The sequence below is a fragment of the Epinephelus fuscoguttatus genome, linkage group LG7 (assembly GCF_011397635.1).
Source record: "Epinephelus fuscoguttatus linkage group LG7, E.fuscoguttatus.final_Chr_v1".
Lineage (NCBI taxonomy): Eukaryota > Metazoa > Chordata > Actinopteri > Perciformes > Serranidae > Epinephelus > Epinephelus fuscoguttatus.
This window is the reverse complement of record NC_064758.1, coordinates 42890840-43012735: the sequence shown is the minus strand read 5'-3', so window position 1 is coordinate 43012735 and position 121896 is coordinate 42890840. Positions and strand designations below refer to the sequence as shown.

The 121896-nt window shown below is 40.7% G+C and overlaps 3 protein-coding genes and 2 non-coding genes across 18 annotated transcripts; 4 read left to right on the top strand and 1 right to left on the bottom strand.

Moving 5' to 3' along the window:
- The first annotated feature begins 413 nt into the window (after nucleotides 1-413).
- Nucleotides 414-28455, top strand: LOC125892258 (neurofilament medium polypeptide-like). The gene is made up of 12 exons (XM_049582167.1): nucleotides 414-1348; nucleotides 4653-4853; nucleotides 12117-12298; nucleotides 12391-12565; nucleotides 14221-14316; nucleotides 14569-14646; nucleotides 14943-15098; nucleotides 15884-15906; nucleotides 16076-16200; nucleotides 19167-19594; nucleotides 21904-22944; nucleotides 28124-28455. Exons 1-12 carry the CDS (start codon nucleotides 1292-1294, stop codon nucleotides 28265-28267), a joined length of 2706 nt encoding a protein of 901 aa, XP_049438124.1. The 5' UTR covers nucleotides 414-1291; the 3' UTR covers nucleotides 28268-28455.
- Nucleotides 28456-32051: 3596 nt separating this feature from the next.
- Nucleotides 32052-65591, top strand: tpd52l2b (tpd52 like 2b). 14 transcript variants are annotated; one of them, XM_049582205.1, is made up of 8 exons: nucleotides 32052-32284; nucleotides 36647-36804; nucleotides 37804-37952; nucleotides 41121-41180; nucleotides 51397-51444; nucleotides 54329-54430; nucleotides 61587-61635; nucleotides 62271-65591. In XM_049582205.1, exons 1-8 carry the CDS (start codon nucleotides 32266-32268, stop codon nucleotides 62355-62357), a joined length of 672 nt encoding a protein of 223 aa, XP_049438162.1. In that variant the 5' UTR covers nucleotides 32052-32265; the 3' UTR covers nucleotides 62358-65591. The 14 variants fall into 14 exon arrangements, with proteins under 14 accessions (XP_049438162.1, XP_049438161.1, XP_049438168.1 ...); XM_049582204.1 differs by having other exon boundaries at nucleotides 61587-61665; XM_049582211.1 differs by lacking the exons at nucleotides 61587-61635; nucleotides 62271-65591 and adding exons at nucleotides 58151-58177; nucleotides 60629-61570.
- A 750-nt stretch (nucleotides 65592-66341) lies between these two features.
- Nucleotides 66342-66413, bottom strand: trnae-cuc (transfer RNA glutamic acid (anticodon CUC)). The gene has a single exon. It is a non-coding gene; the product is annotated as a tRNA-Glu (tRNA).
- Nucleotides 66414-66634: 221 nt separating this feature from the next.
- Nucleotides 66635-66716, top strand: trnas-aga (transfer RNA serine (anticodon AGA)). Its single transcript has one exon. It is a non-coding gene; the product is annotated as a tRNA-Ser (tRNA).
- Nucleotides 66717-68825: 2109 nt separating this feature from the next.
- Nucleotides 68826-75712, top strand: ppdpfb (pancreatic progenitor cell differentiation and proliferation factor b). The gene is made up of 5 exons (XM_049582226.1): nucleotides 68826-68992; nucleotides 70783-70878; nucleotides 71650-71727; nucleotides 74070-74163; nucleotides 75207-75712. The coding sequence occupies exons 2-5, from the start codon at nucleotides 70824-70826 to the stop codon at nucleotides 75319-75321; spliced, it is 342 nt and encodes a 113-aa protein (XP_049438183.1). The 5' UTR covers nucleotides 68826-68992; nucleotides 70783-70823; the 3' UTR covers nucleotides 75322-75712.
- The last annotated feature ends 46184 nt before the right edge of the window (nucleotides 75713-121896 follow it).

Sequence of the window (121896 nt, the reverse complement as noted above, 5' to 3'; positions counted from 1 at the left end):
TGGTGACAGCGACATGTAAAGAGTTGACTGAATTCTCTGCAGTGGTCCCATTGACCTACAGTAATAAATATGTCTCAAAATTTAATGTGGTAATTAATAGTAGATATCAAAAGGCCACAGTTAGCACCTTTAGGAGGACAGTGAGTGTGTGTAACAGTAGAAAGAGGACAGCCTGGCATGGTCTTAATCCGTCCACATACCAGCCACTGCCCGATATGGTGTGTGTGTGTGTGTGTGTGTGTGTGTGTGTGTGTGTGTGTGTGTGTGTGTGTGTGTGTGTGTGTTGGGATCATTTCAGAGGCACTGGGCTGAAATCTGATGCCCTCCCCCATCTCAGATCAGCCCCCCCACCCCCCCAGCAGCCCCCTCCATGGGTCCACTCACTCAGACACACACTCTGCTGTGGATGGTGAGGAAGCTGCGAACAAACAAACTCAGCAGTCAGCTACTTGTTTGGAAAAAGAGGAATGGAGTGTTGGATGAGCCGGAGGGAGGGTGTGTGAGGAAGAGGAGGACGAGCACTGGAAGGTGAAAAGGTGGAGAAGTTGGCTTCATGTCCCCGTCCAGCAGATTTAGTGTCAGTGCCCGGTGTCACCGGAGCTGAAGAGGAGAGCTGTGAGTGGAGATCAAACTTCTTGGATATGAAACTACTTTTACTTGAACTGATTGACCTGGATGTGACATCTGGACCTCAACTTTTGATAGTGATTTCTTCAGCGATGTCTGTGATTCTTCTCACCACTTAATTGGACATTAGGAGCCTCTCCACAGCAACAAGTGCTTCACTGAAGTCAAACTGACTGAGTGAGTGAGTGAGTGAGTGAGTCGGGGATTTCCAGATCTGAGACACAGTGTTGCCCTCTGCGGTCTGTGCAGTCAGCAGCTTCATGCACAACTTACCCAACAAGTTTTAAAGCCAAATTAATCCTGGAAATGAAACTGCAGCATCCTAGATTGTTATATGCATGTAAAACCTGCAAAGACAGCAGCTGACAATATTGAGAGACACTTTACTGTGATAAATGATTATATTTAACTGACTATTTTTAAATTAAAACCGGTACAAACTCACCCTGAGGACCTCCAAATATAAAGTTCAGCCCTGCTCCTCCTGCAGGACTCTGGTTGTTGGTGCTTTACTCTCTGTTGCAGGATTTTGGAAAAATACAAAGAGCCGGATTTACTCTTTGAGACACAAATACGTCTCAGTAAAATGAGTATTTGATTGTATGTAGAGACAAGCAGAAAGACCAGAAATAGGAAGAGGAAGACCAACTGCCTACAACTTTTAATGACAGAGAGAAATTATCCACCGACCGTCATCAACCATCAGCAGATGGAGAGTAAGGTGAGTAAACAGATTTTCAAACTGTTCTTATGTTGCCTTCCTTTAAAGAAATGTCCTGTCATGGTTTTACTCTTGTGTTTTTGTCATTGATGTCTTTCTTGAGTTTTCTTATGCTGCGTGTTTCATTTCCCTTTAACTTTTACCTTACCTTTAAAAAAATTTTTCAAGGGGCCATTTGCATGCAGGAAAAATACTGGCATTGTGCGTTTCTATAAATCTTGGATACGTTACATTTGTATATTATAATATAGCAGATACATTGAAACTTTACGTTTTAACAACGCTGCGGTTAATGTGTGGTTACGTTAAGGCACAAAAGCCACCTGGTTATTCTTCATAAAAAAAAAACCCTTCCCCGCTGGAAATGCAGTGACAACTCACTACAAAACACCCACTTTGGGTGCCTAAAAAGCTTCTGGAAACACAGCGATGACTCACTGAAAAACAACCAGTTTTGCTGTTGCAGCTTGGCAGACGTCTCGCCTAGGTGTCACTCCATGTACTGTCCCCTCCACAGGTCATAAATTACATCAGTTTAGAAACTTTGATAACATATGTATGAACTTGCACCAAAGTCGTTGAAATCTGCCGCTTGGGCAGTGACCTTTGGCGTTGGACACTGACAAAAAAAGCTGTCCTTTAACTTCCGCATGATATGCAGCCATTTAGCAATATAGTTTAACGTCACTTGGTGCCGTCAGGGTTAAACGGCCAGGACATGAACGAAAGTTAAGACAGCGAAACTCTGAATAGGGCAGGTGGTAGGGAGGGTGATTGGGTCCAACAAACATCGACTTTCACCAGAGTGAGCAGTGTTCACCCCCCGTAACATTATAAAGCCAAACCCTGTTCTTGTTTCCTAAACCCAGCCACATGCTTTTGTTGTTGAAGGGGGAAAAATATTTGAGTTGTTGTAGTGCTTTTATTTTGAAAGAGACTGTATGCAAACTGGACATGTCCTGTGAAAAAAGAAGTGTATTTTGAAAGAAGACAATACATGTAACAGGCTGAAGTTGACATGGCGCCCCAGAATGTCAACAACCAACACACCCAGGGTACCTTGGATGTCATATGTGGACGTGGAAAGTCCATGACCAAGTGTCCAAATGTGACAAGGTCAAAATAAGAATGTGTGTATGAAACATGTAACATATTCGTGGTTTACTACAAAACACCCACTTTTGGTGTTCCTCTATCCATCGTCCCCTCCACCTCCAGATGACAAAGTCAGGTCATAAACTACATCACTTTAGAAACGTATGATGATAAAATACATATGAAACGTGCAAATGTAAAGTATCAATGGTTTGAAATGCACTTCCAGATGACAGGTCATAAACTACATCACTTTAGAAACGTATGATGATAAAATACGTATGAAACGTGCAAATGTAAAGTATCAATGGTTTGCAGAAATGTACAATGCCAACGACTCGGCTGCATGTTTTTGCCCATTAATGTTAAATTATTTTTCAGAAAGCACATTTTTAGATTTCTATCTACATTCACTTTATATGCATTTATACTCATTACCTCCGCAAAGGAGGTTATGTTTTCGCCGGCGTTGGTCTGTTTGTTTGTCTGTTTGACTGTTTGTTTATCTGCAAAATAACTCAAAAAGTTATGAACGGATTTTGATGAAATTTTCAGAAAAGGTGGATAATGGGACAAGGAACAGATGATAAAATTTTGGTGGTGATCGGTTGAAGCAGTTTGATAAAATAATAAATAAAGTCTGTGGTCTGACAGCCTCAGCAGCAATTAAGACGGTGAAAGTAGCGCCATCTGGTGGCCAGAAAGCACGTCGTGTTCTACTTGCTAAATATTGTTATAATTCTAAAGTTGAAATTAATGTTCTGTGTTGGAAAAAAGAAAGTGAAAAATACAAAAAAACATTATATTCTGTGTTGGTACAAAATTAAAACCAAATAAATACACCACAGTGTCTCCATGGTGAAGGCATATATAACCTAATAATGATAGTGATGCAAATAACCTAATTGTGATGCAGGCTGCAAAATCTGATGCAGAGGGGGAGGGAATATCACCTACTTGGCGGAGGTCTGCACTCTCTGAGTGCTTTTCTAGTTACACTACATTTTGAAAAATCACCCAGAGACACAAATAAGGCTTTAATCCATAACAGTAAACATTTAGTGCAGGTTACTTTTTTATTTTAAGTATAATTATCAAACAGAGTAATGGACAGTACCGCACTCATTGCAAAACATACATTTTTCTTGAGCGTTAAATTTTTCAACCCATAAACAAACAAAGAAACAAACAACACATCACAAACCAATGAAACCAAAATCACTCTCCCACCTTCCCGAATGTCCACGTGGCACAAATCAGACTTTCTTGAGTGCCAGAAGAGACAAAGAAAAAATTCAATTTCAGATAAAAAAGACAAGGTGATAAAAAGAGTTCTTGAGCAAATTAATTGTCTGTCTATAAGTTAGAGAGTTCATACAGGAAAGAAACACGTCCCAAGTTCTTTCTTTCAAGAATCTTTTCCAGATCTTCTGACAGTGTACTTGAATTTTTTCTAGGTTGAAAAAAGACATTAAATACTTGAACCAAGAAGTTGTGCTGTGGTTGTTAGGGCTCTTCCACTGTAACAGTATGCGCTGTTCTGCTATGAGGGTAGCAAACGATACAGAACAAGCTGCAGGTTCCTTTTTAAACAACATACATGACAGTATTGTGATAATACAGCTGGAAGCAGGAGGTGTGTTCATGAAAGCTTCGACATCTGAACTTTGAGTGTTTTTGTAAAAATCAAGCCAAATATTTCAAACCCAGCTGATCTACCACTGCGTAAATAATTACAAACACATGCAGATAAACTTTATTTTAACTTCACATGGTTACACCAGTTTGAGATTGATTGTTTATAAGATTATGCAAAAAAAACAACTATAATATCTCAGTCTAATGGAAAGTATGCAGCCATAAAAACATGGAGCTATATGATGTTCACCCAGCGTAAACATATAGCTTTTATGAACAGCTGCAAGATGGTGATAGGGAACATATACACAACCTGTTACTGTCAGACAGAGCTGTGGCAAAAGATTATTTCTTTCTCAACATTAAAGCTGCCTACGAGATGTAAAAGAAGATGACTGGATTTTAATGATTCCCTCCCAGTTCAGTTGTATGCAACTTCTCAATGCAACAGTGACTCAAGTCTGTGCAGTTTAGAGTTATGTTCTAAAATGTGTAAAGGCACCACATCAGTTCCTCACTAACAATCAGACTTGCTGACAGGTGATCAGTGTGTGTGTTCTGGTGTCAACAGGAGGAGCTGAAGTTTGGCGGAGCGGCCATGTCTCTGCCTGCAGACCTGAGCGGCCTGCAGGGCGGCGGGGGAGCAGAGGCGCTGGCGACGCTGGAGAAACAGCTGATCTGTCCCATCTGCCTGGAGCTCTTCAACAAGCCGGTGGTCATCCTGCCCTGCCAGCACAACCTCTGCAGGAAGTGTGCCAACGAGCTTTATCAGGTCTGTGACACAGCAGCACACACGTGGGCCGCCACCAAAATACATGTGTAATACATCGTGTTACATCAACTGGGAAGATATTTAACCAGCTGTCACATAAATGTAGTGCAGTTAGGGTAATGTATTTGTCTCTGAGATGTAATTGAGTACAAGTATAAAGTAACATAAAGTGGAGATACTCAAGTGAAGTGTTTGTACACGCAGTTCTGTACATGTCTGTACTGTATGTGCTGCCTGGAACACACTTATCTTTCATCAGACATGCTGCAGTACTGCACTGTTCACAACACACACACATACTTAAAACAAAGCCCACGTCAGATGTGTGTGTGTGTGTGTGTGTGTGTGGGTGTGTAGTGGATTATCAGTTTCTAAAATGGGCCGAGTGGATGTTCAGCTGGTTTGCTCATGCACATGAAAATCACCTGCCTGACCTACATTAACTGCTATTGTTCAGATCGTGTGTGTGTTTTGTAGGTTTTAATTTATTTATTTATTAGTTTTTGGGCTATCTTCACCCTGGGTGCATGTGTTTGAGTCCGAACTTGACATTAGTCGTTCCTGCTGACCCTGCTGCAGTGACATGAAACTAAAAATGCAACTAAATTTTCTTTAATCAGTAACTCTTCCTAAAGCTCCAGTGTGGAGGATTTAGGGGGACATATTGATTTAGGAGGACATATAGGTAGAAATGGAATATAATATAATAATTAAGTTTTCTTTAGTGTATCATCACCTGAAAATAAGAATGGTTGTGCTGGCAACTTTTAAGGTGGAACGTTAACTTGTAATGTTACTCAGTGCATGAGTTGATGACGTGAATCTATCAGCACACCTTAAATTTCACTGTGACAACTTTGACCATCACTTTAGTTTTTATGTGACCTTTTTTGAACACTTTTAGTAATGAGTGGATCTTCAAGTGTTTAAATATATTAATTTCGGCCAGGTTATGTGAAGGTCATATATTCTAATCCTCACTTCCTGTGGGCTCCAGCAACAGTAAACCCCTGAGCTTGCCTGAGAAGGACTAAATGCACAAAGCTGCTATTTTTAAATATCCCATGGAGAGAGACTCTCACTGCAGCCTGTTCTATTTTGTTCTGAAAATGTGGGCGTGCAGCCTCGTTCTGTGGACGATAAACCAGGTGCAGACTTCCATCTGTGTCACCGCTGATGAGGAAATACAGCAAGTGCTGGACGGAACAGTGAATGACAACAACCCCGCCCACTAGGGTCTAGGTGCCATGTCTGAAGGGTTACTGTTGGTTCCAAAGATACTATACCGAAAGTGTTTGTTGGAAATGGGGTAGAGACAGACAACCATTCACGCCTACGGCCAATTTAGAGTCACCAACTGACCTAATCTTCATGTCTTTGGACTGTGGGAGGAAGCCAGAGAACTCCCTTGCTGACACGGGGAGAACACAAACTCCACACAGTGACTCCACTCCCCCACCCAGGGTTTGAACCAGGAACCCTCTTGCTGTCAGGTGACAATGCTAACCACTGCACCACCGTGTCCCCAGAATGCCACTGATGGTACATGAGCACATGACTTTTCCTCCTGTACGAACGACCTATGTGCGTGTTCTTCGAAGAAAGATCCAGATCTTTTTTCCCACACTCTGGATCATCCTGACATTTCCAAACCTGAAATGCATAAACATATTTTTACCACTCAGTGGCATTCACATGTTCACCCAAACACACTTAACATGTTAGGTTGCATGTTCACGTGTGTTTTTTTGCGTGTGTGTGGAATGTGAGATGGAAGCTTTATAGACTTCTCCCTCACTGTCATGCTCATGTTCGTGACCTCTGACACTGAGAGGTCTGTCCTGCAGAACACACACACATTCACACTCACACTGATACATGCAATGGAAAGAGATTAAGGTCTCACCAAACTCTCACCTGACCACATACTGGTTGTATCCAAGAGCTCATTCTGTCATCAACAGTCTCTTCTTCCCTCGTTCCTCAACTTTTATATCGTCAGGAATTTTTGATCTATACTGTTGGAAAGTGTTGAAAAATTCCCAAACATTTTCCATACACTCATAGGTGCTGTGATTATGAAACTGGTGTGAAACTTTGCTCTAAGTGGGAATTAAAAGGCCTCAAAAAGTTTTAAACATATCTTATGAAGCCTGCAGAAACCCTGCTGAAGCAAACTAAATATTTTGTATAGACAATGACTTTGTAACACAGATTGACAGCTTGAAAATAAATCATACAACAGAAGGGGTGTCAGAAATTGTTCATTAACATTCTAATTGTTTTCCTTGACTGTGAAATCGTGTCACTTTATAATCGATACGAGTTCGAGCTGCCTGTAAACACACTGTAAACCATCTCTGTCTCTGTGTGTTTGTCTCTACCAGCTGATCCCTCCGTCAGGCCCAGCAGCAGCTGAGGCTTATTAAAGGCCACTATTTCAGGACACGTTACACCTCTAACCTTCCCTCCGTCTCTCTCCGCTCATCTGTCCTTTTCCTCACTCGTCTGTCTGTCTCTGTAACTCTCAATTCTCTAATCGCTTTCCATTTCTGCTCAGTTTTCTCTTGTGATCTCTTGTTTTATGTTTTCATCTTCATCTGTTGAAATATCCGTCCATATTTCTGTCTCAATATACTGCTGAAAGCCCTGCTTAGGTATTTGACCTCATTCATAAGGTGACATCTTGGTTTATATGCCAACTTTTTTCTTCTGTCTCTGTTTAAAAACTACAGTTAATCCTAAAATAAAAAATAAAAAAAACATATCTCTCCTCTTACCTGTAGTGCTGTTTATCAATCTAGATTGTTTTGGTGAGAGCTGCAGAGTGTTGGAGGTATCAGCTGTAGAGATTTCTACCTTCTCTCTAACATAATGGAAGTAGATGACACTCAGCTTGTGGTGCTCAAAGTGCCAAAAAATGCATTTGAAAAACTCAACAGCAATGTCTCTTTTCAGAAATCATGACCCAGTTACTCAAGATAATCCACTGAGCTTGTTGTGAGCAGTTTCTATCAAACGCCACCTGTCAACTGTATCATTGTGCAGAAGGAAGTGTGCATCTACTCATGAACGAGAGGCTCAAGACTGCACAAGATGTAAACATGAATGGCGTCCTCCTCTGCTGAGCTGAAACGTCAGTGGTTCAAGAAGTACTCAGATCTTTCACTTTAGTACAAGTGATGATACCAAAGTGTAGAAATCAAGTAAAAATCCTGCTGTCAAAAATTTAGTTAAAGGAGCAATAAGCGAAATCGTTTCACCGCTAGGTTCGCTGTTGTGCGCTGCCTTCAGAGCAAAACAAAGTGTGTCATGAGCCTCTCCTCCCTGTACCTCTGCTCTCCAACACGGACTATCACATCCAGACGGTCCCGGTGTTTCTTCCGCAGGCTCCGCTTCACTCAGCTTCACTCAGCTGCCCGATATACCCGCTGCTTCTTCCCACATTAACCTGAATAACAAACCAGGGCTCTGTGCTCCGGTTAGATCCAAACGGAGAGTCGCTAACTGGGAAGCTAGCGGAGGCTAACTGGCTGTGTTAGCAGTTGAGTGAAGTGGAGTCTGAGGAGGAAGCACCAGTTAGCCCCCGCTTTCACTGCAGGCAGATTCAGTCGCCACAGGGGCGAGGAAATAAAACCTAAACAGCCAGCTTAGTTTAGCAGTTAGCAATGTCTTTCACTCACTCTCGGTCTCCGCTGTGTTTAGCTATTTCCCTGCTTTCCTGTTAGCGTTAGCACTACTCGGCTGCCACGCTAACGCTCCAACTCCAACTGAGCTGGGAGCCGGGCTCATGGTCTCACGGAGAAGAGTTGGAACGTTAGCATGGCAGCCCATTAGTGCTAATGTCCCCACGTTTCTCCGCCAGGCTCAGTGAGTCGGAGCCGAGAAGCGTGGGGACGTTAGCGTTAGCACTAGTCGGCTGCCATGCTAACATTGCGGGAGCCTGCTTAAGCATGGGGACGCTAGCGTTAGCACTAGTCGGCTGCCATGCTAACGTTCCGGGAGCCTGCTTCTCGGCTCCGGCGAGCTCTAGCGTGGGGACGTTAGCGTTAGCACTATTCGGCTGCCATGCTAACGTTCCGGGAGCCTGCTTAAGCGTGGGGACGTTAGCGTTAGCACTAGTCGGCTGCCATGCTAACGTTCCAACTCTTCTCCACGAGCCCGTGAGCCCGCCAGGCTCACAAGCTCCCGGAGAAGAAAGGAATGTTAGTGTTAGCTCCCAGAGTTAGCACTAGAGCTACTACGGCTACTGGAGTAGCTTGCAGCTATGAGCGCTTCTACCAGCTCTTCTAGTCACTGAGCGTCGCCTCCATTTCAGCAAATATATTACATTTATTACAGGGACCATCATCATTGAAGTAGGCAGGGGAATAGCTAAGCACAGCCGCCAGACTGCCCGCTGGGCTACATTTTACAATGCTAATTGCAAATTAGCTGGGCTGCCGGGCTACTCACCAAATACAACCAAAACACATGACCCTGCTGGGACCGAGCCGCTAATAACTCAAGCTCCAGACATTAACCCATGCTACGATTGTAACGTTAAATTTAATTGAATCGACATAGCGACATGTGCCTAACGTTACCGTAACACCAATTAAAACACACATTTGACTTTATGTTGTACCTGTCCAGGAGAAGAAGAGCTAGCTCCGAGTCAGACTGTAGCCCCTTTAGCTCTCGCAGTGCTCTCCACCTTGGAAATGCAAGGCCAATGTTAATCCGAGTTCTGTCCATTTCTTTATCCGACAACTTCTTTGCCAACAACCGTTGTTTCTTTAGAGGTAATGTCAGATCCTGGTCTTCTTCAGGTGGACGTTCCGCTCTCTGCCATTTCATTTCGAAAATACACGCTGCCATTGCTCACTGGCTGTAGCCTTTTATGGGAACCGCCCATTGGTTCGACATCCCATTGTTCCGACCATATTAAACCCATTGTTCCGAAGTCCGTTCCGAAATCATCATGATGCCCTGTGGTTAAGGTCTGGTTAGGTTTAGGCACAAAAACCACTTGGTTAGGGTCAGGAAAAGATCATGGTGTGGGTTAAAATGAAAAAGAAAGTGACAAACACATAAGCCGTGAGCCTGCTCCGCCTCAAGCCGGTCGCGGCGCACCATACGCCCGCTGCGAGCCGTTGAGCACCGCAGACAGTCGGACTAATGGGATGTCGAACCAATGGGCTGTCGAACCAATGACATGGACCCGCCTTTTATAGGGAGGGAGGGCCAAGGGCTCCGAGAAGAGGAGGAAGAGGGGATTCACATGAACGTACATGAACGTGCAGCCGGACCGGCTTGTAAACAATGGGCTGGAGATCAACACAGAGAGAGTGTGTGAGGTCATGCTATACTCCAGATGAAATTACACCTCTAGTTCTTCACATAGCAATTTTTTAATTCCTTCAATCTAGAAATGATTAATTTCGCTTATTGCTCCTTTAAGTAAACATACATAAGAATTAGCATTATATACTTGAAGTGGCGGCACGGTGGTGCAGTGGTTAGTATTGTTGCCTCAAAGCAAGAGTTCCTGGTTCAAACCCCGGGGTGGGGGAGCCCCTCCTTGGAGAGCCTTGGGTTACTAATGTTGTCGGAAAAAGTTCAAGTACCTCAAAATTGTATTTAAGTACAGTACTTGAGTAAATGTACTTTGTTTCATTCCACCACTGTGTGGCGTTTGCTAGCTCAGAGGTAGCCTGGAAATCCAGACTCAAAGCTAGAGAGATTTTGAGTCTGGCCCACGCTGATACACCCTTCCTACCCAAGGGGCGGCACTAACTGAGACATATTAAATGCCGGCGCACGCAATTGGATAGCACAATAGCCAATCAGAGCAAAAAACAAGGTGGCGTATTCATTGCACTAAGCCCCATTTGTTTGCCGACCAGTGGGGCTAACTGATATATGATGCTTCTGCCGTATCCCGTCTGCAAAACGGCAAAAACGTCCTTCCTGTAAGCGAAGCCTTCTAGGGCAGTCTTCTGTTCCTCTCTCAAGGAAAAAGATAAGTGTAGTTGGCGTAGCATTTCTTCCAAAGCTAAATTGGATGGACGTGGTCTTTCGGCAGCTGCCATCTTTACTTTTCAACTCCAACGGCGCAGCGCTGTCTTCATCATGTTACGCCCGCCCAGAGCTCGCCTCTGTCAGATAGACCGGGCCAGATCCCCGTGCAGAGGAAATTCAAATTTGCTGGGGGCGGGGCATCTGGATTTCCAGGTTAGCTCAGAGGTGAACTACAAACTATTTTCTCTCTAGCGAACAACCTGCCAACCTTACCACCGTGTAGAGCAAAGCATGTATCTACTGCTAGCTCAATTAGCACTACAGAGCTAGCTGACATTACAGCTCAGCTGAGGAGGCCATTAATGTTTACATCCAGCCCTGTCACAAGCCTGAGCATCTCGTCTCTGAGTAGATGCACACTTCCTTCTGCACAGTGAGACAGTTGACGGGTGATGTTTGGTGGAAAGAATATAGTTCCTACATGAATCTGCTCACAATAAGGTCTGTGGATTATCTTGAGCAACCAGGTCATGATTTCTGGAGAGAGACACTGATGTTGAGTTTATCAAATTGATTTTTTTGGCGCTTTGAGCACCACAAGCTGAGTGTCATATAGGTCCATTATACTGGAGAGAAGACAGACATCTCTACAGCTGATATCTCCAACACTCAGCAACTCACACCAACACAATCTAGATTAATAAACAGCACTGCGCTTAAGAGGAAAATATATTTTTATATAGGAAGAACTGTCCCTTTAAGTATGGAGCCAGACCCTGGAGCTGATTAGCGTAGCATAAAGACTGAGAGCATTAAAATAATAACATCATCCAACTTTCCCACTGTTTAAAACACACTGAATCTAAAGCTTTTTATGGTTCAAGATCTGTGCTCATCGAGCAGCAGTGTGTTATTTTTATTTCATCTGGAGACATGGACAGTTAACATAAGGTACTTGATGAGTGTGTGTGTGTGTGTGTGTGTAACATGCTGGATGGTGAACAGGGGATTTTCTGGTCTTGTTTTTACCCAGTGACTCGTCCTGAACCAGCTCTGACTTCACCCAGGGAAGATTTTTCTCCACTGATGCCCCGACTGATACTAAAACTGTTGCTAATTGACATCCCAGCATGCAGCTGTGTTGTCAGACGACAAACTCCAACTGCTGGGTGTTGACAGGCAGTCTTTGAGGGCTGAAGAGCAAATCAATCACAATGTATGAATATTTACATCATATGATTATCCTCTCTTCCTGTGCAGCCGTCCCTGTTCCAGGCTCGCACCACCATGATGGTAAACAGCGGCCGCTTCCGCTGTCCGTCCTGCAGACATGAGGTGGTGCTGGATCGCCACGGTGTCTACGGCCTGCAACGGAACCTGCTGGTGGAGAACATCATCGATGTCTACAAACAGGAAGTCAGCAACAACAACAACGCCTCAAGGTGAAGGAGGACGACTGCAGGAGAATTACGATATAAAATATATCTCTGTACTTTCAGGTGTTTAAAGACGTGGTGTCTTCCTCTCTCTGCAGCCCCCTCCCTCTTCCTCCTTCTCCTGCTCAGCTCACCTGTTCAGACCACGAGGGGGAGAAGGTGAACATCTACTGCCTCACCTGTCAGGTTCCTACGTGTTCTCTCTGTAAAGTGTTCGGAGCTCATCAGACCTGTCAGGTGGCTCCTCTGACAGACGTCCACCAGCAGAAGAAGGTATATAATACTCTAACAGTGGTCCCCAACTGGTCCAGCCACGGGGTCCAGATTTCTCCATAGTCATTAGTTCGAGATCCCACAGTTTAATACGTTCAGCGTCATACTTGTGTTTGGCCATGTTGTTGAGCCAGTTTGCTGTCTCTGTCAAGTAGCTGTCCGTTAGGCCCCAATCACACAGGGAGCATTTTGCAGGTTGCAAAACACAAAATGCACCACATAAAAAAGGGGCAACCACTCCATCACCTCCTCACACTAACCTTCCTCTGTAATCAATCTACTGTCTATTTTTCCCCAGTAATCAGTATCTAGTTGCTGACATGTTGAGGCAGAGGGTGCTGTCTGTAGCTCTGGTTGAGGGTGAGAGGCTGTCAGCAGATAAACAGAGATCTGTGTGGGTACATGAGACCCTAAAAAAGAGGCTGGATCATGGGGAGTACCATCAGTTGGTCCAGGAGCTTCTCCTCCATCATGGACGTTTACAGACATATTTTAGGATGACTCAGGGGCAGTTTGACAACCTGCTGTGTATTGTTGGGCCGTATAGCTCTGGATATCCAGCAACCACTACCACCAGTTTCTCCTCCATTGTTTACCAACGGTAAACTTGTTGTCGTGACCACCACAGAAGGCCCGCCTCTCAAATCATCTGACTGGACAATGGAGGGGAATAAATGATGACGTGGAGCATTTTACAGCTCCGAGTTGGATTTTTTACAACTTGAGTTCAGAGCGCTCTGGCAAAAACACCAGGTGCCTAGAGCGCAGAAACATAAGGCGCATCGCAACGCAAAAACTGCAAGCAAAAAGCTTCATTCTCATTAAAACAATTGCAAAAAGGCGCCTCCAGCTGCTGAAACGCTTTCTGTGTGATCAGGGCCTTAGCTACTCACTCTACAGCAGAAAACGGCACTTCAAAATAAAATCTCTGTGCTGGAAATTTACTGTACACACTGTAAAATCACAAGTTTTATCACAATACAATATTTGCTCATAAGAAAGTCTGCCAGGATTTCATGATCGATGAGATACGATATCAGTAAATATCCTTATTGTCTTTGTCTTGGCTGCTCACCAACATCTGCCTGGCACCGGGCCGCTAACACAGTTTGAATGTTTAATAATAATAATAATAATAGCTTTTATTTGTATAGCACCTTTCAAGAGACCCAAGGACACTTGAAACAAAAAAAAACAAGACAGAGCAAGATAAACAGACTAGCTGCCAAAGGCCTGTGTGAATAAGTATCTTTTCAGCACAGACTTGAAAGTGTCCAGAGAAGGAGCATGGCGAATCTCCGGAGGGAGAGAGTTTAGGAAGGAGGTGCACTGTGATGGAAATGGTAACAAAGATGTGCCTTTTGAATTTCAAAATAAAGGCGTGATTGGTGGATTGTTGATGACTGAACGGATATATATTGATCCAGGTCGATGTTGTGTTACGTTCTTATTAATTAGACTAATTTTTTTAGACTAACATTCACTTTTAACAAAAGATAAAAAGAAAGTTGGTGTCTCAAAAGTATCGTGTTAATTATCTATTGGGGTTAAAATGTAAAACCTGGCACGTTTAATTGGGCTTTAAATAACTAAAGGCTGTGATTAACTTGTAATCATAAGTGTTTATAACAAGTTAATGTCCTTTTGTTTCTCAGGATGAGCTGAGTGAAGGCGTCAGTTCTCTGGTGGCGTTCAACGACAAAGTCCAGGCTCTGATCGATGGCCTTGAGGAGACGTGCAGAACCATAGAGGTGTGTGTGTGTGTGTCAGAGTGCCCACAGATCATATTTATTTTGACTCAGTCCCACACACACCGTCCTGCTGCCATACATCCTCACTAAAGCACCAAATGTGGATAAATCTGCTGCTGAAAGAATTGCCGTACAATCATTTATTTTATTGTCACCCACACATGGTTTCTAGTTCTTACATATAGTGAAAAACACTCTACATTAAAGCATGCATTTTGTCTTGTGCACTAAAGTTTGTTCTACCCTCTGCAGGAGAACTGCAAGATTCAGAAACAAAGTGTGTGTGAGACGTTTGACCGAGTGTTTTCCATCCTGGAGGAGAGACAGAAGGTCAGATCTTCTTTTCTCAGCATGTTGTTCACAAACATGAAGTCATTTAACATAAAAACTACATTTCAATATGTGGACGGTCTCCTCACATATGTTTTACATCACAATATTGACACATACTGCAGAATATAGTATCTAAAAATAGTTAGTATATAAAAACACGTCAGAACATGGTGAAGGTTATTTAAGTTCTTTACTCTGCACTTTCTGATGGCAGTAAAAGTCATAGCTGCAGTAACCTTACTCTCCTACTTAATGTCTTCATCATCATCGTCATCATCACCACCACACTGAAGGCGATGGCGCAGCGAATCAGCTCAGAGGAGGAAGAGAAGACAGGCCACGCCCAGACGTTAGTGCGTTGCTATGGAGAGAGCGTGGAGGCCAACAACAAGCTGGTGGAGAGAGCAACGAGCAGCATGGAGGAGCCGGACATGGCTGCTTTCGTTCAGGTGCTGTGTGTGTGTGTTTGTGTGTGTGTGTAATCTGGTTGTCCTATGTGCAACTAATTAACATTTTTAATCACTTGCTGAATCCTGGGGCTGTCTAAAGGTGACAATACACACCTGAATACAGACATTATTGTCTCATAAGAAAACTACAGTGTGGAAGCTCATATGAAAAATGTTTCTGACCACAAGTCAAAGATCACTGCACAGTTACAGTCAGGTACTCTTTCTGTAACTTTAGAAACATGCAGGTTTAATGATCTCCCTTTGTCTGGTATTTTAATTCACACTTTGCTGCTCATTATCAGTGATGGAGGAAGTACTCGTTGTACCAGGGTGTAAAAGTTCAGCATGCAAAATCTCACTTAAAGGGGCTCTATGACATTTAGAACATTAATAAAGCTGCTGCAGATTTTTCCCCATTTTTTATAAACTTGAAAGTGATGGTGAGTGCAGTACGGCAACACCACTTGGACAAATCCCACACAAAACTGGAGTACACTGTAACACTAGAACATTTTTGTCATTATTATTTGAGCAGTGGTGTCAGCACATGGTCGTCTGTCGTAGCATAGCAAATTTTCAGTATATTGGGGGTTACATTTTGAGCATATCTAAATATAAATCATAATTACTGCCCTGATTTGCTGTTTTTTGGTGCATCTTGTGCAGAACTGAGGCAATGTCGGGTTAAAGGTCAGTTAAAATTATTTAAAACTGACTCGTCTAAGACCTGAATCTCTAAAATGATCTTTTTATTATCCCCTCCTCTGCTACTCTTTCCTTAGAATTCAAGAGAGCTGATCAAACAGTGAGTATAAAAATTGTTTGTTGCCTATAATGTAGTTTTGTTTTGCTCTAAACTGAATAATTTGCTTGATTTTGAACGCCCTTCCTTTTCTTTCATCCACTCTTTACTCCTCATACCTCCTTTCTTTCCCCATGTACCCCCTCCTCCTCGTCCTCCTCCTCCTCCTCAGGGTGATAACAGCGACCGGCTCGTGTCCAGCTGCGACACTGAAACCAGGTTATGAGAGTTTGAGCCACTACAGATTTAACTTCAGCCGACAGGAGAGAGCTCTGAGGAGCATCGACTTCCCCAAAGGTAAGAAGAGAGGCTGCCTGGGAAACCACTTAATGAAACTCAATCTTTATAAGACACCGTTTATTTTGCATGAGAGGCATTTCAGCTGCACACCAACAATTTATATCATCTGTGAAAATGTTTTCTACGTCTGCAGCAGCACAAATACCTGACTGACACATAACATTATAGGATGAAAAAGAGGTATTTTAAACACGCTCACTGTGTGTGCAGAGACTTATCTGTAAGGCTGTGTGAGTGTAATATAGACTCAGTAGCACTATCTGTGTGAGTGATTTTAATTTGAGATCTATGAATCCCATCCAGAAATAGTTGGAAGCTGCAGAAGGTAAAGACTGAGTTGAATCTTTCAATGCACAAAAGAAACAGAGCAAATAGAGTTATTGATCAGGTGGACTCAGTGTCAGTGGTGAAGGAAGTATTCAGATCCTTTATGTTGGTAACAGCCTGAAAACAAATAAATAAATGAATAGATAAATAAAAGGGGAGGGAATTTAGCATGCTCTTGGACTGTATCTCTGGTTGGGTCCCAAGGACGAAGAGGTGCAGGGGTGAATCTGAGGCAGGTCAGGACATCTGGGTCTGGGCAGATTCCTTGTATTTTTTTTTGTTTGTTTGTTTGTTTTGCTCTAGCCTGCATTAGGCCGCCATCAGACCCATAGGACGTGGCTGGTCCCTTTTAGACCAGTACCCACCTCTCCAGGAGGGAACTGTTCAGATGGGGCTGTGGAGCTGCTTTCTGTTAGGAGATGGATTTAGTAGGAATCAGGTTCTCTATCCCTAGCCGTCCTAAACAAGTCTAGTCTCGCCACCAGACAATCAGAGATCTCCGCCTTCTGATAGTCTGGGGACACTCCTTTCTAAAGTGTGTTTAACACACCGGAGAAAACGGCCGGCAACAAAGCAACGCCTCTTGCATTTTTGAAAAGGACACGCCCTCACAGAAATGTGCGCTCCCCCTTTTCTCATCTGCAAGGAAACAAACACACAGAGAGCTTGAAAATGGATGCCGAGAGATTTAACTCCGTTGTATCAAACGTGTGCTCAGTCCACAAGATTGTGGAAATGAAGGACTTACAGTGACTTGAGCCATTTTGTACCGCTACATGTGTTTCTAGTCGGATTATGTTTACGAGCACAAGAGTTCAGCGAGCCACCGAAGGACCGCCCTGCGGATTTACTATTGGTTCTGCAACGTAGGGAGTTTTTTCAAACTCTGAAATTGTATCCGCCCATCTAAACTAGCGATGGGATTTCTCGTTCATTTGTGAGAGCTGGTTCTTTGGCTCTCGTTCGCTTTGAAGAGCCGGTTCAAAGATGCAGTTCATTCATTCTGTTTTTTGTTTTTTTGTTTTTTTTTTTTTGCTGTGTGTGTGTGTGTGTGTGTGTGTGTGTGTGTGTGTGTTTGTGTGTGGAGGCCGGGTGTTAGTGGGTGCAACAACGAATCGCATTGCTGATTTATCGCATCACGTGATCTGGATATTGTAACATGGACCCAGAATAGACCCTGCACATATAAAGTTTGGTGTAGCCATAGCAACGTCCTTTATAAACAACAAGCCTGTCAATACAAGCAAGTGCTGGTGGATAGTGGGTTAGCTTCCTACCGTTCGTTTCTAACCGAGGGGGCTCGATCACTCTAAAGAGCCGGTTCACTCGTTCACTTCAAAGAGCCGTCATTAATCGAAACACAAAATCAGGGAGAAAGTCATCAGTCTTTAGTTAAGCAAAGCATCTAAAGACTGACTTGTGAGTCTAAAACAAGTCCAACAAGTAACCAGTTTGTTAAAAAGATCAAGTGATATCTTCAGACACTCAAGACACTCCTGACATAATATTTACATCATTCAGGCACTGACAGTGTGCTGTTCCCCATATGAAAGCATGTTAGCATATCTTTTGGACCTTGAACATTTTTAAAAACTGTCAGCGTTTGTGAAAATGTCTCGAGAAGTCTCTGACTTGAAAAGTAGGATATGATATGGACGAGCTTCAATACACCAACACATCCATCCATCAGTCCATTTTCATCCTCTTCTCTGGGGCGGGGGCAGCAGGCCAAGCAAAGCACCCCAGACGTCCCTCTCTCCAGCAACACTTTCCAGCTCCTCCTGGGGGACCCCAAGGTGTTCCCAGGCCAGGTGAGATATGTAATCCCTCCAGCGTGTTCTGGGTCTGCCCCGGGGCCTCCAATTGGTGGGATATGCCTGGAACACCTCTAACGGGAGGCACAGAGAAGGCATTCTGTATATGTCTGCTTGTATATGTGATCTTATTCTTTCAGTCACTACATGACCATAGCTGAGGGTTGGGATGTAGATGGACCAGTAAATTGAAAGCTTCACCCTCTGGCTCAGCTCCCTCTTCACCACGATAGTCCGGCACAGCGCCCACATCACTGTAGACGCTGCACTAAACGGCCGATCCATCTCACACTCCATTCTACTCTCTCCCGAGATACTTTAATAACTCTCCCCCAACCCAGAGGGGCCCTCAGATTTGGAGGTGCTGACTCTTATCCCGTCTGCTTCACACTCGGCTGCAACCCGACCCAGTGCATGCTGGAGGTCATGGTGTGGTGAAGCCAAGAGAACCACATCATCTGCAAAGAGCAGAGATGCTATTCTGAGGTAACCAAACTGTACCTCTTCCTCCCCTCAGCTGCACCTCGAGATCCCCGAGCTTGCCAGCAAGTGTCTGGTGGCTGGGCCTTGGGCCATGGGGCCCCGGTCGGGCCCAGCCTGAATAAGTAACATGCAGCATTTGCCCTGTGGGCCCACCACCCTCAGGGACAGGAATCAGGGTCAGGTGCATTGCTGATGTTATTATGATTTCAATGAGTTTATAGATAAAGATCAAGAAAACCTAACATTCATCTAATGGACTTTAGATCAGATTCAACAATTTAAATGTCACAAAACGCAAACACTCATTCAGTCTCAACACGTCTTGTTTTGTCTCTGCAGTCGTGGAAGACGTTCCTGAAGAACCGGAGGTGGAACAAGAGCCAGAAGAACCTAAAGAGCCATCAGTGGAGAACATAGACCCAAAACACCATCAGGAAACCTCCACCCAGAACCTTGAATCTGTTTCAGAACCAGTCAAAGAGCCGATCCCAGTGCTGGTATCCTCACCAGTGGAACTGGCTGCAGTAACACCAGCTCCAGGTGTGGTGAGGGACTCTGTGGAACCTGCAGGGGCGGTTCTCCTGCCAGAGACTGAGGACCTGGACTTAGATGACAGAGGATCAAGTGTGATGAAGAACAAAACAGAGGAGGAGGAGGAGGAAGAGGAGGTGGAGGAAGAGGAGGTGGAGGAGGAGAGATGTGCAGCTCCTGTTCCTGTTAAAGAGGGAAACATCTGTGAGGAGCAGGAGGGGATGAGCACACAGCAGGTACAGTGTCAGTATTTCTGTTGAAACCAGAAGGTGTTTAATGCTACAGACCTGCCGACAGTCGACATACACAGACAGACTTCAACACGATAGTTCAAGCGTGACCGAGCAGCTAATTTTCCACTGTTCATTTCTAAGTGATAATTACATTGACACTCATTTGAGACTGCAAGTGTTAATCAGAAATTAATTTCCGCTGATAAATGAACTGTTAAATGTGAAAATGAACTTGACTGAACAAATCTTTCATCTTCACACACTCTGTCCTTCAGTCTCACACAGCCAACACTCTCTTTTTCATATGTTAACACTTTACAGGAACCCTGAGCTCACTGACTACAGTGTGTGTTATCTTCATATTGTTACAAACCACTTTTTAAGGTTTTTAATAATTTTTTTTAGATTGATTTCCTATTTTCCGTGCAGCCTCAGGTCTGTAAGCTTTAAATCAACTCACAGACATGAGACATTTGATAAAATGCTGCAGGTGAGTCATGACACAGTAGTTTGTGGACTACATCTTTTTGGTAAAAGCTCCAGTGTGGATGATTTAGGGGGATAATTGGCAGAAATGGAATATAATAAAATAAGTTTATATCTACATAGGGAGCAGGTCCTTGTCTGTGGAGTGGAGTCTGTCATGTTTCTATGTAGCCCAGAACAGGCAAACCGAACACTGGCTCCAGGTAGGGCATTTGCATTTTTTGCATTTTTGTTTTGCGTTGGCCACCATTCGCAGCCCCTGTGCAACAAGTGCATTGCAAAAACTGCTATTCAGATTTGTTTTTATTAACAGATGCTCAAATTACAGTTCAGGTGCAGTTCCAAAAATGTATCAGGTTTCCATTTGTGCATTTGAAAATCTTATTTGAAAAAGAAAAATTAAAATTACAAAGACACTTATCCAGAAAAATAAAAACAAAAGAAAATAAGCAAAACAAACAAATGAACAAAAAATATTAACTATAAGGATAGCATTTCTTAATTGAGAGGATGTACTAAAACTAAAGCTATTGTTAAAAGGTTAATAAACTCACGAATGGATCAAAAATGATCAAAGTTAAGTTTGGTCCAGGAAGAGTCGTATTTCCGTGGTCGGATAAATCCAAAGAAGTTTTTTAAATTTTTGGTTTGAATTTTTGCTGAGTTTATAGCTCAGCTGCTAACTACTGTAGAATGAGTTATCATATTAGGATTATTTCACTGGGTTTCACAGTCTTTTAATAAGTTTTTGAAGGAGCAGTATGAAGGATTCAGTGGCATCTCTTTACATATTGCAAACAGCTGAAACTTCTTCCATGTGCCAGGTATGAAGTCGCAGTTAGGACTCCTGGAGGTTTTCACTGGGAGCCAAATTATCCTCAGAGGTCTCTTCCTCTCCAAAACTAAAACAGTTTAATTTTGCAAATCAGTGTTCTCCAGATGCCGCCCAGCTCATCGCAGATGGACCACTAGCCAAACACCTGCTAATGTTTGCTCAACTTTTTTCTGCGATAACTGAAGAGCTAGGTGTTTAGGAGGATTTTACCAGGAGCCAAACTATCCACAGAGGCCTCGTCCTCTCCAAAAAAACCAGACTTGGTGATTTAAACCGGTAAAAACACTGCATGAAGCAGTTTCATGTTAAAAAATGGTGTTTTACTGCCGCTCTTGTCACGGAGGAGCTGCTAACGGTGGGTGAAACAAAACAAAAATGTAACAATGCAAATGGCTCTACCTAGAGCTGATTTTAAAACACTGAATAAAGCAGTATCATGTTACTAATCAGTGTTTTTCATTGCTGTTTGGCTCATCGTGGAGGGGCTGCTAACTATGGTGAACAACCTGAAAGCACAAATGGCCCTACCTGGAGCCAGTGTTTGGTTTGTCTGTTTCCACTGTAGAAACACGATGGTGCAACACTGCTGACTGTTTGGATGAGGACCCTAACCCTGCAAAACGATTCTTATTTTCAATAAGAATAAAGATAAAGACCAATGTCACAAATATCACAATTTGCCTCAGAGGATTTTACAGCATATAACATTTGGATCCTCACAGCAAATAAGGAAAAACTCCCCCCAAAAAAGGCCTTTTAAGCCTTGTGATTACGCACAAAGAAAACATACTTATTACATTTAATTTCTGCCAATATATCCTTCTAAATCCAGCTGATTGTTCGGCTCAGTTTGAAGATTTGTCAAAGATTATATTGTCTAAAAACATATTGTATGCTTTGAAAAATGAAATTGTTACTGGTTAAAGGCTAAAAAAAAAAAAAAAGCAAAATCTTCCATATGACTTTTTAACTGTCTTCCTTCACGTATTAGTGTGAGGCAGTAGGTGATGCAGGCGATCGGACGGCACAGACTGAGACAGAGGACAAACAGAAAGCTCAGGATGAAGAAGAAATGATGAAGGAGGAGATTGATGCTATGTTTTACCCCAGCTGGTACAAACCCAGCAGCTGGCGCAGGATGAGCCCCGACCCTGCAGATATCCTGACAAAGGTGTGTGATGCAGAGCAGACGACGTGTTCACAACCAGCTGGAGAGTCACTCTCAGAGGCCGCGGTCCAGACTGAGGCCGGAGGCGCAGTCCAAGTCATGTCTGAGGCCCAGATACAACCAGAACCTGCGGGGAGTCTGGAGCCAAACCCCAGCGAACCTCCACCTGGTCCTCAAGAGCTTCACACGCAGACAGAAACCCAACCTCTGTCTGATATTCCCATTGAGCTGGGCAGTGCTTCTACTCCTGCTCCTCAAACCCAGCCAGTGGAAGAAGTTGGAGTCACAGAGCAGGAAAACGATGAAGAGGAGATGCAGGGCTGGGTGTGTCTGCCCGGAGCTGTGGATAAAAGCTTCAGCCTGGTGGAGGGTAGCTTCGATCTTGGAGACAGTTTGTCTGATAACAATGATAGTCCGTCATCTGTAGCACCAGAGGAGGCTGAGGGTGAGAGTTTGGAGGTGAACAAAGAGAAGTCTGAGTCCAGTGATGAAAGGGTGGAGGACGCAGAGGAGAAGGAGGTTAACTTAGATCTAAAGTGTGCTTCAGAGCTGAAGGACAGAGAGGGTGAGTTAGAGGCTGAGGCGATAAAAGGAGGGCTGGAAGAAGGAAGCATGAAGTCTGACAGGAAAAAAAAAGATGCATCTGTGAGGGAGGATGGCTCTGAACCAAAAAGTGACAGCTTGGGTGTGGGGAGCATTAACAGTTTGACAGAAGGAGGAGGAGACACAGAGTTTGAGGCTGGTAGTTCAGAGTTTGCAGGAAAGAAAGAGAAGAACGGAGAGAACAGCGAGCAGCCTGAAGACTTAATGGAAATGAGTTTTGCTGAAGCTGAAGAGAACATAAGCTCCTCTGTGTCTCTCCAGGTCAGTGTCGTCCGGTCTCACCTTCATCATCATCATCAACCAGGCTATTGCACTCTTCACCCACCTGCTGATGTGGCCTCCATATTGTCTTCTTCTTCTCCTCTGTTATTTTGGGTTGTTTTGCTGTTTATGTTTTCACAGAGTCACTTTTGCAACTCGGCTGCTTCACTTCACTTTGGTGTCTGTGTTTTTACCATGTTGGGAAATGAAGGGAGGATCAAAGGAAGGGAGGAAGGACGGACAGAGGGGGGAAACTATTTCAAAAGATATTTCATCCCCAAATTTAAAAGTAATTTCAGTGAAAAGCGAACCATTTTTTGACCATCAGTTTAACTCCCACAGGTAATAGTACTCTCTCTCAGATTCTGAAGCGAGTCTTGTTGATTTAATTTACAAAATGGCACAAAATAAAACACTTCTTTTAGCATTCAGCAACAGTGATGGAAGAAGTACTAAAATTGTTTACTAAAAGTAAAAGTACCAGTACAATCTATTAAAGGGGAACTAATGTTTTTTTTCAACCTGGGCCCTATTTTTTGGTCTACTTTAGTCTAAATGAGTGATAGGATGTTCAATATTTGACATTTCTCCAGTACGAAGCTAGGGCTGACCTGCCTGCAGCCCGTGATCGTGCGCTATATTAAATAATAGGGCACTCAGACAGTGTCAAACAACGTCAAAATACATCGACTAAAAGTACATTTTTTTCACACAGATATGCTCGGATTGTTAGTATAATTATCCAACGACATAACGGAAAGGAGAAATGAACGTCTGTGTTTACCTTTAGCTGGATTCAGACATGTTCCTCTGCCTGTTGCTGCTCCCTCTCTCTCCTCGTCTGCTCTTCAATTTCAATGAACTCTGCATCCGTGTGCGTCCGTGTACTCTATGTTCAAATAAATATGGGCGGTCATCAAATTCAAATGGCTCATCCAGATCCAGTTGGTCAAAATTGGGTAAAAATTTGGACATGTTTGTTGTGGCAGGTCAAAACACTCACTCAGAGAGTGAAAGTCTGGCTCTGAAATCTCACGTCTCGTGGATGAGCCATTTGAATTTGATGACCACCCGTATTTATTTGAACACGGAGTACACGGACGCAGAGCTCATTGAAATTGAAGAGCGGACGAGGAGAGAGAGGGAGCAGCAACAGGCAGAGGAACATGTCTGAATCCAGCTAAAGGTAAACACAGACATTCATTTCTCCTTTCCGTTATGTCGTTGGATAATTATACTAACAATCCGAGCCTATCTGTGTGAAAAAAATGCACTTTTAGTGGACGTATTTAGACGTTGTTTGACGCTATTATTTAATATAGCACGCACTCATGGGTTGCAGGCAGGTCAGCCCTAGCTTCGTACTGGAGAAATGTCAAATATTGAACATCCTAAATTGAAAATGAAAAATTGAAAATTGAAAATTAAACTAAAAAAATTAGTTCCCCTTTAAAGTGAAGGTTCTGCATTGAAAATGTTTAAAATGTCTCCTAAAATTACAGCTTTATTCTCATAGATTTACGACTTTTTTTTTTTTTTTTTTGCAAAGATTTGTTTTATTAAGAGATGCTCAAATGTCAGGAGCAGTTACAAAAGTTTCAGGTTTCCATTCATGCATTTGAAAATATTATTTTAAAAAGAAAAAGTAAAAGTAAAGGGACAAAGATACTCATTCAAAAACATAAGAAAAGAGGCAAAAACAAAACAAACAGACAGGAAAAGCACACACACACACACACACACACACACACACATACAAAGGAATTTTTAAAAAAAAAATTAATATAAGGGTACTATTCCTTGAATATATACAGAGAGGATGTGCTAAAACTAAACCTTAGGACAGTTTGACATACAAACATATGTTAGTAAATTTGTGAATGGATCAGAAATGATAAGTTTATTTTCATTGTGGATTAATCTGATGATTATTTTATTGCATTAATTAACTGATTGTTTGGTTTGTAAATATTCAGAAAATAGTACTAAATGCTGTCACAATTACCCAATCTGACACCTTCAGAAATTTGATCTTGTCCAGCCAAAAGTCCAAACCTCAAAATGATTAAAAATAAATGAACATTATTAAAATAATTTGAAGAAAAAGCAGCAAATTGTCACATTTAAGATGATTGCCAGTTCATTTCAGTCAACGTTTCAGCTTTACTTGAACATTTTTGTGTGTCTTCTGTGCAAAAGTCTTAATTTGTGAGTCACTAAAACTGTTTAATAAATGCAGTGGACAGACAAATGACAGGAAACAGGAGAGTAGTCTTTCTTGTTGTATTAAAAAAAATTGCAGTGGATGCATCAACCAATCAACAAGAAATGTTCTGACTTCTAGAAAGTACAATAGTTCACTCTGAGATGAAGAAGAACAGAAGTAGAACGTGGCATGAGAAAAAAATACTTAAAAGTACAAGTACCCAAAATATGTAGTTAAGTACAGCACTTGCGTAAATCTACTTAGTTACATTCTCCCCCTGGATCCATTCATCAGTCCTCCTTCCTTCCTCCCTCCTTCTGCACATTACAGTCTTTCTGTTGCAGCATCATCTCTCCATCTTTCTCCTCCTTCTGTCCTTCACCCCAAATCTCATCACTCTGACCGCGTTCCTCGTCCCTCCTGTACGTTTCTCCTCATTCACCACCTCCTTCATCCACCTCTCTCTTTGTCTCTCTCTGTTGTCCATCCCTCCATCTCTCTCCAGGCTGTCACTCTACTCTTCTACCTGTTGGCCTTCCTGGTCATCCTGCAGAGGGTGTGGGCTTACATCGGCTGCTTCATTTGCACATAACACCAACAGGAGACACCTCCACCCTCACTGCTGCACAGCTCAGGTACACACACACCTGCTGCCTCCACCTGGAAGTGCTGCCCAGGGCTTTTATTTTGGAAAACAAGAGAATCAACTGTAGAGCTGCAGATTTAAGTGATTAAAATGCTTGCATGGAAGTGACGCAGATTAACCTGTCTGATAATGAGACAGGTACAAGTCTTCTTCTTTTTTTCTTTGAACTAATTGATGTCTGAGTCCCTCACAAAAATCCCACACGAAGTTAACCCCTTACTTCCTAACCACTTGTCCTCTTAGTGTGTCACTGATGCTCTGTATGCACCAACTAGTTACACCTGAAATGATAGTGAGAGTTTTCTATTAACACAAAACAAAATCAAACCCTTGTTTGTGGCCTCTTCAGCATTCAGTTTGCCTCTGCTGGCATCTTGTGGTGAAACTGTGTAATTACAGTCATCAGTCATTTAAAAACATTTTATTTTAATTTTAAGTCAAGTAAAACTAATAAACTAAAACATAATAATGACAGATTGACCGTCTGATTTTAATCTATTACCAACTTTCATTGTTTTCTTTATGACATAGTTGTATTCTTGCAGTTTTTGTGCTCCAGCATCATTATTCCTCTCTGCTGCATGATGAAGTGTGTTTGCATGTTCATGGAAACCAGTGACTTTACAGATTAAGATTTAATGTTCAAAACATATAAAAAAAAAACTTTGAAAATAAGATGCATTGTGAGTTATTAAAGGTGCCATCTCTGGATTACATTTGAGCTTAAAGGACTGATTCATCAGTTATCAAAATATTAAACACTGACTGTTTTGATGAGTAAATAATACTTCGCCCCCTGAATGACCATTTGTATATCAGTCACTGACCCTGTATTATGCTGAATTCATGAAGTAAAATGTGTTTCTCTCATGTCTCGCATGTCGCCATGGTGAACCAAGAATCCAAAAACAGAGATGAACTGAATTAAACTGATGATTAAACTGAATTAAAAGGGGTCCATGTTTAAAAACAGCAAAACTATGGACCTTTTTACTGTTAGTGAACATTATGACGTTTTTTGGTGGGTGGGGCTTAGCTGGAGGCAAAACAATTCTCTACAGACATTAGCCAGAGCCAGCTAACAAGTTCTAATGGCTTTTTTTAGACAGTGGAGGAAGATGATGTGAGTGGTGCGTTCGGAGCACTCTGACACAAACTGGCTCTTTCACAATTCGGAGCCGTTGGGTTATCCAGAGCGTCGCACTCTCAGAGTGGCAGAGCGCACTCTGGACACTCTGTCTGTGGAGACGGAGCAGCAGAGCGCCGAGCGGAGTGAATGTGTGATTAACTTAACCGTTGGTTCATTCATGTAGAAATATAACGCTGCGTTTCTTCCACCAACAGGGCTCTCATTTTAGTGTAGAGCGTCAGACTGAATTTACCAACGCACCATGTCAGGTCACTCACTCTCCGGGACCGCCAGTGTTACTTGAATAAGTAAACACTGACCAACGGGACCAGACTGGCCGACCCGTATGCTCTCACTCAGTGGATGGATGATGTCACAGGAAGCCAGTCTTACAAAGGAGGACCACACTTGTTTGTTTTGCTATGGAAGCTAACGTTAGCTAATGTGCTAAAAAGTTAGCGTTGCAGAGAAATCCAATCTTCCTCTTAATCCCTCCCCAGTTTCTGATGAGGTGAACATGATAACCCTTAATACACATAACCTTATTCATCCCTACAACAGGAAATACTTTTCCCCTAACCTGATATGAAGTGTGCGCTGCACATGTGAGCATTTTTGATGATGGCCTCCGTCCAGTCCTTTGGTCTTATCACATTTAACCATAGCTGTTTTTGTTGACGGGCAGTGGCGGCTGGTTTTGAGCCATGACTCCTTCTATTCTGGCTCCCAATAACACAACAAGACAAACACATTTTAAGACTCCTGTTTTGCCTCCAGCTACCAAACTGATGTCATTGTGACGTTGCCCTTTAAGGGTCTACATTGAAACATGGGTTTACAAACTCACACAACTCGTGCAGTATAATCCAACTCTCATTTATCCAGTTGTATGCTTAGTACTTCAGAATGGACAGCCTTTTCCGACAGGGAACTGAACTGAAAGCTAAACTTATCTCTGCTTTCTTTAAAGTCAGACTTCATAAACAAAAGCAGTAATTTTACCTCACTGAACACAGGAGCTGCTCTGCCGCTGCCTCCATCAGTAGTAAGTTTATGTTATTGTGTGACTTTGGTGTTTTAAAAGGTTAGGCTGGATTTACCAAAGCCACATGATAACACCAACGAAGCAAGTTTCTGTTTTTGTCATGTCTTCTGTTGATATTCATATAAAACCAGCTGCTGTCCTCTTCTGCTACAGACGGAGACTGAGACAAGGAGTCCTGCACAGACCAGTCCTCCCCTCTCCTCCTCCATCCCTTCCTCCACTTTCACCCTCAGCGAGGCTCCTCGTCGGCCCAGTTTCAGCTTCTCCTGGCTGAACCCCCTCCACAAGAATAAGTAGAGGAAGGAGAGAAGTGTTTGGAGGTGTTGTCTTGTTGAGGAGATAAAGAGAGAAAGATGCACTCCAGAGTCAGTTTAATCAGCTCAGTGCTGCCCTGAGACTGGAAACACTTGATCTTTGATAAAACTTCAGTTGCAGTCATTTTATCAACGGTCTGTTTTGTTCCTAATATTAATTCAGTTTGAATTTTTTAAAAAAAAAAGCACTTGTGTGATCTGCTCTGGATCTGTGTGTGTCTGTAGGGAAAAACTTTGACCTGTTGGGCTCTTATTTTGAAAACTTGAGAATGACTTAAGAAGTTTATTTCATTTTATTTTACTTTATTTTATGGAAGCTGTTGCCTTTCACAACAAAGGTCTTCACAGCTTTCAAGACTGTGCTTTTAATAAGTAGCAGAGGAGTAGTCATACTGTAGTGTGGAGGTAGTAGTATATGTAAAAGTAGCAGAAGTCATTATTGCAGTAGTTGAAGTAGAGGTGAAAGAAGTAGTCAGTGGAATGTAACTAAGTACATTTACTCAAGTAATGTACTTAGGAACAATTTTGACATACCATAAAACTTAAATTAATAGCTCGCACTATTATTTGCCGAAATCACTGAAGTGAACAGGCCTATATTTAGGACAGGCCTTTAATTCCTTTACATAAAACTGTTGCTCAGCAAAGATGGGAAGTATGATCGAACTTATTTTGACACTTGTTTCATGGCAGCTTTATTACAGCTTCAGAGGTAGAGTCAGCCCTTATTTTTTCATCATGCCTGTAAATCTGAATGACTTATGGTCTTGTCTGGCACTCCTGGTTTTGATCAAATGAAATGACTGAGCTAACAATATATAGCATGTCCATACTGATAAAAGTTTAAACATTTATTTTGTATGTGCGATCTTAACAGCTAACTAATGTTAGCTCAAGTAAGCAGTCAACAATCCAGGTATATATTATATCCAGAGAACTTCTATAATACTTCTATATGACTGCTGAGCAACCAGACCAGGCCTCTAATTGAGACAGGCCTTTATTTGTCAAACTGTGTAGCTACACAAGGCTAGTAAAAGGGACTGGGTGTTTACTGAAATTTTATGGTACTTCTACTTGAATGGTTTTTATTTAGTACATACTTCTACTTCAGTACAATTCAGAGGCAAATATTGTACTTTTTACTGCATTATCTGACAGCTTACTATTTACATATAAAACATATGCTTATATGATATGATGCAGTACTTTCAGTACTTTAATCTACCCTGTAAAAAACAGAACAAAAGTATCTAACATTGGCTCCACACTGATGAACTACAGCATTAAAATACTCTTATGTGTAGTTGTCAGTGATAAAACAGATAATTACAATAAGCTCTGTGGCATGAATACTTTTACTTTTGATATTTTAAGTACAATTTGATGACAGGTACTTTTATTTCGTAACATTTTGAATTTGGGACTTTTACTTGTAATGGAGTATTTTTAGACTGTGGTTTTTACTGTTTTAGAATCTAAATACTTCATCCACCACTGCTACTAGTAGTAGTTGTAGTGATAAGGAAAAATGCCCTTTAATAAATGAAGCAGCGCTAGTATTTGTTTAGTTAGTTGCAGTGTTAGTAAAACTACAGGTTTTTGTAGTTTTCACAAAAAAACTTGTAGTCGAAGTAGCAGCGACAGCAGAAGTAGTATTAGTTGTAATGATGGTACTGTGTTGACTGTATGCCTGTAACTGTTGGTACAGATGCAGGATATGAACAAAAATTATTTTGCTGTAATTATCACAGTATTTTTAGTGTTTCACTGAAACTAAATCATTCAGACATTTTTGCTCTTAAACATTTAACATCTTGTGCTGTGGTCAAATTTCACTTAAAAGTTATACATAACTCATGTAGGCATAAAAACTAGGGAGGCACAATATTGGCTTTTTTGCCGATATCCAATATGCTGATATATAACAACTTATTTGGCCGATAACTGATACAGATATCAATTTATTATCCAGGTTTTCCCTACCTAATTTCAGTGATCATCAAGTCTCCTCTGCAGTGGAATTAACATCATATTATTCATGCCGACTCTTATCATGACGGCCCACCAGCAGATGGAGACTTGAAATACAATACTTTTCAATGTATGTAAATTTCATCACTGTACAAAATAAGAAAAAGCATGTTGGCTGATTCTGATAGTTCATTGTAAAGCCAATATTGATCGATAACGATGATGTACTGATATTATCGTGTATCCCTAATAAAAACTAAATCAATATAAATTTGAAGTTTATCAAAAATAGTCCCTAATGTAACAGAGGAATCAGCAGGATGAAGCAGAGAAGCAGTGTTTACAGAAGAAGTACATGTGTTTTGTTAATACAAGTTTTAAAAGTCTTCTAGAAGACCCAGACACCCAGTTTGAGACATTTTGAACAGTGATTTTGGATGGCACATGTGGTTCAGAGTGCTTTGGTTTGGATAATGCTAATGTTCAGTTTCTTTATTTTTCTTTTTTTTTTTTTTGTTCTAGGCAATCTCTCTTTTGCAGCTTTTATGTGAGTTTGTGAGTGAGTGTCTGGACTCTTTTTGATTGTTTGGTGTTGTGTAGGCTGGTGTCTGTTTATAATGCAGTGGATCAGATAATGGTTTTGTTTGATACATGTATTGATTAAATAAATCTGATTGTACTCACTATAAGGTGTGTGTGTGTGGCTACAACAACTGGAGATTTCACAAGACGATAGCAGTATTTTATATATATATATATATATATGTATACTTGTTTAAAAAAATCCACCCAAAAAAACAACATATTTCGTCAACAGCTGTCTCTGTGACGTTGTTTGACCACGCCTGAAAGGGAATTCTCACTACTCCAATGATAAGGAACATAACTTCCTGTTTGGACGACACGACTTTAAAATAAGAGTGTAATCTAAAATTGTGCATGCACATTGAAGCACTGATTTATCAAAACATAAAACGAAAGCAGTACAACTTAAGATATATACTGTATGTAATGTTGATATCTATTTTGTAAAGCAAAGATGATGGGTAATATAAGATAAGATAAGATAAGATAAGATATACCTTTATTGATCCCACAATTGAGAAATTCCAGTGTTACAGCAGCCAAGGGGAAAGAGTCAGATTCAAGATTTCAAAATTTAAAAACTTAAAAAACTAGGCATGCAAAAGTACAAAAAATACAAGAAACAGCAATAAATAATAATAATAATAATAATAATAATAATGAGCAGTGGATATGTCATATTTAAACTGGTTTATATTTGTAAGTCATGGATAATTAGTAATTCATATTATACACTGAAAGGTTTGTATTTTGTAAGCAGATATTTGGTCATTAATATTGTACATTTACATGGGTTATTTTTGCGTGACAAAGTTAAATGGTGATAATAATTGTATATTTAGAAAGTCTTAGATATAGCTCTGTGTATATGAGGAAACGGTTTCATTTCATTCAGTGACTAATGGAGAAGTGGTAGGACTCAATAAGTTTAATAACTGAGGTTAAAATATACTAAGACAGGCATAAAATACAAGAATAACTACAATGCAGTTAAAATCAGTGAAGGTATTTGAATAATACAAATTACAGTTCAGTGTAAGAAATGAATAGATATTTGATTTTTGATTTACAGCTTTGCTAAAACAGAGTTAAAGCCACTGAATGCACACATACTTGACTATAAAGTTGCACCATCATCATTGTAAGCATGATATGACCTTTATTTTGAAGTCCCTCACCGGAAGTACCGCCGTGCCCGCCATTAGCTTGACAGAGCGCTGTTATAGCTGAGCTGGCTGTTGGGCTGTTTTGGGTTTCTGTCGACGACTTTACTCTGAGTGGGAGCAGTCAGCGAAACCAGGAAGATTTCTGCACACCTAGTGGAGAGCACACTGAAGCAGTCTGCCGTTCACACGTCACACCAGTCGAGTTTAACTTTTAACAAAAGTAAAAGGAGTCCAGCTCCGTGAAATCGACGCCGAAATGGACCCCGCCAGTCAAGGTAACGTTAATTGTTAGCTTAGCGGGCAAGTTAGCTAGCATGGTAGCTTAGCTCTAGAATGCGTTAACTGTTTGTCAAGCAGACAGCGGACGGTTATAAATAAATAACCTCCCATATAGCAGACATTAACTTTGTCTTTTTTGCTTGTTTGCTGGAAAGTTTTGATTTGTTTATAGCTAATAAATCACGATTGCTGTGCAGCCGCGAGGACAACACGGGCCCGCTGGTGTAAATGACAGGCACAGGAGCAGCACAAGTGAAGGAAGCAAAGGAAGGAGGATCGTGTTACTAATGTCACCAACTTCCCAACACACTTTCATCTGATATGAATGACATTGACTCAGCTAACAAGTGAACAGCGTCCTCTTCTCTGTGAGACGTGAGACACGTTTAATGTCCAACTAGCAGAGCTTAAATGTTGTAAACAGTCGGAGTCATGTTAGCTAAAGCGAGTGTTAGCAGGTTGTTGTGGTGGCTCCACACAGAGCAGCACCGACTTGAATGCGTGTTCATCAGCCTCCCTGTCAGTCTTCATCACACTCTGTTAGCTGGGCCTGACAGCAGTCAAATGTGCTGACTAATTGAGCATTCATAACAGCCTTGTTATTGCTAGCGTGCTAACTGCTGCCTCATCATTGTCTCTATTGACACTATTGACAGATCTTCAGGCAGTGTTGGAAGAAGCATTTAGATCTGTTACATAACTTTAAGGAGTATTACCTCAGGGTGACACTGCTCCACCACAAGTAAAACTCTTGCGTTCAAAATCCTCTTCAAATAAAAGTACAGAAGTATTATCAGCAAACTGCATTTTAAGTATGAGTACTCATTAGGCAGCAGAATGACCCCTGTCAAATTATTGGATTCTTATTACTCATGAATTACTGTGTAAGAAGCATTTTTCGTTGTAGCTAGTCCACATTAAGCTACTATCAGGACTTCTATTTAACAAAATGTTGATTTAATTTTAATTATACATAGTTATTCTTTCAGGAAATAGGGAAAAATAAAAAGTACATAACAAAAGAACATTAAAACAAACAGATCTCAGCTATGCCCAAATTCACACTTGTATCTTTACAGCAACTTATCATTTTAGTAATCTAAAATAAGGTATTGCAGGAGCCCATAGATATAAAAACACTCCTGTCTTTGCATGGAGTTTTGGTGTTATTGTTTCCATTGAGTACACTTTCATTATCCTGTCTTGCCGTCGAGGTATGGTGGGTTGAGTCAAGATAAAGTTATCATTTTTTGCCACCTACAAAATGATAAACAGATAGTAAATCATTCTTTTATCCATCGCTCCATCTGGGATTGCTCCTAACATATAAGTCAGTGTGTCTAATTTAAAGTCAGTGTTTCAAACAGGCAGTATTTCTGTATTACTACGCGTACTTTTTAACATTGCTGGGTAGTTTAATGTCTAATAATTAATCTGAAATGCATTACATTTTATCAGCTGAATAGATTTCATACATAAAACCTTGATCTTTAAAGTAAGCAGTATATGGTCACAAAATGTAGTAGAGTGAAAATTACAAAAATTGCGAAAACGTAGAAAGTAGCGTACAATGGAAATACTCAACTTAAGTACAAGTACCTCAAAATTGTACTTTAGCACATACTTGAGGAAGTGTAATTAGTTTCCACCACTGCCTCCAGCTGACCAGTAAGCTGCCTGATAGATCATATCTCAGTGGCTGAAGAAGTAGAAACTGGTGCTTCTGCTTTATCACTAAACCTTGTCTGACATTGTTCACTGTTCTTACCTAATGGCTGACTGTTTTTGTTTTAATATGCTTTGTACTGAAGGCAGCAAACATACAGAAACATACGTTAATAGATGAGAGTAATAGAGAGATATAGGTGAAAGTTATGGCTTAAATCTCGTGATGTTAGTATAAATAACCGAGGGAGATATGCACTTTTAGCAGAATAAAACGCCTGACAAAGCAAGTTATTTCAAAAATACAATTTGCCATGAAGCAGTCCAGTTCAGTGAAGTAAAGAAATGCCCACGGTTGTGTAATACAACCAGAAAAATCTCACAGACAAAAATAGAGACAAATGGTAAACACATTTCTATGGCCTCATGGTATTTCCTGTCATGATACCCAAATCTAAGCCAGACAAATAAAACCCTGAGGTTTTTTTTGTCAAAACCTTACAACCTTAACATGACACAAAACTGTAGTTGCTATATTGGTGCCTTACAGTATTTATTCTGACACATGGGTAAGGTTTCTCCAACTTGAACTCCACAATGGATTTTAATGGCAAAAAGGCAGCGTTGAAGCTATGTGACAATATAACAATAAATAAATTGAGGTAATATCTCGCCTCATTTCTTTACATTTTATATCTCCTGGTCATTTTGGCTGCAAAATCCTCTCGAGGATGTCCTAATGAGACTCCCTGTATCTTGTAGGTTGTTATCGTGAGTGGCCATGATAGTCATGTCATGTTGTATCAGGCTTCCTGTGCTTCAGGATGAGCGCTAATAGGAAGTGATTAAGCTTGCCCGCATTTGTTGGCAAACTGGAGTGAATTGGGGCATGTCTGTCCAAATAAAATCCTGCTATTACTGTTTCCTAAATGATGCTGTGAAACTTGAGAATAGGATTTTCTGGCTGAGCAGGGGACTTTTCCCAACTGATGCGTTCTCACATGACACCACTGTCATTGTTTCTTTAAAGTTCATCCTAAGTGAAAAACATTAACAGTCACTGTGACGTGCCTTTGCTTGCTTTTCATGGTGAATTTTTTTCTTCTTCCTGTGAATAATAAGCCAAACACATACATGAAAAAATTAAAAACACCAACAATGGATAGAGATCCATCATAGAAGTACGATGGAGACTGAATTTCTACATCCATATCAGCAGGAAATAGACCAGGATGCAATGCAGCGTGAAGGTTTCAAGTGAGGGGTGTGACCATGATCACATACATGCCTCAGTGTTTACAGACTAGTCAGACCGCTACAGAAAAAAAGCTGATATGAAGCAAGTTATGACTTTTGATTCAGCAGAACGTGACTTGGTGTTGTCACAAGGCATTCTGGGAAGTGTGGGAAATCACTAACTGAAACCAAATTCACATCACAAAAGAATATGTGCGATTGAACTCCAAATCCTGGGACATTTTTCTCGTCACTGTCTTATCTGCTCTCATATGAGCCGTGCTTCTCTTTAACCTTGCTGCTGTTGTTTCTGTGGGCCGGTCTGAATCACTCTTGGCTGAATCAATATACCTTGAGGGTGGAGCAGTCATTTCACCCACCAGCTTGTATGCGGATGTTATTGTTAAGACTCTGCATCGCACAGCGTCACCGGCGCTACCTGCAGATAATGCTAATCATGGTCTTTTGCAATACCATTATGTGTTTGTCTGCTGTGTTGTCTGACGTGTTGTGCAATCAGTCGTGCAGACGTGGATGCTGCTCTGTGAATCAGAGGGCAAACCCAGTGTTTAAATTCATAATGTCTTTCATGCTTAAACAGTTAATATTCAGTATAAGATGCTAAAAGTACACTAGAATAAGTCTGCTTCCTAAATCAGGGTTGACAGCTCCATGCTCCAGAACATTGCCTGTTCACTGATGTGGATGTGTAAGCAATGTGAGGTGTAAGTTTAGCTTCATAGGAGATTCGCCCACTGAATAAATGCTCTTTGAATGTTGGTCTATAACTGCATAAAGTCTATTTTTACCCAGTGTTTCAGGCAGGGGCTCCAGTTTGTTTTTTCTTCCCCTGTTGTGTCCTCCATGCCAGCTCCGACTGTGCCAAGCTCCTGTAGCTGCCAGAGTTATGACAGTGTCCTTAGGTGAACATTGAAAGATGAACTCACTATTGAAGAAATGCTGACAGTGGCAGATTTCAATGTTCAAACTTTTTCTGGGTCGATTAAGGTTTATACAAGAAAAGATTATGGCTGTGTTTTGTTCTTGTTTGGGAGTTGTTTCGCTCTTTTTTGTTTGTATGCATTGTTTCTGGTCCGCTGCATCGTGGCATTACTAGTTTCAGAAAGCAAAAGGTTTAATGGTTCTCAGACAGAGGGCCTTGAGTTACTCTCCCAGAGTGCAGCTCAACTCCTTGCTCCGCTAATTGCCACTTTCTCTTCCTGTCGGATATCTCCTGCTGGCAACACTAGCCTTTTCCTGGCTTTGGTTTCTGTGTGTGTGAAATAGATACTTAGAAGGATCATCTTCTTAAACCACTCCAGGCCTCTAACAATTGAACTGATTTAAGTGTGTATTTGTTGCTACCTCCCGACTTCTTCTATTCTTAACCCTGTCTTCTAACCCCTCCCTTCCCTTTATCCCATCACCTCCCTCTGTCTCTTTCTCTCTTTCTCCAGATATCAACCTGAACTCTCCTAACAAGGGCCTTGTTGTGGATAATGCAGACACCCTGTCCGACGTTCCGGTGGAGGGAGCGGTGGGGAACGCAGCCAACCCTCTTCCACCCGGCCTGACAGAGGAGGAGGCCGAGGAGCTCCGCGTAGAGCTCACCAAGGTAGAGACCAGATGTTCCAAAATCACCAGGTGTTTACATGCAGCTGTAACGGCAAAAATGATGGCTGCATTCCATTTAGATATATCAGTATTAGGATCCAGATATTGTGCATGCTCGCTCACTGTCTTGGCTAGCTGGAGTACTTTATTAAGCAAAGCAGTCATGAATTTGTTCTTTTCCTGGGTGTCAAAATGTTTGCAAATCTGCACATGCCGATATCAGACTTTAAGTAGTCGATACTAAGATCTGTGAAAATTCATGATTCACATTCCCCAGTTCGATACCACAGTAAAACAACAACAACAACAACAACAATAACGTGATAAATCCCATGTTCTTAGACATAAACGCCTTTTTTAACAACATATAAATTAAATTCCGTTTGTATTATTAATCCCAGATGATCCACCTGGAATGCAAAGCCAGCTAAGTGGAGCGTTTTGGCCAAAGTTGAACATTTTCAGCTCTCATGCTGCTGCGAGCGTTTGTAGCAAAGTGTAAATATACGACGTACCCAATGCACAGAACGGACAAAACAGGCTGGACCCAGGAAACGTTCTTTTCTTTTTTTCTGGAGTCGAGGTGGAGTCGTCGCTGTGTCCTGTTGGCTGGGTTCCACGTTTTGTCGTTCTTCTGTGCTGGTGTTGTCGTTCTTTTTTCTTTGGCATTTAATGGCAGACTTGTAGGTGTATATGTTGCTCTGTCATGTCCGGATGTGTTGCATCCCTGGTACCTAAGGTACTGGTGACAAATGAGCTCCATCATGTTTCAAAATTTGGCATCGACTTGGTATTGACTTATTGGTTCTAGCCCTATTTGCAAACAAGACTCTGAGTGGAGAGGATTTGAGTTTGATCCTGCGGTGGATGATAGAAAGCACCTTTGTGTTTCTCATTTGAATGCAAATATAAATCCAGCTGTGGCTGCAGCCAGATGGAGCACCATGAATGAAGACGAAAACCCCAGACTTAACTCTTCCTGGGACTGTTATGTTTTCAGGTGGAGGAGGAGATCAACACCCTTCGTCAGGTTTTGTCAGCCAAAGAGAGACACGCCACAGAGCTGAAGAGGAAACTTGGCCTCAGTCCGCTCACCGAACTCAGGCAGAACCTCACCAAGAGCTGGCAAGACGTACAGACCTCCAACGCGTATGTATTCATCAGAAACTTAAAATGTACACCAAGAACTTGCTTCTCAAGTCTGTTTGTGAACGTTCAATCATATAGAGAGTCAATGACCTGTGTAGCTTCTGCTCCACCAGCTTTCTCAGTGGATTTTCTCTCCCTGAGAACCTCAAACATTATCATCATCAAAGTGGTAAAAGCCAAAATAAGCTTATTCACATTAGAAAGTAATCATTAGAAATGCATTGTTGTACGAATCTGATTGGTTAAAACAGCGTGTTGCTGGATTGGTTCAACTTTTTGCTGAGCTATACCCTTTTTTCTCTGTGGCCTCATTGAAACTAACGCAGGAACTTTCTGTCAGTCTGAACAGAGCTGTAGTTGTTAAATGTTTAAAACATAATTGATGATTTGTTACTTTAATTTTCCTGTCCAGTACTGTAGTAGATGCCCCTTTGGTTTAGGATATGGACAGAAAGCCCTACCGTTATGTTTTGGATTCATAGAAAGACAAATGAAATATTCTGTCTATGGGAAAATGCATCATCTGCGTGAACCAAGGCTACCATTAAAAAGGGACACATTAAAAGAGAATCACCACATATACAGCCTTTTAAAATATTTTAACAAGATGGAAGAATAAACAATGAAAGAGATTTTTTACTTGCAAAGTCCAGTGAGATGATTCAGCACGTCCTGATAGTAACCACTGTATCAGAAACAGTCAGTTACAAAATGAGTCACCCTGTGGTGATGCATCTGGCCTTCTAAAGTCTTTTTATCACTTTCTGCAGAGGTTTACGTTATAAAGGATGACTGTAAACCTTTTAGATGGTACTATAACAGATGCGAAGGTGCTGCGTAATCCGATGTAATCATCATGTTCTTAAAGATACTGAGATCATGATTGCTAATCAAGCAAGTCACAATTGGAGAACAAATATTTAACTGCAGCCTTTTTCTTCCTGTAACTGCTGCTCTGTTTGAATTTAGATTTAATTCTTCAACATTGTCAGACTTTGCCAGTTAATTTCAGTCACTTAAATGGTAAGATATGGTGATTACACGTGATTAATGAAGTAACCGTGGTTATTAACCTCAGCAGGAGGTGTTGACACAGAAGACTCTTAATGAGCACATAACAAACTCTTCTGTTAAATGATACTGCTGAAACTAATTATTGAGTATTTGCAGGAAAAAAGAGACAATTACTGCGCTGCATCTGGGCTCATTATGAAGATGACAGCGTGTATCTGTCAACAGGGATTCATAAATCGTCTCTTAAAGAGGCAACAGATAGGATTCGTTTTTTTTTTTAGCTTGCCGCCACCTAGCATCAGTGGTGTTGTGTCGCACTGTCACGACCAAATTGACTGTGGGGATCAGAGATAATCAATAACATGACTCTAATAGACTCTCTAAATTAAATAAAATGTAGGTTGTAAAGCCACCAGTATACCTCTATGTATATATTGAATGAGAAGGTGTGTGGACACCCTACTAAATAAATGAGTAAAGAGACCGAGCAACAGTTATAAGATTTATCTGAGATTTATCTGAATTAAAAACAAATAGTAATGCAAATAATTATAGCAGAATGCACAGTACCAGTACAAACAACTCACAGTGAATGATACCAATATGTACAGTACCAGTACAAACAACAGTAGACACAGTGGAATTATACCAATATGCACATGTACGTAAACAGTCAGCCGACCAACACTCGCTACCCGCTCTCTGGTTGCGGCGATTTGTGATGCTGCTAGCTGGACATGGGTTTTGAAGCCTCTTTGGTCACGGAGCTCCCTCCATCTCTTGAACACCTGACTGAGGTTTACTCTTGCTTTTCCTCTTCTTTTATCACTCTCCTTTTTGCTCTTCTTTGCCTCCTCACACAGAGGAGCTTGTTTTCTTTCACTAGGCCGTTTTTCACTTGTCTCCAAACTTTGTCCGTCTGCTATTGTGCTCGTGACTCAACTATCTCATGCCCAACTCCTCATAAGGACCAGCTCCAGTCCCTGATTGGCTGACCGACCAATTTCGCAATACATGACGCGTTTCCTGCTGTGAAGCAGGTTTTTTTTTTTTCCCGCGAAATTTTGGCACCGGTGGCAGAAGCTTATTGCAAAGCCACTAAGTAACCTATGTAAACGCTGATAGTCTGATTTTACTGTGGCCACTACCCTGTGCAGCCCACATTATTTTCATAATGATATATTAAGGAAAAGATGCTGTCTGTTGCCTCTTTCCCTTTATTTTATTTATGTTGACATTTTCTTTAGGGTAAATAATCAATTATGTTTTACATTTAATTTAGTGGTCATGCAAATTATATGGGTATTTAAGAGTTTTAAGATACTTTGGTGTGATATTTGTTAAAAGCTAACACTTTCATATCGCAGTCACAAACATCCCTGTGTATACACCAACAAAATGTACAAAATATTACAGTGGAAATACATTTTGAACAAACTGCAGAACCCAACAGTGGACAGATAAAAGGTTTGACCTGCTGGCATCAAAACTAATATCAACATGTGTGTATTTACAGTACACTTTACTTTGTTGGACGCTACTGATCCAACTCAAAACTGAAAACTCCAGTACCATGAAAATGTTAGTTACCTGTCACAGTTTAACATTTGCAGATTTAATGTTGCTTTTGTTGCTGGAGAACACACGAGTTGTTGAAGCAAGTCTGACAAACAAGGGAGAGAAATTTAATCCTTGAATGTCACATCAGATCTGAGATTGTTCCATTTAAGGCTTCAGCGTGGCGTCCTTGATGAATCATCCGTAAAGGTGAAGCACGGAGTTTGTGATAAATGATAAACACAGCTGCTCACTTGTAACACTGGGACATTGTGATTGACGTGCAGCTTGATTTGTACTAATTTCTTAGTGAATAAGATGCTAAAATATTTTTGTTCTCAGGGAACACAGGCTTAAAAAACTGACTTCTTCCAGAGTGTGACTGTAATGATTATGTTCATAAATCCCTGACAGACTGCATTTTGACCTTAACTAATGATGACAAGAAAAGCAGAGTTCTCTACAGGACAGTCATATAATTATTTACATTAATATAATGTTTGGTCAGTTGTTGCTTAAGGTTTCCTCTTTGAGTATGCTTGCTTTGAGTCCTTGCTGAACCTCTACAGTGTAACATCCTCATGTCTCTGTTTCTAGCTATGTGAGAACCTCTGAGAAACTGGGCGAGTGGAATGAAAGAGTTACCAGCTTGGAGTTGTGAGTCCGTGCACTGTTTGCTGTTCGCTCACTGGATGATGTCTGAGATTCTGTGTTGTTTGCTCTCTCACGCTCTGACTTTTACTCACTCTCTATGTGTCTCCGTTCTCACCTTCTAACCATGTTTGAGAACACTTACATTTCACCAGTCGGTGTTTAACTGTGTGTTTGTTCGGAGGACAAACGGATATCTGTAGTCTGTTTGTTGCTTGTGTTGAGTTAGATGCTCTGAAGGAATGTTTCCAAATGAATGTGTGTTAATCTGCTCAACTTTAGTGGAGAAATAGTTTCTGTTTCTGGCGTGATTGAGCTTAAAGTTCTGTATTTCTGGTAAATGAAATCATGTCTCAGGTGCGTTTTCACAGATGATAGATTTGCATGTAGTTTGTTAGAAAGTCTGACTTTGTTGAGGAGCTTTTCGGGGTCTGAGGAACCTACTGTGATAAATTTTGGATCAGTACTCCTGCTGCTGTCGGAGCCGGTTGCATGTGTGGCTAGACTTGTAGCACTGAAGTGGGATTTAGTGTGTGTCTGTGTTTTAACTACTGCAACAAGAGTTACATAACTGATTCACCAGAGTCTGTGTTTGTCCAGTGTGGCCTGTGACTCACCTTTTGGTGTTTGATAATCAGACTTTTTAAGGAGGTGCTGTAGGCTGAGACATGGCACAATTTCTTATATGGAAGTCAAGGCTGACAGAAGTAGATCTACAGGACTAATGTATGGTACTTTCTTTAACCATACATTTATCATTATCTGTTAGTTGTCTTTCATCTTCTTCAGTTTTCCGTCGCTGCCTCCCTCTTATCAGTATTATTCGTCTGTTTGTACTTCCTCTCTCAGAGGTCAGGTGTCCTCTCTTCCTCCACTCAGAAGTGATGACACACGTCCTCCTCTCTACTTCCTCTCCAAATTCTTCCATGTTTCCAGCTTTCTCAAACGCTTCCTCCGTTCTTTTGATTTCTACCAGTGGCGAGGCCTGTCTGCTAAATCAGTGGTCCCCAACTGGTGGGTCGTGGTCCAAAAGTGTGTCGTGGGTCCACTCTGAATGGGCTGCAAATGACTTTCAAACAAAAACACTTTCTTTTTAAGTACAGTGAATTTCTGGCACAGAGCTCTTGTTTTGATGTGCTGTTTCCTGCTTGACAGAGATGGCCAAACCCAAGTATGACATCGAATGTATCACACTGTGTGGAGCCTGAACTTACGAATGAGAGGAAATCTGGACCAGTTGGGAACCACTGTGCCAAATACTTTTGTTGTTGATATACTGTCCCAGAAATGACTGCGATTAACGACATTCTTGTAATTTTGAGAGCATTTAATGCGACTGATGTAATAATATAATAGAATAATCATACAAGTACACCCTGTCAAAGAGAAATTAACTTTTAATTCTTAAGAATATTCACACATTGGGATTCAAATATTAAAAAATCTATATTAAAATATATATTTTTAAGTAATTACAGGGTTCCCACGTTCATGGAAAACCTGGAAAAGCCATGAAATTTACCAGTCACATTTTCCAGGCCTGGAAGGGTCATGGAATTAATAAAATGTATTGAAAGTTTTGAGAGAAAAAAATCACAGGATTTTATTGTGTATCTTGAAATTGTTGTAGTAATCTTCCGTGGATAACTTAACGTAATGTAACACGATGGCACATTTTATTTTCTGGAGCTAATGATGTAATATAGCTCTATTATGCGTTGATGTGTCACAAAGTTGTGTTTATCGTCACCTAAGTTTCTTAATTTTCTCCCCACGTTTCATCTCTCCTTTCACGCATGCCGCCTTAGCTAAATCATGTTTGAATGGAGTTTGAAGCTGATGTGTTAGAAAGCAAGTGGACCAAGGGAAAAAAACAATTTTGGGTCATGCAGAAGCTTCAAAATTCTGTCCGTTAAAATGTGTGAGAACCCTGTAATTAACACCTGTTAATACAAAAAATTATAGTGTCGAGTAGCCAAAAATTACTTTGTTTGGGGCTGAATACAAAATTTGGCCAACAAATCAAAACCAAACAATGCCTTTTTGTGACTAAAGACAAGCCATGTAAAGCTACAGGAACACTACAGAGGTGCAGCTGTAGGCTAGCGGTAAGCTAATGTTGCGCTTTGTCTTCTTTATAGCGTTGTTCATTTTCCATCAGACTTGAGCAAGTAGACAGGTGGAGAGACAAAAAAGGAGAATCGCTGCACCCAAGTATTGTATGGGAAACCCCTGCTGTTTGTTCTGGCATCATGTTAAAATGTTGGTGACATTCTTACGTAAACAAACAGACATGTTAACACAACAGGCAACATTGAGGTCAGCAAAATGATCAAGCTCATGTCTGTATATCGTACGATAAGTCGATGAGGTGATTATCGTGAGAGCCTAGGTAGGAGAAGACTAACACACACCGCAGACTGTCTTGTTGAGGTGCTGGCGAAACTTGAAAAAAGAGGTAATGCCACACACTCAGCTCCAATTAAAAAAGGAATTTTATTTAGGACAACGTTTTGGCACAGGGCTTTTGTCAAATCTTATCGTGACAGCCTACCAGTGGCCAGGCTGATACTAATGGTTATTAAGCTTGTCTGGCAGCCAGTCTAGCAAGGCTACAACCGTCCTCAACAGTTATTGTGATGGTCTTGTTCAACTAGATGGTACAAATTGACCATTTATGTGTTGAAAATCAGGCTCCATTTAGCCACACTCTGGTAATGTTTGCCCATTACATAATGATTTCAGCCTGAGGGCTGGTTAGCTAAATGAAATCAATTGGCACACAATAGAAACACAGCAGTGATGTAATGATATCCTAACAACTGTTCAGCTCTTGCCCAGTAGTAATTAACTATGATCATAGACACATTATGAGACAGTGGGCCCCTGAGCACATTCATGGAAAGGCCCCGTGCCTTGCGACGCTCATGGTTGTTTTATTAATGCTGTGAGGTTACAAGTTTGCATCAAGTACACAAAGAAAATTTTCTCCATAACCAGAGACAGACTTTTGACTTGCATCAGGAAAAGGAGAACATAATTCCCCATGTGTTTCTGACCTTTTAGTAAACTGTCTGAGTTGGCTAAATTTTCTCAGCAGTCGGTTTGAGGTGAAGCTTCTGTTCTGCTTCTGAAAGAATCCAGACTTTGTAGTCGGCAAGAAAAACATGAAATCAGTGAGTTTTCTGCTGCTGCCGTGAGGTCTGAAGCTAATGGAATTTTCCACGTGGCTGCCTCCGATATGAACTGGATTGGCAAACTCACTCGGCTAGTTGGCCCAACCTGACAGAGTGAGGCTGCTGACACTGTTCTTGACTTCTTACACACACACACGCCTTCACAAACAGCAGCAGGTGCACTGGTCTTAGGTTTGTAGTGTTTGTTTTGTTTCTGCACTCGGAAATGGACATTCATGTCTGCTCACACATCTCTCACACTCTTTGTCCTTCAGTTATGTGTTAGCTCACACCGCCAGAATTACTGTGGGTCATTAGAAATATATGTCTGCAACAGCAGAAACACAAGCAGGCTGCTGCTTTATTCTTGGTTCAGCCGAACACACACACAATGCCAAGTACAGTGCAGGAAAAGTGTGTCTGTATCTCTTACACACACACACACACACACACACACACTCACATATGCATGCGCCCTGGTCGTGCCTGGCGACCAGACGGGCAGCTCAGACTTGCTGCTGCAGGAACAAGTGGGAGGAGAGGAAAGGAATGTGAGCAAGGGAAGGAGGGAGGGAGGAGAGGGGAAGAAAGAGAGATGGTGTTTTGCTTGGTCACATGATGTCCAGAGAGAGAGAGAGATGGGCTGCGAGGTGCACACAAACTGAACTAAACAAAGATACAAATGGGTTATGAATTATGAATACGTTGAGGCACAAAGACTCTGAGTGGGTTGCTATGAAAACTGGAGTGGGTGGAGAGAGTCAGTCGGCTTTATACGCTACTTTCAGTTCAATTAAGTGTGCTCTATCAGAATGACAATAAAAATCAGCTTTTTTCACACAAAATAATAGAGGAAAGAGAAAGTAAATCTCAACACCTTTCCTATAAGCATGTGTGTATTTCACCTAGCAGTGTTGTTCCCTTTGTATTTTCCACAAATATGGCACTCTGGCCCTTTGAACACAAAGATCGTGCTATGTGCTTTATGCCTCCTTTGCATTTTTATACGAAACCAAACGACCGTGGCATCATTCTGCTCCGGTGTGTGATTTCAGACAGCATGCCGGCATCACAGAATCAAAAGAGGCGTGATGACATTTAACACAACAGCGTCAGCCTCTAGTGTGACATATAACATATGTATCAGCAGCGCTTTGTAAACAAAAACAATGGCATAACATGGCAATAACAATCATTTACTGTCTCTAGCCCTTTTTAAACAGGAATTGTGCAAATTTGCAGGAAAGCCCAATCAGTCTTTTTTCAGCATTGGCAGTATAAAAACAAAATCGGGGAGTGCAGCAAAGTGCCGCCTACCTACTTTTGTTTATACAGAATGCGCCTTTTTCGGGGCAATGGGGGGCGTGAGCAAGTAACAAAACGTGTAGCTCAGCGTGTGACGTAAACAGTGACATGGGAGGGAAGCCGCGGCTGGTCAGTCCTTCGGCGATTCTCTCATAAGTTGGCCCGTTCTTCACCATTCCTGTCACTTGACAATTAATAGCCTCTTCGTTTGCGAGGACAAGGAGGGCGCGCAATTCCTTGTCTCCCTAGTTGCTCATCTTTACTGTAGTGTCTGTCAGGTTTGCGTTTCCCTCTTGCTACTAGCTGCTCGCTAATTCCTGCTATCAGCTGTTTCCTGTTTATCCACCGCCAGTGGGTCACACGTGCAGTGTCATCAACAGCCCCTCCCATGGCGGAAGGCTGCCTCGTTCTTTTTAAAACAAAAGGGTTTCGCAAATATGACTACCCTACGAAGTGGAAAATTGGGCACTCCGGATCAACTCGCCAATCCGGCTCTGTGTGTCTAAACGCTCGCAGCTTGCCGGCAAAACGGCCCAACATTCGCCGAAAATCTGGCAGTGTAAAAGGGTTTCTGTTACATGGCAGCCGATCTCGTCCTCTGCTCAGAGAGTAAACAACTCCCCAATCTCATTGTTTCCCCAATTTGCGAACATTTTCAGACGCGCTTCTTCTTTGAGTTAGCCACTAACTGCTACCATCTGCTTTTTTAACCTCAGGCGTTGGGTCGCAAGCTTAACACGTCCTGCCAGCTGTCTGGTTTATACAAACGCCGTTTCGGCTCTGTTACAACCTCCTGTGGTAGTTTAATGGCGAGACCATTCTGTCCCACCATTCCTTGATTGTGCCTTATTTACAGTACAGTGAGGAGACATAACGGCACGATATTCCCGCCTTGAGCAGGCTGTGTAAAAGGAGCTTCTGACTTTACACTCTACATTGTTTGGTAAATTTTAGTGCATCAGTTTGTTAATTCTGCTTCTGAAAATAAATCCTTGACAAAGACGGAAGAGACAAAGAAACATTGAAATGTAAAGGAGACAAAAAACCCTGTTTCTATTGGACGTATTGTGTTCTCTGCTGTGAAACAAGTACAGCAGTCACACATTGAAGTGTGTGTATAGACAGACAGTGTAATGTGACAATGCTGGTGTGTATAAAGTCACTGCTGTACAGTAAGCAGCATTGTGCTGATGTGAGTCAGGATATAGAGGCTGGCCTTGTTAGCAGCAGAGCTGTCTACAGGGAGAGCAGCCTCCTGTTAATGGGGCCGATCCATTATGGCAAAAATTATGATCACAATTTTAACATGATTACTCATCGACCACAGGCTCTCTGTCTATCATTATGGCTCCAGATGAACTAAACACGTCACAGTTTGGCTGAGACTGAGTTTGGGCTTTTAGTGAGGGGTTAAAGTGCACCACTCTAAAGGAAAGGGGTTGATTTTGATTATTTTATTTTGGATCTTATTTTATCTCAGTCTGGAAAACGCAGCTGAAGCCTAGCTTTACTAGTAGGCTCTGCCGTGACGTCTTTGAAGTGCCTTTTCTCCTCTGATGCATGCAAGTCTGTTTTTTATTTATTTATTTATTTTTTTTAAAAAAAACAAAAAAGCTTCCAAACAGCAGACACAGCCCCTCTCTGGTGCACATAATCCTCTGGTGCCTCTCTGGTCTCTTCCTTTATCCTCCATCTCTCTTCTCTGCTCTTGCATGTACAGTACTGACAGAGCTTCTCCCAGCTGTTAACAGACTGTTATGCTAACTGGCAAACTAGCAAGCTGTACCCTGCATGCTGTTTAATGGTGTATTTATGTAAGTGTACATTTAATGGTGCCACAAATGTTTTGTGTCACACTCTGTTGTGTATCATGGTGTCTTGCCTTGTTGGAGACGTAGTTGGGGGTTATTAATTGTTGTGTTGTAGAGTTAACCATTTGTAAGAAGGGTGCGCAGTTAATAAGGCTCCGTTCTCAAGAGACTCTGCACTCCATGGTTCTCCTCGCGGTGAACTCTATAAAATACTTTGCTGCCTGTTGAAGAGGTGCATCAGGTGTTCAGCTATGCATTGGTGTGGTGGAAAAGTCATAACATATGGAAACTAAAAAACCGGATGAACCAGTATGAAGCCCAGCACTACAGGAGGTTATAAACTTCTTAACAGTCGTATATAGCTGTATGTGCAGTCACTAAACATACAAAGAATATTTAAGTTGTTAACTCTCTTTGCTGTGTTAAGTGAGTGTTTGGATCAGGAGTCTCATGACCACCGGTGTTCAAAGCCTCCACCAGATGAATATAAATTTAGATCTCCTGTCATTCTTGTTTTGACTTGGCTCTGCTTCCATATCTGCTCTGCTATTGTTTTACAGAACACTCAGCACAAACACACTTCCTCTCTTTTTCCAGAAACGGTGCAGGCAGGACTCTGAGTGTGTGTGATTAAGCTCGCTTTGTTGCTAATCATGAATAGGTCGTGCTATTAACCTGTTGAAAGTTACTATGGGACTGTTGTCCACACCACAGCATCAAGTTTTCCAGCTTTTCCACTAACAGTGTGTGTCTGCATCCTTTTGCCCTTGCTGCTTCCTGTAGAAAATGGATTGACCAACTGCTCTTACCACACTGACGCAGACACACAATCAGCTGCACACAGTGACTTCTAACAAACTGGTACAAGCGAATGTGGTGTTTAGTTTGTGAGAGGCGTTTTTCATCTAAATAAGTAAAGTTATTAAAATGTGATCCATCTATGTACCTAAGTATTGCTCTCCCAAATCTTTTATTAAGATTGATTTAAATAATGAAAAATTGATATATGGGATACTCTTTAAAAGTCATACCAATCCTTGTCATTGATATCTAACATGTCTCTATAAATGGTGATATCAGTTGTAGTGTTGGGCAGCATTTCCTTTGGTCTCATTTAAAGTCTGACGTGTTTTCTTTATCACCATTTTATTTAACCAGTTTGAACTGGAAGTGTTTTTTCAGTTGCTTTGTAGGATTTACAGTAATTTAGTGAATTTAAAATAGAGTATCTCCATTAAATAGCCCATCTACTCTCATCTGTGTCTGTAGTTTCTTTGCACCTGCACAGTGCAAAATAGTTTCCCTTCACAGACACTAACGCAGGTTTTATTCACTTACGGTATAATAATAATAGATGTAGCCACTGTGACGTCACCCATTGGATGGTGGACTCCAATATTAAAGCCTGGAGTTTGCCATTTTGACTGTTGCCATCTTGGGTTTTTGGATCTAGAAGTGACTGTAATAGAGTGCTCCAGGGATGACGTTTTTCTTTTGGCTGATGTGGAAGTTAGTGCCACCCCAGTTCCTTCGTCAAAACCACCGGGGATTTTTCCATTGGATTTTGGATTATTGCCGGAAATAAGCTCTGTGGGTATCTAATGATGTATTTCATGCTGTAGAACAAAACATGGAAGTCTGTGAAGCTTGTGTTAACCACAGACCTTATTTCAGGCATCTAACCTAAAATCCATTGACTTTGAGACGAGAGAACTTATTACTGGGTAGTTAATTCTGATAATTCTAATGCAAACTTTTGCTAGCCAAGAAAATCAATCAATCAAAATCAATCTTTATTTCAGATTCAGTTCGGTCCATGAAAACCCACAACTACAAGAAACAGTAACAGTAATCAGCCACACATAAAATTCCTAAGAAGAGCATCCAAGGTGGGAGCATTGTTGTGTACAAGCAACCGACGGGCACTCGTCCATCTAGGGAGCTTCAACAGGATTCGCAGTGCATCATTATATGCCACCCGAAGTTTGTTAAATTTAGCCTTAATGTAACTGCACCACAAGTGGGCAATATACAGTGGAGTACAGTAGGCTTTAAACAAAGCAATTTTAATATTGTCCGAACACATGTAAAATTTACATGCCAACATATTTGCTTGTGCATACAACTTACAGTACTGTCGCTGTATATCATCATCATCATCACACAGGTCATCCCTGATGATGTGACCAAGATATTTCACCTTGTCCACAACAGTCAGTGGATTCTCTGCCAAGAGGAAAGAGCCAAAAACAGGCTTTAAAGCATTAATACAGAATGTATTCACTGGAAAAATTGAACATCCAACTACTCAGAGGGTCTTATAGTGCAACCAAATGCTGAACTTTTTTAGGTGACAAAAACTTTACAGTTAACTTTCTTTTACTGAAAACACACTGAGATAACGACTGCTATGGCTACGCCCATGCTCTGTGAATCTGGGGTTATGCCACAGTTAGATTACCTCATCAGCCTTGTCGCTGTGGTGTCTTGACAACTGACAGTTGACCACGCCCTTAATTATGCACAATTTTAAGGCTTCATAACATTTGAAAGGTGGAGTTATATAAAAATTCACCACCTGTATTGTTGTCATGAATGGGGAGTACAGATATAGAGACCAACAACGTTTTTACCAGGCTGTAAACATGTTAGTTTCTCTTGTAAAGTTGGGCATTGTAACATGAGGGGCCAATAGAGGAAATGCAGTTTGTGGCTCTTCCACATTGGTTTTATTTTATAGCATATTTTTGCTAAAAAAAATAGCACAGCAGTGTAGTTTTCATCTGGTCAGCTGAACAGCGGCAGCCACAGAAGTGTAGCCCAGAACTTATTGGAAGAGGTAATGTGATTACAGTTACACAATACTGCCAGATATGATACAGATCAGTGGTTCCCCATCTTTTTTGGCTCGTCACACCTTAAAACAAAGCTTCACTTCCGTGTGACCTCTTGCATTGTCCAGGGTTCACAGTTAATGTTTTTGTTTGTTTTGTTCTTCCCTAATCTGGCAAGTGAGTCAGAAATCTACTGCACAAAGTCAATTTTTACTGGCAGCTATACAAATTGTTTTATGGTTAAGTGGTTATTGAAAAACGACCTTGTTTTATCCACCTTGCTCTCAAACTCACTGATGCTTCAGCGTCTAAACTTTGTCTTTACGATGCCCGATTCGTCCTGCACATGTAGTTGATTGAGTCACATGTTGCAGAGTTGTGTTGGTGTTTAGAGCACCTTTAAGAAACAACGTGTTATTATTGGTCTTCTACAGTGGAAAAAAATCTGATATCATTGGAGCAGTTACACAGATAGTCAAGTAATATGGATGGGTTATAGCATACTCTACATTTTAAAGTATTGTCCATTTAATTTTAAACAGTTAAAATAAATCTAAATGTGTGCTGGCTCCACAAGGCAACAGTATTCTCTTTAAGTTTTGATTAACAAATGCTCTTTTATCGAGTGTAAACAGTTTCCCATCCCATTGACCTCAATGTGTGGATCATATTCAGTATTTTGCAGTACAAAATGAAATGTTATATTAACTGACCACTTAAATTTCTATTTAATTAGTTCTTCCCATTCTGTGGCAAAATATCAGATGCCAGATGATCATTTTCTTGTCTTATTTTCATTATTAAATATATGGAGGAGACAAAGAAATGGTTGTATTGCTATGATTTTACATTGTGTTGTTTTATATTGTTAATGCTGTCATTTCTCCTGTGCGTTTCTTGTGAAGATAAACCTTCACAAACTGTGTTCACATGTGAATAACCTTCATGATTCACATGGAAATGTTTTGGTGTTTGAGTCGGTGTTGAGTTGGAAGTGTAACTCTATGATTTTACTGAACTCTATTATGCTCTACTGTACTGTAATGTGAGTGCATGTCTCTTCCCCTGTATCATTATCCTGCTGTTGTGTCTTCAGATATCTGTCTGCCTCAGCCACTTTGGATGACATTACCCACTCTGAAGTGTGAGTTGACCCCTTCCTCTTTTGTGTTGTTGTTTTGTTTTTGTAGATACGTTAAGGTTTCTTTAAGTTTGCTTTGATTTTTTGGGGAGTTTTTCTTCCTCTAGCTTCTCGTCTATTTCAACCATCCATCCTTTTTCTTCTGTTCTCCTTTTGCTCTTGTGATGGTGAGGGTGTTCGTGTGTCAGTGGCTGTTGTACCCAGGAAAGTTTCTCTGCTTTATGTTGCAAGACCTCCAAACGTGCTTCAAACAGTTTTACATTTCGTATTTATTTTAGTGTTATAAGAACTGGATCATCCAGATATTGAATGCACATCGCTGAAACGATGACATAGTACAGTATATACTTCAGTAAGTGTTCTGTCAGTGTGGACAGACACAGTTATGTGTGTGTGTTGGTACTCAGCCACATCCAGATTATCTCCAAAATTGTGTTTGCTCATCCTCTGTGAACCATCTGCCGCTGAGACCTGATGTGTGTTTGCGTGGATCAGCTGATCACGATGTTGGCTTTTACCCAAGATATGTGTGTTCATGTTTGATGTGTGTGTGTGCATACAGCCAGTGAAAGTGTTTATTGTAGCTTTTTGTTTGACTGGGTGTTGATGTGCATATTTCTGAGCGTTTGTATGTATGAGCTTATCTGTGTTTGTGTCTGTGTGTGTATGTGTGTGTGCACGTTAGCAGGTGTAGTTTGACCACACCTTCAGACCTTCTTAATCCCAGTCCATTTCCTCCACTATCAAATATGTTTTAATCTTTAAATATTTGAAATAAAACGTTCACACTCTTACTGTACCTGACTCAGAATTATCGAATCAGATTTGGCTGTTTAATAGGAATATTCAACAATTCTTTTTTTGTCCCGTATAAAGTTTGAAACACACTCAGTGGAACGTTCAGACTTTTTTCAGACAGCGGCATTTATGTAATATAGTAAACAAGCTAACGACAGATCGAAACTGCGCAACATTTTTTGCCTACACTAGATATCCAACAAAAGCCAGAGACTGTTTTGTAATAAGTTGCTGTGAGCTGTGAATTTAGTACTTCTGAGCAGAAGAGACAAGATAAAGTTATCTGGGAACCTTACAGTGGAAAATTTCTCCTCCTCTGTGTCAATATATCATGTCCGCAGCTCCCTGTTCCAGCTCACTGAGTAGCGTGAAAGTCAACAGTGCTCACGCAAAATTTGGGGACCAAAATGTCCCCAGATGCACACACACACACACACACACACAAAAAGGACTCCTTGACTTGAAGCAGTCTCAGTCAACTGAGGGGTCTCCGAATGGCAGCCAAACAAAAACTTTTACACAGTAACTGGCATGTTTCCCCTCCTACTCCTGCAGCCCCCTGGAGTAACCACGATCGGTCGATATGTAAAATAGAAACGATCGCCCAGCGCTTTTGTATTGTGATACTTGGCATAGAATGCTGCAAGGATCTTTTTTTTTTAGGCCAACCTAGAAATTATCAACGTCCTGTTTCTGTCGACAAAAAGCCACTGGGATGTTTCCATTGCATTTTGGATTATTGCAGAAAATAGGCTTTGTGGCAAACAAAAGTTTATGACACGTACATGTTTCGTTCTGCAAGATAATCTTCACAAATTAACCACTTTTATGATTTGTGAAGCGTAAATGCAATCGCCAGAAGTAAAAAGCTGACATTAGGCGATAAATGAACTACACCATGGTTGCATGACTTCAATATCGTGAGCACGATGAAGCTGTAAAACCATGTTCGGTGTGATGACGCTCTGTAGTCTCAGTTAGCCACCTGTTAGCAACCATCTTTTTGAAGACCGCTTCAAAATTCACAAGTGTGGTATTTACTGATGGATTTTATTCTGTAGATCAAAACGTGAAAATACCTAAGCTTGTGTAAACATATTTCAAGCCTCTAATCAAAAACCCATTCAGAGAACCCATTGACATCAATACGAAGGAACTGGAGGTGCTAACTCATTTCCTCATTTAAAGCCTCATTCCTGCACCACTCTGTGTAACCACACCCTAAGTGATGGGTCTGTCAGCCTGAGTGTTTGATTTTGCCATCATGCTCTCTCTTCCATTGCACTGAAATAAACAGACGCTCATCATCCCCGGCCTTTGGCTGCTGTACGACATGCTGAATCATATCTGCCATTAATACTGATGGGTTTCTGTCTGTGTGCTTCTGTACTTGGGGGCGTTCCTGGAGAAAAACCTGAAATTGACTAACTCTTCTTGGAAACACTAGATGCTGAAAAAAGAAATCTCTCTTCTGTTTGTTTTGTAAGTTATCGTAAGCTTTCAAATTCAGACAAATGTGGATTTAAAAAAAGCATTTAAAAAGCAAACAGAACAGGTAAACAGGAGGCTGGTGGCTAGTTTATGATACACCAGCCTTTTGACGCTTGCTGTGGCCTAAATTCCTTTGACTGTATTTCTTTGTGAATACTAACCATCGGGCTGGTGAACACTGCACTTCTTCATTCGTGGGATGGAGCAGTAACTTAAATCACTGTAAGCTTTTGTGCTCATGTTTGCTGTGGTCAGATGGTTTGGTCTAATTTACCTTTGTCTTTTCCACCCTCCAATCCCTCCCCTCTCCATCCATCTGCCTTGTTTTTCTCCTTGCTGTCCATCGTCTTTTCACTCCTCTTCCCATCCTCCTCCCATTTTCTCTCGGCCCACCTCTCCTGTTCTGTCCTTTTTCTTTCTTCTCCGTCTTTTTTCGCCGTCCCACATCTTCTTTTCATTCCAATCCAACCATCTGTCCTACTCTCTCATTCCCTACTTTCTTTTCTCCATTGTTCTCTTTCCATTCTCCTGTTCCCACCTTCAATCCATTCATCCATCCATCCCTCCTCCTCCTCCTCTTTTTCTCTCCTCTCTGCAGATACAAGAAGACTCAGGAGACTCTCCTCCAGGCGGGACAGAAGACCAGTGCAGCTCTCACCACAGTGGGCACAACCCTCAGCAAGAAACTGGGCGACATGAGGTACGATGACACAGAGCCAAAATGGCTGACACTCTGAGTAGGCTACAAGAACAAACGAGCAGAGTGGACAGTGTTGAAACAAAAAGATCCCAAACTTAGAATATCAAACAACAGATCCATATTTATTCTGTGACAGCAGGGTAAAGCAGATGGAGCTTTGAACTTAGCAAGATAAAATAGTCTACATAATTTTCTTGGGAGTATCCCATGTGTGTTTGAGTGTGGAAACACAATATCCTCACTTCAGAAACCTGAATAAACATCATCATGAGAAACTTAAATATGCTTGCTGGGTTAAAATTAAGATACTGTGGCGTGTAAACACCTTATTCAGATGTCTGATCACTGTCTGCCTGTAGCACAGATGCATCCTTAACCAGTATTTAGTCAGTAAAACTAAAAACATCATGAATGAAATGATAAAGATAGACTGGGTGACTGGTAAAATGGAGGATGTATTTTATGGCATTTAATGGTGATGAGATGGAAAAGAGAAAACCAGAGCAGTAAATTCAGCTGTGTCCATTCATCTTCAAATGAAGAGATAACAGACAGGGTTTCCACTGTAATGAAATTTATGAAATTATAAAAACAGTTTTCCAGCCCTAGAAATGGTTTGGAGTCTGCAGAATGCTTTGAAAAAGCTTTGAATTTACATCGTTTTGGGTATTGTTTAAGAATATGTTCAGAAAAATCCCAAAACATGTCTGACATTATGTGGAACATGTTCCTACTGATTTAAAATGTAGTGCTGAACTTCCTGACCTTTGAAACATTACTTGTAACATGTGATACACATTGGCGTACGCAGCTAGTTGATGGCAGGAAGTCTAGTAAAGTTAACATGCGGCAGCAGTTTTACCTGGGAAGTGCGTGTTTATCAGTGTACAAATATAATACATGGCTCGAGAGACATAACGACTGAAATTAAATTGTGGAATTGGGATAAAATATTATGGAAAAGTTTTGAAAATTAATTGGTAAAAATGTGTGGGAACCCTGAACAGAGTAGCTGGATGTGAGGAGACAAAGACGGAAACTGTGTGAACTTCGTGCCTCAAATATGATCAAAATTAGGATAAGGTTGGAAACTGAGGTACTGATTATCGTAAAAGTATTTAATATGAGTTTGAAGCCACTTGAATATTTTATTTTGACACTGTCCACTGCTCTGTTTTCTTTGTAGCACTGAATTTGTCTCAACATGCTTGTCTGTGATCACCTTCTCATGCCACTTCTCTCCTCTAGTCTTAACTAGTAGTGCTGCGAAGTTACATTTATTTTTATTTATTTATTTATTTATTTATTTATTTATTTTAATTAACACCGTTATTGCCTAAAAGTGTATTTTACTAACTCATGGGGTGATTCAACATGATTTAATTTGTTTTTAATCTGTCTTTAAGAGACGTACATGTTTTGACATCAGTCAAAGTAAAGTCCACTGGTACATCCTTGAAGTGAAATCCTAGATGCTAAATTTTAATTTGAGCCTCTTGAATACAAAATTGCATCTTCAGGAAACTTGGTTTGTTTTAAAATTGTTGGACCATCCCTGTAATGTCGATGACTCTTTCACCCTGAAATCACACATTGAAGTGTTTTCATTTAGCTTCAAATTCTGATCTTACCCTTCAAGTTGAGCGACAAAGCAACGCTTCATAAAGTGTGATTGATGGATGAGAGAGAGAAAACATTAGCTATAGAAAAACAAATAGACTCAGTGAAGACGCACTCATCTCCGCCTCCTTCACATCTAACATCTCTGCTGGCGCCTTGTTGACTTACACAACCTTCTGCAATTATTTTAATGTTTCCATTTCACCACCCACATTCATATTTGCTGTATATGCAAGGGCGTGTGTGAGGAAGCAATACATAGCTGTCTGAGTGTGCTGATGAATGTGTGTGTGCCCTCTTTGTTCACTGGCTTCTCACACAGTAACCAATATATTTCATTAGTTTGGATCTGGTTTACTCTTCATGTGTTTGTAATGTTCGCCCCTGCATGTTGCATGTATTCATTAATTTCTCCACAGTGTTTTCTCTGCAGCTGCAACAGTTGTACTCTCATATTTAATTTGTATTATTCTGAATGTCTCTGTTTTGTTTTTAGATATGTTTTCAGTGCAGGATGTGTTTCTGAAACATGTTGCTTCAGCTACACTTGTTGGTTCACACAATTACTGTGGAAGTGAGAACGGGTGAACACACAGTACTGGAGCTGCGGATTCATTCAGCTCAAACTGTAACAAAATATTAAGGATAAGATGTCTGTGCTTTGAATTTCCTTAAAATCTCAAATAGTGGCATTTATTCCCTCAGTGTCAAAGAGAGCCAGGTCTTTATTTGGGACAGAAACAGGCCTTTATTCCTGATTTCCCCCGTTATTGCAAACTCAAAATGTCCTCCTAGTTTATCTGTTTTCTTGATAAACTCAGTGTAATGTCCATTTCCATACAACACAACAACACAGTCGTGTCAGAGGTTCCACTTTTACCTTTTTCCTCGCAGTGTTGTCAAGCTACTATGAATTACATGAACACTTCCTCCAGAAGTTTGACATTAAAAGTCTTGCAGCCTGACTTTTAATGTGACAAACAGCGGGAAGTATTAAAGTTTTGTCGGCAAAGAAGAAACAGCTGCAGTTAATTAGAGTAATAAAACATAACTAAAGGGAAAGTGCAAGTGATCAGATCTGCATGGGTTGCTGTGGTAACGACATAGGCATCATTAACTATGTAGCTAAGGTCTTGACAAAGCTTTTCAATGCTGAAGCATGAGAAATAGAGGTCTATCATATTGCCAAACAAACAAAACAGTTGCACTGTCAAGTTGCGATTCAGAACCAGACAAACTCTGTGATGGAGGAGGCTGATATACACTGTGATGTTTCATGGTGCAGTCGTGGTGGGCCAATGTGAAGAGAGAGGTGTAGTGCCATCCACTAAGTAAGCACCTCCTAAATGTTGCGTGGATTCAGTTCTTAATTTCTAAAATCACACAGTCTGAACAAGGTACGCCAGGTTCACACTGGATGCGGAAGCACTGTGAAGTGTGCCCGCTTCTTTTCGAACCAATTGGACTGGTCACACTGAATGAGCCATGGCACTGAGCTCCACACCTGGCTTGATGTCTGCAGCTATAGTTTTGGTGTTTTTCCATGAGCCGCAAGCAAATTTAGCAAGAAAACACACTGATAATCTTTTGTAAACTATACATATGGGATATAAATGATCTGATTCTTAGAAGTTATAGAATATGCATCTCATGTTTACAATACTTATTCCACAAATTTGTCAGTTGGGTCTAAACAATGAGTAAGAGAAGTGAGCAGACACACAGAGAGTTCTACGTATGATTAGAAAAGATCAGAGCAGCAGAATCGCTCGCTGACTAGTGCAGAGAAATGTGCTTCTGGTTTGAACAGCCAGGCGAAACAATTGTCGTATCAGGCTGCTTCCGCGTCCAGTGTGAATATTGTGTGAACATGGAGTGAACATGACCTCAGTGTCCTTAGTGACACAGCAAACACGCCCCTGCTCTGACTCCCCTCCTCATCCTGACTCCCCTGCTGATAACTCTGCTCTGTCTCTCCTGTGTCGTCCCTGTTGACTGTTGTTGGTTTGTGTTTGTGTCCTGATGCTGCTGCTGCTGCTGCTTTTGGCTCACGCTCTCTCTCCTTCTTGTTTTTAATCGCTGCCTTGGTTTGACCTGCAGAGCTCTACCTTTCTCTAATTCCTTTAGGTAAGACTAACATGTCTGCTTAGAACAGCCAAGAGTTTAATCACACCAAATGAAATTTGCTCATCATAGAGGTTAAGCTCTGCCATTTTCTCTGTTGATACTTTTAACTCTTGCTTTTTCTAAACTGCTTTATTATCCTCGATTATTTTATTGATTTAGATTTCCTGAATGTGTTTTTTTGCCCACTACATATCTGCTTACTGTAGCATGTCATTCTTTGAAGGGATTTTTGATTTCTTATCATTATGCATAACTGTTTATTATGGTATTAATGATTAACACTTAAATGTAAAGTTTGAGTGAAGTCTCCTGGGTCACATTGTGCTTCAAAAAAGAAGACTGAAATGTATTTTATTGTGGTAACACTTTATTTTATACAAATTCTGTAACGTTTCATCGTACATTTTTGGTTAATTTCCCCAGAAATTTTCCTGGAAATGGTAATCTAGTTTTGGTCTGAGGCAGTTATGAGTTTAATTAGTTAGATTTACAGAAGAATTTACTTTATTTAAACTTAACAACATAGTCATTCACAATTTGTTTATAATTGGAAGATTTGATGTAGTAAAACTGGTATGATATGATGATTATATACAACCCCAATTCCAAAAAAACTGTGTAAAACATAAATAAAAACCGAATGCATTAATTTGAAAATTCTTAGCGCCATACAGTGAGGGAAACAAGTGTTCAAAACACCAACATTTTTGTCACTCAACGTTTCCAGTGCAGCTTTTCACATGAAATTTAGACGAGACATTGGGAGTTAGTATCACAGTGTTTTTGTGTGGCAATATCATGTCATCACACAGTGTCAAGTATAGATTTTGTTAATTATTATATAATTTATTAATATTACAAATAAGTAGCCTACTAGAAAAATGTAATCAATTTCTTTTTCTGTCCACTAGAGACATTTTACTGCTACAAATAGTCTCTATATACAGACTCTACATTCAGTGAATGTAGATAGATAGATAGATAGATAGATACAGTAAGAACAGACAGTAGCCTACAAAACAACACAACACACAATAAAAGACACATTCGGACAGTCAATAAATAAAATGTATTATAAAACCCTGGAGATCTTGCCTCCGGAAGAAGAGCGGAAGAGCCCTGGTTTCCAGTTGTAGGCTGTTTGTAGTCCGCGTGATATTGACCAATCACGTTTGAGCTGGCTGCAGTTGTTGCCAGGTTAAACGGTCCGTGCGGTGAACTAACGAGGCGGAACATAATTGGCGTCACTGCAAACTCTGAATCCATCGCAATGGTTCAGCATATTTACTTATATATAAACGGAAACGGAAATTTGCCTCCTCCGCCCAAATCAAACTGGAATGCCAAAAAATTGGGGTCTGCCCCCAGAAGCTGTATCGCCGTCTGCCGGAAGTCAGACACTGAATGCAGCCGATGGGTTCCGAGAATGGTGCTACAAACAATGGCTGAGGTGAGATGAACACACTGAAAACTTTATCTTATTAGATAAAACGGTTGATGTTGACAAAGTTTTCTTCTGAGGACATAATTTACAGTTGAAAAAAGGTAATTCATCGCAATTAATTTTATGGCAATACTCAGCATATTGCAACATATTTAAAATAGCAATAATATTATATCGTGACTGCAGTATCCTGATATCGCATCATGGAACCTCTGGTGATTCCCACATTCCCACCCCTACCAGAAACTGCTCTGATAAAGAAATGATAACATTTCAAGACATAAAAATTACGTGCAATGAAGTGGACTGACACAGGAAACAAGTATTGGACATGTTAAGTGAAATTTATTTGATATTAAGAGAAGCAGCATCAAATTCAGAATGACTGTATATTGCAAAAAAACATTAAATTTATCAGTGTGAACGTTAAATATCTTGTACTGTATTCAACTGAATTCAGGTTTTTAAAAAAAGAATTACAAATCATTGCACTCTGTTTTTATTCATGTTAAACACAGCATCCCAGTATTTTTGGAATAGAGGTTGTACTTACTTGTAAGCAAATCTTATTTTTGTGTCTTCAGCCGACCTGACTAAAAGACTCTGCAGCTATAACAGCTGAACGCTGCCTCTAAACTTCAGTTCATAAATTTGATAAATTCATTCTTTTTTATAGTAATTTATAGGAAACCTTTGGACCCATAAAATAAAGTGTTTCCAACAGTGTTTTCTTTCTGAAGTTTTGACAATGTACCAAGGACACTTCTCTATCTGCTGTAAATTTAGGTTTTACCGTTTGAATACATGTGAATGAGAAATGAAGCTAACGTGTCAAGGGCACCTAATCACCAACAGCACTTTAAACTGGTGTATTCACTGCATTATATTGTGTGTGTGTGTGTGTGTGTGTGTGTGTGTGTGTGTGTGTGTGTGTGTGTGTGTGCCACTGCTTGCTTGCTTTGTAACACCTGCACTTCTGTCTCCTCTCTTTAACGCTTACAAAGTAGCAACTATTCCATTCGCCACTCGATAAGTATGCCGGCCATGAGGTAAAGTAACACACAAACCTGCTCTCTGTTCTGCTTCATATTATTAACTGTCTGTGTAACACACACACGTTACCTTTACCTGCATCATTGTGACTCTGTGTTACTGCTGGTTTTCTTTCTGAGAGATTTTTAAACACTGAGATCTTTTAGTTTGAGTAAAGGCTGGAAAAAGACTGAGTGAACATAACTGTCCTCTTACTTCAGTTTTTTTAATCCTTTTCACTCAACCTTAAATCGATGAGGAGTTTAAATAGAATCTAGCAGGTCGTTATATCTCGTCGACTCAGCTTATTGATCAAGTTACAACTTTCTTATTCATTTGTAGCCGGTCAAACACTAACTGGCAAGAAGATACCTAAAATAATTAAATCTTTACCAGCCTGAGACGGCATGAGAATGTTTTTTGTTTTTGATTTTGACGTGTTGAACATGGTGAGATGCTGTGAAATGCTGAATTAACTTGTGTGTTGTTTTCTGTATTTATTGTATAATTTAGAAAGGTTCTGTTTCAGTGTCCCTGTGTTCCTCAGTTGATGTCACATTAACATGTTTAATGAAATTATATTCTATCATATTATAAACTCTAAACATGTGTCAGTGTTAGACAGTGTAGGATTAATACGGCTGCAGTGGAACATGAAACAACTAAATAATCATGTTAAGTCTTTTTTTTAATGTGTTTACCTAATTTATGAGCAGTTAAACTTTTGATTGCTAGTCTAGTAAATAGAGTCTGACACAACATAAAGATGTACATAAAAATTAACAGTTTAGTTAACTGTCGTATGTTTTTATGAGGTTTCAAGTTTATTGCAGAGTTTACAGTTAACCTGCCTTCTTAATTACCCTGACATCACTGCATGTAATGTTAACATGTCTATTTTTGTGAATGTAACATCACGTCTATGTTCTGCAGGAACTCTGCGACCTTCAAGTCGTTTGAGGACAAAGTGGGGAACCTGAAGGTGAGGAACGCACCTGTAGGCCACAATGACGTACGTTAAATACGGTTTCTTTGTATGCATAAGTGTAAGATTCAGTGTTTAACCAACAGTTTGCCACGGCGGTCCCCTCGCCTCAAAAATATATGTGTACCAAGTGTTTGGTGCTGTTCAGGGGCTGCTTGGCTGAAAGAATATTTATTTTAAAGAAATGTTAAACTACTACTGTAAGCCATCTTTGTCTAGTTAGGATTCACTGAGTTGAAAGTTTTCAATAACACATTCATGGCTCCTCTGCTGGTGCTCTGCTGGATACTGTCAGTACTGGCAGTGAGACGGGACGTACCCATTCAGGGGCCTCTGTCCACCGGGGGCCATGTTTATGGCCACACAGCAGCTCCTCTCATGGTCTTCTGTCTTCTCTGCACCTCTTCTCTGCCCTTGTTCCAACACTAGAATTACAGATGCTGTGTTGGTGATTAAAAATGAAAGTTCTGGCAGTGTAATTTCTAAATCACATGACGTCCCCTGGTGATACTCGTCCCATCTGAATATGACTAAAGTGTTTTTCTCCCTGTAAACCTGTGATGAGTCAGCATATTAACGCTAACGATCAATAACACTCTGCTCTACTTCCTGTGTCTCTCTTGTCTCCTCAGTATAAGGTTGTCGGCCCCAAAGGAAACAGCGAGGCCGTCAGCTCCCCCACTGACACCACCCCCACTCAGGAGAACCCGCCTTTCTGAATGCATCCCCCCTCCTCCTCCTCCTCTTCCTCCTCCTCCTCGTCCTTGCTGCCACCTTCCTCACGACCTGAGACTGTACTGTTATCACCTCACATCGCAGAGTCAGCCCCGATCCTTTGATCCTCCACCTCACCGACTCGCCGCCACTCACTTTGCCCCAAGGTCTGTAGACGCAGACAGGCGGAGGTGAAGGACTCGTGGGTTTGAGGTGGGACGAGCTTTCCCATCGCTGCTGGTCCCACGGCCTCCACTCCTCTGCCTCGCTGTCGAGGGAAAAGGAAAATGTTTTGTTGATGTCTAAACCTGAATAAATTACAGACCTTGCTTTGTTACATCGCCACGTCCTCCCCAGTTAGACCCCACCCCTCCGTTAGTCCAAATAACTCCTGCGCAGGTTCTTACTGTGTCAGCAAATAAAGGCTAAATTAAGACGTCAGGCTTTTAAACTAAATGAGAAACTTCACATTTAATTCCAGGGTTTGGGGTTTGTTCAGATATCGCTGCAGTGACGCATCAAACGTAGCTCTGCAGGTGGATTTTTGGGCCCAACTCAGAGTTTAGGAGCCAGAATATCTGCAGACTGATGGTGGAGGAGCATTTAACGGGCATGAGATGGTGATTTATACCGCTACTGTTTCTCTCTTCTTGTTTCCGACTTCTATCACGTACTTAAATCACTCATTCACACTGTGAGCACGTCACCACAGCAACCCCACCTTCTTCTCAAACTTGTAGAGTTCTCTTCACAGCTCTGCGGAGGCTCGACACAGGCTTCACTCGCAGGTTAGAGGTCAGTGGTTTGACTGGTGGGGGGGTGGGCAGGGCGGGCGGGGGATCCAGTACATCTCACCTCTCTTTAGACCTTCTACTGCTACGTGCATGTGCATATCTCATCTCAGTTGTACCATACCGACCGCGCAAAGAAGACCGAGGTCTCGTGTAACACCCTTAAAAGAAAAAACACACCCAGGATGTAAAAACAGGAAAAAAAACCTTAAACCATTTTGTATTACAAACTATTTTACACTGCTTTGCATAATGTTTTTACATAACTTTTATCAATATGTATAAATATATATGAATAAATATATTGTCACTGATGCTGCCGAACGGTAGTGATCAGGTTGGGAGGATTGAGAAAAAGTAGGGGAGGCGAAATAAACTTAAATGTGATGAGTCAGTTTCACAGACGTGACTTATTGTCTGTCAGGAGTTTAAAGTCTGTCGTGATCGAAATATGTTTGTGAAACTGACTCATTAATGAGCTGCAGTCGTCTGGTACCCGTCTGGGCGCCAAGCAGACGAGAAGCAACATCATCAAACTGGTTTTCATTGTAAAAAAACTGCAGGTGTGTTTGATCTCAGTACATTGACATCACCATTTGCAAGTCACACTAAAACCTCAAGATTTAAAACGCTTTGAAACCACTTTGACTGTGTTTCTTCTTCCTGGTGCGACTGCGGCTCCCTTCCTGTCGTTAACACACAGAACTCAATGTGAGACGATGCTTTGCTGTGTACACTACCTGGTGAATGTCAACGCTTCTCTATCGGCCTTACTCACTTTAATAGTTCACCTGTTATGATTTAGCTGGTAGAAAAGATTTTCTCCTTTTATGTTCTTTTTCTTTTGTTTAGTTGTACAGACTGGTTGATTGAAGGAAAGGCAGTTAGCGTTAAAATATTTAGAGTCCAACGGGCCACAGAATGTGTCAAGAAAACATGTTGCTGCCGTAGCAGAAAAGTTGCCAACAAAAAAAAAAAACCTTAATGCACACACGAATGCACTCCTGTTAACACACACTAAGCTCCCTGATCACACACACACGCTGCATGAGGCCAAACTAACACACTTTGTACCAAATCACTGTTGCTGTTAAAAACAGAAGCTCTTACAAACAGCGACAGTAAACCTGAGAGCACAGAGCTGTGCAGCACCGTCACTTTTCTCTCTTTTTATTTTGTTGAAGTTGCTGATACAAAGGCAACATTGCCTCTGGTGGTTTGACAACACGTTACAGTGATTTTCCCGGAAAACATACAGGCAACTTCTTCAAAAAATGCCAAAATTTGTCTCGAAATGAAGCTTGAGTTACTGTTAAGGCCGATCAATGTTGCCTCTCGCGTTGCCAATTTTGTTTTTTGCACCCGTTGCAGCTGCAAAACGTTGCTCTTGTGTCCTGGCTCAGCTTCAGTGCAGTGACTCAACGTGTCGTGGATGGACAAGTGTGTCAATGAGGCAGTAGAAAAGGGTAGATATAAGTTATATACCTTTTTAATATTTGAAATCGTTGAATGATTTACGCCAAAACTTTCCTGGAAGGTTTAAACTCTGTTACAGAGCAAGAAATGAGCAGAACATTAAAACAGATGAGCAGGTGAAACCGAACCAGCTCTCTGTGACTGAGCCTGACGTCAGTGATCAAACAGTAACACAGCTCATAAACAAATCTTCCCGGCTTCAGAAGTGCTGCCAGTGTATCATACGTGTATTGCCTTGTTTTTTGTGTTGATCCTTTTGGTAGTTAATATATTCCCGTTAGGTGATTTGTCGTGTTTCCGTTCGGCTTTTTCCTTCTGTTCAGAGAGGTGGAACTTTCAGAGAAGATCTGTTATTTGTACAAATGATTTGCCATCAGTTTAAAAGCAAGTTGCCAATGTTTGAATATCTGTTACAGAAATCTCTCTTTTTCTGCCTCTGAATCTCATGGACTCTGATTTCTGCTTTGCCAAGATGAAAAACGCAGATGCACACTACAAGAAATATGAATCTAAACTCATTTACTTCAGATTTGACTCCTGAAGTCATATTTTTCTTACACAAAGTGGAGAAATCACCTCGTGCGTGATGCTTCGTGCAGGGCGACGAACTCTGTGCAAGAAAATTTTAGTTTTTAAACACTGAATTAAATGACGTGTTAGGATGAAACTTTTTTTGCAGTGAAGCTGTCGCCTGTTTAAAGCTGCGATCAGTTTTAGGAGACTGACATATAGAAAAGGTTGGTGTACTTTGGTGTTGGGTGTCAGTGGGAAGCGCAGCACACGGCGAGCGTGCTCTGCAGAGGCTGGAGGACAGTAGAGTACTTATAGCTTTATTATTAGGTCCTGGGCCTAGCTGATGTAGAATATCAAAAGGGATCAGATTTGGAAGAACATGGTGAATTAATTAAAAAACATGTTTTTGGTTTTGTTGTATATGTTTGGATATCAATAAAGCATTCCTTTAAATGAAAACTTGGTGTTTGGTTCAAATCTGTTCTTGGAACAAAATAATACTTCACACACAGGAAAAGGAACAGGCAGATTTTAACTCAGACTTGCAAAAATTTTGATTTCAGTGCTGCCACATTTCGGGAACCAGACCACCATCAAGCACAGATCTAGTTATCAAAACGTATCCGCATTAAAATCAGTATTTTTGCAGGTTAGCAGCATGCAGGAGTTTTTCTACAAGTTGAAATCTGCTAAAGGTAACTCAGAATTTATAAATGACTTTGATTTTACTTAGTTAAACATGACTGAAGCTAGAAACTGAAGCTACTGTCTTACTTTTTTGTTCTAAAACCTAAATGTAACCAGATATTTTTGTGATTTTCTGATAACATTTTATTTAAATAGATTATAGTTGTGCAGGTGTCAGCCAGGTCTATGTTACAAATTTGATGCGGCCAACTGAAAACACCTTTTCCTGTGAAGTGAAGTGAATGAGTGGCACAAAGTGACATTTAATGATTTTGGAATTTTATTTAAAAGGAAAAAACACAACATGGCAGCCATGGGATGCTAAAATAAGATCCTGTATCCTTCCCTCTAGCATCTGACCCAGATCTACAGGATAAAACAGACTGATCAGCCAAAACTGAATTTAGTCCATTTTGGGTCTAATCATGGAAAACGACTTGTTCTACGGCTGTTATCATGTATAATTTGTTCAGTAGACACACTTAACCCCACTTACAAAAAGTGTCCTGTACGAAAAGGTAGTTCCCTGACCGGGAATCGAACCCGGGCCGCGGCGGTGAGAGCGCCGAATCCTAACCACTAGACCACCAGGGAAGACTGAGAATATTGCGTCCCTACTGAATTATAAAGTCGCAGTTCACATGGACTATAAACGTATGACTAGTCAGGAGTTTTCAATTCATGCAGTTAACTGTCAACGATTTTCTGTCAGCGAGCTAATTTTCTGATTCAAAGCGGAAGATCAAATACGTTCTCTTCCTTTATCACGAGATATCGCGAGATTTGATCTCATCTTGTACAAATACGGGCACCAAGTTGTCGTGGCCGAGTGGTTAAGGCGATGGACTAGAAATCCATTGGGGTCTCCCCGCGCAGGTTCGAATCCTGCCGACAACGCAATGATGTTTTGTCTGTATCACGCATCTAGTGTTCCTAAAACTCTTCCGACATTTCGTTGAAAGTGTTAAAAATCATATATACAACAGATAAAAACAGGGAGAAAGCGCTGGTTGGTTTTCATACAAAACGTCACAGCGAACGTGACCAGTAACTCCTACCATGTGAATCTTAATAACTAAAAAATATCTTGACTTCTGTCAAATCTTAAAAGCTCCTGTCGAGGATTCATGCTTAATAAATGATGCACGTCTCAGTGAATTTAGTCACACCCATCTAACAAATGACACTTGATCAGCTTTTGTTTTGACAGATGACAAAAGAGGATTTTCAACATGTGTCTGTCTGCACACAACTACAGCGAACAAAAACATATGTATGTATGAGCTCCTCTTTACTGATCTATTTTTATTCTGTTTTTATCTGCACTGCCTCAGGGATGAGGACACTACTGTAATTCATGAATGTGACCACAGGAGGGCGCTCGATGCACAGTGCTCAGTGTTGGAGACAGTCTGTATCGCAGTCAGTGAGTGGGCAGAGAGTACAGTAGAGTATGTTAACTTAGGTTGAGGTTTGAACCACATCAAAAGTTCAGATCAAAACTTAACTGTATAAATGGAAAAAGATTAAAGAATACAAACGATTAAAAAGAGTAAAAAAAAATTGAAGTAAATACAAAAAGACAACAAAACAACCCAATTAAGAAGGAGGATACCAGAAGTGTTTAACACACACTTTTCTGAGTTAATGAAAGTTGACTTTCTATAGCGGCTCTCACAGGACACCAATGCTACAAACATTTGATGATCCTGTAGAATATGTTGCATGATGCTTCACAGTTGATTAAACTACCCAACAGTCAGTGCTGGGAGGGTTACGTTTGAAATTCACTAGGTTACAGATTACTAACTACCCTGTTAAACCGTAATAAGGAATGTAACTATTTTAATTACTTCATCAAAGTAATGTAACTTTCTAACAAATGTTTTAAACCAGGCAATAAAGCTGAAAATTGTCAAGAAATAAAATAAAAGGCATTCCTGCACGGTGAATAATTATATTATTTTTCCTCAGTAACTGTTACTGTAACTTTAATTACATGTAACTAGTTAATCCCCAACAGCAGTGATATTAATCCCAAACCATCATATATCCTTCTACGACCCCGTGTCCACATATGAGGACATCACATTCTGGATTTACTGGACCTCATCATTCATTCTGCTTAACTGAGACCTGTTGTTCTCGTTCATGGACACTTTTTGTGCCATCTAGTAGTAGTAAGAGCACAATACAGTCATCCGATATAAAAACAAGATGGTAGTCATCTCTGCAAAGTCAAGGAGAAGAGTGGGCAAGGTACAAAACCTGATCACATGTAATGGTTGATGTTTATTTATGATTAAAAATGTTTGTTGTCTGATATGCCATACAAACCTTATGATGCTGTAAATTAGAAAGTACTTGTTTGAAGACATTGGGAATTCATCATCAGCTTGTTCATGGACACTGGGACTTTCTTACTGTCTCATTTGAGGACACTGGGACTTTATTATCATTGACAATGTTAGTTTTTTTATACTTATCAGGACCTACTGATCCCAAATAGCTAGGAGAAATTAAAAATGCATACCAAACTAGAGTCCGAGTGTGAGGAGGATATAATATTAAAACACTGACTGTGCAATGACAAGGTTTAATTTACTCCTTCCGCCACTGATAATGACTTTTTTAATTCAACAAATGTAATTACATAGAATAACATTATATACACAAAAAAACTGAACATACCAGGGGTTCATGCAAACAGAGAAAAAATTAATCTTGTTGTGGAGCTATTTTGTTGAAGTCATTGAAAGCAAAGTTCAGTATCTTCTTGTGGATGTGTTAAAATCAGTTCTACAAAAAGAAATATGTCTTTCCCCCTCCTGTCTCACACACACACACACACACACACACACACACACACACACACACACACACACACACACACACACACACAGTGACCATATGGAGCTCACATTGACACACAGCAGTTATCTCCAAGCCACGCCCCCTCACTGTACTACGTCACCATCCCTCCCTATATAAGCGCGAGCCGTCCTCGCTGCCAACAAGAAACAGCGTTAACATCCGTTCGGACCTTGGAGGGTTACATTTACCCAAAACTTATTTTCAAATGGGCCCCGTCGCCTAGCGTTTACTCCCCCAGCCTCGCCGACTGAGTTGAATTGGGTGCTACTGAACATCGAGCACGTCTGGGTCCCTAAAAGGTGAGCGTGCCCCCCCCCCCCCCATGGTGCGGGGTGTTAGAAAATGGTGGTGGATGGGGGGCGAGCTAACGATGCTAAGCTAGCTAGCTTGTTCTAATGGCAGCTGTTACAGTCTTTGTTTTGGTTTGTTTTTAACGCAGGAGAATTATCGTCATGTTTCAAGTTTTTTCTTCTTGTTGTTCAGTTGTTTAATTCTCACAGTACCAACGGTCACATCACCGCTGGTGTCGACACATTCACAGTAACTGCTAATTTTAATATCAACAGACTGTTTTTGTCTTTGTTTGAGAGACAAAATGTCGTCGTTTTAAGAGGAAGTTTAAGATTTTTACTCTTTTATTCGCTACAAAACAGACTTCATGTCTCCATCACAGTCTGCTGGAGATTCTGCTTACACTGTCATTTCTGTCATGTAGCAGAATAACATCAAAATGTCGGTTTGGCGCAGTGACCATCTAATGTAAACAACAGGACCCCTGCAAAACATGGGGCGACGTCACTACAGTGGAGATGTGACCGTGCTGTAACGCTACCAGAAGATATATGGACATATTTTGGGTTTATAAGTGATGTATTTTGGTTGTGAGTAGTTTATGTGCATTTAATGCTCAGTTTATTTGTGTTTCTGACTGAAGCCTCGAGCTTGTTGTTTTTCCGGAACACATAATGGCTGCAGCATGTCCAGCATGTTTTTCTCAGATCCTTTGGGTGACATTTTCTTGCATGCAATCAGTGCTGAAAGGATTAGTTGATTAATTTGATAGTCGTTTGACTGATTTCCACAATTTTGTGTAGAAATCAACAATTCAAGTCATTAATCATGCAAAACAAACAAACAAAGTGTCTGTTGTTTGTGATTTCTGACCTGTTAGAGGATAGGTAATGATAGCTAGATTATTTGATCATGGGAAAAATAATAATTGTAGCCTCACACAAACTGTAATTACAAGGTTATCTGTTCATTGATTTGTCATTTTACAGAAAAAGGATTGCACAATGAAATCGTGTAGCCTCTCAATGCTACACCCGCATAGAACATATCAAAAATATTAAAATAAGATGAAATAAAATGGATTCAGCTACTTATACACAAATGCTCAGAGAGAGGATTAGTTTAAAGATCAGACAACTAGCTGATTTAAAATATATGTATTTTTAAATTAGACCTGAAACGACCATGTGATTAATCAGCTTGTACATTTACAGAGAAATAATCTGCATTAAAAATGGTTAAATCATTGGTTTTTAAACGGAGGTGCCAAAAATTAAGTGGTTACATCTTCTCATATGTGAATATATTGCATGTTTCTGTGATAGTAAACTGGATATCTTTGGGTTTTGGACTGTTGGTTGGACAAAAAAAACATCACAAGTCAACAGGCATCTTCACATAATAGTTACTCGATCAGTGGGGAAGTTATTAGCACATGAATCAGTACTGAAGCAGTAGTTAAAGCCCTGATGTGTGTCGACTATATCGGTTTATTGATACATATCGATTCTGAATATATGAAATGTTTTCAGTGCTCATTTTCTGCAGTATCGACACGCCGATACCAGCTGCGCTTTCTCGCTGTCTGTAATCATTAACGTTCACTACAGTTATTCTGCTGCATTACAACACTATTAAACGAGACAATGACAAGTAACTTAATAATTAGTTGAAGCTATTGCAATGAAACGATCATAATGTCCGGCATTTGTCTGTAAAGGAGTATAAAACATCTCCAGTTCTTCGCTGAGTTAAATGTTCCAGTGTGGTTTTGCTCATACTGTAATTTCCTCTCCAGGTTTCCATCAAGCACAGCGTACAGCGACCAACTACAGTAGAATGGCGGCTATTCCAGCAGGCGGTTCTCTCGTGGCGACCACTGACTACTACCGAAGTGAGTCTCTCTCCTTTTTTTATTCCCTTATTGCAGCAGTGGTCAAACTGACTCCTCCGTCCTGTCTGGTGACTAACTATTACTCTGCTGATGGATTTACACTGCGCTCCCACTAGATAATGTCCTTTGGAGTGCTTATAATTTAAATGTAATGAATCACCTGGTGTCTGTTTGAAAAGACGATGGCTGTTATGTATGGGCTGTGCTCAGGATGGAAGAATCTGGGGTCTGAAGTGATGCGTTTCTGTTGTAACTAATGGAATATCCCCCCTTCAGCAGTTTGGTGTAATGCTGCGTCAGGCGAGGACAGATTCCAGCCACACTTGTTTAAGTAGTGGGTGAGGAGGGAGATTACAGAGGTTTTCTCAAGACAACGCCCTTCAAGTGTTCCCTTTTTTGTTTACACATCTACAAAAGCTTTAAGATCTGACGTCATAAGAGGTCTTATCTGTAGCTTCATGAATGCGAGACCATGGTGAGATGGCTACACAGTATGTGCTCTGTTAATGTTCCCCAGAGTGCCAGATAGACTTGTAACCTGTCTCAGTGACTCAAATCAGAAGTATGCGTTATAACCACAGAGGTGCACCTCAGGCTGGGGTTATATAACAAATAGAAAAGGGATTTTAAAATTCCTGTATCCCTCCCCCTCTGATTTTATCAGTCCAGTTAGATGTCACGCAAAACGAATAAACCTGTTAGATTTCACCGTGTTAGTTTGATTGAAACTCCTTCTTAAACTCTTATTCTGCTCATTGTCTCCTCCCGCAGGGCGCATCGGCTCTACATCCAGTAGCAGCTCCTGTGGCAGTTCGGAGTACAGCGGAGAGGTCATCCCTCACCATCCAGGTGTGTGTTTTTGCATCAATGAAACAAAGAATCATTTGTTGAGATTAAAAGTTTTTACTCAAAAAACCCTCCAGTTGCGCTGCACAATCAGTGTAGAAAAACCTCTTAAACAGAACTGAGACCCTCACAGGAAGTTAAATCTCAGTTAAAACTAGTGTTAAGTCTGAAGAGGAGGTTGCCTGACAAACACTTTTTCTATTTTCTGAGAACAATATTCAGAAGCTGATTAAAAAATGTCGCCATTGATGCGTCTGTCCTACCGTATATAACAGGTTTATCTGAGTCAGCACGAGGTATTACTGGTTAAACACTGATTCTCCAAATTAACTGACTCAAAGCTGCAGCTCAGAGGATTTTGAGTTTGGGGTAATCCGGTCAGAAAATTTTGCAAGACAGCTCTCATGTAAATAAATGAGTCATTTAATGGGCTGTGAATTTGGAGAGGACAGTATGTTCTGCTCAAGAGTCAAACAGCAACCACAGGAGTGCGTCTTAGGATCTTAGACAATCCTGTGTGCAGTTTGAGCAACAACTCAACATTTATTGACATGAATGCGCACCATACCCTTGCTTACTGATCTGATGAAACTGCTGGCAGAGCTTTGGTTTCTGTAACCTCAAAGATTGCAGTGGTTGAGTCAGCTGTTGCTTCAGACCACAGTCACCATGGTTGAGTCATCTGGACGTACACCCAGCTCCAGTCTGATCTGGCATTTTCTAGTCAAGAGTAAAGAAGTCACTGTCCTCTCAGCATCAGCAACTTCCCGTTCAGCTCCTCGGTTAGGATTCAGATGTCAGTATTAACAGGAATAAGAACCGTGGCCTTTGCACGTGTGCGTCAGCCAGCCCCTGGTCCGCCAGTTGATACCTGCTGACTGCACCAGTAATCCTGGATCAGCGTCTCAGCGCAGCTTTATTGGAAACCCATCTGGTGACGACGGCAAAGTGCTGCCTCAGGGTTTGTGTCGGCAGGGTCAGCTTTGTAACGGTGTCAGGGTGCTGATATTTTCACACACACTCACAGACACATACACACACCACAGTGCTGTAAATGAAATTAGGTGAAAGGGGAAATATGGTTGTGTGTGTATGCAGACTGTGCTGCTCACGTGTCTTTCATCACTGTTTATTCCGTCAGTTTTATGAAACTCAATTTGATTGAATTAACAAAAAATAAATAAAACCATGACTATAAAGATAAAATGGTGGCATTATTCACAGCCAAAAACAACTGAAAAACTATAGGAAAGAGTTTTATTAGTTTTGTAAAGGGGTGGGCGATATGTTGATTATACTCAGTGTATCACGGGTTGATGTTTTAAGCCACTGACATGAGACTGGCATTGGCGTTTCTGTTCTCTCACTCTTTCCCGTGGAAAGACTGCAACGATTTTGTCACAATTTGCTACCATGGAGCACCAGTGCAACTTCCGAATATTATTAATATATAAATGGAAGAGCTGTTAGTTTGTTTCCCACAGTGACTAAATCCTCACGTTTAATGCTGCCACTGTTACGGTTAAAACTTAATTATAACAGTACTTAATTTAACTTTGTTAAAACAGTACTTAAATTTTACGAGAACAACTCTTAATTTAACTGTATTAGAACAATAATTTATTGAGCTGCTTAGTATTTTAGTTGTCCACGTTACTTTAGAGGAGACTTCAAAATATGGAGATATACATTGTGTATCGTAATATTCAGATATAATGATAAAATGATTGACTGGTTTATACTTCCTAACCTCTTTTAATTGTCTTGAAAACTAGTTCCCATTGTAGACTGTCAAACTGTTTCAGCAGAGACCGGTGACTGCTCAGATATACACGTACACAAACAGAATATATACTTTACATATGTCCCCAACTGGCACCATTTCATGTCCTGACCCAGAAACTATTTACAGCACACAGCAGTTGTACTGTATGTAAATGCAGCTGTTGACGGACACTGCTCGAGGTGTCACATACAGTTTGACGTGGAGCCAAATGCGAGTCCTAAAGGAGGGAAACCTCAGTCACGTCTCCCTCAGAGAGAAACGGAAGAAACACTCGACTCAGCTCAAACAAACGTGTTACACTCTGTCGCTGTGATGTTCAGTCTACTGTCTCTCGTCTGTGTGACAACAGTTTCTGGTAGTTTTCTTCAGCTCATAACGAAGAGCAAAGTAGCTTTAATCTGATGAGGAATTTTAGAAATGAAACAAGCCGTCCTGGAGGGTTTAATGTCACATTAATACACCGTAATACTCACAAACTCCACAGATAGAAATTTAAATTCAATGGACCGTAGGCACTGTGTTACCAGTATAAACATTTCTTCTCCATCTGCCTCCACAGGACTCCCCAAGCAGGACTCTGGCCATTGGTGGTCCAGTTTCTTCTTTGGGAAGCAGCCAGGGATGACCCCTCTGACTGAGGAGGCACAGCAGAAGTACGTATCAGAAAACACACTCACACTCACACACCGCTGACTCATCCTCTAATACTGCCACTGTGTCTTGAATTATTTTAATCCTGATCATAATCCTTAGTTTCTAAAAATGCCCAGTTGCTGCTCTCTCTGACGTCAGTGGAGGTTCAACATGGAGCTGCATGCTTCTACTTCTCTAGTCTTTAACTTGTCCAGGCCAGTTTTTTAGAGGAACATGATATCAAAAAAAAGGCACCCAGTCAGTTGTTCTCCCAGCGGATACGCCAAAAATAGTTAATAGCTCCTGGGGGTGCTTTTGGGATGATGTCACGCCATCTAACAACTTTAAAACTAGGGCTTGGCAAGACATTGGTAACACTCAGTGTACCACGGCTTGTTCCATGTGGCATGTATAAGATGACAAAATTGTCACACCATTTTTTGTAAGCCACCAGCACAAACATGATGTGTCATACACACTCCCACGCCTATCCAGATCTCTCCTTGGTGGCGAGGTGTGTATATTTGTATCTGCAGGGCTTCAGATCATGACCTTTAATGTCCGTGAAGACTCTCAATTATCCAGGTCATGGTAATCATAAGTGCGATATCGTAGACTTGCTTGAGTGTCTGAAGACGTTACACCTTCAGTTCTGACAGACTGTCGCACAGTTGCAGGCTTTAAACTCAGTGTAGGTGTGAGACCTTACAGAGTCGTTAAGGTCACAGGGTTGGACCCATCTCACCCTAACGACAGACAAGATGGCCAGCTGGGTCAACAACTCAGATGTGACCTTAATGACTCTGAAACTTTTTAATAAACAAGCTCTATTTTGATGTGTCTCATGCACCCTGTAACATTAATTATATCAGAAGTACCAAAAAATGTATATTGTGTATTTGAAAATGGTTAGGGGCATTTGGCCCACAGGCCGCAAGTTGAGTATCACTGGTGTAGATATTGAAATCTGTCCAGGTTTAGCTGCTTGACCTCAACACACACACACACCTCTTTGTTAAACAGTAGAAAGAACAGCTTTTCACTGTCTCTCTGTCTCTCTCAGGGCGGGGGTTACAGGTGCAGTGACAAACGGTCAGATCACCTGCGTTGCCAGGGAGATGGTGATGCAACGCCAGGTGAGTGAAAGCAGCGAAGCAGGAAGCCCCACCTCCTCCTGATCCTGCAGTCTCACTCTGACCCACGCCGCACCTCGGGGGGGGATTTGAACCAACGACCAACGCTAGGTGACGGGAGGGTGTCCCGTTTACAACCTTTAGTTTTTTTTTATTCATTGTAGTGACAGGCTGCCTTACTTGTTCCTGTAACCTTGTGTTTTTTTATTGACTACCAAGAAAAAAGAAAAAAGGATTAAAAAAAGACGATAATGCAACTGATAAGCTCCTTTGTGTTGTTTTGTTTTTTTTTTAAACATTTGTACTGTTAAGTGTTTGTTATACTGTGTTTCTTAGACACTGTGGTGCATACACATCCACATGCCTTTGTTAAACATTTTTCACTTTTGTCACCCTGTGATTGCAAATGCAATAAAGTAGACTCTTGCAGCCTAAAGTTCTGTGTTGGGTTCATGTCTCTGTTCTTCTCACACACCTTCTGTAAAGCAGAAGTGTTCCTTCAGCTTACAATTAGCAATGCAAAAACATGAATTTGAATGACAATTTAAGTTCAGCTTGAGTTCAGCATTTGTCCCAGTACACCTACAGCTCACTCTGGTTTAAGAACATGACTGTGTGTCAGCTCTGGTAACAATTTAGTAATGTTCCAAGTGATGTGTCCACAGCTGTTGGTTAAATTGGCCCTATAAGGGCAGTCAGTGTTTGCCAGGGAGTGGCTGACTGGTTTTGTACAATGCTATTCTAGGAACAGAGTAAACACTGAGAGCAGTACTTCATGTCTTCCAACTGCTGCTGAGTCTGAGGTTATGCAACTGTTGGCTCCGCGTCCAAACACCCACATCTGGAAACAGAGTTCTGCAGTTCCAGTCAAACTTGGCTCAACTCCCATGTCCCACTTCCAACTTAATGCCTTGCTGGAGTAAAATTTCAAAGTCATGAATGGCTTAAATTTAAGACATGTTTTTGCTTCCAAACTATTCACATTTATAACATTTATCACTCTTTTATGAGTTAGCACTGGCACAAAATGTGCTGTTAAAATCATTAAATATCTTGGAATACTTTCTTAAGGTGAAAGAAACACGAATGAATGCTTAAGGGATCCACAGTCTAGGTCCATCTCTGTGCAGGGTTATTTTTGGTTCTAAAGGTACTGTACGCAAGGTTTTTGTACCGTCTAAAAATCAGAAAACGATATTGGCCTATTTTTGAAACAGCTTGGTTATGTTTGACCTGCATTGGACCAAAAGTTGGCACTGCTATGAAACACTTCTGGGTGACGGTAGAGAAAAATTAAGCATTGGACCAAAGTCATCGGGAGATCAGATGAAGTAAAATGCCGATCATCCGTAGGTGGAAGAAGTACTCACTCTTATTTTATCTAAAAGTAGCTATACCACTATGTAAAAACACTGTGTTACAAGTAAAAGTCTTAAATTCAAGATTTCACTTAAGTAAAAGTACAAAAATATTAACAGCAAAATGTACTTTGAGTAGCTATGTGTATTTGCTCAGATACCTGTACTTGAATATTTCCATTTTATTCTCCATAACACTTTTACTCTACTACATTTTAGAAGTACTCCATTATATTTTTTTTACTTTACTTATGATTTTATAAACAAAACATATGCTCATTTTATATCTTATGATACACTGTTGTTTAAAATGTAGTAAAGCTCTGCTTATGTGACAATACCTCGGTTATAATATTCCTATTATTTGATTCATATGAAAAATGATAGAGCATAATATTGTGATATTTTTGCGAGGGAATATTGGATCGATTTTTTTACTTTATACATTATTAATATGACAAATACAGATTAAACTTTAGGTCGCCTACTGGAATAATATAACCAAATGCTATTTCAGTCCACTAGATACATGTTACAATAAAGCAGATGTCGACAAAATTTTCCTTCGGGGACATAATTTACAGTTTTGATAAGGTAATAAATCACAATATATCTTATCTCAATACTCAGCATATCGCAACATATGTAAAATCACAGTAACATTGTATTGTGACTTAATTATCGTGATAATATTGCTTGTATCCTCCGGTGAGTCCCACCCCCAAATATAACCCTATCACAGGAGCTACTCTGCCCAACAAGTAGCTTTACTTTTGATAATTTCAGTAAGTACAATTTTAAATGCAAGACTTACCTGTAATAGAGTGTTTTAACATAATGGTATTACTACTTTTACTCAGTGGTAGAAGAAACTCAGACATTTTAATTAAGTATAAGTAGCAGTACTATGGTTTAAAAATATAAGAGTAAAAGTAAAAGTAGGCTTACTCATAATGCAGAATGGTCCATTTCAGAATACTATATTACACTGTAATATTATAGTTTCTACTGCATTCATGTGTTCATCACTTTCATGTTGCAGCAGGTAAAGGTTGAACTCATTTTAAATACTTCATGGTCGCTTTAATAATACATCATGATTTATTTGTGAACATTTTGTATTAATAATCTTAATTTGCAAAGTAAAGAAAGTTATTAAATAAACAGAGTAAAAGTATTTATAGCCTTTCGTAACGAGGCGGGTAATTTGAACGCGTCAAGGCTCCGCCCTCTGCATTTGTTTGTTTGCTCACCTGCAGATAATGCTAATTAGCTTATTATACAGATGTAAACACGGTCTTAACTTTCACTACAGCTACTTTAGTAACATGAAATAACTAATCTACGACAGTTACACGACATTGCTTCAGGATGGGTTTATATTTTGTAGAGGAATCTTTATATTTGTGTCGGTTTTAGCAACTGAAAATTAGCTAACGAGCTAACGCTAAAGCTAATGCTAATCCGTTAATCAACGGGCGGCAGCAAAGATGGAGGCCGGAGCTTCCGGTTCTGCTGTTTGGGGCCATTCTGGATGATTCCAGATGTTCATTTCACCTGGAGGTGCTTCTTTTTGCTAAGGTAAGAGCTGCTTGTGCTAATGTTTGCTGATGTTTTGCTAACGTGCCTGTATGTGTGAATATCTTTGCTTGGTTAAATTAAAACAGCTCTGAGGGTGCTAACCAATGCTAGTAGCTGCTTAATGAATGTGGTTCAAGTCTTGTGTTTGTGATTGTGACATCTGCAGCTGAAATGCTCCTATTTTCTGTACATTTGCATTATTGCATTGGCACTAATTTAATTTTTTCATTTTGTCTTGTCTTGAGCTTGGCTGTTGATTTAGTGGAGACATACAGTATGAATACTGATGTGTGAGTATCATGAGTGGGAGGGTTGAGTTTGATTTATGGGAGATTGTTGTTGTTTTGGCGTGCCACCTTTAATTAATACTATCAAACATCTGATTCATGGATGTCTTGCACCTGCATAACTTTTCTGTAAATATCACACTTGTGGCAACTCGTGGCTTGATTACTTTTTGATAAAACGCTAATGTTACTTTCTATTCTAGTTTACTGATTGAACTAAATTTTTATTTATTTTATTAGGCACTTGTGTTTTTTCCAGGTATTTTCATTGAGCCAAAGATGAAATTACACATATCATGTTGCAGTGTCAGCGCTCATTTCATTTTACAGAAGAGACTTTTGATATAATAGGTACACAGATGCAGGAAAACATGAACATGTAAACAGGACAAAACATAGGTGTATTAAATGCACATAAAGTAAATAAAGGAGGAAAAAAGAAAAAGTAATAAAAGGGGAAACTAAGTACAGGTACAGGACTTCCTTAACTCTTTCTAACCCCTTATCTAGGCACTTAGCTTAACTACTGATACACTTTACATTTACATTATCACTTTGCTGTAGGGCTGCAGCCGACGATTATTTTCATTGTCGACTAATCTGTTGATTATTTCTTCGATTAGTCGACTAATCTTTGCAGCCCTACTTTGCTGTTTCCATTCTTAGTTTTCCATTCATACTTTCTGAGCTATCTCTGGCACAAGAATTTCCTCTGGGATTAATAGTCTTATCTCATCTTGTCATATCTTACCTTATCTTACATCCAAGACATCTAGTCATCATGGCATTTTTTCTACACACTTCATATTCAGCCAAGCAAATAGAAAAAAGTGTTTATAAGTCACTTTGCTTTACTTTCTAACATAAGTCCTTCTAAACCCCTGAGAAGGCCCATTTGTCCTGTGGGTTATCATTGCTGCTGCACAGCCAACATTAAGCCTATATTGATGTTCTGATGGTTATCTGCTACATAACGTGTCATGTGTTTTCAGCTTGTTTTTTAATCAAGATTAAGGTTAGCCTAAAATGTTTATCCAAGGCTTAACCAAAGTAAATAACAACCTGTTCTTGAACCATCTGGAGTCCATGGAGTCTGCTGATGATGCAACAGCAGTCAATTTCGTAGCCCAGTGGTGTGCTTGTTGGTGGTCTGACGGAGATGTTGATCGTACGTGCTGTTGTGATTGTATCTTGAAATGGTTTGTGTCAGTCAAATTGCAAGAATCTTCTCTTCTCAAGGCATAAGTAACCACTTAACTTAAACATAGCAGTTGTGACTGTGGATGGGCCGTAGAAATTTTCAGAGGTTAAATATGAGTAATTATCTCAATCTGCTGTATACACATCAGGTGTGTTTCCTGGGTTTGAAGTCATCCATCTCACTACACTTAGTGGAGTAGTGTTCTCTGCAGTCAAACAACAAACAAACCAGATGTGTTTTTGCTGTACTATTGTTGGTTTCTTTCTACAGTTGCAGTGGTATATTGTGATATGTAAGTTGACGGTTATAAAACTGTGTGCAGTGGATGGAGAATCTTACCCTTATTACAGTTTCAAAGGTGAGACTTTTTACGCAAACTTTTATTTAAAACATGGTTTCAAGTTTGTATTTTAGTAATAAAACATGAGCTCAACTGAAAACAACCCTTTCAAGCAACCCTGTTTCTTTCTTTAGTAAATCAGGGTGGAGCACCTGACCTCCTTCCTGCAAAGAACATAAACACCACACAGATATGTGGAACGTAAATACAGTTGAGTTTGATTTATGAGATGTCAGGTGGCTGCTGTTGTCTCGGCATGTTGCTCTAAGCATAGTATTTATTTGATGATTCAGGACAGTGGTTCCCAACTGGTGGCTCGTTGTCCAAAAGTGGGTCGCTGCTCCATTCTGAATGGACCGCAAGTGACTCGCAAACGTGTCAAGTTTGTAAAACATGATGGTAAATCCTCTGTAATGGTTGGAGGTGCATTATTTAGGGATGACTACATGGCCATGCAAGTAACAAAAAAATCAGATGTGTTTCTTCTGTGTTGATGTAGATACTGTTGGTGTCTTTAGGAGGTCAGACATGTTTAACCGGCCTCCCTCCTACCAACCAATCAAAACTTTAAAATTGGCGTGCCTTGGGTTTGTATAGTGCAGTATTAGGGGACAATTATTTGGATGAAAGCTTGCAGGTAGTGAGGAAATCTAGAGCCTAAGCATCAAATATCAAATCAGTGTATATTCTGCGTTCACATACTTCATGTGTGTTACCTACCTGAAATACATTTGCAGTTTTTTCATACATGGGGTGTGTTCCCAATCGCATACCTTTTCCTTTTTACTGTCAGCATTTACTGCAGCTGCCCTTGAAAAGTACGTACTGTTGCATGCAGGATGCACACAATCGGGACATTATACGTCCTGATAACATTACACCCTGAACATTTACCCGCTTGCTTTACGTCTGTTACCATGGAGATTAAACAATCGGCACTTACTGAGTTCACTGAGGACAGAGATGAACCCGGAGAGCTCTGCTGTTGTTACTTTGCAATGTGTGTAGTTAAATTTTGAAGTTAAAACTGCATAGATTCAACAGTGGAATTACATCTGCAATTCTCCATCATTGTTACTTTAATATTTATGTTCTGTTGTTGTTTATTTATGATTATTTGTTGACTTTAAAAATTAATACTTATATTTATTACTATTCCACTGGTCAACAGTTACTAGAATGTGCTGTCATCCGTCATTGACTTCTGAGAGCTGTCAATCAGCTGTCATCTGTTTGTGGCTCAGTCGATGTGACGTATCGTCTGCTGTGCAGACGACTGTGGGTCAGAATAGCCAGAGAAGCATGCTGGCTTGCATTTTCCAACATTGGATCAGATGTAGTGGAACATTCTGGTATTTTTGGCATACTGCATTTGACATACTGTGTACTGAGACATACTAAATCTTTTTCCAGCATACTATATAGTATGACAGTATGGGTACTGGAACACACGGATGGCTTCTTCTTTTTTAGGTCAGTCTTGTCACGCTAACTTGAAATCTCATACATCAAAGAGCTGATTGCTGCACTTCTTTTTTTATAGGACGAGAGGCAGGGTACACCCTGGGCAGGTGGTAAGACTATCACAGGGCTGACACATAGAGACAGACAACCATTCATGCTAATTTCACATGTACAGCAAAGTTAGAGTCACCGATTAACCTGCATGTCTTTGGACTGTGGAAGAAAGCTGGAGATCTGGAGAAAACCCACGGTGACACGGGGAGAACATGCAAACTCGCCCCAGCTAGCCGACGGGTTCAGTGCTAACCACTGCTCCACCGTGACACCTAAATATAGTGTACACTTAAACTGACATGTTTTTAGATGGCTACGTTATGTTTTGCTGTTCTCCCCGTCTACAGCAGTACATTGCTGAGCTTCTGTGGTGAGACTCCTGCTTGCTTCTCCAATCTCAGGATGCGTCGACCATCACTGTTGGTAAAACACTGACTATGGATAAATATAACCCCGCTTAAAAATCCAAACTATTCCTTTAACTGCTATGAAAAAGCTATGTTTCTGACCAAATTTCTATCCAAATCCTACGAGGAGTCACAGACGCCCACCTGCTCCCTGCACACAGATGGGGTGATGACGATGCAGAAAGCAAACATCCACTAACTTTTGCCCTTCCCCAAAAAGTACAGTTCCATGTACTCCATTTATCTTCTGACGCACACAAGTTATCCTGACATGTGGAGAAAAATCTCCCTGCTGACTGTAGTGCAGCACAAATCCTGACGCACGGATTTTCCCATTTGACTGTAAAATGGGTTTGTGTAAGCACCGCTGTCTCCCATTCACCCCCTCAGCCTCTGTGTGTCTCTATGAAACAGAGGAAAGACAAACAATGCTGCAAAGTGGCCCCTCTGCATGACCGTGTTGAAAGGTTGAAAAGAGGGTTTGTTCTGCAGCCGCCCGTCCTCCTACGCTGCAGTTTTTCCAGGTCACCGGGTGCTCGTAGTGTCATCGAAAATCGGGAGGGAAGGAGGCGATTTTCCCTCTGTCTGGATCTCAGTCACTTGTTGTCAGACTCCCCTCCCTCTGTTTCTCAACATCTGCTCTTCTTTTGTCTCCCATGTTGTAGTGCTGTGTCTTTTGATTATTCACACTATCGATCCTTTTGTTATTTTTATGATTAATTGATTTCTGATTAGTCTATAAAAGATGAAAAAACTGAAAAGGTCAGTTCAAGTTGATGTCTTCAAATCTAACAGGCCCCAAAATTACATTTATTTATTAAAGAAAGTTGATTTAATACAATCACTCAATCACTTTTTTCAAATTGAGGATTTTTTTTAAGGGTGATGACATCACCCTAAAACGTGACGACAGACACTCAGATCTTCATTCGAAAACCTTAAAAGAATCTTCTTATGTAATAAAAAGACGTTCAACCTTACTGTTACTCATAACATACATTTTATCATCCTCAGTAGCTGCAAACAATCTTACAAAACATTCCTGAATTTCCACAGTGGTTGAAAACGTTTGATGCCAAAAGGCAACGTTTGGTGATATTTGGCAACTTTTGACTCCACTTGAAACCTCCAATTTAAAAAAATTGCAATTATGCAATCAAAATTTTTCGCTTCATCAAAAGGCTTCGATATCAACAGTGATTTTGAAGTGTCTTTTTCCTTGGAAGCTGTCCACTTTGTCTGTAACTGTCCATTTGACCCAGGCTGTTAAATCCAGAGGAGCCAAGTGGGGTCAGAAAGGGGGAAGTTAAAGCATCCTGATTTCTTAACTTCCTTTCAGTCTGTGAACCAATGAGGTGCGCTTGTTTCCTCCTACTTGACGCCCTGGTCAGCAGGGCTGGGTGGTTTGGAGGTGGATGTGTGAAGGGAGGGAGAGCCCAGGACAATGTTGACCCATAATCCTTTGGTGATGATGCTGCCGGGGAATCCTGGGAAGAGAGCGAAAGACAAAGAGTCTCATTTGAGTCATAAAACTATTTTATTTTTGTAAGATAAACCTCCTGTATAAGATACGTGAGTTTTTGTTCTATGCTTAATATGCATATAAGTCAACATTCAATACGTCTGACGAAGTATAAAATTCAATATTGAGGCTCATTTTAAAAGCTCAGCGACTGGTTTCCTCTGACAGTGCAGTTTTTCCAGGTCACTGGGAGCGCTGGTCATTACATACTGGGAGGGAAGTATCAAGTTCTCTCTTTTCTATCTCAGTCACTCATTCTTGTTCTCCCCTCCTTATTCTTCTTTTATTTATTAACATCTGATCTGCCAACCTGTTATCATATCCAGGTTGTCTAACACTGACACTTTGTCATGCCCCACTGCGTCTCCTAACAACACAGAGGGCACCCTTTAGCTTCACTATGTGACGCACAGCACGTGAAACCCATTGTAACACTTGGTTAATGTTGTGAAACAGTTGCGGTTAGGTTTAGACAACAAAAGTACTTGGTTAAGTTTAAAAAAAGATCATGTTTTTGGTTGAAATAAATAATTTTATTACAGAACAATAATGTAACTTGATGTAAAACATGCTACATGGGTGACGTCAGTGCATAATGACCGTACAAAATTATGTTATCTTAAAATACCCTTGCCCTTCAGTTTCACGCAGGATTCAAACTGGTGTGCTTTCATATTCGACCCATTCACCACAGGGTTTACCACAGATTCATTTATTTGTGGCGGCCTGCCGTAATTAAAACATCTGCCGCCATATTAGGTTCTCTACTTTTGGAGGTGGACTGTTGAAATATATTTTTACCATTCATTACTCCACAGTGTCACAGTGCAGAGTGTACTGTGGGTACAGACGGAGCAGCAGAACGTCAAGCGCCGTGAAAGTGAAGCTTAACTGTTAATTGCACTGGGGCTACATGTTTGCCTCCACTCACAAACAGCTGCTCATCTCCTCTGTCGATCCGATCAGAGCTGATCGGCTCGACTGATCAGTAATCTACCCTGCAGTAAAAAACTCTACAAACTGCTTCTCGGGAAAAAAAAGAGGAGTTGCACCTGCACTGCGTTCACTGACTCACAAAAACCTCAGAATTTAGAGAATGTTATGCAAGGAAACAGGCAAGAAAAAAGCAACGTAAACTTATCTGGCGTTCACCACACATAGATTCCAATTCTGTGGGAAACACTGCACCACAACTCCCTCCCACTCATCGAGGACTTCGTCGGTCTTCATACTATTGTCAGTTGCTGTCAGCGTCAAGTATTGCAGTAGATGGCGTTACATAAGAGTTAGCTGAAAGCTCCACATCACATAATGTCACTAAAGGATGCCTTTTGCATTGATATTCCCATGGCTAGCTAATCACAGCCACTCTTGTTCCTCCCGCGTTACTCTTGTTATCACTGTTTACGCTGTTGGCAGCCAAAGTGCCGAGCGAGACGACAGAGACTTGTTGAGATGACACCAGCACAAAGGGGTTTTAAAAGTTTCAGAGATGTTCAGATGTATTTGTCAGAATTAAATAACTGGTTTTAGATTTTAAGTATGGCTTTAAAAGTTTCAGAGTCAGGCTGAACTTTTTTTTTGGTCATTTAACGGGTTCTCAACTCTGTTTATGATGTCAACTCTGTTGCCATCATCAGAGTTTTTAAAGCAAAACCTTAAACAGCCTTGACACTCTGTTTAAGGTTTTGCTTTAAAAATGATCATTACATAATGTATTTCATTCATTTTTAAAACTACATTTAGAGGAGTTTGTTAAGACTTAGTTGGAGCCTGGTGTGTCTCATGAAGATGCTAAAGTGAGCCTTTGGCGCCACAGTGCTCGACAGTGCGAGTGTTTCACTTGCATTTGCGACTAAAAATAGGTGTGTGCGAACTGTAAAAAATATTTAGGGGACAAGTGTGCATAAAAAAAATCAGCCGAAGCAGCCTATATTTTTGTCCGTAAAAAAAATGATAATCTAACTGCAAATGTTGGAGGAACTCCAGTCGCCTTCCCTCTTCCCCGTGTGACACGGTTATGGGCGGTTTTCCAAGCCACTGTCGGCACAATGAATATAAGTCCCACTGTCGGCAGGGTGGAAATAAGTCAAAGTGTGGAGGAAGCGGTGGACCTATGGGGAAGCCTGCTACAGTCTCCCCACAGTTAGGGACCGTTCTCCACGGCCAGGCTGTTGGCTGGGTGGGAATAAGTCAAAGTGTGGCGGAGACAAGGGACCGGGAAAAGCGGCGGACCTCCGGGGAAGCCTGCTCCAGTCTCCCCACAGTTAGGGACCGTTCTCCACGGCCAGGCTGTTGGCTGGGTGGGAATAAGTCAAAGTGTGGCGGAGAAGAGGGACCGGGAAAAGCGGCGGACCTCCGGGGAAGCCTGCTCTGTTCTCCCTGCAGTTAGGGACCATTCGCCACGGTACCGCTGCTGGGCACGGTGGAAATAAGTCCTGCAGAGTTTCAGAGGACCTGGAGAATGTTTTAGCATAGAAATAACATTATATAAGATAATCATATTGCAGAGATAATATATATAAGATAATAACATTAAAGACAAAATTAAATTGCAATACTTTTTCAAAATTTGATGATTTTACCTTTCTGTATACAACATTACATTACATTACATTACATTTTGTATACAAATTCATTAAATAATTTTGCTTGTAAATGTCTATTTGCATCACGTTTATTACGTAAAACACATTATTTGATCAATTTGCATTGTGCCCCTAAAGTTCTTTGTGTGCTCCTTACTTTTTCAACTTAGGAGCACATGTGCTCCTTGGGAAAAAAGTTAGCGACAAGCCCTGTGCCAACATCACATGCCGAGGGGTGTGAGGAAGCGTCTGTATTTGTCTACCAGGGAATAAGAATGGGCTTGTTCCGCTCTTGGGTCCCTGGTTATTTTTGAGACTGATACTAGTTGTAGATTACTGTACTTTATTTTTGAGTAAATCCCACATACAACACCCTGCTGCTATAAAGGAATACCAAAGCAATAAAAGTATTTTCACCCCAGCTGATGCCCAGATGTTTGCCTTTTTTTTTATGAAGGAAACTTTGTATTTGTGACCTCTTGCAGAATGATTTATATCTACAGTAGGAAATAATGAGGTTGGTGCTGACAGCCACAGACGGGGTGGGGAAGTGTTGAGAGGTTGAATCCAAATTCTTCTAAACCATGTCTGAAAAAACAGTTGGCCTTGACCTAATTTAAAAAGACCACTTTACCTGCAGCTGGCTTTGAGACTGCATTTGTGAACATGTGTGAATAGACTGTATAGTGACCTAGTTACTGAGTGGACAGTCATGTCTTTGTATAGCATGAGTGCTCGTATATGTCGACTTGCTTGTAGACCCATGTACATATTTACACACCAGGGCCACAGAAGCCCTTAGTAATGTTGAGGAAATGCCTTTGTAGAGATAAAACCCTCACTGGTTAATTATTTATGTTTTCATCTAAAGTTTTTAGGTAAATTTCCACAAAGAAAAATGTGAATCAGGATGAATTTCCCTCATTTCATTTCATGACAGCTTCTCACCTAATATCATGTTCATGTATGTGTATGAGGATGCTCATCTCTACAGATGTATGTGGGCTGTGGGCACTTGCACTTAAGGGAAATCTTAACGCCACAGCAGTGATATACAATACAATGATACAGTGATATTTTAGACAATGGTGTTCTTTCAACTTTGCACCAACAGTTTGGGAACGACCCTTTCCTGTTTAGTGCACAGGTCCATAAAGAAATGGCTTCCCAGTTTGCTGTGGAAGAGGTTGACTGGTCTGCACAGAGCGCTGACCTCATTACCTCTGGGCTGAACTGGATTGGCGGCTGTGAGTCAGGTCTTATCACCCAACATCAGTGGCCCACTTCAGTAGAGCCTTTGTAGCTGAATGGCAGTAAATCCCCGTATTGAGAGAGCCTTTCAGAACTGTACTATATTTACTGTCTATGTGTATAGGTTTACCAGGAGGCGTGGCCATGGTGACCCAGACGGTGATCTGTCTCTGTCTGTGTCTGACGGAGTCGTTCTGACAGCTGAACACAGGCTGCTCCGGACTGGGGGACAAATCTAAGAGAGAGGAACACACATACTGATCAGTGCTGGTGTTTGACTGATAGATAATTTCACTGGGTTCATTTACAGGCACAAAACAGTCCAGTTTTTATGAATTCTGTACCCTTACTGAGCAGTTTACATGGTAAATGAAAATGAATACCCCACTAATATTTGTGTTTACATGTAGCTGTGCATACTCTGATTAACATGTCCTGATGGGTCTTGCATCATGTCAATATAGGGAAAATCACCAGGAATAGAAACACAAGCAGACATAGTTTGAAAAGGTTGCAGCTAATGGTTATCTTCCTCATTGATTCATCTTATTATTATTTTTGCGATTAATGGTTTGGTCAATGAAATATTGGAAAACTGTGAGAAATTCCCATCATCAGTTTCCTGAACCAAAGGTCACACCTTTAAATTATTATTATTCATTTTTTCCCAACCAATGACCAAAACCCAAATGTATTTGAATTGCAGTTAAAGCAGCAAGTCGTCTAATTTGAGATGCTTGAATTAGAGAATAGTCAATATTTTAGCCTAATTTAACAATTAACACGTGATTAAATTGTTGTGTATTCATTTCTTTTGATGCACTTATCGATAGATTAACCCATTTCAGTTACATTTCAGTTGTAATGACGAGACTCTTGTATCTAACCTGTCTCACGATGGTCTAATCCCAGTTCACATTTCCTATTAGTGGGTGAACAAACCAGCGCTTGGTGAATTCTGCTTCACAGTGATAGAAATAGCTGACATCGAAGGATCAAAAAGTGATGTTGCTGTGAATGCTTATCCCTGTGGTAACTTTTCTGACACCTCCTGCTGTCTGTATTCATACTGAAAATCAAGATCTAGCGAGCTTCTGCCTCCTGCTCCAATGACAAGACTCTTTAGTCATTATTATACAGTGTATACACTTTATTATATTTATATATTAATGCTGAAGAACACTAAATATAAATACTTAATCATATTATATATTGTTCCAACCCAATCGACACAAAAATGTTAGCATTGTACGTTTCTGTAAACCACAGTATGTTACATTTGCCAGTTAGTATACCTGATATATTGAAACTCTGTATTACTTTTCAGGAAAAGATCAGGTTTGGACTTAAAATACCCGGTTTGGGTTTTACTGGTTTTCATGCCACTATCCCTCATGTTTAGGGACTAAAGAGCTACAAGAAACAAAGTGATGACTTGACAACCGTCTCACCTTGGTGACACATGACATGATATGTATAAAATGTGCAAATGTAAGGTATTCGTGGTTTGCAGAAACTTACAATGCCATCATTTTCACACTACAGTGACTACATACTACACCTGACCTGGCTGACTTTGCTGCTACTAATCACACCACTGCGTTAGCCTACTTGTCTTGTAAATTTGTCTTTAATTTATTTTGTATAGTCTCTATTTTTACTTATATTCTCACTTTCTCTATTTATCTGTACTACAGTACCTCTGTCCCTGCGCTGCTGCAACATCTGAATTTCCCCTCTGGCGATCAATAAAGGTTTATCTTATCTTTTTAATGAGTGTATTCAGTGTAGTTTTACTCATACTCATGCTATCAGTGACTAATTTTGTCGGTGAGGAACTAAATTAATCCCCTTGTAGTTGAACCGTAGCAGAGGAATTCATTAGAGCATCCAACCAGCTGTTGTTTAGATGTTTATCACGCTTTTCTTATCTGGAGACAAGTTTTTACCTGCTTCAATGTAGGGATGGGCAACACAAGCAAAAACACTATTCGAAAATCGTGGCAAGTATTCGACAATTTTTCGAATAATCGCGTGGGTTCGCGGATTTATTTTTCCCTGGCATGATTTACAGACAGGCATCCATGGGCAGCTCTGTGTTGCCGGAAGACCCTGCAGCGCACATGCAGCGAATCCTACTGTGTACAATAGTTGTTGTTTTATTTATGCTTCAGCTTAAATATTTGTTTATTTTATAAAGACATTACTGGAAGATTTAAGAGCACTGAACTCTTTTTTTATTTGAATGTATAATAATAATAATAATAATATTCTACCTCAACTTTCCATCTTGTTTTAGTATTTTTTACTGTTCAATAAATGTTTCTTATTTTAAACTTGAGACCTGTAATATTTGTTATCATTGTGTCTCTTTTTTATGTAAATTGAGGGAGCAAAAGCAGTATCGGCCCCAAATATCGGCTCAAGAAAATCGGCAGTCCATAATCGGTTATCGGCTAAGGGTGATGGAAAAAAATCGGTATCAGCATCGGCCCTAAAAAATCTATTATCGGTCTATCCCTAATCTGCATGTTTTAAAGCGTGTGTGTTCACCGTTATTTGTGTGGTGTGAGCATTTTTTATAATTTCTTATAATTTTTCAACTCTGTTTTCTCACTTAACCTCTACCGGTATATCTCGACATGTTTTAGTTTCATCTGCAGAAATTTTGAGAAATCTGTTCCTGAGATTTCTGCCTCAACTTAAAAACAACCATTTATTTATGTTTTTGTGACACAGTGTTAAAAATATGGCATTTAAACATTTAAAAAAAAAGCTGTATTCTGTCCATAGAATCTTGGGGCTGCTGTGAAACTGCGCCTACGTAGGACAACAAAAAAAGTTTATGTTATTTGCCTCGGTAGTATGGCATCCAAGGGACGGCAGAGGAGATACCCGCACACCAATGCACCTGAGCTGGACAGCAACAAAAAAGGATCACAGGCTGAGATCAATGTAAAGAAAAGTCAATTTATTAGGACATCAGTGCACAAAAAGAAGGGTGCTCAAAGTACAAAAACAAAAACAACTGACAGCAGCAAATGTTTCAGTCCTTTTTGTGGCTGTCCTGCCCAGCTGTATTGATGTGCTGGTATCTCCTCTGCTGTCCTGTCTTCTGTCCACAGAACAAACTTTAATGACGGCTCACAACTATCTGTGTCATTTATTAATGAGCCAGTTAGTTACTCAGTTTTGCACACCCATCCATTTCCATCTGCTTATTGGGTCATGGGGGCAGCAGGATTAGCAAAGTACTCTCCCCGGCGATGCTTTCCCGCTCCTCCTGGGGGACCCCGAGGCGTTCCCAGGCCAGATGAGATATATATATATATAATCCCTCCGGTGTGTTCTGGGTCTGCCCCGGGGCCTCCTACAAGTTGTACATGCCTGGAACACCTCTAACAGGAGGCGCCCATCAATCATTTGGTCCGTAAGATGTGATAAAATCATCAAAGCATTTGCATCTTAAGTATGGTGACATCTTCAAATTGCTTTGTTTCTGTGTAAGTGTTTAGTGTTTGTCTGTAGAGACGTAATATAAATATAGAGTGTGACGAAGCGTAAATTAATAAGTAACATTAATATTTACACTCACTGGCTGCATTATTAGGTACACCTGTTTAACTGCTTGTTAACACACACCAACGTTTTAGTCATGTAGACATGGTGAAGACGAGCTGCTGAAGTTCAAATGGAGCATCAGAATGATGAAGAAAGGTGATTTAAGTGACTTTGAACGTGGCATGGTTGTTGGTGCCAGACGGGCTGGTCTGAGTATTTACTGGGATTTTCAGCACAACCATCTCTAGGGTTTACAGAGGATGGTCCCAAAAAGAGAAAATATCCAGGAGGCCAAAATGCCTTGTTGATGCCAGAGGTCAGAGGAGAATGGCCAGACTGGCGATTGTAGAATTTTACGATAAATAATGCAAAAACGAAAGATACATTTTATTATATTGGTCGATTATTTTCTATTTACTCATTTGTTTAGTTAATAAACTGTAAATAAAACAGATTATCTTAAGTTCTTCTTGTTTGTTTGACTGACAGAACCCCAAGACATTTAGTTCACAATCAGAAAACAAGAAAACCAGCAAATATTCACATTTCAAGGGCTGGAAAGAGTTCATTTTGGCTTTTAAAAAATTAATAAATGATTAAATTAAATAACTGATTATCATAGTTGTTGTTGATTAATTTTCTGTAGCTCAAATAATCAAATTAATTGACTATTTGTTTCAGCTCTAGAATACAGTCAAACATTTCATGGGGACAGTTTTTTTGTAGAATGAAAACTATACCTTGTAAAACCTTGACCTATAAAACCCAAACTATCTGTGCCTTAATGCTTTATGCTTTTGCTCAGTCTCACACCACAAACCTGCCTGGTCACGTCCACAAAGTCCACGTTAGTTGTAAATATTATGAGAATAGCAGACTTTAAGCTCCGCACAGTTGCACGTACATTCATGCTGCTAATGTTTTTAGAGAAGAAAGAGTGTTGAAAGTTCTCAACCAGATAACAGGATGTTATCTTTCCTGGAGGAACAGAGTTCAGTCAGCAAGGTCGAAGGCCCAGAACTTTTTTCCTAGAAAAACATGTGAACCTACCTACCTTTACTTTTGCCTGAAGACAACACGTGCACACACACATACACGAAACACATAAAACACTAGATAAGCATGGATACTTGATGTGTGTGCGTGTGTGTGTGCATACTTCTGTAGAAGTGGTTGCGGGCGAGCAGACAGGCTGGAGAGTTGACGCTGGTCATGGTGTGTCGGATGTGTGGGGTCGCTGACCTACAGGGTCAGCATCCTAGAAACAGACAGACAGACAGACAGAATGAGGGAATGAGGTCATGACGCAGGTCAAACCTCAAAGCTGTCTGATATTGTGATTAAAGCACGAGTTTATATGTTTTAATCAGCTGGATATCAGTGTGTGAACAAATCATGAAAAATAAAAGAAGCAGAATCATTACAAACAATGAAGTTGTGTCTCTGCAAAGTATAAGATAAGATAAACTGTTATTAATCCCCAGATGGGACATTTTGTTGTTGCAGCAGCAAAAAGACACAAATAAATACAGATAAAAATAAACAAAATATACACAGCTTAAATTATAATTAAAATAGAAATCTATACAAGGTCATAATGGAGTTAAAAAAAATGCAAGATAAAGTCACAGTAGTGTAATTAATAGCAGCAAAGTCAGCAAGTCTGTCAACAGAATACACCAGACTAATGATAAGATTAAATAATAGTATTTGTCTGTAGAGATGTGATATAAATGGAGTATGATGCAGCATAAATCAGTAAGTAACATTAATATGTTTAACATATTGTAATTCAGTTTTAATTGTAAACACATCCTCATCCTGACGGAGCGATAGAGGAAAGACATTTTTCGAGCATTTTGTGATGTTTTTAAATTTGAAATAGCCACAGCTTTGATTTAGCATCTATTTCTGCAACTAAAGATTATTTTACTGATTGATCAATCTGATGAAAACTTGTTCATGAAGAGGACAACGGGTAAAGTTCCCTGATAAGACATTTTCCAATCTCCTGTTCTGTTAAAACTCCCCGGAAGTTATGCCACCTGCCTGCAAACCTAATTTCCCCTTTTGCTGACAGTAAAGAAAGACTGACTGACAGATGTCCTCACCCTCAGTCTAAACTGTTGAAACATAACTTAAATAATCAATTGATAAATAGAACGATTATTTCTTGTCCTCTTACAATTATTTTAGCTCTAATTTATCAAATGAATCCATGTCTTGTTTCCTGTTTGTAAAAATGGTAGATTAATCAGTTCTGATACTGTCAAAGTTCTCTATCAATATTTGTAATATCTACACCTCTCCCTTGCTACATAATTAAGTGCTACTTTTATGTACTCTGTTGTTTTATTCATTTCTAATTTAAAATATTTTAAAAGGATTAGTGTGTGAAGTGTGGAGAGAGTTACAGCTGCATTTGAATGTGCAGTCCTGTCATCACAATAAAGCTGAACCTTGTACATACATTTGGTTATAGTCAGAGGATGTGCTGCTGAGTTGTCGTGATCAATGATGAGCAGAACAGACTGAGAGGAGAGACCACTTACGGAAACTCCAGCAGAGTCCAAAGAATAAAGTCAGACGGAGACGTGGAGGAAAGAGGGAGACTAAATACTGAGCTGAGTTGAATGTCCGAATGAGCAAATAGAGGAAGCGATTTATTCCAGTGAACGCAGGGACTGTTCAACCCTTCACCTGATACCCTAATGCTGCTATTATTAGATACTCTGTGTGTGTGTGTGTGTGTGTGTGTGTGTGTGTGTGTGTGTGATACCATCACTTTACTGCTGTCTGATCTTTTTATGAAGGAACAATAAGCAAAACACCACAAAAAACACATGTCCCTGTTGAATCTGCAGTTTCTGCAGAATCTGTAAATATTTCTGGCATTGCAGTTTTAATATTTTTATGCCTCAGTGCCTCTAGTTTCAAAAAACTAAACTGGTAAATTGGTTTGAATTTATTACTGTTTCTGTATAAATCCTTTAGTTTGCTGTAAGAAATACCAAAAAGAGAGACCTACACATAAAATCATGGGCCAGAGAAAGTTAATGGGTCCAGTTTAAATATTCTGAGGGTCTAAAGTAAGCAAGTGCATTTAGGGCATGTTCAAACCACTTGTACTAGTTAAACGGTGCAAAATCTGGTTGCAAGTAGGCGCAAGGGACAAAGGGGTTGTGTTTAGTTCCCTAATTAATCATGAGAGTGAATTGACCGTAGCACGAATTCAACCACAGGGCTCAACAATTAGGACTGCGTGATTGCTGGGGGCAAGTAAAATGCCACAACAGGCTAGTAAATACAGCATTTCATTTACTTAATCCGTTAAAAAACTGAAACATGAAACGGTCTGAACGTCCTCTGCCATTCCTTTTAAAAGCCAGGTGCACCTGCATCTGGTGCACCGATATTTACATGAGAGATTTGGCAGAGAAGTGGGCGTTTTTCTACTGAGAATAATGCAGTAAAAGGGACATTTAAGCAGCAAAGCTAAAAGCTGTAGTTATAAACATGACAGAGGAAACACAGCTTTTAGCTTCTGAAATAACTAGTTAGCTGGTCCTTGTGTGTAAATGTGCACAGCATCTCTCTTAAGGCACCAACTTCAGAGAACTAGTAGCGAAGAAGGCACCCTGCTGCGTTGCCGGCCCAAAAGTTGCATATGAACACACCAAACAGGCAAACGGCCAAAATGCACATATGTTCTGCCCCCGTTGAGAGGACATACCCCTCCATACCAGCTGATGGCAGTCTTCATACAAAAAGGGAAACCGAAAGATCGTCTTGACACTAGTTAGCGTGTTAGCCAGTTAGCACATCATGTTGAAAGAACAGAGCAAAGCTACCGTGCACTGGTGAACAATAAGACAAACCATCAGGAAACATTTTTGCTAAAGAGCTCAACGGCTGAAGGAAACTAATTTTACCTTATGTAACAAGTTTCTTTTGATCTTGCTGTGTCTTGACTTTAGCTCTTTGTTTACTTTGCTCACTTCTGTTTCTTCTCGTGCGCTGAACTGACAGACAGAGTGGTTTCATTCACAAATGGGCTCTGCTGTACTTACGCCCATTCAACATGTTGAATCGGACAGCAGCTCTGCTCTGCTCTCTGCTATGTTCACATTTTACACAATGTCATCATATTTTCCTCAATAACGATGAATAATATCACAAACCTGCAACACATTCAATGTCTCTGTGTTCAACCAGCAAAATGGTCGCAGGTTGTGAACCTGCAGATGTCAGTGCATCGTACTATCTGAATAATGCACCCTTTCAATAACAGGAAAATACTGCCTCATTCTGAATTCTGACAAGGTTTCGTTGGTCAATGGCACAGTTGCTTTCTGTTGCTTCAAAACAGCAATATGGCACTATTACATTTGCTTTTTGTACAACATGGAAACTGGCCGTGAAAACGGCAACTGTGTCAGTCTGAAATTGGTGGCACCAGTTGCACTGCGCTGTGTACTGCTTTGTGCTGGGTGTAAGATAGGACCCAGTGAATGCTGGGTAAAAAAAGACAAACTGCCAGAACTGTCAGTGATAACATCTTCATCTGTTTCACCCTGAACCTCGTGGGCCTTTGATACCTAAACCTGGTGTTCAATTTGTGGTTACGGTCTGTTTGGTGGGTCAGAAATCAGGCCTTTTTCTTTGGATCTGAAATGTGTGTTTTTGGCTGTTTGCGTGTTTGTTTGTTTAAGGTCTTTTCTGTCCTGGTTCAGTCAGTACAGCCCTGTTGACTTTAGATAAGTGTTACTTTTTCTGGACATGGAAACCCTCAAAATATTTGCTTTGTTGTCGAAATCTTCGACCGTGGAGTGTGTGGTGACAGCTTTCATGGAAGCAGCTGCTCATTTATTTAAACAGATAAGATGTTTGGAAAAACTTGAGTTTGCGTTTGATTTTCTCTGAGCTGTAAACACACATTTTACTTTTGTCCTCAAGCATCAGCTGTGTCCTTAAAGGTCCAGTTTGTAAGATTTAGAGGGATTTAGTGACATGTAGTGGTGACGATTGCAGATTGCAACCAGCTGAAACTTCTCCTTGGTAGAATTCCTTCAGTATTCATCGCTCTGGAGGTTTTTACCAGGAGCTGAATTATCTGCAGAGGTCTCTTCCACTCCAAAACAAACAGATCAGGTGATTTAAACAGGTAAAACACAGAACAAAGCAGTTTTTCCAACACTGCTTGTCGCGGAGGAGCCGGTGTGAAAATGTGAATGGCCCTATCTAGAGCCAGTGTTTGGTTTGTCCATTCTGGGCTGCTGTAAAAACATGGCAGTGAACATGGCAAACTTCATAAACAAAGACCTGCTCCCTATGTAGACATAAACGGCTCATTCAGTTAACAAAAACCCAACGATTCTTATTCTCAGGTGATTATACATTAGAAAAAAACATATTTAATATACTACATATTCCCTTTCTGCCAATATATCCCCCTAAATCCTACACACTGGACCTTTGAAAGGAAGATATTAATCCATGCTAATTCAGTTGTGGTTGCTGGGAGCTTTGTGACCCAAAAGCCTTTTATATGTGCAAATAATATCTAAAGATAAGAGACAGAACGAACAGAACACCTGAGAACTATGCAGCTGCGTTTATGTTGGTCAGTAAATATGAGCAGTGTATTTAAGGACATTGGTTCCAAATGAATGTTTTTATGACACACTTAAAGTGTGTTGGAGATAAGAGGCACAGTTAGTCTTGGTTACATAAATATGTTCCTGCTGGAAAGATAAAAGTCTCACAGCTCCGAGTCTGTGTGGTATTTCACATGTAGGTGACGTCTTCACACGCTGAGGCTGATTCAATTCTCACTCAGTACTGACTGCTGTGCTTTATCGTATCTGAGGTGTGTATGATGCAAACCCAGTCGCCATAAAAAAATGAAGGCATTCACATTTCTGCAATCCACTGATTACATTTGAACATTTAATACATATTGCGTCAGTGTTCCTAAAGTGTAGAAGGATATGTACTGACTTTTTCATGGGGAGTGGAGTGGACGGTGGATGGTGTGGCACCTAGGGAAGACACCTGCCAAGCTGTAGATTACTGCAAACCTCCATTTAAGACCAACAAACTACAAAACCAGTTGTTTTTTAGCAACCTGTTGCTGTGTTTCCATTGGGGATAGTATCACAAAAAGTGGTTAGTGGCTGAGATATTTCTGTGTTTCCTACCAGGATAGTACCATCAAATCTTGGTGTTTTAAAGTGAGATGCCTGCCAAGCTGCAGACTACTGCAGACAACTGTTTGAGACCAACAAATGACAAAAACAGTTTTTTTTAGCAGCTTTTTAGCCACCAAACATGGGTGTTTTAGTGACCTGTTATGCTGTTTCCACTGGGATAGCACCACAAAAAGCAGTTATGTATTTACAGATACATCGCTGCGTTTTGTGCCAGGATAGTACCACCAAAATGGGATATATTAAGCCAAAACATTATCTTTTCTTAACCATAACTAAGTAGTTTTTCTGCCTAAACCTAACCAAACGTTAAGCATAGCGTTTTTGAAATAACTGTGACTTTCAAACTCTCAGCTGTGATCTGAGGGTTACAGTTTAGAAATGTAGCCTTTTTTAATACGTAGTCCTCCAAGTCCTCCAAAGTCAACATAAACGTCATCATCACACTTGATATTTGGTGTCAAGTCTTGGACCCACAAACATCAGCAGAAATCATGTCTTCCCTGCTGATGTTCTCAAATGACTGATGCCCCCAACCGAGAAGACTTGACTGTTTTACTCTGAAAGCCCTTTTCCCATCTGTATTCTCTGGACCACTGCTTAGAGTTAAGACTGTGCTGTAAAACTGGGGAAGTATGAAGTGAGTCTGACACCATTCACAGAACATACCAATCACCTCAGCTAACCTTAAAGTTAAAATCAGTCCAGTGCGCTGGAGTAGATCCAAAACAACCAGAGCAAAACAAAACCTCTTAAGTACAGCGCTGTAAATCTTTTACCAGTATGAACTGATTATAGTGGAACAGCAATAATAAAGAAGCTTCATATCCAAACTTCAGTTCAAGCCTTAACACTTTATATGCAAACTGGCGACTTTCTTAAAACTTGAACATTAATTTGCGAAGAAAGCGAAAAATGCTCAACCTGGGAATAATGAAATAATTGTTATGCAACTGTGAATTAAACCAGTGAAAGTGCTTGAATATTCAAATGTGGGTCACAACAAGCTTCGTGAGCTGAATAAGTTAAGTAGTTAGAAGATGATAAAGAAAGGGGATTAAAGCTCTGAATCAGGGAAACTGACACATGTAGTGTGGGTGAAACTCTACAGTCGTGTGTTGTGTAAGGGGGAACCTAAACACAGCTTATATAAGGCTGATGGAGGGGTGCAAGATGTAGGGGAAAGGTCTCTGCTGCCCACTGTTGATTAATCCCCCTATAGTCCGCCTCTGCTTTTCTTACTCAAACATGGAACAGTCTGTCTCTCTGTGTCTCTCGTTATCTCTACATCTGTGTCACATGAATGCACACAGAGCTCAAAGATCATCTAAGATTTAGATTAGAAAAATGAAAAGGGAAAAAAGTCATTGTTCCTTATTCAACAGTTGCATATATCAGTAGGTCTGAATGAAAGCATCAGCTGAACAGGAAAGAAAGAAGGACAGAAGACAGAAGATAAAACAATGGCAGGAGGAGAGGTAAAGAAAGAAAGAAAGAAAACAAAGGAATGGAGAGAAGTGAGTTAGGCAAGAAAGAAGGAAGGAAAGACAGAAAGAGAGGAGCGAACAGGGAAAGAGAAAAAATGAAATAAGTAAATGAAGAAATGAGAGAAGTAAGCAAGGAAAGGAAGAAGAATAGAAAGGTTAATAAAGAAAGTAAAAGCAAAGGGAAGAAATAAAGAAGGGTATTAAAATTAAAAAAAAAACTGACAATAAAGTTTTTATTCTTGTGCAGAGACTCACCTGCAGTCAGCTCTTCACCTCCAGTTTGAGTCTAAGTTTAAGTCTTCACCCTCAGTTTAAGTCTGAGTTTAAGTCTTCACCCTGACTTTTGATCCTCACCTTCAGTCTAAATGTTCACCTTCACTTTAAACCTTAAATCTTCACACTGAAAATAAAAATGAAAACAAAAAGGAAGGGATATTGAGGCCCCGTGTGTGCCTGTGCTTTCTGTACGTCCGATAGGACAGCAGAAAACTTGTTTGATAAAACATCACCAATCCCCTAACTTAACTTTCGGTGTAAATCTTCACACTGAGTTTAAATCTTAACCTTCAAGTTAAATGTTCACATTTAATCTAAACCTTAACCCTGAGTTTAATAAACCGGCTGCACCACACACTCACTGCTTGTCTGCAGAATCCTGAAGCCTTCAGACAGAGCTGTGCAGGAACTGAACCCCGGCAGGTTCTGCATGTTTCCCTCTGAGGGGGAATGATCTGCAGTTTTCCGGAAGGCGTCTGTGTTCTTTCTTTTCTGCCAGAGGATCAAGTAGGTCCCAAGTCAAAAGGTCAGCAGTCATTTTTACCTTAAAGACACACAGCTGTTTCTTTTAGCTCCAGTGTGACCTACATTTGTGGCAGATGTAGGTCAGAGGTCACAGTTACGTAATGGGGGGGGGGGTGGTAGTGGACTTTTCTGAAAATGATAAGAATTCGTGTAAATGGGTCTAGAACTAACAGTAGATTCATGAACACGTATGAAGGATTCCAACTTGTTGTGCAAACTCCTCAAACTTAATTGATAGTAATGAAGAAAGATGACCACGGCTGTCCTGAATAGAGTGCCCTAGGAATGAGTCCTTAAACCCCAAAATGACTTAGCATTTTTCCGCTCCTGGTTCCCTTGTCTTAAAGTCAGTGTATTTTTAAAGTGTTTTTGGTTAAATGCCTGAAATAAGGTCTGATTAACACAAGCTTAAGAGACTTTCATTTGTTCTATGTCATAAAATATATCAGTAAATACCTAACTCATGAATTTTGAAGCTTTTATGTGTCTTAAAAAATTGCTAACACGCTGCTAACTGAGACTACAGAATGTCGTCACGCTGAACATGGCTTTATAGCCGTGCTGTGGGGGCAACGCTAAAATGTGACTATTGTGTAGTTTGTTTATAGCCAAACAGTATCTTTTACTTCTGGTGAATGCATTTAGGCTTCTAAATCAGGAAACTGCGTTCATTTGTGAAGATTATCTTGCTGAACAAACTGTGTAAATATCAAACTGGTGTTTGCCACAGAGCTTATTTTCTGCAATTATCAAAAATCCAATGGAAAAATCCCATTGGCTTTTTGACGAGGGAACCAGGGTGACACTAACTTGCGGATTGGCCTATAGAAAAATGTCATCCTTGAAGCACTCTGTAGCGTTTTCGAGGCTTTTCAGCTTCACTGATAAGTACCTATGAATAGTGGAAGCTTCAACGGGATGGGTCTGGACAGGACGGGAACATGGGGAGGGGTAATGGTAATCAGTTGTAATCATATATGCTAATCTATCACCTGAACCCGACCTGACTTTGGTAGGACTTGGACATGAGAGAGAGAGAGAGAGAGAGAGAGGGTAATAGAGAGAGGGAAGAGAAGGTGGAAGGTGGACTATTGCATGCAGTGTTTCTGTAAGTTATTAATAACTCTAACGTCTTCGGTCACGCCGCGTCACTAGATGCAAAGCAAGCGCTTTACTACTGTTGCCAGTTGCCGTTGATAACAGTCCGCAATGTATCTCAGCTGTTCCTTTCCTTGTTGGACAGCCAATTTAATTGCTTGAAGCAGCTATCAATGACTGCGCTTCACAGGATTCAGGTCAGCCCTGGTGACGACCATTTTTATGAGAAAATGTTGGCTCTCTCCTTAAATCATTAAATTAAGTTAAATAAAGTTAGTTTAGGCAGAGCAATGTTATGCTGCTTACATTAGCTGCCTGACCACCAGCTGATGAGCAACATCAAATTATAATCATTAAGGTGTACAGTGTGGCCATTTTAACAACTACTGCCACTTTTCTCCATTACTCTGAATTAGTGGTAATTTCCTTGACACGTCACTGACTGAATATGAATAATATCAGTTGTTGCATCAGAGTTGTATAGCTTAATCACTTCTTTGCAGGGAACAAACATCACATTGTTCTTTCAGCCTCTGTAACAGTTGCTTATGGTTTCGGCTGTTGAGCAACAGCCCTTTCTGTCTCAGTCTCTAATCCACTTTGACTTCTCATTCTGACCTGTGTGGAGAAAGCTGCACTGGTTCATACAGAGCAGTTAAGCATCATCCTCATCATAATCTCACTAATCACCTCTTTTTATTACATTTCTATTTTGAGAGTTTTCTGTGGGAGCTCTCAGTAGGTGTCTTGTGAAGTTGCACGTGAGATGACGACATTACTGTAAACACACTTCCACTTGATATGGGAAAAAGTAGTGCTTGTCACAAAAATCTCACCTCCTGCAGCTGTAAACGTTGATTCAACAGGGGTTCCTGGTTATGTAAGAGCAGATTTCACTCTGCTGCCTGTGAAACAACAAGTATTAATCCTGCGTAATGACGTGCAAGCCAAGGAGATTTGCCTCGTCAGCAGACAGCAGAGTAATGTAGTCTTAGAAGGCAGAGAGTTTACAAGCTTTAAATCCCGTGACCTCAGAGTGCACTTCACCCTCTGCTGGATTACATCAAACTGTATCTCTGTACACACACTCATAAAGACTTAAACGGCTTGGGGTCTGTGCAGCCTCTCCCCTGCAGAGCAAGTAGCCAATACTTGACCCTACACCTTCATTGGCAGAGTTGCTTTTTTTTGTCTCTTTACAAATGTTGGACATCAGGTACATTCGGTGTTTGCACATTCCAAATAGTGTCTCATTAGGTTTTAACAAATGCTGTCGTAGATGGTGATACTTGCCCTCATGGTCAATAATTAAAGCACTGTTTCACTTATGTTTTGAGTATCAAACTGTCACTGCTTGTATAGCTTGAAAGGTAGCTCCGAAAGGTTGGTAGCGCTCCCTTCATTGATTGTGACAGCGGCAGTTCGCTGAGGTTCATGTTAGTTACAGTGGATTCCAACAGTGACCCAGTGACAAAGTGGACAAAGTGTGAAATTGCCCCTATAAACTATGCCAACCACTCCTGCATCGTAAATTAATTTTCCTCTGTCCATTCATATGCTCAATATGTTTTTTCCAGTCACATTCACAGTCTCTAAGATATGGCTAAATACACAACTTCTGTTTTTTGCAGTGCAGTATGCTGTTTGTCACCTACAATAAGTTTAAGTAAGTTTAGTTTTGAGCAACATTATTTGTAGTGCATTATTTGTTTGCATCAGAAAACGAAAAGTTTTTAAAGTGAGCCTTTTGTCATAAGTAGAACAAGTTGGCTCTGACCTAACTGACCCAGTAAGAAGCTGCAGTACGTGGTACATTTTTATTGACTAACGCCCTGTCCACACGTGCACGGGTATATTTGAAAGCAGCTTTTTCTTTCAGTTTTGGTCTTTTGTCAACATGCAAGTGAAAATGGTCCTTTTGTAAAACTCTGTCCAGGGTGAAGAAACTCTGTGTTCAGTGTTTACGTGTAGAAAGAGAAAAGGAGTTTTTGGTTTGTAACGTCAGAGCGTGCGTCGTTATCTCCTTTGTAAGATGTCAAAAATGAGGCATCATTTCGTGCAGTGGTACCAAAACAGTGCTGGCTCTGACCTTGCTAACAGGACTTTTTACATCTCTAAGCATAATTCAGATTCAGATTCAGATTCAGAATACTTTATTAATCCCCGGGGGGAAATTGTTTTTGTTCCAATGCTCCGTGCAAAGTAGAAATAGAAATACAGCATGAATGGAAACAAGAGATAAAGATGAAGATATAAATAAATTACTAAAATAGACAATGAAATAAATAAAATAAAATATTAAAGTAGACAATAAAATAAAATAAATAATAAAATAGTAAAGTAGACAATCTGAAATATATACAATATACAATGAAATGGTTATAGCGTTATAAATGAAATAAGAATGAGTAATTATATTGTGTGTTTTGTTTTATAAATAGCCAATTGAGTCCGATCATCAGAGGGAGGAGTTGTACAGTTTAATGGCCACAGGTAAGAATGACTTCCTGTGGCGCTCAGTGGTGCATTTAGGAGCAATCAGTCTCTGGCTGAAGGTGCTCCTCTGTTCGACCAGAGCGTTGTGGAGAGGGTGAGAGCCATGCTGAAGTATCGCCCGCACCTTCGACAGCATCCTCCTGTCTGACACTGCTGTCAAAGGGTCCAGCTGCACCCCCACAACGTCACTGGCCTTTCTGATCAGCTTGTTGAGTCTGTTGGCATCGGCTACTCTCCGTCTGCTGCCCCAGCACACCACAGCAAACAGAACAGCACTGGCCACCACAGACTCATAAAACATCTTCAGCATAGTCCGGCAGATGTTAAAGGAGCGGAGCCTCCTCAGAAAATAGAGGCGGCTCTGTCCCTTCTTGTAAAGGACTTGAGTGTTCTTAGTCCAGTCCAGTTTATTGTCAGTGAACACACCCAGATACTTGTAGTGTTCTACAATGTCTACGTTATGCCCCAGGATAGAAACTGGGGTCACTGGTGTCCTCGTTCTCCTCAGATCCACCACCAGCTCTTTTGCCTCCTCACCCTTGCTGATACATCCAACTATAGCAGAGTCATCAGAAAACTTCTGAAGATGACAAGACTCTGTCTGGTAGCTGAAGTCCGTGGTGTAAAGGGAGGAAGGGAGAGAGGACAGTACCTTGTGGGGCCCCAGTATTGCTGACCACTGTGTCTGACACACAGTGCCGCAAGCGCACGTACTGTGGTCGGCCAGTGAGGTGATCCACAATCCAGGACACCAGGGGGGGGGGATCCACCAGCATCGCCGTCAGCTTGTCACCCAGTAGAGCAGGCCTGATGGTATTGAAAGCACTGGAGAAGTCAAAGAACGTGACCCTCACAGTGCTCCCCGGCTTGTCCAGGTGGGCGTAGACACGGTTCAGCAGGTAAATGAGGGCATCCTCAGCTCCAATCCAGGGCTGGTAGGCGAACTGGAGGGGGATCCAGGTGCGGCCTGACCATAGGCCTGAGCTGCTCCAGGACAAGTCTCTCCAGGGTCTTCGTGATATGTGATGTCAGTGCCACCGGTCGGTAGTCCGAGAGACCGCTGGGCTGCGGCGTCTTTGGCACTGGAACGAGGCAGGACGTCTTCCATATCACGGGACCCTCTGGAGGCACAGGCTCATGTTGAAGACACGACGAAGCACTCCACAGCGCTTCATAAATATAGTGTGTAGTTACTATTACAATATACTGAGGAACAGAGGCGCCAATAAATATCCTACAGAATTCACAGCTCCAGGCAGCCTTTTGGTTATAGCTTTTTTCAGGCTTCTGATTGGCCAACATTGTCTTCTTCTTTGTGTGGCTTTAGGGTTAAAGTAACATCGCTGCCTATTGGCATGCTCTGTACAGCCTTTCGGTTGTTTTTTCATTTTCATTTGGACTGAGATTTTTTTATGACAGTGTGTGGAAGGGAATGTTTTGAAAATGAACGAGGGAAAAACCCATGTTTCAAAAATACCTGTGTCTGTGTACGAGGCCTATTAAGCTGGTGATATGAAAAGATCAGAACCAGCAAGGCCTTTGTCTGTCTCTCAGTAATTTACGACCTCCCCAGCATGTCTGTGACACGCCAGCCCCTAAACAACTGGCTTCTACTGAAATATAAATATTTAAAAACAGGTCACAAATACATCGTTTCATGTTCAAAAGGCTCAGTGATTTCCTGATATAGCTGGTTACTGTAGATTTTATCAAACGAACAGGAGGAAATACTGCATTTATTAGGGACTATTTTCAGCGGTGGATTGATGCCCTACCAAGAATTTTTGGCAAAAGGAGACATGGAAGTTAGTCTCTAAAAAGAACTAAAACTAAAACTGAGCCAACATGACGACATTTTGGATTTCAGGCCAACAAAAGAGCTGTCCCAACTGCTGCCGTTTGGAGCTTAACTTTCGTCGGACACTGTGTTTCAAAATTTTCTACAACTAAACACAGACAAAACTGAGATAGTTGTTTTTGGCCCCAAAGAACAAAGATCAATAGTCAGTGCTCACCTTACTAAATCAGCCTACTATCACCTTAAAAACACAGCAAGAATAAAAGAATTTCTGTCTAAACAAGATACAGAAAAACTTGTTCATGCTTTCATTTTGAGCAGGCTGGAGAGTCCTCACCAACACCAAGAGAGTGGAGCACATTACACCAGTGCTTAAGTCACTGCACTGGCTTCCTGTGTATCAAAGGATAGACTTTAAAATCTTGTTACTCGTCTATAAAGCACTAAATGGTCTCAGGCCTAAATACATCTCTGATATACTTGTACGTTATGAAGCATCCAGACCCCTCAGATCATCTGGAACAGGTTTACTCAGTGTTCCCAGGATCAAAACCAAACAAGGTGAAGCAGCCTTTAGTTTCTATGCTCCCCGCCTGTGGAACAAACTTCCAGAATATCGGAGGTCGGCTGAAACTGTCAACTCATTTAAATCAGGACTTAAAACATTACTATTTACTGCAGCTTACCAGTGAACTAGATATGTAACTTATTATTAGGATAATCTGTAGCTATTGTTTTTATATTTGTCTGCTGTTGCTTTTGCTTTATGTTTGCTTTTTAAATGCATTTTCTGCACTGTTTTTAACTATTTATTGTCTTGCTTTTAGCTCTTGTTTTTAATGATCTATTGTTTTTAATGTATTTCTCTTGTAAAGCACATTGAATTGCCTTGTGTATGAATGGTGCTATATAAATAAAATTGCCTTGCCTTCTATTAATTCCTGTTGCCTGCTTCGAAAGCTCAGCGGTGGACAAGAAATGGCTGATTCACAAAGTTGAAATGAGGTATCATCAACTTGATACTTCCTTATTCCACTACAAGTGGGTCACCTGGTAGAATTCGATATACTGATCCGGTCACGTGTTTGTTGAACTAGTTTGAACATTTTCACACCAGCTCAGCCCGAACAAATATAAAACCTCCATGGAACAAAAATTCCTATTAAAAGAGGCATAATTGACCTTGTTTGCAGTTTCGGGTGTCCTCAACAGATGTCTGTTTTACAGTGGAAGTCTATAGGGGAATGCTTTTGGGCCATATCAGAATTTTTTTGCTGCAATACCGCAAGTGGCCACTGACAGAATTAGAAACACGGCTGAGCTTCGGGCCTGGGTTAGCTCAGTAAAAACTTTTTCTTTTTAGGCACAACATATTCAAAATATATCGACAAACAGGCCAAAACAAGAACAACTGTAAAGGGGAGGGTGGAGATGGAGGCTGAGGTTAAATCATTTACATTTATAGATTATCAAGGGCAGCTACGATATCCAGTCATGTCCTAATTGTCCCAGGGTACACTCTATATATGAGCTCAGTAAAACTGTGATCACGATTATCAGGTTACCTGACCCACTGGATTCTGTCCTAACAATGATAAGAAAAGGTTGTAAAAAAAATTCATGGAAACCTGACAGCCAAGATAATTTCTAAGATCTGGTGACACAGCAACATTGCTTATGTCATCATTTACGACATGTCTGATGCTCTGACTGCTGACTGTCATGCCCTCATGGGAAAAAGGGAGCATTATCATGACTGAATACATGTATGAAAATCACATAAAAGGTTGTTGAATATTAAAAACTTAAATATCTCTTAAACACATCAAGCAGGATACTATCAGGCACAGTCTTGGGTGGAGTATAATGGAGTATCGATGTAACCGGAGCTGGTGGAGCGCAGAGCTGCACTTGAGCCAAGAGTTTGCTGTTCAGGTCACCAGCCAAAAAAGCCAAAGGGCAAATGTTAAGACTCTCAAATGAAAGCTCAGTGTCAAAAATAAAAAAATTCTGCTTCGACATAACTGAAAACATGAAATAGATGTGTCACATTTTTTGACCTTTGCTCAACCAGAAGTGTGTTGCTGTAAAAAGTGATTGCCATTTATGTTCTAGTTTATTGTCAGGAGTCTAATTTTAGGAGCAAGAAACATGACACACAAATAAATAGGTTACCATGTGCTTCAGAATGTTGGTCCGATCATTGACTACAACTACCTCTTAAATAACTGATGATAATAATGTGATTTTATGTTTTTGTGCACATGATTGTTACTTAAAAAACTGGCTTATCATCGTATCTAATTGACTGAAATAGATCATGTAAGTTTTCAGAAGAGGAAATAAAACTAATACTGTCCCTGGGAATATTTATTTTTCCTTGCCCTCTGCACTTTGTGATCAAACTATGCAACAAGGAAGCCTTGGAGCATTACGTTCACTCAGCAGCAAGTTAGACACCAGCTGTGTTCAAGTGTTTACTGCTAACACGATGTTCCTGTAAGACTGAAATAGCAAAGGTCAAGATTTTCACAAGGACGATTTCATATATCTGCTGACAGTGTTTAAAGTTGTGCGCATAAACAAGCCGCAACAGTTTAAAAGTCTTACCTTTGCACAGTGTTTGCTTGTAATCAGGCTTTTTAGATCCAATCACAGATCAGTAAAGATGCTGATGAAGATCAGGTAAATCCAGAGGAATACTGTGATCAGAAGCCTGAAGCAGAAAGAAGTAACAGCGTGAAACACAGAGGGACGATAGGTTGATGGATGGAAGGATGATGGAGCGTCAGCAGGCCAATCAGTTGCTTCTAGCTTCACTTCCTCTGAGTTGTGAACTGTGTCGCCTCCTCTCCACACAACTCACCTCCCTGAAGCTTTATTTGCTGAGGAGGCAGACTCTCGTCCCTCCCTCACCCCCTCCCTCACCCTCCAGTGTTCCTCAGACTTAGTTGTAGTCTTGGCTTTTCATGGGGCTTCACAGGAGGAACAAAGGTGCATCATGTAGAATAAAGTTAAGAGGGAACAGCGTTTTTTAAGTCTCCAGTGTAATGCCAGGTTCCAGCGCTGTCACCAAAAGAAAATGTTGGCATTGTACGTTTCTGCAAACCATAATAATAACAATAATAATAATAATAATAATATGCTTTTCAAGGTACTCAAAGACGCTTTACATTGGTTAAAAACAATCACAAAATAGACGACAAAAAATACAGGTGATTATAAAAAGGTGAGTATTAATGACTGATTTGAATCAGGAGAGGTTATTTCAGTCTCGAATGTGTTTGGGAGAGTGTTCCAGAGGGAAGGGGCAGCTATGGAGAAGGCTCCGTCGCCCCAGGTTTGGTGCTTTGTCCTGAGAGGTGGAGTCAGGAGGTTGGCATCAGAGGAGCGGAGACTGCGGGAAGGAGTGTAGCGGTGAAGCAGGTCCGTGAGGTAGGAGGGGGTGTGGTTATGGAGGGCTTTATGAGTGTGTTGTGGAACAGGAAGCCAGTGGAGGTTCCGAATGACAGGGGTGATGTGATCGCAAGATCAGGAATGAGTGATCAGATGGGCAACAGAGTTCTGGATGTACTGGAGTTGATTCAGGAGTTTGGTTGGTGTACCATAAAGAATGCTGTCACAGTAGTCAATGTTGGATGTGATGAAGGCATGGGTGAGATTTTGAGCAGCAGAGGGGGAGAGCAATGGGTGGAGATGAGCTATGTTTTTAAGTGGAAGAAGGCAGTACTGGTGATGTGATTGACGTGTTTTTTTTTTTTTGAAAGAGAGGTTGTTAATGAAAATTAATCTGAGGTTGCGGATGTGTGGGGACGAATGCAGAGTGGAATGGTAAGTGGTGAGGCAGAAGTTATGAGGTTTTGGTGAGGGATGTGGGACAGATGATGATCAGTTTGAGGCTTGTATCCAGGACGTTGAGGCAGTCATTGAGGCAGGTGGTCAGAGTGGACTGAGTTTCAGTGGTGATGGATGTAGTGGAGAGCTGGATGAATATGTTACATTTGCACCTTTCATACATATCTCAACATTTCTAAAGTGCCAAGCTGCAGACCACTCTTTTAGACCAACAAACAAAACCAGTTGTTTTTTAGTCATTGCTCCGTTTCCAGCGGTTTTTTAGGCACCAAACATGGTGTTTTTTAGCAATCTGTTGCCTTTTTCCACTGGGAATAGTACCACACAAAGCAGCTGTTTTTTAGACATAGACATAGTTGTGTTTCCTGTGGGGATTGTGCCTCCAAAACCAAGTATTTCAAAACACGATCTTTTCCTTACCTTCACTAACTGTTTTTTTGTCTAAGCATAAGCACACATGAACCACAGTGGTATTGAAACAGAAAGTTTAAACATATCCACTACATAGTATTGTACAAATGTAACTTATCAGTGGTTTGCAGAAATGTACAATGCCAGCATTTGTTCTGGTGACTGGGTTGTGGGCTCAGGCTATGTAATATCTTTGTCTGTTAAGATGGTAACTTTGTCATAATATAGAGTCTACGGCTGCACCAAGGGGCAACTTCTGAAGCTGACAAATGAAGTTGGTACAGAACTGCAAAGAACAGCAGTTTCATTAATGACCACTTCAGACTGGCTGAAAAAGTTAGGTCAACCCACATAGACCCCCATTTTAAAATGCCCAACAGCCTGGCACAAAAAACAGTTTAGGTCTTTATGGCTAATTTCAACATCCTGACAACTGTACAGGGGTAGTGTACAAGTTGTTATAACTCACCCGGTTACATTTAATCATGGCTTAAAGTTATGCATATTCAAGGACGGGGCTGCTTGACTGACGGGCTGTCTGCGGCTGTCTATGGGTCAGATCCCCCAGGCCTCCACAGCCCCAACCTTTCATCCAAATGCAGTTACTTCTGGCTCCAAAAAACTGAGATGGTGATGGCCGAAATGCAGAACTCAAGGCTTCAAAACAGAAGTCCACAAACCAGTGGTTTATGTTACAGTGACTGCGTCCATTATTTTATATATTTGTGTATGGGCTGTACCCGACTCAAGCTATGTCAGTGGAATCGGATTTAGCTGTTCAATATGAGTATTCGACTATTCGTTCCTTTTTTCCATATAGAGTTTGAGCGTTTGAAAAGGGTTCAGCAATATTCAGGATCACAATGATCAATTGTTGCAGCCAACAGATAGTTTTGTTCTCAGCGCCTTACGTCTGTTGGTCGGAATATTACGTTGATATTGTGTAGTCTGAATAAAGGGCCATCCACACCAAGAACAGTAACAATAAAGATAACGATGTGAGCATCCACACTGATGAATGATAATGTTCTGTGAACAGTGGCACCTGCCATGCCCGAGCATGCCTGAGCATGCCCGAGCATACTGCGCATTATTAGGATGGCTGTTATAAAGTTGAAACTAATAATTATAATGCCTTGTTAAATACTGTGTGTGCATCTACAAACACTGCAGCTTTATTATAGCCACCCAAATAATGTTTATAGATGTACTTCACAGTGTTTATTAACCATTTAACAAGGTATTATGATCACCAGTTGCAGCTTTATAATAGCATCCAATAGCACACCTGCAAATGTTTGTGACAATCCTGCTCTGGAAACCTGTAGGTGTGCAAATACAACAAGTAGAGATGGTAATGAGAACCGGTTCCGGCTGAAAACTGGTTCCAAGTTGTCCAACTCATTGGGCTTGTTTGCCTCTGAGCTTATCTGTTGCTTTTGTCAATGTTGGTGTGTTTTCCTGTCAGGTGCGTGTTGTAAAGCAGTGCCGTCAAACTCCTGCTGGGAATTTGCAACAAGAGAGAAAGAAACGATCTGAAGTGTGGCTTCATTTCACAAACAAAGATGACATACAGTATGTGCTGCTGTAACATCTGTAGAATAATAATTTTAAGTAAAGGTGGAAACACAGGGAAATATGCTGAAACTTCTCTCTACGCAGCATTGGCTTGAATTCCAAAAATGGCCTGTTGTTTGACACTCTACGCATGACTGCCACTGCTTCCTAAGGAGCAAGTCTCTTACCTATGGTAAATAATAGGGGTGTGACGGTTCACAAAATGTACGGTTCAGTTCGATACAATAAAGTGGTGTCATGTGTCATGCGTTCCCTACATTTTCAATACAGAAAAAAAGTAGAAATGCCAGAGAAATTTCCTTGATTTTTTAAATTTTTAATGTATGAAAACTGACATTGTGTGGTCTTTTCTTTGGTACAAAGTAGGAATTGTGGTCTGGCTGAAATAGGCTTGTTAAAATCGTGGTAAAGCAAAATCTTTGATTTCTTTCTAAACACATTATGCATGTTAGAATACAGTTGTTGAACACGTGAAATGACAGGGAACTGTGTAGTGATTAATTGCCGAGTTAGACTGTTGGTGTGTCTCAAATCACATACTTCCGTTAGTACACTTCCATGTAGTATACTATGTGCACTATATACTCATTGAGGTAGTGAGCGAATTTCGACAGGGCAGTGTTGTCTCAAACCAAACACGGCCGTTGTGCACTCACCGGAAATGACAACCGCAAATTAGCTAGTTAGCAAACTAGCATTAGCATTCGCATTATTGTTTGCTGTACCAAATCATTACAGACTGCTAAATTAACCCAATAAACATACTGCTGGCTTATACCCGACAACAGTATAGTGGTACTTAGTGCAAAAAACACATGTATTTGTACGATGCAGCGACGTTCATGGCCACTTTGAAAAGTGGTCCCTCCCCCTCTGCTACGTAGCCAAGATGGCGACCATTGAGTGCGAGAAGTGTCCATAGTTCCACACTCAACTTCTTGACCATTTTGAGTGCACCATCCAGGTACTGATAGTGCACTGCATTTTTCCATACTTTTTTTTGCGTGGGCCTAAAAGCCAGCTCAATGATGCACAGCAGCCATGTTTCAGATAACCGCTTTCCTACTATATAAATACTACCTTACTACTGCCCTCAGAACCCACAGCCTCAGTGTTGTTTCTTTCGCCCAGTGTGTATCAGCGTTGAGTTTGCTGCGTCCTACAAGCTCTCTGAGCTCTTTCAATCTGATAAATACATGAATAAACATCTCTATTAAATGCCCAAATCATGTAAACACAAACTTAACAGCCATCGCTAATGTACCTTTCAGTCTTTCTGGCCGAATCGGCTACCTGACCTGGCAGCAGCTTCTGTTAGCCCTCATCGCATCGATGCTGTGTTCAGACTCAGGGACAATAAAACTGTTGCATTGATGCTGAAATCTAAAAACACTTGCATCAAGGCTACAGGCCTACTTTTTTTTTCCCACACAGAAAATTTATCAGGAACTAATTATGAAATCTATAAAGAATTGTACTAATACAATTTTATTAATATCAATGTCATTGATTCTGTCTATCAATTCCCGTCCTGAACAACAAGTACAGTAGGTCACTGTAATGAATGTTTAACAGACAGTTTGGGTAATGATTTTACTACTCGCCTTTTGTTTTCTCCTCCGGATAAATTTGACTAATCTGATTTTCAAACTCTGGAGCAAGTTAGAGCTTGTTGTGTAGTATATGAGAAGGATGTTGACAGAGAAACAGTTTATTTCCTCCCTCAAAAAAAGACAATAGCTCAAGGTAAAAGGTGCAACGTGTAGGTAAGCAGCTGTAGTGTCAACTGTTGGATCTGTTTCTTCTCTTTTTGTGTGACGAAGAAAAAGCCTTCACTTTCTGCTTCTGTGGGCATGACACCAAAAACACTTACGTTTACTGTAAATACTGCAGACTGCTGAGCACCTCTTTACTTCTCTCTCTGTCATGACACGTTATGAAATAGTATTTCACACTTTCTTTTACACGTTTGACCTGTTTGCATCATATGGAGACAGGATGTTGAAAGAGGAAATTGTTCCAGATCAGGTTTTGATTCAGCTTTGTGAAGGTTTCTGAGGATCTACATTTGTTGTATTTGTATGTTATAAGTGTTGTGGTCCTTTTACTGTGTCTTCTTTTTCCTGGTATTTTATAGAAAGTGAAGGTGAGAGTGATTCAGCTGTGGTTACATGCACAGTAAAGAAAGGATCATACATGTTGTATCCCTCAGGAGACAGTTAGATGAAAAATGTGACGAGCTGGAAAACAGGAAGAGCAGGAGTTTGTTCCTCACGTGTTTGTCTGAAAAACAGGGTTGCTGTGTTTTACATCCTGGAAAGTGTTTTTTTCTATTTTCATCCTCAGTGGAGAGACATGTCCTTTGTGTCTCTTTCCTTAACTTTAAGACCCACACACTTGGAAAATATATTAAGTTGGAAATGGCCTTTTTAAGGGTAGATAGATAGATAGATATATTCTCACTAACAAACGACAAACATAAAGATAGTTGAGGTTATATTTGTTCAGCTTTTTAGATTTCAGTTTTTGAGAGTTTTGCTCTACTTTATTGGTGACGGTCCCTGCATTCAACCAATGTGATTTAAGGCTTCAGACTGTTCTGAATACTGCGATTCCAACAGTTTTTTCAACTCTGGCTACAGTATGAGTCAAAGTGTGCAGGATATCTTTATGAGGCCATCTGCTCCAGGCTTGTTATTGACATGTAGCCTACACTGCTAAATGAAGCTACATGCTAATACCAGGGAAACATGAAAACTTGGTTACCAATGTTCAAAATGTCTCCCGATTGTGTTTAGAAGCTTTAATTGGTTAATTTCTTCTACAGTTAAAAAGTGCTGCTATTTTCAGTTACAGTCATTTTCCAGCTGCAGTGACGATGCAGAGACACCAAGATACAAAAAAACCTGGTAACGCTGACTAATCAGAGCAGACTGGGCTTTTTTTGGAGGGGAGTCTGAAGAGACAGGCGCTAAGACGGTGCTTTGTCAGACAGACAGTGAATACAGATGTTCCAGCACAGACAGTGTGAGTTAAATAAAGTGTTTTTGAACATTTAAGCATGGAAACATGTTCTAGTTGAATCCCAAAATACAAATATGAACCTGAAAATGAGCACAATAGGTCCCCTTTAAACTGTTGGCATTCCTTTTATTTGATACGCTTCCTGCTCAAACATTTTACATTGCACAATATATTTAAATAGTAAGCAATGTGGATGTTGACATTGCCACACTCATTTCTGCAGTTCCTGAGGCTTAAATTAGTATTTTTGTTTTGTGCTTTGTTTGGTTGCAGAGCTGTAACGTACAAATCAGGAAATGTGTCTACAGTGCTGTCAACAGCAAACACAAGACACTAAATTACACAGTGCAAGTGTGAGCTGCAGCTTCATGCCGCACTCATATTTCACAGTATATGACAATAACAGAGATTGTACATCGCACATGAGCGCCAAGCTGCGTTGTTTTTCCTCTCTGCGACATCATCTGGTATGAAGTTAAGTCTGTATAAAGGTCAGTCTGCATAAAGGTGAGGGGAAGCTGGGGCAGCAGAAAAACAGCAGACGGGAGGAGGAGACAGAGTGTAAAAAGATTTCTGCCAGTGTAACTGTAGTCTGAGAACTCTGAGCCATTTCAGGAAGTCTTTAAATACAAAAGAAGGCTTGATGTCATTTGATGAGTCTGTCTGAGATAGAGACACAGAAAGGTTAGTGTTCATGTTGAAGGAGGAGAATTCTTTTCCACAATAGGCACACAAACCAGTCTGACATACAGATGAGGGTGATGTCGGCCAATTAATGGGCTTTATCCTGCTCCAAACTATCTTCACTATATCGGCCGATGGTCAAAATCTGCTCGACATCTAATCTGAGCAAACTAATAGTTTACTGTCACTGGCAACAGTAAATATATGTATATATTTTAACAGCAAAAACAGCAATAGAAAATGATAAAAGACCTGTGCCAACTTATGTTCAGGGTTCCCACGGTCATGGAAAACCTGGAAAAGTCAAAATCATTGAAAGTCGTGATAGAGTCATGGAATTTTCTTGTGTGTAGTGAAATTGTCAAAACAATCTCCAGTGGATAATCGTCTACATCGTGTAACACATCGGCAAATTCATTTCATGTGGCTGTCGACTTAACATAGCTTTGAAATGCATTGATGTATGACAGTGTTTTGTTTACTGTCAGGTACTTTTTGTCATTTTCGCCCTTGGTTTGTCTCTCCCTTCCCGTATGCCAGCTAGCTGGAAATATGTTTGACCAGAGTTTGACTTTGACATGTTTGAAAAACACAGGGCAAATGGGGCAAGAACAAAAAATATTTTTTATGGGTACTATTTGTATGAAATCTAAAGCAAATAGTCGTAAAATCCTCCTAATATGTCACAGAGACTAAGGAATAATGTTCATATAACATACTGATCTCACCGACAACAATAGTACAGCCAGAATATTTGCATCTAAAAAAATTTTTTTGCAGTCTGCAAATCATGTTTGTTTTGAATTTGTGTTTTGGCCTGTTGCGCCACCCACTGCCGTCTACCAGTCACGCAGTCAGTAGAGTCTCAGCATCAGTTACAGTTACGACTGAGCTACAGCAGCACGGCAAGCAGCATTAGCAGCGTCCCGGTACATAGCATTAGCAGCCGGCTCCTCCTCTGCTGTATCCCGGCAGCAGCGTTAGCAGCAGAGAAGCCAGACTTGCTCCAATGGTCCGCTGGAAAACCGAAGATCAAGGGCGGGGCGACGCGGCCCTGCCACGCCAGCCGCCCGTGGGCAAACAAATCAGTCTCCAGCGTGCCGCTGTCCAGCAACCTCGAATCTGTAGGGGAGGGGGGGCAGACACGACTCGTGGCAGTATTTTGAATTTGAGTGCAGTAACCGTTTTGGTCACATTCTTACATACAGCGCCTTTAAAGAGCCATGGAAAAGTTTGGAAATTTTGTCCATGAAAATTTGTTGGAACCCTGTATGTTAAAGCTATAGTGCATAACTTCTGTCGCCCCCCCAGCGGATATTGCGTTATTACAACAAATAAGCCGGCACTTCCATGTACACAGAATAACACTCGCCTCACACCGTGTACACAGCGCTACACAACGTGGCGAACACCAGGCTGCTAACATTACATTACATTCATATGGGCTGACCAAACGTCCTCTTTTGCCCGGACATGTCCACCTTTCACGTCCTGTCTGGGGCATCCGGGGGATGTTTATAAATTGATGTTAATGTCCGGTTTTCTTTGTGTGTGTGTGTGTGTGTGTGTGTGTGTGTGTGTTAGAGTGCGGCATGGGCCACGTATTTCTGTCCGAACCCGACAGTCATTCTGTTTTGTTATGTCTGAAACTGAACCGAGCCCGACATTACATAATTTCTAAAGCACTGAGTTTGTGTCACACAGTTGTTATGGTTACAGGCTATTTAACAGGCTGGCTGTGTGCCATGGGTGCTCTGCGGAGAGGGAGACCTCCGTGTTTGTGGCGGGAGCGGACGGCGGGAGGTCCAACGCTTCCAGCGAGGGGAGAGGGAGAAACAAACAGGCAATGTGTGTGTGTGTTCTGTTCAGCTGTTGTCATGTAAATAACAGTCCCCAAGCAGTAAACAGGACAGACAATGGGGTTTTATTTATTTTTATACTACATTTTCACTGAAAGCTGACCGAGTCCGACCCAAGCCCGAATACCATTTATACATTTTTGACTGAACCCGGCCCGACCTGTCGGGTAGGCCTACCGTTGGGACCCGTCGGGCTCGGATCGGGTAGCCACACTCTGGCTATCGGGCCTATCTGAATTTCTGTCTTTGAGAGATATTATTTTATAATATAACTGAATTTTCTATCCATACATATAAACTTTAAATATATTAAAATTATAAGGCATCTTTGAGTAAACTGCGAGTATCATTTAAGTAGGCTATCTGGCCGGGCCGAGTGTCCTCTTTTTTGGAAATCGAAATATGGTCATCCTAGTTCATAACACCATTTCCAAGAAAATAATAAAGTACTAGGTCCAGTACATGTAACAGCAACACATACTACTCATAATATAATTATAAACCAAGTCACTTACTTATACAACAGCAGCAAGGCAACATCTGTGTCTGCCCTCAGCCCAATTTCTGCCTTCAGGGCTCTCCACCGAGGAAAAGGGATGCCAATACAAATCCTTGTTTGCCTTCTCCGTCGGTCACTTTCCTTCTTTGCTAATAGACCTTCAGCCTAACATCCAGGCTTTTTCTTTGTGGTAGGATTCACTTCTGAACCGTGTCTCGACCTGCTTTCTCTTTCTACCTGTGCTCTATCTCTTGCTATGAGACTCTCCACTCTTCCTCCCCCTCCCTTCTTGTTGTGAGGTAAACCGCGGCATTTCCTGTGCGCCAGCGCAGGAATATCACCGGTCGACACGCAAACTAAAAATGATTTATATTGAAAAATACAGCGAGATGTTAGAGGAGTCGATCGGCTTAATCAGCATTGTGTCATCTCCTCTAGTTGTGGCTTGGGTGAAACGGACATTTACGGACATGTAGAAGTTACGCACTATAGCTTTAATAAAACTCAAAGCAAATTTTTTTTGTGAAACTAATGTTTATAAGTTTATCTTTTGTTTGCCAGAATCCTAGGGAATGTGAGAACACAGTTTACTGGCATTCAAGCGGGTTAATTACAGAAACGCTTTGAGGAGGTCCATTTTTTTAAACCATTGAAAGATTTGAAGACAACAGCAGATGAAGCGCTCATGTGGGTTGCAGTATCATGGTATCCAGGAAGGTGCTCTTTGGTCAGGACGTGTAGTACAGCTTGAAAAAAACAAAATCCAAGGCAACTCTTCTCTGGTGTAAAAGTTAAAAGGCCTTTATTAAATGGCTAGTTCATGATGAACATTAAAGACTGAAAGATTTGGTGTGTTTAGGAATTAGTAGACATTAATATCAGTGTACATAATCACAAGTCAACAACTGTGAACTCTCAGCTGATGAACATGTTCCACATAAGAAATTTGTGGACTCAAACATTTGAACCTCACACACACACACACATATATATAGACTCAGTGGGACTTCCACTGTTCAGATATGGTGATATATCCACTGTCAACTGCAGATAATGTCAGTAAATCCATGTAGAAATAGAAATCTTAAGGTTATAGAATGAGTTTATAGTTATCAGTTAGGATTAGTTTTGAAATAAAGAGTTGGACCACAGTCCTAAACCGACTTTTCTTGCTCTCACATACTGTACACTCAGCCATGTCTGTGTGTTTACTTTAAATGGCACTCTACCATGGTGCCTGCCAGCCATCTCAGGGTGAACAGGTTCAAAGCAGCCTGAACCCGGGTGATATCAAAACACAGTGTTGGCTGTTTTCCCGTTCGAGGCCAGACACACCCTGAGCTCATGATCACAAATTTAATATTGGTCACACTTTGTGTTTACTGGGACTTTCCCTGACAGCTTTCGGTTTTCTGACATGATCAGTTTAAAGACAAGAAGAGACACTTGAGGTGGTGATTGTATAATTTAAGAAGTTACAGCTTTTGTGTGCTACATTAGAAGTGTAGACACTAAAATACATGAGCTGCCAGTAGCTCTATATTTAGCTGGTTTGTTGTTTGGAGGTTCTGTATGCTTACCGACTGCCCTCTATTGGCTAAGTCCTGGTTGTTGCAATAGAATTTTACTATTAGCTGATCTGGTGGCTGGTGACATTTACACAGATCAGTTGTTTGGTATGTCCAGATTGTATCCAGATTGATTTTACAAAGTATAGACAGCAAACATCTACTAAATGATGTGATTTTTGCAAATCAGATCCAGACCTCATTTGGAGGTATAAATGTGATTTCAGTCAGATTTCTCCAGATGTGTCTCAGTCTCAATGCTCTGGGCGCTCAAATCAAATTTCAAAGTGTATTTTGCATTACTTGTAATGTGACATAACCATGATGATGTCAAATCCATAGCGATGGAAGTACAATACAGAACATTGCAATGTATACCAGCCAGTTTGTTTGGTGCCACTGAGAAATTCTACACTGCGACTTGACAGTGCAATTGTTTGGAGGGCGTCATGCATTCTGTGTTGGAGAGCTGGGTCACACCTATGTTGTTACCACAGCATTCCATCCATATAGGTAACTGATGCTTGGACACACAGATCGGATCTGATCACTTGTAAATCACAGTGTGTTTTAAAGATCTGATTTGAGAAACAAATCTGAATTGCCGTAAGTCTGAACATAGCCTTTGAGCCACGCTAGAAGCTCTGCAATGCTGTAGTAAGACACAGCAGTGCTTTGAGCTAAATGCTGACATCAGCATGCCTATAATGACGATGCTAAAATGTTGATGCTAAGCAGGTGTAATGTTTACCATGTTCAGTGTCTTAATGTAGCATGTTGGTATTTTTCAGGCCACCAGGTGGTGCACCGGGCTCTAAAGCCAATTTTCACAGTGGCCAAACAGTGGTACTGCAATTTCAGGGGTCTGTCACGTGACGCCATTGGACCCAAAAAGACTTTTTCCCATAGACTTACATTGGGTAAGAGATGTCTATAAATCAGTGGATACATTTTTTTTAAGGCGTCTCAACCCTCACGAAATTTCTCGTCTCCCTATCAAGATGTAACCCATTTGGTCAGTTAACAGCTGGAAAGTCCAGACGAGCTGCAAGATTAAATTATTTTGTCCCCATTTAAGTTAAGGGAGCGCTAAACCAGAAGTCAGCTGCTTGGCCACCGTAGGTCTCCAGTGCGCCTGCTCGATGGGCCCAGTCACGTGGAAGTAGCGTTGGCCATCCGAGTAATTTCATACTGTAGACCTTGAGCAATTTTGGCTTCATGTGAGCCGCTTTCATAGAAATGAATGCAGCCCAGCTGCCATTGCTGTGTCCAGGTCTCTTAACACATCCATGGTATTTTTGGACAGAGCCAGGGAGGCAGTTTTCCTCACTTTTAGTCTTTATGGTAAGCTAGGCTAATTCTCTCGCAGCTCAAGCTCCATAGCTCCCACCATAGACTGTGTAATAAAGATGGACGACATGACAGCTTCCTAAAAGTGAAGCCAAAATATCTCAACTGCTCTCTAGTGGCTGGCTGCAGTATAGCTCATAAACCCCGCCCTGTGCAAGTTAGCAGATGGTACATGGGCCAAACTAAAAACTCAAAGTTCACAACAAATACATTTTCCCCGAAGATGATCTTGGTCATTTTAGGCAGTTCTTATCAGGCTGATGTAAGATCAAGTGTTTATGTTTCTGATAGGTTTGATTTTAATTAGTTATTAGATGCTGTAAAAGGAAGATTTGACAGCTGTGCCAGTTGGTGTGCTCGCCATCAGCCGTGTTATCACCAAGTCACCAGTGCAAGATGGCAGCCGCTGTATCCGCGATATTTTAACTTTAGTTTCAGCAGTTAGGTAACTGAGGCAGCAGAAATATTGTTTCTATTGTTACCTGCTTTTCAGTGAACCTCGCACAGGTGTGGAACTGAATTCTGTGTGAGGTGTCTCTATGACCTGTGTGGCTGTTTTAAACGTGGTAACCATGCTTTCAACACCAAAAGGCTTTGAGCTGTTTCTGAGGTTACTGGGTCAGCCTCGGAGTAAACTGAAGGTCTGGCTCTATCTCTGACCGACCTCCATTCATATAGCTGAAGTGGGTTAACAGGGCAGCATAACTCTGCAGGAGTCACATATAGCATACACACAAACACACACACATGTTCCCACACATAGTTTTGTTACACCAGCAAGTCCTGGCACTGACCCAACAGACCTCAGTGACCTACTGCACACACTGTATGTAAGTGACACTTGTGTGGCCGCCTGCATGTGGTGTCATGTGTGTGCGGGGTGTTTTGCGCATGTGAGTACTTTTTTAGAAATGCTGCATCATCACTGGAGCACAGAGGTGTCATTGTGGAGGACAAAGAGTGTGTGTGTTGAGAAAAATCAGACTAGTGTGTATGAAAAGGAGGAAAAGAAACCAGAGACACAATTGAATATTTTAATTTTCCTAAAGTTTAAAGCTGAAACGGGCCACAGATGAATCATTTGTATTTTCTTTATTAATCTGAGAGTAATTTGTTAAGTTGTCAGTGTTCAGCTTGTTATATGTTCAGATTTGTTGTTTGTCTGTGTTAAATCTCTGTAAACTGAATCTCTCAGTGTTCCTCCTGTCACTGTGGAGTCTGAAACTTATGACGAGTGTTTTCCTTTATTTTTGGACATTTTTAAAACATTAAGAAAAATAACAAAATAAAGAAGTGACAGATTAATCTATTACAACCTTAATATAATATTGCTTTCTTTCTTTCCCTCATCTCCCTTTTCCTTCCTTCTTTCCTTCCATATTTTATCTTTTTTCTTCATTCTCTTCTTCCCTTTCTTCTTTCTTTCCCTTTTGTCTTTCCTTTCCTTCCTTCCTTTCCATCATTCCATCTTTTCTTTCTTTCTTTCTTTCTTTCTTTCTTTCTTTCTTTCTTTGTCTTCTCTTTCTTCTATTTCCTTCCTTCCTCCCTTACTTCTTACTTCCTTCATTCTGTCCCTTCTTTCTTTCTTTCTTTCTTTCTTTCTTTCTTTCTTTCTTTCTTTCTTTCTTCTTCCGGAGCTTTTGTTAATATCTTGTAACAAGTGATCAATAGTTTGTCAGTACTGATTGAAGTCAGTATTGATAAAGTGTTTGGCAGTCCTGTATTTTAAAAATGGCCAACAGAACAGGCTTAAACATGAACAGCAGGGAGACAGACGGAAAATATAGGGTTCACATGTATGTTAGGCATTACTGACCCAGTTAACTGATACACACACACACACACACACACACACAATGATAAGAGTGTATTTATGGCTGCGAGACACTTTCCTTAACACACATAAATACACACGTACACTGAACATGTCTTGAAAATCAATGAGAAACAAACAGTTGAAGTTACTTATTCATTATTATGACATTATGTATAGATTCATGACATCATTGGACATTAAATGACATAAAAACAGGCAGAATACAAAAATAATCCTCCACAGACAACTGCACATAATATTCAGTGAGTCATAATGTGTTTACATCAGGTCAGACATGAGGGTTTCACTCAGCACTGTCACAGTTATAGTTTGGGGGAGGCAGGTGCTTCGATAAGACACCAGATGACACCAGTACTACGTGATGTTTCACAAGTGCTGCTGCAGTCAATCACGGGTGTGACACTGAAAACGGTCTTACCAAGTGTTTCATCAGATGATCAACAGATAACGGA

What these genes read in the sequence shown, in the direction of transcription:
- LOC125892258 (XM_049582167.1), top strand. Translation starts at nt 1,292, where the DNA reads ATGACAGAGAGAAATTATCCACCGACCGTCATCAACCATCAGCAGATG. An exon ending in AACAACAACAACGCCTCAAG is followed by an intron (nt 12,299 to 12,390) that starts GTGAAGGAGGAC and finishes CTCTCTCTGCAG; the next exon opens with CCCCCTCCCTCTTCCTCCTT. An exon ending in GCTCCTCTGTGTCTCTCCAG is followed by an intron (nt 22,945 to 28,123) that starts GTCAGTGTCGTC and finishes CTTCTGCTACAG; the next exon opens with ACGGAGACTGAGACAAGGAG.
- tpd52l2b (XM_049582204.1), top strand. An exon ending in GACGTACAGACCTCCAACGC is followed by an intron (nt 37,953 to 41,120) that starts GTATGTATTCAT and finishes CTCTGTTTCTAG; the next exon opens with CTATGTGAGAACCTCTGAGA. An exon ending in AGAGTTACCAGCTTGGAGTT is followed by an intron (nt 41,181 to 51,396) that starts GTGAGTCCGTGC and finishes TTGTGTCTTCAG; the next exon opens with ATATCTGTCTGCCTCAGCCA.
- ppdpfb (XM_049582226.1), top strand. Translation starts at nt 70,824, where the DNA reads ATGGCGGCTATTCCAGCAGGCGGTTCTCTCGTGGCGACCACTGACTAC. An exon ending in GACCACTGACTACTACCGAA is followed by an intron (nt 70,879 to 71,649) that starts GTGAGTCTCTCT and finishes CTCCTCCCGCAG; the next exon opens with GGCGCATCGGCTCTACATCC. An exon ending in ACTGAGGAGGCACAGCAGAA is followed by an intron (nt 74,164 to 75,206) that starts GTACGTATCAGA and finishes TGTCTCTCTCAG; the next exon opens with GGCGGGGGTTACAGGTGCAG.